Source organism: Mastacembelus armatus, chromosome 11, assembly GCF_900324485.2.
Source record: "Mastacembelus armatus chromosome 11, fMasArm1.2, whole genome shotgun sequence".
In the NCBI taxonomy this organism is placed as follows: domain Eukaryota; kingdom Metazoa; phylum Chordata; class Actinopteri; order Synbranchiformes; family Mastacembelidae; genus Mastacembelus; species Mastacembelus armatus.
Window position 1 is genome coordinate 20,629,509 of NC_046643.1, and position 120,354 is coordinate 20,749,862.

The 120,354-nt window shown below is 42.5% G+C and overlaps 15 gene segments (V, D, J or C); 6 read left to right on the plus strand and 9 right to left on the minus strand.

Annotated features, from left to right (window-relative positions):
* Nucleotides 1-15,356: 15,356 nt before the first annotated feature.
* On the minus strand, nucleotides 15,357-15,835 carry LOC113126900 (Ig kappa chain V region 3381-like; the record flags this gene model as incomplete). The annotated part of the segment is given in 2 exon segments: nucleotides 15,357-15,676; nucleotides 15,784-15,835. Coding segments are annotated over 2 exon segments (372 nt in total), but the record flags the coding sequence as incomplete, so codon positions are not given.
* A 2,637-nt stretch (nucleotides 15,836-18,472) lies between these two features.
* On the plus strand, nucleotides 18,473-20,019 carry LOC113126933 (Ig kappa-b4 chain C region-like). The segment is given in 2 exon segments: nucleotides 18,473-18,507; nucleotides 19,496-20,019. A coding segment is annotated over 1 exon segment (258 nt).
* A 4,102-nt stretch (nucleotides 20,020-24,121) lies between these two features.
* LOC113126936 (Ig kappa-b4 chain C region-like) lies at nucleotides 24,122-25,680 on the plus strand. The segment is given in 2 exon segments: nucleotides 24,122-24,174; nucleotides 25,163-25,680. A coding segment is annotated over 1 exon segment (246 nt).
* Nucleotides 25,681-26,825: 1,145 nt separating this feature from the next.
* LOC113126914 (Ig kappa chain V region 2717-like) lies at nucleotides 26,826-27,295 on the minus strand (the record flags this gene model as incomplete). The annotated part of the segment is given in 2 exon segments: nucleotides 26,826-27,136; nucleotides 27,244-27,295. Coding segments are annotated over 2 exon segments (363 nt in total), but the record flags the coding sequence as incomplete, so codon positions are not given.
* Nucleotides 27,296-39,419: 12,124 nt separating this feature from the next.
* LOC113126315 (Ig kappa-b4 chain C region-like) lies at nucleotides 39,420-40,695 on the plus strand (the record flags this gene model as incomplete). The annotated part of the segment is given in 2 exon segments: nucleotides 39,420-39,480; nucleotides 40,206-40,695. Coding segments are annotated over 2 exon segments (390 nt in total), but the record flags the coding sequence as incomplete, so codon positions are not given.
* A 1,233-nt stretch (nucleotides 40,696-41,928) lies between these two features.
* LOC113126912 (Ig kappa chain V-V region MOPC 21-like) lies at nucleotides 41,929-42,809 on the minus strand. The segment is given in 2 exon segments: nucleotides 41,929-42,541; nucleotides 42,758-42,809. Coding segments are annotated over 2 exon segments (363 nt in total).
* Nucleotides 42,810-44,811: 2,002 nt separating this feature from the next.
* LOC113126316 (Ig kappa-b4 chain C region-like) lies at nucleotides 44,812-46,387 on the plus strand (the record flags this gene model as incomplete). The annotated part of the segment is given in 2 exon segments: nucleotides 44,812-44,872; nucleotides 45,861-46,387. Coding segments are annotated over 2 exon segments (390 nt in total), but the record flags the coding sequence as incomplete, so codon positions are not given.
* A 10,610-nt stretch (nucleotides 46,388-56,997) lies between these two features.
* Nucleotides 56,998-57,476, minus strand: LOC113126904 (immunoglobulin kappa variable 4-1-like; the record flags this gene model as incomplete). The annotated part of the segment is given in 2 exon segments: nucleotides 56,998-57,317; nucleotides 57,425-57,476. Coding segments are annotated over 2 exon segments (372 nt in total), but the record flags the coding sequence as incomplete, so codon positions are not given.
* Nucleotides 57,477-61,586: 4,110 nt separating this feature from the next.
* Nucleotides 61,587-62,183, minus strand: LOC113126893 (Ig kappa chain V region K-25-like). The segment is given in 2 exon segments: nucleotides 61,587-62,024; nucleotides 62,132-62,183. Coding segments are annotated over 2 exon segments (375 nt in total).
* A 7,474-nt stretch (nucleotides 62,184-69,657) lies between these two features.
* Nucleotides 69,658-70,127, minus strand: LOC113126930 (Ig kappa chain V region 3381-like; the record flags this gene model as incomplete). The annotated part of the segment is given in 2 exon segments: nucleotides 69,658-69,968; nucleotides 70,076-70,127. Coding segments are annotated over 2 exon segments (363 nt in total), but the record flags the coding sequence as incomplete, so codon positions are not given.
* Nucleotides 70,128-70,493: 366 nt separating this feature from the next.
* Nucleotides 70,494-71,944, plus strand: LOC113126317 (Ig kappa-b4 chain C region-like). The segment is given in 3 exon segments: nucleotides 70,494-70,505; nucleotides 70,633-70,684; nucleotides 71,421-71,944. Coding segments are annotated over 3 exon segments (390 nt in total).
* Nucleotides 71,945-77,088: 5,144 nt separating this feature from the next.
* Nucleotides 77,089-78,647, plus strand: LOC113126318 (Ig kappa-b4 chain C region-like; the record flags this gene model as incomplete). The annotated part of the segment is given in 2 exon segments: nucleotides 77,089-77,149; nucleotides 78,136-78,647. Coding segments are annotated over 2 exon segments (384 nt in total), but the record flags the coding sequence as incomplete, so codon positions are not given.
* An 8,500-nt stretch (nucleotides 78,648-87,147) lies between these two features.
* LOC113126319 (Ig kappa chain V region K-25-like) lies at nucleotides 87,148-87,629 on the minus strand. The segment is given in 2 exon segments: nucleotides 87,148-87,470; nucleotides 87,578-87,629. Coding segments are annotated over 2 exon segments (375 nt in total).
* A 6,249-nt stretch (nucleotides 87,630-93,878) lies between these two features.
* LOC113126320 (Ig kappa chain V region 3381-like) lies at nucleotides 93,879-94,381 on the minus strand. The segment is given in 2 exon segments: nucleotides 93,879-94,222; nucleotides 94,330-94,381. Coding segments are annotated over 2 exon segments (396 nt in total).
* A 7,974-nt stretch (nucleotides 94,382-102,355) lies between these two features.
* LOC113126901 (Ig kappa chain V region 3547-like) lies at nucleotides 102,356-102,834 on the minus strand (the record flags this gene model as incomplete). The annotated part of the segment is given in 2 exon segments: nucleotides 102,356-102,675; nucleotides 102,783-102,834. Coding segments are annotated over 2 exon segments (372 nt in total), but the record flags the coding sequence as incomplete, so codon positions are not given.
* Nucleotides 102,835-120,354: the final 17,520 nt, after the last annotated feature.

Consider the following 120,354-nt stretch of genomic DNA (forward strand, 5'->3'; position numbering starts at 1 on the left):
GCAGGATGCCCGTTGGCCCCTTGTAATTTTCTTCAACATCATTGATGTGAGCACCTACAGTGCCTTTGTAATATGGAGTGAAATAAACAAGGACTGGAACAGTGGAAAACTGAGTCGAAGGAGGATTTTCCTGGAGCAGCCAGGTTATGCGTGAAACCTCATTTTGAGAGAAGACGGTGCCTTCCAAGATCTTCAGCAGCTGCTGCAACTGTTGTGAGGGACATCTAAACAGAGACACACACCCCAACTCCTCCAGTGCTTCACACTGCAGGCAAGAAACGTGGCAGGTGCCAGGTCTGTCCCAACAGAAATGACTCCAAGATCAGCAACACGTGTGTGAAATGCAAGAAATACGTCTGCAAGGAACATGCATGCACTCTCTGTACATCATGTGTACAGTAGAGCAGACAAAGGGCTGGAATGTACCTTCTTGTGGCCTGAAGGAAAAATAATATGCTGTTCATATTTTGTTTGTATTCTGTCAAACTCATTTTAGTGCCTATGTAACTTTGTTTTTTACTATCTCACACATATACATTCGCATACATAGCGCTGAGAGTACCATAGAACAATCCCTGACAGAATTCCTAAATGTACTTTTTTAAATATTATTTTGTGAATAAAGAACTGTTATGTGTTCCTTACTGATGTTCTGATGATGATGATGTTCTGTTTTACAAATAAAATCCTTCTAAATTTTTGAAATTGTGTTTGTTTGTCCCGGGGTCAAATTGACCCCGAACATAATACATGTTACTATTCTTGATAACAGAAATTGTTTTTAATTTCAAATGTTATAGATAACAAAAATATGTACCCAAAAGTAATATAAAGCCATTAAAACACCAAAAAGATATCTCTTTTCAATTTAAGGTTAATCAGTTAGATTTTATGGTGATCTGCATATTTCTCCGCAGTTGTGTAACAGCTATTCTGGATGTATAAGGTGGGGGGGGGGGGTTTATTTAAAGGGCTATTTAGGTAGTCAACAAATAAACATAAAGTACCTAACACATAAACTTGGATAACAATTATAACTATAATAATTTTCCGGAGGTTTAAATTGCTGGGGTCAAATTGACCCCAAGGATAAAAGATGTTAGTAAATTTGAGGTAATAGGAGGGTTAACACTGCCACCCTCATACATGCCCTCCTCACATCCACGATTGATTACTGTAATTCACTTCTATATGGTTTACCACACAAATCCCTCCATAAACTTCAACTGGTCCAGAAATTATCTGCCCACATCCTCTCAAGAACCCCACCCTCTGATCACATCACCCCAGTACTTAGACAACTTCACTGGCTCCCCGTCAAATTTCAAATCCATTATAAAATATTACTACTCCCTTCTAAAGCTCTCCATAAGCTTGAACCCCCCTCCCCCTTTTTCTTAGACCTCCTCCAGTTATATAATCCCCCCTGCTCACTACAGTCCTCTACAGCCAATCTCCTGTCCACTCCACCTGCACACCTGTCCTCGATGGGGACAGGAGCTTTCAGCCACTCTGCTCCCCACCTCTGGAACGCTCTCCCACCTAACATCTACTCAATCGACTACATGTTCATTATAATTTTCTAAGAAAACAAATATTCAGAATGTCTGACGAAATGTAAAAATTGGAAGTATAAAGTGAAATATCATCAGCATATAGACACACAAAAAATAAAAAAAACTACTTACAAATAAAAATATTTTTACATTTGAGCAGTGTCAGTCTGAAAGAACAAAAGATCTGACAACAGACACTGTGATGCTCTTTCGTTACAAAATAAAGGCATTAATTCTAATCCAGATATTCAAACTCAGCACACGTAAACATCACTGAAACAAGGACACAATTATTCAGTGAAGCTGAGACATGAGTTTGCCAAAGTGAAATGATGCTTTGACTCTGAAGCCAGTGTGGATCATTTGTCCCAAAATGCTCAGAGGAATGGAAATTTGAACATCCACAGCTCAGTGACAACTGGGAAAGTCCATGTGCCGAGGATGATCATGTGATGGGACTGAAAGCTGCACACAGAACTTTTAGTCTCACTGAGCTTGTTTGATTTCTGAGTTAATATTCAGAGGGAGTGTGTCATCCCATTTGCTTTGGCAGGTTCAATATCTGCAGTTCTATATATGTTGATGTAGGGATATGAGCTGTATGTGCAGAGGCTGTTTGGGTCTTTGATCATCAAGGTTTCTGCTGCTGATGATTTTATATTGGACTTGGAACAGGACTTGAAACAGCTGGGATCCAGTATGAGGCTGAGGGCAAAGGTCATGAGCAGGCATTTTCTCACTGACTTTCCCAGTTTGGCTCATCTTGATTCTTTGGCCAGTTTCAGCATCCAGGAATCGGGTCTCCGAGGTCCCCGTCCTCGACCACTGCCTGATCCAATAGGCACCGGCCCATTATGGATCCTCCTGCGGGTGTCACGGTCCTCGGTTTTTGCTTCATAAAAGGTCACTTAACCGGCCTTAGTCTGGTCCGTCACCTAGGACCTGTTTGCCTTGGGAGACCCTGCCAGGGGCATATAGCCCCGGACAACATAGCTCCCAGGATCATATGGGCACTCAAACCCCTCCACCACAATAAGGTGGCGGTTCAAGGGGGGGCATCGGCAGCAGTAATGCGGTCGGTGTACCGGTCCATTGTGGTGAAGAAGCTAAGCCAGAAGGCGAAGCTCTCGGTTTACTGGTCAATCTACGTTCCTACTCTCACCTATGGTCATGAGCTCTGGGTCATGACCGAAAGGACAAGATCGCGGATACAAGCGGCTGAAATGAGCTTCCTCCACAGGGCTCCCTTAGAGATAGGGTGAGGAGCTCGGTCACCTGGGAGCAGCTCGGAGTAGAGTCGCTGCTCCTCTGCATCGAGAGGAGTCAGTTGAGGTGGCTCGGGCATCTGTTTCGGATGCCTCCTGGGCGCCTCCCTGGGGAGGTGTTCCGAGCATGTCCCACCGGGAGGAAGTCCCGGGGAAGACCCAGGACACGCTGGAGTGACTATGTCTCCAAGCTGGCCTGGGAACGCCTCGGTGTCCCCCCGGAAGAGCTGGAGGAAGTGTCCAGGGAGAGGGAAGTCTGGGTATCCCTGATTCAGCTACTGCCCCCGCGACCCGGCCCCAGATAAGCGGAAGAAGATGGATGGATGGATGGAATCTTTGGCCAATCCCTTAAAACAATGGGATTCTACTACGATATGAAAGGATGGTGAGACGCTGTCATGGAGAAAAGAGTTTAAATTCCATCAACATCATTTTGGATCATTGGACCTGTTTTTGTTAAATGTTGATTTAAACTGTGTGTGTGTGTGTGTGTGTGTGTGTGTGTGTGTATGTGTGTCCTCAGTGAACTGTATCAGTCTCTGCAGTAGTGTTTAATTTATTTTACATGAAAATATTTAAAAGCTTATGTCCATTATAGGTTTCAGTGAAAAAAATCTTCAGAATGGTTGAGGAAACTTAGAATTTGGAAATATAAACTCAAATATCATCAGCATATAGAGACACACAAAGAGTGAAAAACTACTTTCAGATAAAAATACATGTGAACAGGGGCTGTCTGAAAGAACAAAATATCTGACAAAAGAAAATATTTTCTTTCCAAAATAAACCATTCATTCTAATCCAGATATCCAAACTCAGGATTTATCAACATCACAAGAACAATTAAGTCACTTTATAATCATCTTAAGATCTCTATTTTTATTTCTGTGGAAACTTTACCTTCACTTAGTTCAGTTACAGTGTTACAGTGTCCTCCTGTGTGTTCACCATCCTGACTGTATCCAACAACAACAAACACTCCAGGATCAGACACACCAGCTCCAAGATAATTGTCCTCCCATACCTGAGCTCTCCCACCTCAGCACAGGGCCTCAGCTCCTGACACCAACCTGCCCTCAGTCCACACTTTACCTCTGTCTGGCAGCGAATGTGGAACTTTGAAATCTGTAACATGCCTAAAGAAATACCACACTGGATTCTTGTTGTAGATGTGTATAAATCTGTGGAGCCTGTGATCTCACTGATGTATGTATGGACAAACACAGCTGTGTATGTGTCCATGTATACATATATCAATAATTTTGGGGACTTGTTGTTGAGGTGGGAGGTGACTGTTTGAAGTTCAGGAGAAAAACTGTTGGAGACAAAGTGATCATCATGTGTTTGTGTAGGTTTGTATTTCTACCTTATTTCTACCACTTTTTCAGACACCTATTTGAGGGTTAAGACTTGGTTTTATCGTTAGGGTTTATGGTTTTCATTATGCTTATGAGAGTCCTAATAAGGATAGAAATATGAGTTGGTGTGTGTGTGTGTCCTCAGTGAACTGTATCAGTCTCTGCAGTAGTTTCCAGCTGCAGCAGTCAGTTCAGTTTCTCTTCAGTCTGACTGAGGGAGGTTTTTGTACGACTGTTTTTCACTGTGTGAACACACGCTGACTGTTGATCTCATGAAAACTCTGACAGTAATAAACTGCTGCATCTTCAGCCTGGACTCCACTGATGGTCAGAGTGAAGTCAGAGTTTGATCCACTGCCTGTAAAACGACCTGGAGTCCCTGATGCTCGATTGTTAGCAGCATAAATGAGCAGTTTAGGAGTTTCTCCATCTCTCTGTTGGTACCAGTGTAAATAGTGGTAACTGCTCCAAACATAAACATTCTGACTGGTCTTACATCTGATGGTGATGGAGCCTCCCAGAGCAGAGCTCACTGCTCCAGGCTGAGTCACTGTGACCTGGCCTCTGGACTCTGAGGACACAGAGACAAAAACATAAAGCAGCCTCATGGTTTTGTCAGCTTCATTTCACAGCGACGGATGTTCATAGAGGAGAGGAGTTGGATTCTCTGGACTTTACCTGTGAAGCAGCAGCAGAGGAGAGTCCAGATGAGGACGGAGATCAGAGTCATGTTTTTGATGAGGAGGATTTCTGTGGCTTCTGTTGTCATGAAGGACAGCTGTCAGTCATCCAGTGTTCAACTCTCAGGACTATAAACTGTCCCAGAGCACTGGAGCATGGTGCTGCTGATGCAAAGTGGCTCTCTATGGAAATGTTCTGACTGGGTCCACCAGGGACTTGGATCACTCTGATCAGGCTGATTATTAATGGATCAATCACTTTATCACATTATTGATTAGGAATGTGTTGATTTGTTTGGTGGATGTTTTTCCTAAATATCTGTTTTGAAAGAATGAATGATGGTGCATGTGCAACATTTAGTTTGAATTCAAGACATTAAAAATCTACTAAATATTCAACAAATGAATTAATTTGGGTGTTTTCTGGAGCTCAGTTTTAGTTCATGTTTATAACAGCAGCTGTGTTTTACAGACTGTTTTTGTTGACTGTTTGTTTCAGACTCAGAGAGCCGTGTCTCTGCACTGAGAGGTTTTTGTACGACGCCTCAATCAGTTTGTATCACTGTGGTGGACTTTCGGTGGAGGAACCAGACTGGAAGTTGGAAGTAAGTTTCTGCATAAATACTAAATATAATATTGTAAAGTGACATTTTAGATGCTGTTTTTAATGTTTCTGTCTGATCAAACTTTCATTTATATTTGTAATTTGTTTAGTATTTATGCTTTTATTCCACCTCCATGAAGGTGAACTCAGAGCAGTTTGATTCAAGTTGCTCAAATTTAAACCACTTCAAGTCTAAAAACACTGAAACTTTAATTCTACTTTAAAATATCTGAAAATGATTTTCATTTTTTCACCATAGTGACTATTATTACAGTGACTTCATTTCACTTAGTTTATGTCAAAACAAACAGTGAAGATAAAGATTTTGTGTCACATGTTATTTTAAATGTGTCTTGAAATCATGTGAACAGTTTGTTAAACAATGACTGAAATCAACATGAAGTTCATTCAGGTCATTTTCTGTGTTTGTTTCTTTCACTAAATATTTGAATGTAAATATTTTGGATGTTTTTGATGATCCAGTTTTGTATCGTCTGTAGTTTGACATATTTCAGGTCAAACTGTGAGCTGACTGTCTCTGTGCTGATGTGCATGAGAGGTTTGTTAAAGGGAAGTGAAACAATGTGTGAGTCAGTGACTGGTGGAGCAGAAAAACCATCTGACACAAAGTCCTTAAAGGAGAAAATCCACTCTGACACAGGAAAGGTGTCCAGGTGTGTGCTGATTGATTGACAGCTGTGTGGTACCTGTGCTCTAAGCCGATCGGTGTCTCCTAGGTGATGTCCGTCCCACCCTGACGGTGCTGGGCCCCTCCAGCCAGGAGCTGCAGCAAGGAAAGGCCACCCTCATGTGCCTGGCCAACAAGGGCTTCCCCTCAGACTGGAGTCTGACCTGGAAGGTGGACGGCAGCATCAGCAGCAGCAGCCTGGAGGAGAGCAGGAGCCCCGGGGTTCTGGGGAAGGACGGCCGCTACAGCTGGAGCAGCACCCTGAGGCTCCCTGCAGACCAGTGGGGGAAGGTGGGCTCTGTGACCTGTGAGGCCACCCAGGGCTCCCAGAGTCCAGTCACAGAGACACTGAGAAGAGACCAGTGCTCCCAGTCCTGACCTGACTCACTGGGACACTGATACTGGTTTTACTCTGAAACTGTCTCACTCTGAAAATCTCTTTCTATGTTTTTTCTTACTTCCAGATATGTTTGCTAGTTTTGTTTAACGTTGATTGTGTCAAAGTTTCCAGACTAATAAAGATCTGATCATCAAATCAATTCTGTTTCATTTTGTCATTTATTTATTAGGTTATTTTAACATTAAAACACACAGTTATACAATTATATCGACAGTGTTCACAAATAAAAATTGTGATTTGTAATCAAAATAAAATTTTACAACTGCTGTATGTGGCATGTGTGGATAGAATCATTACTTTGTCAAGTTATTTAAAGACATAAAAATCACAATACAGAATGGATGTTTGTGTATTGATTCAACATCACAATAGTGTGTGATAAAGATTTTATGCTGTATTCAAAGTTATGGGATGTATTATAGTATGTCCAGTGACAGATGGACTGATGTAGTTTCAAGTTTGTGAAGTGTTTTATTTATTAGTGGAGTCCAAATGAATTCAAGTATTTGCACTTTAATTATTGTTTGTCCTTATCAACACTTTAACACTGTGTTTCACCAACTGAGAATAATGAAGTGAATTTGTTGTGTTTCAGTTACTTTGTCTATTTAAAAAGTTTATTTCTTCACTAATTTTCCCAAGAAAAGAATCTGCAGAATCTCTGACAAAATGTAGAAACTAGAAATAAAAAGTGAAATATCATCAGCATATAGAGACACAGAGGGATCAGGGAAAAACTACTTTCAAATAAAGAAATTTTTACATTTGAGAGAGTCTGAAAGAGCTGACAACAGACACTATGATGGACTTTCTTTTCAAAATAAAAGACCTCAAACACACCTCATTCTGCTGAACATCAAACCAACAGAAAAATACACACAATACAAATCTGTGCTTTGTTAATAATGTTGGATGTACTACATTTACTTATCTGAAAACTGCAGCAGATCTGTTGTTACTAACACTTGAATAAATAGATTAACAACAAAGAACAGGTTGACACAGTCTATTGTTGAGTAATGGCTCAATTATTTGATGTATATATGAAATAATTTCCTGTTGACTGGTTGTCTTTAATATAATGTAGTTAAATAATAAATAAGTCACTTGCTGATTGTAGTGTCCTCCAGTTCTTTGGGAACATGTTTTCCTGAACAGTCCTGATGTGAGGAGCAGATCTGATGTTTTTACTGAGTCCGTCTGCATTTTGAGAAACATTCACTGTGCAGCCCTGGAGGGAAAAACTCTGGAAAAACAGTTTAATTTCTAAAGCAGAATCAGAATCAGAATTAGCTTTATTGTCAGGTGTGTTTACACATACGAGGAATTTGTTTTCGTGACAGAAGCTTCCACGGTGCAACAGAATGACAGTGACAGGACAAAATACAAGATGATAAAAGAATAAAAATAGAACAAATAAATAGGGAATAAGAATATACAAATTGACAATTGTATGTACAGGTATATTATGTGCAAATTCGAAATGTAAACTAAGTATGTGTGTTAGATAAATAAGTGTATAAATAGTGTTGTGTGTGTTCCACAATTATTGTCAAGTTGGATTACTCTTCCTGTGCCTGGCCGTTCTGGTACGCAGTGTTCTGTAATGTTGACCAGACAGCAACAGTTCAAAGTGCGAGTGGGCTGGTTGTGAGGGGTCCGGAGTGATTTTCTTAGCCCTTTTGTGCACTCTGGATAAGTACAGTTCTTGGAGACTAGGGAAGGTTGTACTAGTGATTCGCTCAGCAGTCTTGACTATTTGATGTAGTCTTCTGAGGTCAGATTTGGTAGCTGAGCTGAACCAGACAGTTATAAAAGTGCAGAGGGTGGATTCAGTGATGGCAGAGTAGAACTGTTTCAGCAGCTCCTGTGGCAGGTTGAAATTCCTCAGTTGGCAAAAGAAGTACAACCTCTGCTGGGCCTTTTTAACAATGGAGTCAATGTGAATGTACCACTTCAGGTCCTGGGAGATGGTGCCAAGTAAACTGAATGTCTCCACTGTTATTTTAGTGCTGTCCATGATGATGAGTGGGGGGAGAGCAGGGGGGTTTCTCCTGAAGTCCACTTTCATCTCCACTGTTTTGAACATGTTAAGCTCCGGGTTGTTAAGACTCCACCAGACAGCCATCTCTTTAGCCTCCTGTCTGTAAGCAGACTCGTCACCATCCTGAATGAGGCCGATGAGCGTGGTGTCATCTGCAAACTTTAAGAGATTGACAGAGGGGTCCTTTGAAAAGCAGTTGTTTGTATAGAGGGAGAAGAGCAGTGGGGAGAGAGGACATCGCTGAGGAGCTCCAGTGCTGATTATATGGGTGCTGGATGTGAATTTTCCCAGCCTCACTAGCTGCTGCCTGTCTGCCAGAAAGCTGTTGATCCACTGACAGACGGAGGTGGGTACGGAGAACTGAGTTAATTTGGGCAGGAAGAGGTTTGGGATGATGGTGTTAAAGGCAGAGTTAAAGTCCACAAACAGGATCCTCACATAAGTCCCTGGTCTGTCTAGATGTTGCAGAACATAATGCAGTTCCATTTTGACTGCATCGTCCACAGACCTGTTTGCTCTATGGGCAAACTGATGAGGATCCAGCAAGGGTTCAGTAATGTCCTTCAGGTGGGCCAGCACCAGTGTTTCAAATGACTTAATGACCACAGACATTAGAGCCACAGGCCTGTAATCATTTAGTCCTGTAATTTTGGATTTCTTTGGGATGGGGATGATGGTGGAGCATTTGAAACATGAAGGGACTTCGCACAACTCCAGTGATTTGTTTGAAGATCTGTCTGAAGATGGGAGCCAGCTGGTCAGCACAGGATTTCAAAACCAGACTGTTTTTATAAAGTATTATTTGAACTATTTGCACTTTAATCTTTTATTTATTTATCACATTCATTCATTACGCTTATCAATATTTTTCTTTTTTTAGCCCAGATGAGAGTAATAGTTATGTTTAATTTACTTTTGTGCAATTAAAAGTTTATGCTCTTAATTTTCTGAGAAAACAAATATTTAGTTTCTGAGGAAATGTAGAAATTGGAAACATAAAGTCAAATATCATCAGCAAATAGAGATACACAAAAAGTGAAAAACTACATTCAAATAATATTTTTACATTTGAGCAGTGTCAGTCTGAAAGAACAAAAGATATGACAACAGACACTGTGATGCTCTTTCTTTACAAAATAAAGGCATTAATTCTAATCCAAATATTGAAACTCAGCACACGTGAACATCATTGAAACATTTACATCAATTTAGAGACGATTTCTAGTTTTTACTTTTATGGAAACTTTTCCTTCACTGATGTTGGAGAGGGAGGAACATCTGAATTTGTTGGACAGAAAAACAACAGAAAAACAACAAACAAACAAACAACAATATGAATCTGTAGTTCAATAATAATGTTGTATATAAAACATTTACTATGCAAACTTTAAACTGCAACAAATCTGCTTTTTCATTATTTATGAGGAGTCACAAACATAAAAATAAAATACTTCAATGATTAAGTTAATAAAAATGTCAACATGGTCTATAGTGGGTTATTTTATCTGTTTGTGAAGTGTTGTTTTTTTTCACTGATTATTTTATTTTATTTTTTAGTATAATGTGGGGACAAATGAGTATTTTGTAAAAGAGTTTGCTAATTGTAGTGTCCACCAGTTCTTTGGAAATCTGCTTTAACTAGTTCTTAAATTATGTGTTGGATGAATTAAAAGTCATAAAATAATTATAATTCATGTCAAAACATATTTTGATTCTAAACCACATATTTTGATGTTTGAGGTTTAGTGCAGATGTGGAGTCACATCAGTTCCTCTGCAGCTGAGGCAGGTTTTTGTATGATGTTGTTTCACTGTGTGAACGGGTAGCTATAATCCTGCTGACAGTAATAAACTCCTGCATCTTCAGCCTGAACTGTACTGATGGTCAGAGTGAAGTCAGTCCCAGATCGACTTCCACCGAAACGATCAGAAACTCCAGACTGACGGTTTGTAGCGTGATAAATCAGGTGTTTAGGAGCTTCTCCAGGTTTCTGAAGGTACCAATCCATCTCATAACTAACATGTGAACTGGCTTGACATCTGATGTTGACAGTCTGTCCTGGAACAACAGATTTGTCCTGATGAACCTGATGAACCTGGAAAACATGAAAAAGAGGAGAAGGCTTATGGAGACCAGTCCAGCTTGGAGAAAGACGATAGATGGAAGAAGCTCAGTGCTGCTCGTGTCAGCGTTTCTCCATCAGAGCAGAACATCATTGTGGTGAACCTGGCTGCATCCTGAAGCAAAGTTTTCAGAAGAAAGTCTCACCCTGAACCAGGAGCCCCAGGGTGGCCATCAGTAGAGTCAGGGACATCATCATCATCATCAACGTGCTGCCGGCGTGTGGGTGGCTCTGAATGGCCTGGACGGCCACTAATCAACACTGGCCTCTTAATGTCTGGAGCACAGAGGCAGGACACATATGCAAACACACAGAGTCAGTCAGCTGCGGCTGCCCTCACCATGGCAGCCTGCTTCCTCCTCACTGCTGCATATTCACATGTACAGGATCAAACAGTCTGGCAGTGAACTCGTCCACTTCTTTGTAGATTGATGTGAAAACAGCTGTGACATGTTTGTGTGTTTGTAAAGTGGAGATTTCACCAAGTGAAGCTGAGACATGAGTTTGCCAAAGTGAAATGATGCTTTGACTCTGAAGCCAGTGTGGATCATTTGTCCCAAAATGCTCAGAGGAATGGAAATTTGAACATCCACAGCTCAGTGACAACTGGGAAAGTCCATGTGCTGAGGATGATCATGTGATGGGACTGAAAGCTGCACACAGAACTTTTAGTCTCACTGAGCTTGTTTGATTTCTGAGTTAACAGTCAGAGAGAGTGTGTCATCCCATTTGCTTTGGCAGGTTCAATCTCTGCAGTTCTATATATGTTGATGTAGGGATATGAGCTGTATGTGCAGAGGCTGTTTGGGTCTTTGATCATGAAAGTTTCTGCTGCTGATGACTTTAGATTGGACTTGGAACAGGACTTGAAACAGCTGGGATCCAGTATGAGGCTGAGGGCAAAGGTCATGATCAGGCATTTTCTCACTGACTGTCCCAGTTTGGCTCACCTTGATTCTTTGGCCAATCCCTTAAAACCATGGGATTATACTGGGATATGAAAGGATGGTGAGACACTGTCATGGAGAAAGGAGTTTAAATTCCATCAACATCATTTTGGATCATTGGACCTGTTTTTGTTAAATATTGATTTGAACTGTGTGTGTGTGTGTGTGTGTGTGTGTGTGCGTGTGTCCTCAGTGAACTGTATCAGTCTCTGCAGTAGTTTCCAGCTGCAGCAGTCAGTTCAGTTTCTGTTCAGTCTGACTGAGGGAGGTTTTTGTACGACCATTTTTCACTGTGTGAACACACCCTGACTGTTGATCTCATGATAACTCTGACAGTAATAAACTGCTGCATCTTCAGCCTGGACTCCACTGATGGTCAGAGTGAAGTCAGAGTTTGATCCACTGCCTGTAAAACGACCTGGAGTCCCTGATGCTCGATAGCTAGCAGCATAAATGAGCAGTTTAGGAGTTTCTGCATCTCTCTGTTGGTACCAGACTAACTGATGGTAACCGTTCCAAACACCAACATCCTGACTGGTCTTACATCTGATGGTGACAGAGCCTCCCAGAGCAGAGCTCACTGCTCCAGGCTGAGTCACTGTGACCTGGCCTCTGGACTCTGAGGACACACAGACAAAAACATAAAGCAGCCTCATGGTTGTGTCGGCTTCATTTCACAGCGACGGATGTTCATAGAGGAGAGGAGTTGGATTCTCTGGACTTTACCTGTGAAGCAGCAGCAGAGGAGAGTCCAGATGAGGACGGAGATCAGAGTCATGTTTTTGATGAGGATTTCTGTGGCTTCTGTTGTCATGAAGGACAGCTGTCAGTCATCCAGTGTTCAACTCTCAGGACTATAAACTGTCCCAGAGCACTGGAGCATGGTGCTGCTGATGCAAAGTGGCTTTCTATGGAAATGTGAAGTGTGAGGCCCCTGAGGGCTCCTAGAGTCCTGTCACAATGGAACTGAGAAAATACCAGTGTTACAAGTCCTAACCTTACTCATTGGGACTCTAATGCTGGTTTTACTCTGTGTTACGGTCCAGCTCCCATATGTATAGTTAAGGAGAGAACACACCTACACGACAACCAAGGAAGAAAGCAAGAACAGCTGAGATTTTCACAAACAAAATGGGTTCATTCCAACTTAGTCACAAACCGAGAAACAACAGTGAGCGAAGTGGGAGACCATGGGGGTGGGGCCAAAATAAGTGAAAGTAACAAAACAAAACACAGGTCCACCTGCCACTTGGCTAAACCACTAATAAACAAAAGAGATCCTAAAACAAAAGACTGACTACCTTGTCTACCAAAATGGTGGTGCATACAAAACTCAGTGAAGGCACTCAGCCTCTAACCTAGTGTGTCTAACAAACAACATCCTACTCGTATGCAAAGTGTATAGGGTACCCTGTCTTACCACGGTCTCCACCTCACAACACAGTGAGAGCAGGATTGTATCAACTACAGACAAAGAAAAGGAAAGAAAGAGACAATGAGGCCAAACAAATTTGCAGCATGCAGCACTTTGCCCATGCCCTTCAGACACAGCACCATCTGCATATCCACTTCCTGCCTGTCTTATAGGGGTGTTTTCCTATGATTGGCTTAACCAGGTCAAGATCACCAATCACCAGTATCCACCTGGATCCTCTTCAGCCAACCCATGGACACAAGCCATGCTCCTAGGGACAGAACAAAAGAGGACACACACCACAAGCAACCTATGACATCTAACACTCTGATACTGGTTTTACTCTACTCTCTGCAACTCTGTCTCTTTGTTTAGAATAAAAGATTTCAATAGTGATATTTTTCTGCTCATGGTGACGCTGACACTGTTCACATTTGAAGATAATAAAGTTTGTCTTTGAATCAACAAAGTTTCTGTGGATGTTATTAGTTCAAATATCTTTTATTTATAATCTACAAGTATTAACATCCTGCTAGAATATGATGATCAGTCTGTATTTTTAGAGGTGATTCTATTAAAACTATCTCTAACTAAAGTTTAGAGGTAAAGGCAGGTGTTTTTCACAATATATTTAGCAACTACACCTTTAAGAGGAAGAAGAGTGGAAAGGCAGTTGGTCCTGATGACATACCTGTGGAGGTATGGAAGTGTTTAGGAGAGGTGGCAGTAGAGTTTTTGACTGGGCTACTTAACAAGATCTTGGAAAGTAAGAGGATGCCTGAGAATGGAGGAGAAGTGTACTGGTGCCCATCTTTAAGAACAAGGGAGATGTGCAGAGTTGTGGAAACTACAGAGGAATAAAGCTCATGAGTCACACAATGAAGTTATGGGAAAGTGTAGTGGAGGCTAGGCTGAGGTCTGAAGTGAGCATTTGTGAGCAGCAGTATGGTTTCATGCCAAGAAAGAGAACCACAGATGTGGATGTTTTGGAGAAAAAGCCAGGGAAGCCAGATTGAGATGGTTTGGACATGTTCAGAGGAGGGACAGTGAATACATTGGTAAAAGGATGCTAAGGTTAGAGCTGCCAGGAAGGAGGACTAGAGGAAGACCAAAGAAGAGATTCTTGGATGTAGTGAAGGAGGACATGAGGATAGTTGGTGTGGGTGAGGAAGCTACAGAGGATATGTCTGTGTAGATCCTCAGTTGTCCACTGGAGGTTATCTAGAAGTTGAGTTATGGCAACTAGACTTTCTGTTCTTTAAAGCTGAAATGTTTCGCCACCCATCCAAGTGGCTTCATCAGTCTGAGAGGCTGGACTGGAACTCCCAAATTTATTTCCCAGGTTAGTTTCACTCCACCCTTGGCCCAAAGGCTCACTAAGTGTGCTAAAGCAAATCAGGTGAGAGTCGTTAGACCCACGCCCCTGAGTTGGTTTCACTTCACACCTAGTCTGAATAGGCTTGTTAAGTAACCAAAGGAGTGAGCTCAGGTGAGGGTCGTTAGGATCTAATGGTGGACTCATTCTGATTCCCCAACTGTCTGCAGAGTCTGTCCTTCCTGAGAAACACTGGATTTATTCCTTAATTTGCTGGGAACAGAGGATAGTGTTGGATGGAGGCATATGATTCGCTGTGGCGATCCCTGAAGGGAGCAGCTGAAAGGAAAAGAAGATGATTTAGCAACTACACCTTTAGAAGAGCTGACCTGGAAGTGGAATGAAAACAAATATCAAAAGTAAGAAACTAATTAAAGGAAGAGTTTTGTATATATTTAACAAGTCAGATAAGGAAAACCAATTCCAAGCTGCCAATTAATATGTTTTTAATTTAACATGAAAGTAAGTACTTGAAATTTAACTACGTTTAGTTTGATGAGATCTGGAATATTAACTGATAGAAGGCAGAAAACTGCCTTTAATTAATGATCTTACTAATAATTGAAAGAAGACAAATTATGCTATTGTGATGTATAATAGGAGGTCATCAGCATAAAAGCTGATTTTATGATGGTGTTAATTCAAAGATGCCTTGGGATTTTAAATGGCAGCATCTGGATCAAAAAAAAGTGTAAAAAGTTGTGAAGAAATAATTCAGAGATGTGTCATGATTCTTTGTGAGCACAAACAGCAGATACTGTAGTTGTTCTACAGACAGTTTAACTGATGTGGGTCAGTGAACTGTATCAGTCTCTGCAGTAGTTTCCAGCTGCAACAGTCAGTTCAGTTTCTGTTCAGTCTGACTGAGGGAGGTTTTTGTATGACCATTTTTCACTGTGTGAACACGTACTGACTGTTGATGTAGTGATCACTCTGACAGTAATAAACTGCTGCATCATCAGCCTGGACTCCACTGATGGTCAGAGTGAAGTCAGAGTTTGATCCACTGCCTGTAAAACGACCTGGAGTCCCTGATGCTCGAGTGCTAGCGTAGTAAATGAGCAGTTTAGGACTTTCTCCATCTCTCTGTTGGTACCAGGCTAACAGATGATAATTGCTCCAAACACGAACATTCTGACTCGTCTTACATCTGATGGTGACGGTGCCTCCCAGAGCAGAGCTCACTGCTCCAGGCTGAGTCACTGTGACCTGGCCTCTGGACTCTGAGGACACACAGACAAAAACATAAAGCAGTCTCATGGTTTTGTCGGCTTCATTTCACAGCGACGGATGTTCATAGAGGAGAGGAGTTGGATTCTCTGGACTTTACCTGTGAAGCAGCAGCAGAGGAGAGTCCAGATGAGGACGGAGATCAGAGTCATGTTTTTGATGAGGAGGATTTCTGTGGCTTCTGTTGTCATGAAGGACAGCTGTCAGTCATCCAGTGTTCAACTCTCAGGACTATAAACTGTCCCAGAGCACTGGAGCATGGTGCTGCTGATGCAAAGTGGCTCTCTATGGAAATGTTCTGACTGAGTCCAAGATGGACTTGGATCACTCTGATCAGGCTGATTATGAATGGATCAATCACTTTATCACATTATTGATTAGGAATGTGTTGAATGGAATGTGTTTTCCTAAATATCTGTTTTGAATGAATGAATGATGGTGCATGTGCAACATTTAGTTTGAATTCAAGACTTTAAAAATCTCAAAAATATTCAACAAATGAGTAAAGGTGTGGAGGTAATCTCCTTGTCAATTTTTTTAAAAGTATAAAAGTAATAAAATCTAATGAAATGTTTTGTATTGATTCCCCATCACCATACTGTCCTCTTGATACAGATTTTGTAATTTTATGAAATTTATGGGATATGACATTTTTAGGACCTACAGTCACAGATGAACTGATGTAGTCTTGGCTTTTTAAGTGTTTTGAAATAAATGTGAAGCATTTGTACTTTAACTTCTTATTTTCAACACATTCATTCATTGCTCTCATAAACACTTTAATCATTTTGACCAGATAAGAATAAATTTTCAGTGTTTATTTTACATGCATGTATTTAAAAGTTTATGTCCATTATAAATTTCTGTGAAAAAAATCTTCAGAATGTTTGAGGAACCTTAAAAATTGGAAATATAAACTCAAATATCATCAGCATATAGAGACACACAAAGAGTGAAAAACTACTTTCAGATAAAAATATCTTCACATGTGAACAGGGGCTGTCTGAAATAACAAAAGATCTGACAAAAGACAATATTTGCTTTCCAAAATAAACCATTGATTCTAATCCAGATATACAAACTAAGGATGCATCAACATCACAGAAACAATTGTGTCACTTTATAATCATCTTAAGATCTGTATTTTTATTTCTGTGGAAAGTTTACCTTCACACAGTTCAGTTACAGTGTTACAGTGTCCTCCTGCGTATTCACCATCCTGACTGTATCCAACAACAACAAACACTCCAGGATCAAACACACCAGCTCCAAGATAATAGTCCTCCCACACCTGAGCTCTCCCACCTCAGTTCCTGACACAAACCTGCCCTCAGTCCACACTTCATGATGTGTATAAATCTATGGAGCCTGTGGTCTCACTGACGTATGTATGGACAAACACAGCTGTGTATGGATCCATGTATACATATAGCAATAATTTGGGGATATTGTCAGGTTGTTGAGGTGGGAGGTGACTGTTTGAAGTTCAGCAGAAAAACTGTTGGAGACAAAGTGATCATCATGTGTTTGTGTAGGTTTGTATTTCTACCTTATTTCTACCACTTTTTCAGACACCTTTTTGAGGGTTAAGACTTGGTTTTAGGGTTATCGTCTATGGTTTTCATTATGTCTATGAGAGTCCTAATAAGGATAGAAATATGAGTTGGTGTGTGTGTGTCCTCAGTGAACTGTATCAGTCTCTGCAGTAGTTTCCAGCTGCAGCAGTCAGTTCAGTTTCTGTTCAGTCTGACTGAGGGAGGTTTTTGTACGACCATTTTTCACTGTGTGAACACACCCTGACTGTTGATCTCATGATAACTCTGACAGTAATAAACTGCTGCATCTTCAGCCTGGACTCCACTGATGGTCAGAGAGAAGTCAGAATTTGATCCACTGCCTGTAAAACGACCTGGAGTCCCTGATACTCTCTCATGAGTTCTTTTAATGAGCAGTTTAGGACTTTCTCCATCTCTCTGTTGGTACCAGTGTAAATAGTGGTAACCGCTCCAAACATAAACATCCTGGCTGGTCTTACATCTGATGGTGATGGAGCCTCCCAGAGCAGAGCTCACTGCTCCAGGTTGACTCACTGTGACCTGGCCTCTGGACTCTGAGGACACACAGACAAAAACATAAAGCAGCCTCATGGTTTTGTCGGCTTCATTTCACAGCGACAGATGTTCATAGAGGAGAGGAGTTGGATTCTCTGGACTTTACCTGTGAAGCAGCAGCAGAGGAGAGTCCAGATGAGGACGGAGATCAGAGTCATGTTTTTGATGAGGAGGATTTCTGTGGCTTCTGTTGTCATGAAGGACAGCTGTCAGTCATCCAGTGTTCAACTCTCAGGACTATAAACTGTCCCAGAGCACTGGAGCATGGTGCTGCTGATGCAAAGTGGTTCTCTATGGAAATGTTCTGACTGAGTCCAACAGGGACTTGGATCACTCTGATCAGGCTGATTATTCATGGATCAATCACTTTATCACATTATTGATTAGTAATGTGTTGATTTGTGTGGTGGATGTTTTTCCTAAATATCTGTTTTGAATGAATGAATGATGGTGCATGTGCAATATTTAGTTTGAATTCAAGACGTTAAAAATCTACTAAATATTCAACAAATGAATTAATTTGGGTGTTTTCTGGAGCTCAGTTTTAGTTCATGTTTATAACAGCAGCTGTGTTTTACAGACTGTTTTTGTTGACTGTTTGTTTCAGACTCAGAGAGCCGTGTCTCTGCACTGAGAGGTTTTTGTACGACGCCTCAATCAGTTTGTATCACTGTGGAGGACTTTTGGTGGAGGAACCAGACTGGAAGTTAACTGTAAGTACATTTGACTTCAAGATTCATTCAAATTAAAAATTTTTATTATTTTTATTAAATAAAATCAGACTTTCCTTTAATATTTTGGCTGATAATTAAAATGTAACGTTGAAGTGATTGTTACAGACGTCACTGTGTTACTGATACAATTCTGTCTGATGAAGAAACTCTGATGTTGCTCTCTGAGAATTTCATTTGGACAGTTTGTACATTTTAATATGTTGTTTTTACAAAGAAACATTTATTTATTGAAGACAATATTCTGGTTTATAATTTGTCCTGTTTTGTTTTCAAACTTGGACTGAAAGAAAATCGACTTCATTGATTTGTGTGTAATAATGATCAAACTTCAGCCAAACAAATCTGCCACAATAAGTTGGAGAAATTCAAATCATTGCATGTGTTTTTCCTGAAGCTTCATTCAGGACTGAACAGTTTAATATCAGGTCAAATCCTCCCAGTATCTGATGAACATCATAACCTGACCCGAGCTAATTGAACTACTTGCTGTATTAGTACGATTAATATTAGAGCTGGGAAACATTTCAGCATTAAAAACTCTGTGAGCAGTGAAATCTGTGCTCATGGTCCAGCAGTGATGCCTGTGTAAATGAGACCTTCTCTTATGAGATTTGGTTTGAACTAAAACATGTGGAGGATCAAATAAAAGCCTCACACTCTGGCTTCAGTGCAGTATTTGGATCCTTGAACACTGATGTTGAAGTTTGTTCATAAAACTAAGGAGTTTCCTGCTTGAAGCTATTTATCTTTAGCACCGAAACCTGCCTGTTGCCACGGTTCAGCAGTGATGCCTGTCTGTTGCCATGGTTACTGAGCTCAGAGAGAGAAACGAAACGCCGAAGACCGGTTTTGTCCGACGTGAGGAAGACCAGCAGAAGCAGCAGCCTCCTCTCCTGGAACCAACAGGGTGGAGTTTGTTTTCTCTGTGTATGAGCTGTCTTCATATTGTCTCTGTCTCCTCCTCCAGTGGGTCGAGTGGTCCCCAACCTGACGGTGCTGGGCCCCTCCAGCCAGGAGCTGCAGCAGGGGAAGGCCACGCTCATGTGCCTGGCCAACAAGGGCTTTCCCTCAGACTGGAGTCTGACCTGGAAGGTGGACGGCAGGAGCAGCAGCAGCAGCCAGGAGGAGAGCAGGAGCCCCAGGGTGCTGGGGAAGGACGGCCACTACAGCTGGAGCAGCACCCTGAGGCTCCCTGCAGTCCAGTGGGGGAGGGTGGGCTCTGTGACCTGTGAGGCCACCCAGGGCTCCCAGACTCCGGTCACAGAGACACTGAGGAGAGACCAGTGTTCACAGTCCTGATCTGACTCTGTGACCCTGCTACTGGTTTCACTCTGCTACTGGTTTTACTCTGTAACTGTTCTCAGTCTTTGTTCTGCAGCTCTGTCTCCCTCTGGTTCCCTCCCTCCTTCTCTAGTTTCATGTTTTATCTATAAAGTTTTTGTGCTTGTTACAATTTGAATCATCACAGTAAATAAACATTATTTCATCAAATGACTTGTTTTCTTGTAACAGTGACACAAAATAATGTTTCTGTCCCAATAGTTTTATTCAACTCAGAGAAATTCAAATGTTTAGACGTCATTGGTGGAAACTCTCAGGTTGAAATTCATTTATAAAGTCATCAAATCTGCCAAAACTGAATCACTGATTTGATCAGAATCATAGAATATGATCAGTTTATTAGATAAGATCAATTGAATTATTCCCATGTCCCATGAGTCACAGCGTGGCTGTGATTGTATAGACCTACATTAACATGGCCTACCCCAGTAAAACAGTTACTATTCATTGCAGCAATAGCTCCAAGATAAAAACTATTTCTGAGTCTTTTTGTTCTTGCTTCAAACGTCCTCTCCCCTCTGGCTGAAGGCAGCAGCTCAAACAGATGTTTACCTGGTGCCAGATGTTCCTCGTGATACTCTGCTCCCTTTTTAAGCTGCCGGACCAGTCTAGATGTTCCACAGAGGGTCAGGGGCAGCCGGGACTTTTCTGGGCCGTATTCAAGACTCTCTGGAGAACTTTATTTCTCTGTGACTGTGCAGCTGACAAACCACACACACATGCAGTAGGTCAGTGTGCTTTCAGTTGCACAGCGATAAAAGGACACCAGCAGTTTTTCAGGCAGGTAGTTTTTCCTGAGAATCCTCCAAAAAGACATTTGCTGGTTCACTCTCTTTGCTATAATCAACCATCACTAACTTTAGTTCAGACTGAGAAGTTTCCTGGGAAATGAATTAACCACATATTCATCCAGGATCAACTAAAGGGTTGATGTGCACAACTGACGTTAATGTGTTTGTTCTGTTTTATTGGTCAGAACAACAATGTGAAGTCTGAGTAATGTGTCAGTCATTTATGTTGCAGTGCATGTGTAGTTTATGTAGACAGCAGGAGTTTTCATTTATTCATAGCTACGACCGAAGGAAGAGAGTAGTGGGATACAATACACTCATAGACATGAATGGAAAAACTGCGTGTGTGTGTGTGTCCTCAGTGAACTGTATCAGTCTCTGCAGTAGTTTCCAGCTGCAGCAGTCAGTTCAGTTTCTGTTCTGTCTGACTGAGGGAGGTTTTTGTACGACCATTTTTCACTGTGTGAACACATCCTGACTGTTTAACCAGTGATCACTCAGACAGTAATAAACTGCTGCATCTTCAGCCTGGACTCCACTGATGGTCAGAGTGAAGTCAGTTTTTGTTCCACTGCCTGTAAAACGATCTGGAGTCCCTGATGCTCGATGGTTAATGTAATAAACCAGAAGTTTAGGAGCTTCTCCATCTCTCTGTTGGTACCAGGCTAAAAGCTCTTTCCCACTTTTCGATCCAACAGCAACCTGTGGACTGACCGTACATCTGATGGTGACGGAGCCTCCCAGAGCAGAGCTCACTGCTCCAGGCTGAGTCACTGTGACCTGGCCTCTGGACTCTGAGGACACAGAGACAAAAACATAAAGCAGCCTCATGGTTTTGTCGGCTTCATTTCACAGCGACGGATGTTCATAGAGGAGAGGAGTTGGATTCTCTGGACTTTACCTGTGAAGCAGCAGCAGAGGAGAGTCCAGATGAGGACGGAGATCAGAGTCATGTTTTTGATGAGGAGGATTTCTGTGGCTTCTGTTGTCATGAAGGACAGCTGTCAGTCATCCAGTGTTCAACTCTCAGGATTATAAACTGTCCCAGAGCACTGGAGCATGGTGCTGCTGATGCAAAGTGGCTCTCTATGGAAATGTTATGACTGAATCCAACAGGGACTTGGATCACTCTGATCAGGCTGATTATTCATGGATCAGTCACCTTATCACATTATTGATTAGGAATGTGTTGATTTGTTTGGTGGATGTTTTTCCTAAATATCTGTTTTGAATGAATTAATGATAGTGCTGTTTTACAGACTGTTTTTTGTTGACTTGATGAGTAAAGGTGTGGAGATAATCTCCTTGTCATTTTTTTTAAAGGTATAAAAGTAATAAATATAATTAAATGTTTTGTACTAATTCTCCATCACCATACTGTCCTCTCGGTACAGATTTTTCATTGTGTATAATTTATTTTACATGCATGTCTTTAAAAGTTTATGTCCATTATAAGTTTCTGAGAAAAAAATCCTCAGAATTTTGGAGGAAACTTAGAAATTGGAAATATAAACTCAAATATCATCAGCATATAGAGACACACAAAGAGTGAAAAACTACTTTCAGATCAAAATATCTTTACATGTGAACAGGGGCTGTCTGAAAGAACAAAAGATCTGACAAAAGACAATATTTGCTTTCCAAAATAAACCATTCATTCTAATCCAGATATCCAAACTCAGGATGTATCAACATCACAAGGACAAATATGTCACTTTATAATCATCTGAAGATCTCTATTTTTATTTCTGTAGAAACTTTACCTTCACACAGATCAGTAACTGTGTTACAGTGTCCTCCTGCGTGTTCACCATCCTGACTGTATCCAACAACATCAAACACTCCAGGATCAGACAAACGTGCTCCAAGATAATAGTCCTCTCCCACCTGAGCTCTCCCACCTCAGCACAGGGCCTCAGCTCCTGACACCAACCTCCCCTCAGTCCACACTTTACTTTACCTCTGTCTGGCTGCAAATGTGGGACTTTGAAATCTGTAACATGCCTAAAGAAATACCACACTGGATTCTTGGTGTAGATGTGTATAAATCTGTGGAGCCTGTGATCTCATTGACGTATGTATGGACAAACACAGCTGTGTATGTGTCCATGTCTATATGTAGCAATAATTTGGGGACTTTGTTCAGTTGATGAGGTGGGAGGTGACTGTTTGAAGTCATGCAGAAAAACTGTTGGAGACAAAGTGAACACCGTGTTTGTGTAGGTTTGTATTTCTACCTTATTTCTACGACTTTTTCAGACACCTATTTGAGGGTTAAGACTTTGTTCTAGGGTTAGGGTCTATGGTTTTCATTATGCTTATGAGAGTCCTAATAAGGATAGATATATGAGTTGGTGTGTGTGTTTGTCCTCAGTGAACTGTATCAGTCTCTGCAGTAGTTTCCAGCTGCAGCAGTCAGTTCAGTTTCTGTTCAGTCAGACTGAGGGAGGTTTTTGTACGACCATTTTTCACTGTGTGAACGGCCCTTTACTATTTACCGAATGGACACTATGACAGTAATAAATTGCTGCATCTTCAGCCTGGACTCCACTGATGGTCAGAGTGAAGTCAGAGTTTGATCCACTGCCTGTAAAGCGATCTGGAGTCCCTGATATTTGAATATAAGCATCATAAATGAGCAGTTTAGGACTTTCTCCATCTCTCTGTTGGTACCAGGCAAAATAATGTTTGTTGTTCCAGACATAAACATCACGACTGACCCTACATCTGATGGTGACGGAGCCTCCCAGAGCAGAGCTCACTGCTCCAGGCTGAGTCACTGTGACCTGGCCTCTGGACTCTGAGGACACAGAGACAAAAACATAAAGCAGCCTCATGGTTTTGTCGGCTTCATTTCACAGCGACGGATGTTCATAGAGGAGAGGAGTTGGATTCTCTGGACTTTACCTGTGAAGCAGCAGCAGAGGAGAGTCCAGATGAGGACGGAGATCAGAGTCATGTTTTTGATGAGGAGGATTTCTGTGGCTTCTGTTGTCATGAAGGACAGCTGTCAGTCATCCAGTGTTCAACTCTCAGGACTATAAACTGTCCCAGAGCACTGGAGCATGGTGCTGCTGATGCAAAGTGGCTCTCTATGGAAATGTTCTGACTGAGTCCAACAGGGACTTGGATCACTCTGACCAGGCTGATTATTCATGGATCAATCACTTTATCACATAATTGATTAGGAATGTGTTGATTTGTTTGGTGGATGTTTTTCCTAAATATCTGTTTTGAATGAGTGAATGATGGTGCATGTGCAACATTTAGTTTGAATTCAAGACATTAAAAATCTACTAAATATTCAACAAATGAATTAATTTGGGTGTTTTCTGGAGCTCAGTTTTAGTTCATGTTTATAACAGCAGCTGTGTTTTACAGACTGTTTTTGTTGACTGTTTGTTTCAGACTCAGAGAGCCGTGTCTCTGCACTGAGAGGTTTTTGTACGACGCCTCAATCAGTTTGTATCACTGTGGTGGACTTTTGGTGGAGGAACCAGACTGGAAGTTAACTGTAAGTACATTTGACTTCAAGATTAATTCAAATTAAAAGTTTTGACTATTTTTATTAAATAAAATCAGACTTTCCTTTAATATTTTGGCTGATAATTAAAATGTAATGTTGAAGTGAATGTTACAGACGTCACTGTGTTACTGATACAATTCTGTCTGATGAAGAAACTCTGATGTTGCTCTCTGAAATTTTCATTTGGACAGTTTGTACATTTTAATATGTTGTTTTTACAAAGAAACATTTATTTATTGACGACAATATTCTGGTTTATAATTTGTCCTGTTTTGTTTTCAAACTTGGACTGAAAGAAAATCGACTTCATTGATTTGTGTGTAATAATGATCAAACTTCAGCCAAACAAATCTGCCACAATAAGTTGGAGAAATTCAAATCATTGCATGTGTTTTTCCTGAAGCTTCATTCAGGACTGAACAGTTTAATATCAGGTCAAATCCTCCCAGTATCTGATGAACATCATAACCTGACCCGAGCTAATTGAACTACTTGCTGTATTAGTACGATTAATATTAGAGCTGGGAAACATTTCAGCATTAAAAACTCTGTGAGCAGTGAAATCTGTGCTCATGGTCCAGCAGTGATGCCTGTGTAAATGAGACCTTCTCTTATGAGATTTGGTTTGAACTAAAACATGTGGAGGATCAAATAAAAGCCTCACACTCTGGCTTCAGTGCAGCATTTGGATCCTTGAACACTGATGTTGAAGTTTGTTCATGAAACTAAAGAGATTCCTGCTTGAAGCTGTTTATCTTTAGTACCAAAACCTGCCTGTTGCCACGGTTCAGCAGTGATGCCTGTCTGTTGCCATGGTTACTGAGCTCAGAGAGGGAAACGAAACGCCGAAGACCGGTTTTGTCCGACGTGAGGAAGACCAGCAGAAGCAGCAGCCTCCTCTGCTGGAACCAACAGGGTGGAGTTTGTTTTCTCTGTGTATGAGCTGTCTTCATATTGTCTCTGTCTCCTCCTCCAGTGGGTCGAGTGGTCCCCATCCTGACGGTGCTGGGCCCCTCCAGCCAGGAGCTGCAGCAGGGGAAGGCCACGCTCATGTGCCTGGCCAACAAGGGCTTTCCCTCAGACTGGAGTCTGACCTGGAAGGTGGATGGCAGCAGCAGCAGACAGGAGGAGCACAGGAGCCCCGGGGTGCTGGGGAAGGATGGCCACTACAGCTGGAGCAGCACCCTGAGGCTCCCTGCAGACCAGTGGGGGAAGGTGGGCTCTGTGACCTGTGAGGCCACCCAGGGCTCCCAGAGTCCGGTCACAGAGACACTGACGAGAGACCAGTGTTCATAGTCCTGATCTGACTCTGGGACTCTGCTACTGGTTTTACTCTGCTACTGGTTTTACTCTGTAACTGTTCTCAGTCTTTGTTCTGCAGCTCTGTCTCCCTCTGGTTCCCTCCCTCCTTCTCTAGTTTCATGTTTTATCTATAAAGTTTTTGTGCTTGTTACAATTTGAATCATCACAGTAAATAAACATTATTTCATCAAATGACTTGTTTTCTTGTAATAGTGACACAAAATAATGTTTCTGTCCCAATAGTTTTATTCAACTCAGAGAAATTCAAATGTTTAGACGTCATTGGTGGAAACTCTCAGGTTGAAATTCATTTACAAAGTCATCAAATCTGCCAAGACTGAATCACTGATTTGATCAGAATCATAGAATATGATCAGTTTATTAGATAAGATCAATTGAATTATTCCCACTTCCCATGAGTCACAGCGTGGCTGTGATTGTATAGACCTACATTAACATGGCCTACCCCAGTAAAACAGTTACTATTCATTGCAGCAATAGCTCCAAGATAAAAACTATTTCTGAGTCTTTTTGTTCTTGCTTCAAACGTCCTCTACCCTCTGGCTGAAGGCAGCAGCTCAAACAGATGTTTACCTGGTGCCAGATGTTCCTCGTGATACTCTGCTCCCTTTTCAAGCTGCCGGACCAGTGTAGATGTTCCACAGAGGGTCGGGGGCAGCCGGGACTGTTCTGGGCCGTATTCAAGACTCTCTGGAGAACTTTATTTCTCTGTGACTGTGCAGCTGACAAACCACACACACATGCAGTAGGTCAGTGTGCTTTCAGTTGCACAGCGATAAAAGGACACCAGCAGTTTTTCAGGCAGGTAGTTTTTCCTGAGAATCCTCCAAAAAGACATTTGCTGGTTCACTGTCTTTGCTATAATCAACCATCACTAACTTTAGCTCAGACTGAGAAGTTTCCTGGGAAATGAATTAACCACATATTCATCCAGGATCAACTAAAGTGTTAATGTGCACAACTGACGTTAATGTGTTTGTTCTGTTTTATTGGTCAGAACAACAATGTGAAGTCTGAGTAATGTGTCAGTCATTTATGTTGCAGTGCATGTGTAGTTTATGTAGACAGCAGGAGTTTTCATTTATTCATAGCTATGACTGAAGGAAGAGAGTAGTGGGATACAATACACTCATAGACGTGAATGGAAAAACTGTGTGTGTGTGTGTGTGTGTGTGTGTGTGTGTGTGTGTGTGTGTGTGTGTGTCGTCAGTGAACTGTATCAGTCTCTGCAGTAGTTTCCAGCTGCAGCAGTCAGTTCAGTTTCTGTTCAGTCTGACTGAGGGAGGTTTTTGTACGACCATTTTTCACTGTGTGAACACCCACTGACTGTTGATGTGGTGTTGACTCTGACAGTAATAAACTGCTGCATCTTCAGCCTGGACTCCACTGATGGTCAGAGTGAAGTCAGAGTTTGATCCACTGCCTGTAAAACGATCTGGAGTCCCTGATGCTTGACTGCTAGCATAGTAAATGAGCATTTTAGGACTTTCTCCATCTCTCTGTTGGTACCAGGCAAAATAGCTCCCGCCATACACATTCTGACTGGTCTTACATCTGATGGTGACGGAGCCTCCCAGAGCAGAGCTCACTGCTCCAGGCTGAGTCACTGTGACCTGGCCTCTGGACTCTGAGGACACACAGACAAAAACATAAAGCAGCCTCATGGTTTTGTCGGCTTCATTTCACAGCGACGGATGTTCATAGAGGAGAGGAGTTGGATTCTCTGGACTTTACCTGTGAAGCAGCAGCAGAGGAGAGTCCAGATGAGGACGGAGATCAGAGTCATGTTTTTGATGAGGAGGATTTCTGTGGCTTCTGTTGTCATGAAGGACAGCTGTCAGTCATCCAGTGTTCAACTCTCAGGACTATAAACTGTCCCAGAGCACTGGAGCATGGTGCTGCTGATGCAAAGTGGCTCTCTATGGAAATGTGAAGTGTGAGGCCCCTGAGGGCTCCCAGAGTCCTGTCACAGTGAAACTGAGGAGAGAACAGTGTTCATAGTCCTGACCTGCCTCCTAGAATCTGCTACTGGTTTTACTGATTTTATTCTGACACTTTCTCACTTTGAATCTCTTTCTCATTTTATCTTATTCCTGATATGTTCACTGGTTTTAATGTTGAGTGTTTCAATATTTCCAGACTAATAAAGATCTGATCATCAGATCAGTTGTGTTTCCATGTATGTTATTCATTTATTTATTCATTAGATTATTTTAACATTCACACACAAATTGATGTAAATACACTGAGCCTGTGTCAGTGATATATAGTAAAAATGTTCATTTAAAATTAGTTTTAGGTTGTAAAGGTGTGGAGGTCATGAGCTTGTCAAGTTTTTAAAGCTATAGCTTAAACTATTTGTACTTTCACCTTTTATTTTCAAAACATTCATTAATTGCTCTCATCAATATTTTACTTTTTTTTAGCCCATATGAGAATGTGGTCTACCTGTCAACTGGACCCTCTACTCACCACCTTAGTTGAAGCCTGTACCCACTCCCTCTCTCTTCTCATAACCAATATTATTCACTCTTCTCTCTGGTTCTGTCCCATCATCTCTAAAGACTGCTAAAATCACACCTATCCTCAAAAACCCAGCTCTGATCCAACAAACCTGAATAATTTCCAACCCATCTCCAATTTACCATTTATCTCCAAAGTCCTAGAAAAAAAAGTTGCTGCTCAGGTTCATAATCATTTTACTAACAATAATTTGTGTGAACAATTCCAGTCTGGTTTTCACCCCCTCCATAGCACTGAAACAGCTGGGGTAAAAATTACAAATTACTTCCTGTTAGCTGCAGATTCTGGATTCACTTTTCTCATCCTCATTAATTTGACTGCCGCATTTCATATAATTTCACACTTCATTCTCCTTCACCGTTTAGCAACAGTTGGTATCATCAACACTGCACTCACCTGGTTTCATTCATACATCTCTGGCCTCACTGTTTCTCCAAATTAAAAATCACAGGTCCCATTCCTCATCTGTTAATACTGGTGTTCCCCAGGGCTCTGTCCTGTGCCCCCCTTCTGTTATTATATACTTACTCCCACTTGGTCTCATTTTCTGTAAATATAATATACAATTCCACTGCTATGCAGATGACACCCTGGTCTATCTTTCCTCTAAGCCCACCACTGCGCTTCCCCCTTCCTCCCTCTCTGACTGCCTCTTGGACATCAAAATGTGGTTTTCTCACAAATTAAACAGTGATAAAATTGAGTTTTTGCTCATCGCTACCAAATCTACACTCTCTAAAGTCGACATTTTCTCTCTCTTCATTGATCACTCCACTATTCTCCCCTCCCCTCAGGTAAAGAGTCAGTGTCACCTTTGACAGTACCCTCTCTTTTTCCGCTCATATTAACCATGTCACAAGGGCGGCCTACTTCCACCTCCATACTTTCAATCATCAGCGCTCATCACTCACCCCCTTTAACACTGCCATCCTCATACATGCCCTCGTCACATCCACGATTGATTACTGTAATTCACTTCAATATGGTTTACCTCACAAATCCCTCCATAAACTTCAACTGGTCCAGAAATTATCTACCCACATCCTCTCAAGAACCCCACCCTCTGATCACATCACCCCAGTACTTAGACAACTTCACTGGCTCCCCGTCAAATTTCAAATCCATTATAAAATATTACTACTCCCTTCTAAAGCTCTCCAAAAGTTTGAACTTGGAACAGGACTTGAAACAGCTGGGATCCAGTATGAGGCTGAGGGCAAAGGTCATGAGCAGGCATTTTCTCACTGACGGTCCCAGTTTGGCTCATCTTGATTCTTTGGCCAATCCCTTAAAACCATGGGATTATACTGAAATATGAAAGGATGGTGAGACGCTGTCATGAAGAAAGGTGTTGGTTCTAATCAAACATCTACACAGAGACTTTCTTTTCTTTGTTCTAGGTTGAGCTCGTGACTGTTAGGAGATACAAACTTGTTGCTATCCCCGGCTGCAGCGCGAGTCTAACCCAGCACACTTTAATTTATATGTGATGTGGTTACATGACTTCCAGGCACCGTCTCACTTTACACAACAGGGGAGAGTTGAAACATAGGCTATCTTCAAAGTTCATACAGAGTTCACATCCATATATTTACATGTCTTGGTGATTTGCACAGAAAAACAGGGAACATCCTTAACTGTGACATGCCTGGTTGCACCCTTTACATAAATCTGTCTGCAAAATGACAATTCTCATAACACAGTCAGCTTTTTTCAATGCTCTTATTCTAACATTTCCCTCTTGTTTGTCATTTTCCCCATAGTATCGGAGTTTTCCATCTTCCTTTTGGGATTTTCTGGAAACTCGTCATTATGACTAAACAAGTTTTAGAAAAGCAAGGCTCTGTGAGGGGTTGGGCGAAAACATTCTATAAAGGAAAAATTCCCAACGGGCCCCCAGGCTCCTGGGCGACCACCTCTGGTCCTCTGTCAGAGCACAATCAGTTACACATAATCAGTATTTACAGTCACCTCTGTGCTTGCATAACAGACAATACTTAGTGTCCCTAAACACAGAATCAGCCGATGGAGAGCCATAGCTGGAAGTAAGGATCAGATGGTCTCTTCAGCAGCCAAGGGTTTTGATACCGGCCGACTTCCACCTTACTCGGCCCCTAGCGGCTGTAGTATCTTGCAGTGGCTCTGGTGAATCCACGTGGGTCTCTCCTGAATCTTTACTGCAGTGGGAGTGGTCAGGATCACTGTATAGGGCCCCTCCCACTTGGGAGTGGACCAGGTCTTCCTCTTGATGACCTTTATCAGGACTTGGTCACCAGGTTTGACTCTCTGCACCTGTGGAGACAAAACATCTCTTGGCAGATTATTTGCACTCATGACTTCTCTGGTTTGCAACATCTTGCTCATCCATTCAGCTAGAGTAGTTTCTCCTTGAGGTTTTTCACACACATTTTCACAAATGGGAAGTGTAAAAGGTCTTCCATAAAGGATTTCAAACGGGGTCAGGCCTCTGTCTGTTGGCGTGACCCTCATATACATTTTTACCAGGGGGAGGCATTCCACCCATGTCCTTCCCGTTTGCTCCATAGTTTTCCTCAGTCTCATCTTTATAGTGCCATTAGTTCTTTCCACCAGGCCTGCACTTTGGGGATGGTATGAACAGTGGTTCTTCAACTCAAAACCCAGATGTTTAGACATCTGCGTAACTACTTCATTTACAAAATGTGGACCATTATCACTGTAGACTCGCTGTGGAATCCCATGATCTGGGATTATACTTTTGCACAGCGCTTTGGCCACTGTCAGTGCATCAGCACTTTTGCTGGGCACAATCTCAACCCACTTAGAGTATGCATCTATCAAAACAAGACAGTACTTGTATGTCTGACATTGTGACAACTCTATGAAATCCATGTGAATAACTTGGAATGGATAGTCCGGATTGGGGAATCTCCCTCTCTTTGGTCTGAGATTTCCCTGTGGGTTATGTTTACAGCAAGTCAAACAGGATTTACAAAAATTTTTTGAGTAGTTATTAAAACCTGGTGCGTGAAAATACTTTTCCACTGCATATACCATCCCTCCTGTTGACACATGGCAAGGCCCATGCGTCAAAATAGCTGCCGTATGATCTAGACTTCTAGGTTGGCAAAGTTTGTCTTTAATTTTAAAAAGGTCTTGCTCTATTATGGCTCCTTCTTTGAGCCAAAGTTGCTGTTCAGCCGGTGGGGCTCTTTTCTGCATGTCTGAAAGCACTTCATGGTCTATAGGCTGTTTCACTTCTTCCATGAGGTACAGATTACATTTTCCAAACTGTCCCTGCGCTGCTGCTTTTGCTATAGCATCTGCCCTATTATTTCCTTCGGACACTGGATCTAATGCCTTCGTATGGGCGGCACATTTACAGACAGCAAGTCGTTTTGGTAACATGACAGCTTGTAATAACTCTTTTAAGAGTGGGGCATGTCTAACTGACTGTCCTCCAGCTGTCTTCATTCCTCTGCGAGCCCATTGTGCAGCAAAGAAATGAAGAGTTGAAAAAGCATACTGGCTGTCTGTGTAAATTGTAACACTCTTCCCCTGTGCTAGCCTGCATGCTTGCGTTAAGGCTATTATTTCTGCAGCCTGTGCTGAGAAATGTGAAGGAAGTTGCCCTGCCGCACAGACATCCTGTAGTGACACTACTGCGAACCCACACATATTTTCTCCTTTATCATTTTTAAAACAAGAACCATCTACAAACCACACTTCCCCTTCAGCTAAGGCTACATCCTTCAAATCACTACGGGGTTTACATGTCTCCTCAGTGTTTGTAATACAACAGTGTGGTGTGCCTTCTTCAGCTGTGGGTAATAATGTAGATGGATTGAGTGTAGAGCATCTTTTTATAGTCAAATGTGGCTGGGACATTAGGAGCGCCATGACTGACAGATGTCTGGCTGGTGACAAAAATGACATTTTAGTTTCTGTCCGAAGTAAGTCAACTGAATGTAGGACCAGCAGTGTAAGTGGATGAAAAAGTACTACTTCTGCTGAGGCTTGTACTGCCATTGCAGCTGCACACACAGCTCTGACACAGGCAGGCAAAGCACAAGCCACAGGATCTAGCCTCTTAGAATAATAGGCTACTGGCTTCTGCTTTCCTCCTGACAACTGAGTTAGCACCGAGGTCATGAACTTCCCTTTACAATCTACAGTTTGAACAAAGGGTTTACTATAATCTGGAAGACTCAAGACAGGTGTGGTCACTAACTGCTCTTTCAACTCACAGAAAGCCTGTTCTCCTTCCGAAGTCCATTGTATTTCCTGCTTCATGGCCATCGGTGTTTCATAAATCAAGTCTAACAGCGGTTGTGTTACTTGAGCGTAATCCGGAATCCACTGTCGACAGTAGTTACACAAACCCAAAAATTGCATCATTTGTTGCTTGGTGACAGGTTTACATGCCTGCTGAATAGCTGTTTTCCTACACTCAGTTAAGGCTCTGCCTTCAGGTGTCAGTTTATGCCCCAGAAACACAACCTCAGCAGCAGCCCACTGTAGCTTTTCTGGAGATGCTTTGTTGCCTGTTCTTTCCAAATGTTTGAACAGTGCTATCGCCGTGTCTTTATTGTGCTGCTGAGTGTCTGATGTAATTAAGATATCGTCCACATAGGTCAAAATTTGGCTATGTGAGGGCACATGGAATGTAGATAAGCAATTTTCCAATTCTGATGCAAATATAGTAGGGCTATCAACATAACCCTGTGGCAACCTGGTGTAGGTGAGTTTCTTTCCCTCAAAGGTGAACCCAAACCATCCCTGTGAGTCTGGATGTACTGGGATAGAGAAAAAAGCATTACTGAGATCCACAACCGTGAACCACTTCATCTCAGGTTTTACATGGTTCAGCAAAGTGTGAGGATCTGGGACACACGGGGCCCTACTTTCAACTGCTTTATTTACTTCCCTTAAGTCTTGGATCATCCTCCAACTCCTCCCATCAGCCTTTTTCACTGAAAATATAGGGGTGTTACACTGAGCCTCTGGTGCCCTCTCCAGGATCCCTGCATCAAGCATCTCTTGTACCAAAGGCCTGATTCCCTGAAGGGCGTCTGGTTTATCCTAGGTCTATAATCGGATTTGGCCTTAATAATAACTTCTGGAGCTGTGGTCATTAGGCCTACATCAGTTTTGCTTCGAGACCAGAAACTGTCAGGCACCTCAGCCAAACACGGATCTAACTCCTCCAGAAGTAACACTCATTCTCGGTCATCCTCCCCCATGTGGGCACAGGGAGTGGCCGTTACAACCCAATTTAAGTTTTTGTAAAAACAGCTTCCCACACTATTACTAAACCAGCCTCCTTCTTCTTCATGCCAATCACAAATACTCTCAGCTTTATTCAAAAACTGCTTTAACTCCTCCCAATGCATGTCATTCGTCTTAGACACTGACAAATGAGGATTAGGTGACCATCCCTTCAAGAGGCGCTTAGCTTCTGGAGGAAGACTAACAGAGCAGAATGCCTTTCCTTTCCTATCAGTACAAAGGGTCTTAAGCGTTATTCTCTGTGGCCCTAACTTCTCGAACTTCTGTACATAGTCAAAATCTGGACCTGGGGTGTGCTTATAATAGAGGGTGACATGCATCTGCCCTGGGGAGAGGCTTTCTGAGTGTGGTGGTTGAGGATCAGGCAGCAGGCGCAGGAGCTGCTCTCCTGTGCGTCCAGGGTCAGGCATGGGCAGATCTAGGGACCACCAGTAATGTGGTGCCCCTTGTTTCAGCACTACATAAGAGGGGATCTCCTCCCCCGGGCCTATGCCTGTCATCCCGTTGGTAGTAGGCACTAGGGATATTTTTAACTTACTCAACAAATCTCTGCCCAATAAGTTCACAGGACAGTTAGGACACAAAACTGCCATTACCTTTTCCTGAAAGCCAGATGCGTCATCCTCAATCACAAAACTTTGGAAGAAACTGCAAGGGGTGACCTGTCCATTTGCTGACTTTACAAAAATATTTTTATCACCTCTTGTCACTCCAGGAATTCTATCCCTCAAGACTGTTCTGTCTGCTCCTGTGTCACACAAAAACTTTATTTTCACTCCGTTAATTTTTAGCATTCTAATGGGCATTACCTTATTCCCTTCTGAATTATAATAAGTGTCTACAATTTCTTCAAGGTCCAACATTTCGTCTACAGAGGGGCCTAGTCATGCTTGGGGGTTAAAGGGTCCCGGTCTCCCATACTCTTCTGGTCATCTGCCTTCATCTCTCCCAGAACTCTGGTTCTGCTCATCACAATCACGGGCAAAGTGTCCTGGTCTACCGCAATTATAGCATACATCATCCTTCCATTTCCTATTTCCAAAGCCTCTTCCTGAGCTCCCTCTACCTCTGCCTCTTCCTCTGAATCCTCTCCTGTTGTACTGTGAAGGACCTCCTCCTCCCCTGTCACCCATGACATCCAGTAGTGCAAACACTGCAGCTTTTGATTGTTGTTCTGATTTATGTTTCTGTAGGTCTTGGGCATGCTGTGCATAATTCATTATTTGAGTCACTCCATCTGTGGGTGTATTAATATTTAGCTTTCGGATGTGGTGGGTGATGGACGGAAGAAACCCACTCAGCAAGGCCTGTTTCAGTTGTTGCTGATAGGGGGAAGCGACAGTGTCAGAGGGGTCCAAACCACTGTTTGCCTTGAACACTTCCTCTAACCGTCCTCTATAGTCCTGCACATCCTCACCTTCTTTCTGTTTACATTGGGCAATAGCTTGGTAATCAGGAGGTTTAACAAATGCATTTTTTACTCTATCTGTCAACAATGTAACTTGGTTGTCTAAGGCTGGGTCTCCAGGGGGCAAAACCTCCCCCGCTGGAGTCCGCCCTGTATATCCTCCCCTCACTCCTCCATATCTGTGTCCTAAAGCTTTCCTGCACACTGAGTCAATTTCCTGCCCGTCCAAATTGTAAGTTTGTCTAAGTTGTTGCAGATTTACAATCCATTGACGAACATTAGCGAGGGGGTCCCCTAGCCCTTTTACTGCATCCTCCAGCTCCTTACAAGACCATGGTCTCCTTACCAGGAGAAGGGGCCTGTTATCATTCCCTACTCCAAAATGGGGGTTAGGCACCTCTATGGCTGGAAAGATGCTGGCTGGGTCGATCAATGGTGGCCAGGGCGGCGGATCAGGACGGGGCCCCATCCTTGACCCATCGCCCTGGAGGTCCCTAAACGGACTTAATTTTGACATAGCCTCTGCCAGTCCTTGGACCTCATCAACTAAAGGACCATACAGATTTCCTGATCTAGTGTGGCTAGGACTGGTTAGGGCAGGTCCAGCCGTAGGAGGCGGGATCGCGGCTGCCTTCGCTGCCCCTGTCACAGGTGCGGCAGCCGCAGCAGCCGCAGCCACTGCTTTTTCTTGTTGAATTAACGCTTGTGGGCGCCCTACAAAATCAGCTGGGTCCTCTTGGAGGGCTGCTATGAGGGACTTTTTATCTCTTCTCTTCTGCCTTCTCTTCTCAGCTTGCTCTTGCCATTTTACTGCCTCAATGAGCTGCAATTTAAATTTATCAATTTTCTTAGGTTCTGCTATGGCCATTTCTGCTTTTAAGAGTTACCAATTTATCGCATGCGCAGGTTTCCAATTTTCCAGGAAACTCATACTTTTTCTTCCATTCTCCTAAATATCTCGCTGATCCAGGAGAATAAGTGTTCATAAATTTAGGATCCCCCATTAATTGGGGTTTACTGTTTCCCTTTCCCATAGTTGCAACTTCGGCACAAGCAAACGATCAGTCACAACAGCGCGGGGTCGTCCACTGTATCAAGCTTCTACAGGTACTAATTACCTGCGGATACAGCCGTCCACCACACTCAACTTTTCAATTTTTACTTGTGCCCAACAAAATACACAGTTTTAATAGGTAGTGACACTGCTCTATTCAGCCGACAATAGTCCGTCAACCACCATCAGTCACACGCTCTCATTCACTCACACATTCTCATTCACTCACACGTGTTTCAGTATCCCTGATACTTTCTTTTCGTCCCTGACGAATAGCGCTTTTACTTTTCAAGTGTCCCTGACAGTACTATGTCCCTGACATAGGTTTCGTCCCTGACGAGCTCTACAGCTGCTTTCTAGTGTCCCTGACACTGCTATGTCCCTGACATAGAAGTCAACGCAGCTCACCTATTTCTGCAGAAACGTCTCTTGTCCGGCTTCCGTCAAGCAGCAGAAGTGAAGAGGATCATTTCAGGCGAGTAGACACCGACCTCCCGTCGAATTCACGAGGGTGGATTTTTTTTTTGGGACCGACTGTGCACAGTTTTCCAGCGTCCTCGTCTTCCTCTTCACCGTTGATGCTGTATTGGAAACCGGGCGGAAACACCAATAAATGTTGGTTCTAATCAAACATCTACACAGAGACTTTCTTTTCTTTGTTCTAGGTTGAGCTCGTGACTGTTAGGAGATGCACACTCGATGCTATCCCCGGCTGCAGCGCGAGTCTAACCCAGCACACTTTAATTTATATCATGATGTGGTTACATGATTTCCAGGCACTGTCTCACTTTACACAATAGGGGAGAGTTGAAACATAGGCTATCTTCAAAGTTCCTACAGAGTTCACATCCATATATTTACATGTCTTGGTGATTTGCACAGAAAAACAGGGAACATCCTTAACTGTGACATGCCTGGTTGCACCCTTTACATAAATCTGTCTGCAAAATGACAATTCTCATAACACAGTCAGCGATTTACAATGCCCTTATTCTAACAAAAGGAGTTTAAATTCCATCAACATCATTTTGGATCATTGGACATGTTTTTGTTAAATGTTGATTTGAATTGTGTGTGTGTGTGTGTGTGTGTGTGTGTGTGTGTGTCCCCAGTGAACTGTATCAGTCTCTGCAGTAGTTTCCAGCTGCAGCAGTCAGTTCAGTTTCTGTTCAGTCTGACTGAGGGAGGTTTTTGTACGACCGTTTTTCACTGTGTGAACACATCCTGACTGTTGATGTAGTGAAAACTCTGACAGTAATAAACTGCTGCATCTTCAGCCTGGACTCCACTGATGGTCAGAGTGAAGTCAGAGTTTGATCCACTGCCTGTAAAACGATCTGGAGTCCCTGATACTCGAGTGCTAGCATGGTGAATGAGCAGTTTAGGAGTTTCTCCATCTCTCTGTTGGTACCAGTGTAAATACCTCCCAACATGAACATTCTGACTGGTCTTACATCTGATGGTGACGTCTCCTCCCAGAGCAGAGCTCACTGCTCCAGGCTGAGTCACTGTGACCTGGCCTCTGGACTCTGAGGACACAGAGACAAATACATAAAGCAGCCTCATGGTTTTGTCGGCTTCATTTCACAGCAACGGATGTTCATAGAGGAGAGGAGTTGGATTCTCTGGACTTTACCTGTGAAGCAGCAGCAGAGGAGAGTGCAGATGAGGACGGAGATCAGAGTCATGTTTTTGGTGAGGAGGATTTCTGTGGCTTCTGTTGTCATGAAGGACAGCTGTCAGTCATCCAGTGTTCAACTCTCAGGACTATAAACTGTCCCAGAGCACTGGAGCATGGTGCTGCTGATGCAAAGTGGCTCTCTATGGAAATGTTATGACTGAGTCCACCAGGGACTTGGATCACTCTGATCAGGCTGATTATTCATGGATCAATCACTTTATCACATTATTGATTAGGAATGTGTTGATTTGTTTTGTGGATGTTTTTCTTAAATATCAGTTCTGAATGAATGAATGATGGTGCATGTGCAACATTTAGTTTGAATTCAAGACATTAAAAATCTACTAAATTTTCAACAAATGAATTAATTTGGGTGTTTTCTGGAGCTCAGTTTTAGTTCATGTTTATAACAGCAGCTGTGTTTAACAGGCTGTTTTTGTTGACTCCAGGATCAGACAAACCAGCTCCAAGATAATAGTTCTCCCCCACCTGAGCTCTCCCACCTCAGCACAGGGCCTCAGTTCCTAACAAAAACCTGCCCTCAGTCCACACTTCATGATGTGTATAAATCTGTGGAGTATGTGATCTCACTGATGTATGTATGGACAAACACAGCTGTGTATGTGTCCATGTATACATATAACAATACTTTTGGGGACTTTGTCTAGTTGTTGAGGTGGTGGGAGGTGTCTGTTTGAAGTTCAGGAGAGAAACTGTTGGAGACAAAGTGATCATAGTGTTTGTGTAGGTTTGTATTTCTACCTTATTTCTACCACTTTTTCAGACACCTATTTGAGGGTTAAGACTTGGTTCTAGGGTTAGGGTCTATGGTTTCCTTTATGCTTATGAGAGTCCTAATAGGGATAGAAAAATGAGTTAGTGTGTGTGTGTCCTCAGTGAACTGTATCAGTCTCTGCAGTAGTTTCCAGCTGCAGCAGTCAGTTCAGTTTCTGTTCAGTCTGACTGAGGGAGGTTTTTGTATGACTGTTTTTCACTGTGTGAACACAGCCTGATTGTTTAACCAGTGTTCACTCTGACAGTAATAAACTGCTGCATCTTCAGCCTGGACTCCACTGATGGTCAGAGTGAAGTCAGAGTTTGATCCACTGCCTGTAAAACGATCTGGAGTCCCTGATGCTCGACTGCTAGCATCATGAATGAGCAGTTTAGGACTTTCTCCATCTCTCTGTTGGTACCAGGCTAAGAGATGTTTGTTGTTCCAAAAATTAACATTCGGACTGGTCTTACATCTGATGGTGACCGAGCCTCCCAGAGCAGAGCTCACTGCTCCAGGCTGAGTCACTGTGACCTGGCCTCTGGACTCTGAGGACACAGAGACAAAAACATAAAGCAGCCTCATGGTTTTGTCGGCTTCATTTCACAGCGACGGATGTTCATAGAGGAGAGGAGTTGGATTCTCTGGACTTTACCTGTGAAGCAGCAGCAGAGGAGAGTCCAGATGAGGACGGCGATCAGAGTCATGTTTTTGGTGAGGAGGATTTCTGTGGCTTCTGTTGTCATGAAGGACAGCTGTCAGTCATCCAGTGTTCAACTCTCAGGACTATAAACTGTCCCAGAGCACTGGAGCATAGTGCTGCTGATGCAAAGTGGCTCTCTATGGAAATGTTATGACTGAGTCCAACAGGGACTTGGATCACTCTGATCAGGCTGATTATTCATGGATCAATCACTTTATCACATTATTGATTAGGAATGTGTTGATTTGTTTGGTGGATGTTTTTCTTAAATATCAGTTCTGAATGAATGAATGGTGGTGCATGTGCAACATTTAGTTTGAATTCAAGACATTAAAAATCCAATAAATATTCAACAAATGAATTAATTTGGGAGTTTTCTGGAGCTCAGTTTTAGTTCATGTTTATAACAGCAGCTGTGTTTAACAGGCTGTTTTTGTTGACTGTTTGTTTCAGACTCAGAGAGCCGTGTCTCTGCACTGAGAGGTTTTTGTACGACGCCTCAATCAGTTTGTATCACTGTGGTACACGTTCGGTGGAGGAACCAGACTGGAGTTTGGAAGTAAGTTTCTGCACAAATACTAAATATAATATTGTAAAGTGACATTTTAGATGCTGTTTTTAATGTTTCTGTCTGATCAAACTTTCATTTATATTTGTAATTTGTTTAGTATTTATGGTTTTATTCCACCTCCTTCATGAAGGTGAACTCAGAGCAGTTTGATTCAAGTTGCTCAAATTTAAACCACTTCAAGTCTAAAAACACTGAAACTTTAATTCTACTTTAAAATAGCTGAAAATGATTTTCATTTTTTCACCATAGTGACTATTATTACAGTGACTTCATTTCACTTAGTTTATGTCAAAACAAACAGTGAAGATAAAGATTTTGTGTCACATGTTATTTTATCATGTGAACAGTTTGTTAAACAATGACTGAAATCAACATGAAGTTCATTCAGGTCATTTTCTGTGTTTGTTTCTTTCACTAAATATTTGAATGTAAATATTTTGGATGTTTTTGATGATCCAGTTTTGTATCGTCTGTAGTTTGACATATTTCAGGTCAAACTGTGAGCTGACTGTCTCTGTGCTGATGTGCATGAGAGGTTTGTTAAAGGGAAGTGAAACAATGTGTGAGTCAGTGACTGGTGGAGCAGAAAAACCATCTGACACAAAGTCCTTAAAGGAGAAAATCCACTCTGACACAGGAAAGGTGTCCAGGTGTGTGCTGTTTGATTGACAGCTGTGTGGTACCTGTGCTCTAAGCCGATCGGTGTCTCCTAGGTGATGCCCGTCCCACCCTGACGGTGCTGGGCCCCTCCAGCCAGGAGCTGCAGCAGGGGAAGGCCACGCTCATGTGCCTGGCCAACAAGGGCTTCCCCTCAGACTGGAGTCTGACCTGGAAGGTGGACGGCAGCAGCAGCAGCAGCAGCCGGGAGGAGAGCAGGAGCCCCGGGGTGCTGGGGAAGGACGGCCGCTACAGCTGGAGCAGCACCCTGAGGCTCCCTGCAGACCAGTGGGGGAAGGTGGGCTCTGTGACCTGTGAGGCCACTCAGGGCTCCCAGAGTCCGGTCACAGAGACACTGAGGAGAGACCAGTGCTCCCAGTCCTGACCTGACTCACTGGGACTCTGATAGTGGTATTACTCTGAAACTGTCTCACTCTGAAAATCTCTTTCTATGTTTTTTCTTACTTCCAGATATGTTTGCTAGTTTTGTTTAACATTGATTGTGTCAAAGTTTCCAGACTAATAAAGATCTGATCATCAACTCAATTGGGCATTTGGGTGTTTTCTGGAGCTCAGTTTTAGTTCATGTTTATATCAGCAGCTGTGTTTTACAGACTGTTTTTATGAGGTATCATTTGAACTATTTGCACTTTAACCTTTTATTTATTCATCACATTCATTCATTGCTCTCAGCAATAGTTTATTTTTTAGCCCAGATGAGAGTAATAGTTAAGTTTAATTTACTTTGTTGCGATTAAAAGTTTATGTCCTCCTTAATTTTCCGAGGAAACAAATATTCAGTGTCTGAGGAAATGTAGAAATTGGAAACATAAAGTCAAATATCATCAGCATGTAGAGACACACAAATAGTGAAAAACTACTTTCAAAAGAAACTATTTTTATATTTGAGCAGTGTCAGTCTGAAGGAACAAAAGATCTGACAACAGACACTGTGATGCTTTGTCTTTACAAAATACAGGCATTAATTCTAATCCAGATATTCAAACTCGTCACACGTGAACATCATTGAAACATTTACATCAATTTAGAGACGATTTCTAGTTTTTACTTTTATGGAAACTTTTCCTTCACTGATGTTGGACAGGGAGGAACATCTGAATCTGTTGGACAGAAAAACAACAAAAAAACAACAACAATATGAATCTGTAGTTCAGTAATAATGTTGTATATAAAGCAATTACTATGCAAACTTTAAACTGCAACAAATCTGCTTTTTCAATATTTATGAGAAGTTACAAACAAAAATAAAATATTTGAATGATTAAATTAATAAAAAAGAATGTCAACATGGTCTATAGTGGGTCAGTTTCTTTATCCATCCATCCAGTTTCTATACCCGCTTTTTCCTGACAACCAGGTTCACAGGGATCTGCTGGAGCCTATCTCAGCTCTCTTTGGGTGAAAGGCAGGGGTCCACCCTGGACAGGTCACCAGTCCGTCACAGGGCCACATAGAGACACACAAAGACAGACAACCTCACACACTCACACTCACTCCTACGGGCAACTTAGATGCACTGATCAACTTAACATGCATGTTTTTGGACTGCGGGAGGTAACCAGACTACCCGGAGTAAACCCACGGAAGCACGGGGAGAACATGCAAAATCCACACAGAAAGGTCAGGTTGCGAACCCATGATTTTTTTGCTGTGAGGCAACAGTGCTAACCACTCATCCACCATGCTGCCTCAGTTATTTCACCTGTTTGTGAATTGTTTTTCTGTTCAATTTTTTTTTTTTTCAGTATAATTTGGGGACAAATGAGTATTTTGTAAAAGAGTTTGCTAATTGTAGTGTCCACCAGTTCTTTGGAAATATGTTTTTCCTGATGTGAAGAGCAAACATTCACTGTAACACAGAAGCCCTGATCTAAACTCTGCTTTAACTAGTTACTAAATTATATTTGTTGGATGAATTAAAAGTCATAAAATAATTAAAATTAATGTCAAAACATATTTTGATGCTAAACCACATATTTGGATGTTGTTTGAGGTTTAATGCAGCTGTGGAGTCAGATCAGTTCCTCTGCAGCTGAGGGAGGTTTTTGTACGACGTTATTTCACTGTGTGAACGGGAAACTGTACCCACTCTGTCCACAGTGATAAACTCCTGCATCTTCAGCCTGAACTGTACTGATGGTCAGAGTGAAGTCAGTCCCAGATCCACTTCCACTGAAACGATCAGAAACTCCAGACTGACGGGTTGTAGCTGCATAAATTAGAAGATTAGTAGCTTCTTCGGGTTTCTGAAAGTACCAGTGGAGGTAGCTGCCCATATTAGAACTGGCTTGACATCTGATGTTGACAGTCTGTCCTGGAACAACAGACTGAGATCCAGGAGACTGAGTCAGGGTGATTTGTCCTGATGAACCTGGAAAACATGAACAAGAGGAGAAGGCTTATTGAGACCAGTCCAGCTTGGAGAAAGACGATCATCATCCAAACAGAAGAGGATCATTTCTTTAACATGGACAATAGATGGAAGAAGCTCAGTGCTGCTCGTGTCAGCGTTTCTCCATCAGAGCAGAACATCATTGTGGTGAACCTGGCTGCATCCTGAAGCAAAGTTTTCAGAAGAGAGTCTCACCCTGAACCAGGAGCCCCAGGGTGGCCAGCAGTAGAGTCAGAGACATCATCATCATCATCATCATGGTGCTGCCGGCGTGTGGGTGGCTCTGAAAGGCCTGGACGGCCACTGATCAACACTGGCCTCTTAACGTCTGGAGCACAGAGGCAGGACACATATGCAAACACACAGAGTCAGTCAGCTGCAGCTGCCCTCACCATGGCAGCCTGCTTCCTCCTCACTGCTGCATATTCACATGTACAGGATCAAACAGTCTGGCAGTGAACTCGTCCACTTCTTTGTAGATTGATGTGAAAACAGCTGTGACATGTTTGTGTGTTTGCAAAGTGGAGATTTCACCAAGTGAAGCTGAGACATGAGTTTGCCAAAGTGAAATGATGCTTTGACTCTGAAGCCAGTGTGGATCATTTGTCCCAAAATGCTCAGAGGAATGGAAATTTGAACATCCACAGCTCAGTGACAACTGGGAAAGTCTATGTGCTGAGGATGATCATGTGATGGGACTGAAAGCTGCACACAGAACTTTTAGTCTCACTGAGCTTGTTTGATTTCTGAGTTAATAGTCAGAGAGAGTGTGTCATCCCATTTGCTTTGGCAGGTTCAATCTCTGCAGTTCTATATATGTTGATGTAGGGATATGAGCTGTATGTGCAGAGGCTGTTTGGGTCTTTGATCATCAAGGTTTCTGCTGCTGATGACTTTAGACTGGACTTGGAAGAGGACTTGAAACAGCTGGGATCCAGTATGAGCCTGAGGGCAAAGGTCATGAGCAGACATTTTCTCACTGACTGTCCCAGTTTGGCTCATCTTGATTCTTTGGCCAATCCCTTAAAACCATGGGATTATACTGGGAAATGAAAGGATGGTGAGACGCTGTCATGGAGAAAGGAGTTTAAATTCCATCAACATCATTTTGGATCATTGGACCTATTTTTGTTAAATGTTGATTTGAACTGTGTGTGTGTGTGTCCTCAGTGAACTGTATCAGGCTCTGCAGTAGTTTCCAGCTGCAGCAGTCAGTTCAGTTTCTGTTCAGTCTGACTGAGGGAGGTTTTTGTACGACCATTTTTCACTGTGTGAACACATCCTGACTATTGATGTAGTGATAACTCTGACAGTAATAAACTGCTGCATCTTCAGCCTGGACTCCACTGATGGTCAGAGTGAAGTCAGAGTTTGATCCACTGCCTGTAAAACGATCTGGAGTCCCTGATGCTCGACTGCTAGCCTGGTGAATGAGCAGTTTAGGAGTTTCTCCATCTCTCTGTTGGTACCAGGCTAAGAGATGATAATTGCTCCAAACATGAACACCCTCACTGGTCTTACATCTGATGGTGACAGAGCCTCCCAGAGCAGAGCTTACTGCTCCAGCCTGAGTCACTGTGACCTGGCCTCTGGACTCTGAGGACACACAGACAAAAACATAAAGCAGCCTCATGGTTTTGTCGGCTTCATTTCACAGCGACGGATGTTCATAGAGGAGAGGAGTTGGATTCTCTGGACTTTACCTGTGAAGCAGCAGCAGAGGAGAGTCCAGATGAGGACGGAGATCAGAGTCATGTTTTTGATGAGGAGGATTTCTGTGGCTTCTGTTGTCATGAAGGACAGCTGTCAGTCATCCAGTGTTCAACTCTCAGGACTATAAACTGTCCCAGAGCACTGGAGCATGGTGCTGCTGATGCAAAGTGGCTCTCTATGGAAATGTTCTGACTGAGTCCAACAGGGACTTGGATCACTCTGATCAGGCTGATTATTCATGGATCAATCACTTTATCACATTATTGATTAGGAATGTGTTGATTTGTTTGGTGGATGTTTTTCCTAAATATCTGTTTTGAATGAATGAATGATGGTGCATGTGCAACATTTAGTTTGAATTCAAGACATTAAAAATCCACTAAATATTCAACAAATGAATTAATTTGGGTGTTTTCTGGAGCTCAGTTTTAGTTCATGTTTATAACAGCAGCTGTGTTTTACAGACTGTTTTTGTTGACTGTTTGTTTCAGACTCAGAGAGCCGTGTCTCTGCACTGAGAGGTTTTTGTACGACGCCTCAATCAGTTTGTATCACTGTGGTACACGTTCGGTGGAGGAACCAGACTGGAAGTTAACTGTAAGTACATTTGACTTCAAGATTCATTCAAATTAAAAGTTTTGACTATTTTTATTGAATAAAATCAGACTTTCCTTTAATATTTTGGCTGATAATTAAAATGCAATGTTGAAGAGAATGTTACAGACGTCACTGTGTTACTGATACAATTCTGTCTGATGAAGAAACTCTGATGTTGCTCTCTGAAATTTTCATTTGGACAGTTTGTACATTTTAATATGTTGTTTTTACAAAGAAACATTTATTTATTGAAGACAATATTCTGGTTTATAATTTGTCCTGTTTGGTTTTCAAACTTGGACTGAAAGAAAATCGACTTCATTGATTTGTGTGTAATAATGATAAAACTTCAGCCAAACAAATCTGCCACAATAAGTTGGAGAAATTCAAATCATTGCATGTGTTTTTCCTGAAGCTTCATTCAGGACTGAACAGTTTAATATCAGGTCAAATCCTCCCAGTATCTGATGAACATCATAACCTGACCCGAGCTAATTGAACTACTTGCTGTATTAGTACGATTAATATTAGAGCTGGGAAACATTTCAGCATTAAAAACTCTGTGAGCAGTGAAATCTGTGCTCATGGTCCAGCAGTGATGCCTGTGTAAATGAGACCTTCTCTTATGAGATTTGGTTTGAACTAAAACATGTGGAGGATCAAATAAAAGCCTCACACTCTGGCTTCAGTGCAGCATTTGGATCCTTGAACACTGATGTTGAAGTTTGTTCATGAAACTAAAGAGTTTCCTGCTTGAAGCTGTTTATCTTTAGCACCAAAACCTGCCTGTTGCCACAGTTCAGCAGTGATGCCTCTCTGTTGCCATGGTTACTGAGCTCAGATAAGGAAACGAAACTCCGAAGACCGGTTTTGTCCGACGTGAGGAAGACCAGCAGAACCAGCAGCCTCCTCTGCTGGAACCAACAGGGTGGAGTTTGTTTTCTCTGTGTATGAGCTGTCTTCATATTGTCTCTGTCTCCTCCTCCAGTGGGTCGAGTGGTCCCCAACCTGACGGTGCTGGGCCCCTCCAGCCAGGAGCTGCAGCAGGGGAAGGCCACGCTCATGTGCCTGGCCAACAAGGGCTTCCCCTCAGATTGGAGTCTGACCTGGAAGGTGGACGGCAGCAGCAGCAGCAGCAGCAGCCGGGAGGAGAGCAGGAGCCCCGGGGTGCTGGGAAAGGACGGCCACTACAGCTGGAGCAGCACCCTGAGGCTCCCTGCAGACCAGTGGGGGAAGGTGGGCTCAGTGACCTGTGAGGCCACCCAGGGCTCCCAGAGTCCGGTCACAGAGACACTGAGGAGAGACCAGTGTTCATAGTCCTGATCTGACTCTGGGACTCTGCTGCTGGTTTTACTCTGATTCTGGTTTTACTCTGTAACTGTTCTCAGTCTTTGTTCTGCAGCTCTGTCTCCCTCTGGTTCCCTCCCTCCTTCTCTAGTTTCATGTTTTATCTATAAAGTTTTTGTGCTTGTTACAATTTGAATCATCACAGTAAATAAACATTATTTCATCAAATGACTTGTTTTCTTGTAATAGTGACACAAAATAATGTTTCTGTCCCAATAGTTTTATTCAACTCAGAGAAATTCAAGTGTTTAGATGTCATTGGTGGAAACTCTCAGGTTGAAATTCATTTACAAAGTCATCAAATCTGCCAAGACTGAATCATTGATTTGATCAGAATCATAGAATATGATCAGTTTATTAGATAAGATCAATTGAATTATTCCCATGTCCCATGAGTCACAGTGTGGCTGTGATTGTATAGACCTACATTAACATGGCCTACCCCAGTAAAACAGTTACTATTCATTGCAGCAATAGCTCCAAGATAAAAACTATTTTTGAGTCTTTTTGTTCTTGCTTCAAACGTCCTCTACCCTCTGGCTGAAGGCAGCAGCTCAAACAGATGTTTACCTAGTCCCAGATGTTCCTCGTGATACTCTGCTCCCTTTTCAAGCTGCCGGACCAGTCTAGATGTTCCACAGAGGGTCGGGGGCCGCCGGGACTTTTCTGGGCCGTATTCAAGACTCTCTGGAGAACTTTATTTCTCTGTGACTGTGCAGCTGACAAACCACACACACATGCAGTAGGTCAGTGTGCTTTCAGTTGCACAGCGATAAAAGGACACCAGCAGTTTTTCAGGCAGGTAGTTTTTCCTGAGAATCCTCCAAAAAGACATTTGCTGGTTCACTGACGTTAATGTGTTTGTTCTGTTTTATTGGTCAGAACAACAATGTGAAGTCTGAGTAATGTGTCAGTTATTTATGTTGCAGTGCATGTGTAGTTTATGTAGACAGCAGGAGTTTTTAATTATTCATAGCCACGACTGAAGGAAGAGAGTAGTGCGATACAATACACTCATAGACATGAATGGAAAAACTGTGTGTGTGTGTGTCCTCAGTGAACTGTTTCAGTCTCTGCAGTAGTTTCCAGCTGCAGCAGTCAGTTCAATTTCTGTTCAGTCTGACTGAGGGAGGTTTTTGTACGACCATTTTTCACTGTGTGAACACCCACTGACTGTTGATGTTGTGTAAACTCTGACAGTAATAAACTGCTGCATCTTCAGCCTGGACTCCACTGATGGTCAGAGTGAAGTCAGAGTTTAAGCCATTGCCTGTAAAACGACCTGGAGTCCCTGATTCTCGAGTGCTAGACCAGTAAATGAGCAGTTTAGGAGTTTCTCCATCTCTCTGTTGGTACCAGGCTAAATAGTGGTAACTCCCAATATAAACATCCTGACTGGTCTTACATCTGATGGTGATGGAGCCTCCCAGAGCAGAGCTCACTGCTCCAGGCTGAGTCACTGTGACCTGGCCTCTGGACTCTGAGGACACACAGACAAAAACATAAAGCAGCCTCATGGTTTTGTCAGCTTCATTTCACAGCGACGGATGTTCATAGAGGAGAGGACTTGGATTCTCTGGACTTTACCTGTGAAGCAGCAGCAGAGGAGAGTCCAGATGAGGACGGAGATCAGAGTCATGTTTTTGATGAGGAGGATTTCTGTGGCTTCTGTTGTCAGGAAGGACAGCTGTCAGTCATCCAGTGTTCAACTCTCAGGACTATAAACTGTCCCAGAGCACTGGAGCATGGTGCTGCTGATGCAAAGTGGCTCTCTATGGAAATGTTCTGACTGAGTCCAACAGGGACACTCTGATCAAGCTGATTATTAATGGATCAATTACTTTATCACATTATTGATTAGGAATGTGTTGATTTGTTTGGTGGATGTTTTTCCTAAATATCTATTTTGAATGAATGAATGATGGTGCATGTGCAACATTCAGTTTGAATTCAAGACATAAAAAGTCTAATAAATATTCAACAAATGAGAAAAGGTGTGGAGATAGTCTTCACCTTGTCAAGTTTTTGTAAAGGTATAAAAGTAATAAAATATAATGAAATGTTTTGTATTGATTCCCCATCACCATACTGTCCTCTTGATACAGATTTTGTAATTTTATGAAATTTATGGGAAATTATATTTTTAGGATCTACAGTCACAGATGAACTGATGTAGTCTTGGCTTTTAGAGTTTTTTTTAAATAAATTTGAAGCATTTGCACTTTAACTTCTTTTTTTCAACACATTCATTCATTGCTCTCATCAGCACTTTAATCATTTTTCCCAGATAAGAATAATTTTTTCATTGTGTTTAATTTATTTTACAAGCATGTATTTCAAAGTTGATGTCCGTAATAAGTTTCTGAGAAAAAAATCTTCAGAATGTTTGAGGAAACTTAGAAATTGGAAATATAAACTCAAATATCATCAGCATATAGAGACACACAAAGAGTGAAAAAGTACTTTCAGATAAAAATATCTTCACATGTGAACAGGGGCTGTCTGACAGAACAAAAGATCTGTCAAAACAAAATATTTGCTTTCCAAAATAAACCATTCATTCTAATCCAGATATCCGAACTCAGGAGGATCAACATCACAAGAACAATTACGTCACTTTATAATCATCTTAAGATCTCTATTTTTATTTTTGAGGAAACTTTACCTTCACACAGGTCAATTACAGTGTTACAGTGTGCTCCTGTGTGTTCACCATTTTGACTGTATACAACAACAACAAACACTCCAGGATCAGACACACCAGCTCCAAGATAATAGTCCTCTCCCACCTGAGCTCTCCCACCTCAGCACAGGACCTCAGCTCCTGACACCAACCTGCCCTCAGTCCACACTTTACTTTACTTCTGTCTGGCTGCTAATGTGGGCCTTTGAAATCTGTAACATGCCTAAAGAAATACCACACTAGATTCTTGGTGTAGATGTTTATAAATCTGTGGAGCCTGTGATGTCATTGACGTATGTATGGACAAACACAGCTGTGTATGTGTCCATGTATACACATAGCAATAATTTTGGAGACTTTGTCCGGTTGATGAGGTCGGAGGTGACTGTTTGAAGTTTAGCAGAAAAACTGTTGGACACAGTGATCATCATGTGTTTGTGTAGGTTTGTATTTCTACCTTATTTCTACCACTTTTTCAGACACCTATTTGAGGGTTAAGACTTGGTTTTAGGGTTAGGGTCTATGGTTTTCATTATTTCTATGAGAGTCCAAATAAGGATAGAAATATGAGTTGGTGTGTGTGTGTGTCCTCAGTGAACTGTATCAGTCTCTGCAGTAGTTTCCAGCTGCAGCAGTCAGTTCAGTTTCTGTTCAGTTTGACTGAGGGAGGTTTTTGTACGACCATTTTTCACTGTGTTAACGGCCCATTACTATTTACCGAATGGACACTATGACAGTAATAAATTGCTGCATCTTCAGCCTGGACTCCACTGATGGTCAGAGTGAAGTCAGAGTTTGATCCACTGCCTGTAAAACGATCTGGAGTCCCTGATATTTGAATGTAAGCATCATAAATGAGCAGTTTAGGACTTTCTCGATCTCTCTGTTGGTACCAGGCAAAATAATGTTTGTTGTTCCAGACATAAACATCACGACTGACCCTACATCTGATGGTGACCGAGCCTCCCAGAGCAGAGCTCACTGCTTCAGGCTGAGTCACTGTGACCTGGCCTCTGGAACCTGAGGACACAGAGACAAAAACATAAAGCAGCCTCATGGTTTTGTCGGCTTCATTTCACAGCGACGGATGTTCATAGAGGAGAGGAGTTGGATTCTCTGGACTTTACCTGTGAAGCAGCAGCAGAGGAGAGTCCAGATGAGGACGGAGATCAGAGTCATGTTTTTGATGAGGAGGATTTCTGTGGCTTCTGTTGTCAGGAAGGACAGCTGTCAGTCATCCAGTGTTCAACTCTCAGGACTATAAACTGTCCCAGAGCACTGGAGCATGGTGCTGCTGATGCAAAGTGGCTCTCTATGGAAATGTTCTGACTGAGTCCAACAGGGACTTGGATCACTCTGATCAGGCTGATTATTAATGGATCAATCACTTTATCACAGTATTGATTAGGAATGTGTTTATTTGTTTGGTGGATGTTTTTCCTAAATATCTGTTTTGAATGAATGAATGATGGTGCATGTGCAACATTTAGTTTGAATTCAAGACATCAAAAATCTAATAAATATTCAACAAATAACTTAAGGTGTGGAGATAATCTTCACGTTGTCAAGTTTTTTAAAGGCATAAAAGTTGTAAAATATAATGAAATGTTTTGTACTAATTCCCCATCACCATACTGTCCTCTTAATACAGATTTTTTTTATATGCTTGTATTTAAAAGTTTCTGTCCATTATAGGTTTTTGTGAAAAAAACCTTCAGAATGTTTGCGGAAACTTAAAAATTGGAAATATAAACTCAAATATCATCAGCATATAGAGACACACAAAGAGTGAACAACTACTTTCAGATAAAAATATCGTCACATGTGAGCAGGGGCTGTCTGAAATGTTTGTATTTCTACCACTTTTTCAGACACCTATTTGAGGGTTGATGGTTTTCATTATGCCTATAAGAGTCCTAATTAGGATAGAAATATGAGTTGGTGTGTGTCCTCGGTGAACTGTATCAGTCTCTGCAGTAGTTTCCAGCTGCAGCAGTCAGTTCAGTTTCTGTTCAGTCTAACTGAGGGAGGTTTTTGTACGACCATTTTTCACTGTGTGAACACATATTGACTGTTGATAACATGAAAACTCTGACAGTAATAAACTGCTGCATCTTCAGCCTGGACTCCACTGATGGTCAGAGTGAAGTCAGAGTATGATCCACTGCCTGTAAAACGATCTGGAGTCTCTGATACTCGAGTGCTAGCTTCATAAATGAGGAGTTTAGGAGTTTCTCCATCTCTCTGTTGGTACCAGTGTAAATAGTTTGAATTATACACATTCTGACTGGTCTTACATCTGATGGTGATGGAGCCTCCCAGAGCAGAGCTCACTGCTCCAGGCTGAATCACTGTGACCTGGCCTCTGGACTCTGAGGACACAGAGACAAAAACATAAAGCAGCCTCATGGTTTTGTCGGCTTCATTTCACAGCGACGGATGTTCATAGAGGAGAGGAGTTGGATTCTCTGGACTTTACCTGTGAAGCAGCAGCAGAGGAGAGTCCAGATGAGGACGGAGATCAGAGTCATGTTTTTGATGAGGAGGATTTCTGTGGCTTCTGTTGTCATGAAGGACAGCTGTCAGTCATCCAGTGTTCAACTCTCAGGACTATAAACTGTCCCAGAGCACTGGAGCATGGTGCTGCTGATGCAAAGTGGCTCTCTATGGAAATATGAAGGGTGAGGCCCCTGAGGGCTCCCAGAGTCCTGTCAAACTGAGGAGAGACCAGTGTTCATAGTCCTGACCTGCCTCCTGGAATCCGCTACTGGTTTTACTGATTTTATTCTGACACTGTCTCATTCTGAAATTCTTTATCTTGTTCCTGACATTCAATTTTCAATTCAATACATTTTTATTTGTATAGCGCCAAATCACAATACAAATCATCTCAAGGCACTTTACAAAAACTGAAACTAAAAACCCAACAATTCCCTTATGAGCAAGCACTTGGCGACAGTGGATAGGAAAAACTCCCTTTAACGGAAGATAAAACCTCCAGCAGAACCGGGCTCAGTTTGGGCGGCCATCTGCCTCGACCGGTTGGGGTGAGTGGATAGAGCAGAGAGAAAAGAACAGCAACAATAAACAACAACGGAGATCAGAGTCATGTTTTTGATGAGGAGGATTTCTGTGGCTTCTGTTGTCATGAAGGACAGCTGTCAGTCATCCAGTGTTCAACTCTCAGGACTATAAACTGTCCCAGAGCACTGGAGCATGGTGCTGCTGATGCAAAGTGGCTCTCTATGGAAATGTTCTGACTGAGTTCAACAGGGACTTGGATCACTCTAAATTTAAAATTAGTTTTAGGGTGTAAATGTGTGGAGATAATCTTCACCTTGTCAAGTTTTTACAGGTATAAAAGTCATAAAATATAATGAAATGTTTTGTATTGATTCCCCATCACCTTACTGTCCTCTTGATACAGATTTTGTGAATATGAAATTCATGTGATTTAATATTGATAGGATCCACAGTCACAGATGAGGTGATGTAGGTTCAGGTTTTTAAGTGTTTTATTATAAGATTCTAAATGAAGGATCCTTTGCACTTTAACTGTTTAACTGAGTAATAATTTTGTGTTTAATTTATTTTATCTATTTAAAAGTTTATACCCATTTTCATTTTCTGAGAAAAAAATCTTCAGAACATCTGAGGAAATGTAGAATTTGGAAATATAAAGTGAAATATCATCAGCATATAAGAGACAGCCAAACACTCACAAAAAGTGAAAAACTAATTTCGAATAAACATATTTTTACATGTGATCGATGAATAGATAATTCTTTGTCATGGCACATTTCAGTACAACAAAATTCTCTTTGATGATAGTCTCTTACCCAGCAGCATTGTGTAATTCCAATAAGTAGCAGCGATGATGTGACTAAAAAGGAATTAAAAGGACGATGAATAAAAACGGTGGAATGTCCATTAAATGTGAAATGCAGTGTAAGGTGCAAGTCTAGCTCAGGTATCCAGCAGAGTTTTCACAGCCCTTGGGAAGAAGCTGTTTTTCAGTCTTTCTGTCTGTGTCCTCAGGACTCTGAGCCTGCCAGAGGGGAGGGTGTCAAGAAGACATTGTCAAGGGTGTGTGCAGTCAGACTTGATCTCAGCTCTGTTTTTCAGCCGGGCAGCATGAACATTTTCCAGGGGTGGAACAGGGGCACCGATGATCTTTTGTGCAGTCTTGGTGAGCCGTTGCAGTTCTTTCCTCTGTCGTTTAAATTTCTTTAAGTTTGAGAGTTGCTAATTCTCAGGAACAAACACAAGTGTGATGAATCATCTCAGGTTTAATTTCATGCCGCATGGAGAGAAGACTTCTCTAAGCATTCTCTGACTCTGTGTTATAGTACTCAGGTTTATATATGTTTAACAAGAAAGGGGTGGACTAATCTTGAACAGACCCCACATGTTTGTTCAGGTATCTATCTTCAGCCTTCTTACCATCAAAGAAACAAATTGTTGGCAGTTATTTACAGCCCTTTACCCTAAAACACTAAACCAATAAAACAGACAAAACTACATACATCAAATGGGTTAAGTGAATATTCATGTGACCCTTTGACCAGGTATAAAACCCCCACACCGCTCCTCCGGGGTGCAACAGGAGAACCACACCGTGATTCCAAAGCTCAGGACACTTTTTGTGTTGCACTGGTAGAAGTTAGTGAGGAATTTCTGTGGGAGCTGTGTTTTTCTAAGGGTCCGCAGGAAGCCAAGTCTCTGCTGGGCTTTTTTCAGCAGCTCCCTGGTGTGCATCATGTCCTTGGAGAGATGAACACCAAGGTACTTGACGTTCTCCACCTGTTCTACTGCTTCTGCACTGATCACCAGACTGGCGTGCGTTGTGTCCTTGTGGTTCCTGAAGTCAATGACAAGCTCCTTTTGTCTTGCTAGTTTTGAGGCGCAAGTCATTGTTCTGACACCAGGATGTGAGGGCCTGGACCTGATGTCTGTGTCATCTGCGAATGTGTATAAATAATTGTGTTATGAATGGGAGAGCAGTCATATGTGAAAAGTGAGTATAAGAGAGGACTGAGAACACAGCCTTGAGGGGTGCCAGTGGTGAGGATGGTGCTATTAAAGGAGATGAGGTCTCCAAGTCTCATGTTATTTGTGTGTGTGTATGTGTGTGTGTGTGTGTGTGTGTGTATGTGTGTGACCTCAGTGAACTGTATCAGTCTCTGCAGTAGTTTCCAGCTGCAGCAGTCAGTTCAGTTTCTGTTCAGTCTGACTGAGGGTGGTTTTTGTATGACCATTTTTCACTGTGTGAACACCCACTGACTGTTGATGTAGTGTTCACTCTGACAATAATAAACTGCTGCATCTTCAGCCTGGACTCCACTGATGGTCAGAGTGAAGTCAGAGTTTGATCCACTGCCTGTAAAACGATCTGGAGTCCCTGATACTCGAGTGCTAGCATAGTAAATGAGCAGTTTAGGAGTTTCTCCATCTCTCTGTTGGTACCAGGCTAAACGATTCGAACTATACACATCCTGACTGGTCTTACATCTGATGGTGGCGGAGCCTCCCAGAGCAGAGCTCACTGCTCCAGGCTGAGTCACTGTGACCTGGCCTCTGGACTCTGAGGACACACAGACAAAAACATAAAGCAGCCTCATGGTTTTGTCAGCTTCATTTCACAGCGACGGATGTTCATAGAGGAGAGGAGTTGGATTCTCTGGACTTTACCTGTGAAGCAGCAGCAGAGGAGAGTCCAGATGAGGACGGAGATCAGAGTCATGTTTTTGATGAGGAGGATTTGTGTGGCTTCTGTTGTCATGAAGGACAGCTGTCAGTCATCCAGTGTTCAACTCTCAGGACTATAAACTGTCCCAGAGCACTGGAGCATGGTGCTGCTGATGCAAAGTGGCTCTCTATGGAAATGTGATCTGTGAAGCCAGCAAGGGCTCCTAGAGTCCTGTCACTATGGAACTGAGGAAATACCAGTGTTACAAGTCCTGACCTGACTTACTGGGACCCTAATGCTGGTTTTACTCTGTGTTACGATCCAGCTCCCACATGTATAGTTAAGGAGAGAACACACCTACACGACAACCCATGAAGAAAGCAAGAACAGCTGATATTTTCGCAAACAAAATGGGTTCATTCCAACTTAGTCTCACAACGAGAAACAAAAGTGAGCAAAGTGGGAGACCATGGGGTGGGGCCAAAATAAGTGAAAGTAACAAAACAAAACACAGATCTACCTGCCACTTGGCTAAACCACTAATAAACAAAAGAGATCCTAAAACAAAAGATTGGGCAACTTGTCTACCAAAATGGTGGTGCATACAAAACACAGGGAAGGCGACACCCTCTAACCAAGTGTGTCTAACAAACAACATCCTACTCGTATGCAAAGTGTATAGGGTACCATGTCTTACCACGGTCTCTACTTCACAACACAGTGAGAGCAGGATTGTATCAACTACAGACAAAGAAAAGGAAAGAAAGAGACAATGAGGCCAAAGAAATTTGCAGCATGCAGCACTTTGCCCATGCCCTTCATACACAGCACCATCTGCATATCCACTTCCTGCCTGTCTTATAGGGGTGTTTTCCTATGATTCCTATCACCAACTAAAGTTTAGAGGTAAAGGCAGGTGTTTTTCACAATATATTTAGCAACTACACCTTTAAGAGGATGAAGAGTGGAAAGGCAGTTGGTCCTGATGACATACCTGTGGAGGTATGGAAGTGTTTAGGAGAGGTGGCAGTAGAGTTTTTGACTGGGCTACTTAACAAGATCTTGGAGAGTGAGAGGATGCCTGAGGAATGGAGGAGAAGTGTACTGGTGCCCATCTTTAAGAACAAGGGAGACCTGCAGAGTTGTGGAAACTACAGAGGAATAAAGCTGATGAGTCACACAATGAAGTTATGGGAAAGTGTAGTGGAGGCTAGGCTGATATCTGAAGTGAGCATTTGTGAGCAGCAGTGTGGTTTCATGCCAAAGAGTACCACAGATGTGGATGTTTTGGATAAAAAACCAGGAAGGAGGGGGGGTGAGGAGGGACAGTGAATACATTGGTAAAAGGATGCTGAGGTTAGAGCTGCCAGGAAGGAGGCCTAGAGGAAGACCAAAGAGGAGGTTCTTGGATGTAGTGAAGGAGGACATGATGATAGTTGGTGTGGGTGAGGAGGCTACAGAGGATATGTCTGTGTAGATTCTCAATCGTCCACGGGAGGTTATCTAGAGGTTGAGTCATGGCAACTGGAGTTTCTGTTCTTTAAAGCTGAAATGTTTCGCCACCCATTCAAGTGGCTTCATCAGTCTGAGAGAGGCTGGACTGGAACCCCCAAATTTATTTCCCAGGTTAGTTTCACTCCACCCTTGGCCCAACGGCTCACTAAGTGGGCTAAAGCAAATCAGGTGAGAGTTGTTAGACCCACGCCCCTGAGTTGGTTTCACTTCACACCTAGTCTGAATAGGCTCGTTAAGTGACCAAAGGAGTGAGCTCAGGTGAGAGTCATTAGGATCTAATGGTGGACTCATTCTGATTCCCCAACTGTCTGCAGAGTCTGTCCTTCCTGAGAAACATTGGATTTGTTTCTTAATTTGCTGGGAACAAAGGATAGGGCTGGATGGATGCATATGATTCGCTGTGGCGATCCCTGAAGGGAGCAGCTGAAAGGAAAAGAAGATGATTTAGCAACTACATCTTTAGAAGAGCTGACCTGGAATGGAATGAAAACAAATACCAAAAGTAAGAAACTAATTAAATGAAGAGTTTTGTAGATGTTTAACAAGTCAGATAAGGAAAACCAATTCCAAGCTTCCAACTAATATTAGGAGGTCATTAGCATAAAAGCTGATTTAATGATGGTGTTAATTCAAAGATGCATTGGGATTTTAAATGTCAGCACCTGGATCAAATAAAAGTGTAAAGAGTTGTGAAGAAACAATTCAGAGATGTGTCATGATTCTTTGTGAGCACATACACCAGATACAGTAGTTGTTCTATAGACAGTTTAACTGATGTGGGTCAGTGAACTGTATCAGTCTCTGCAGTAGTTTCCAGCTGCAGCAGTCAGTTCAGTTTCTGTTCAGTCTGACTGAGGGAGGTTTTTGTACGACCATTTTTCACTGTGTGAACACCCACTGACTGTTGATGTTGTGTAAACTCTGACAGTAATAAACTGCTGCATCTTCAACCTGGACTCCACTGATGGTCAGAGTGAAGTCAGACTTTGATCCACTGCCTGTAAAACGATCTGGAGTCCCTGATTCTCGAGTGCTAGCATAGTAAATGAGCAGTTTAGGAGTTTCTCCATCTCTCTGTTGGTACCAGGCTAAACAGTGGTCGCTGCCTGAAACATAAACATTCTGACTGGTCTTACATCTGATGGTGGCGGAGCCTCCCAGAGCAGAGCTCACTGCTCCAGGCTGAGTCACTGTGACCTGGCCTCTGGACTCTGAGGACACACAGACAAAAACATAAAGCAGCCTCATGGTTTTGTCAGCTTCATTTCACAGCGACGGATGTTCATAGAGGAGAGGAGTTGGATTCTCTGGACTTTACCTGTGAAGCAGCAGCAGAGGAGAGTCCAGATGAGGACGGAGATCAGAGTCATGTTTTTGATGAGGAGGATTTCTGTGGCTTCTGTTGTCATGAAGGACAGCTATCCAGTGTTCAACTCTCAGGACTATAAACTGTCCCAGAGCACTGGAGCATGGTGCTGCTGATGCAAAGTGGCTCTCTATGGAAATGTGAAGTGTGAGGCCCCTGAGGGCTCCCACAGTCCTGTCACAGTGAAACTGAGAAGAGACCTCCTGGACTCCGCTACTGGTTTTACTGATTTTATTCTGACACTGTCTCATTCTGAAACGCTTTCTCATTTTATCTTATTCCTGAGATGTTCACTGGTTTTGTTAAATGTTGTGTTTCAATATTTCCAGAGTAATAAAGATCTGATCATCAGATCAGTTGTGTTTCCATGTATGTTATTCATTTATTTATTCATTAGATTATTTTAACATTCACAGACAAATTGATGTAAATACACTGAGCCTGTGTCAGTGATATATAGTAAAAAACTTAATTTAAAATTAGTTTTAGGTTGTAAAGGTGTGGAGGTCATGACCTTGTCAAGTTTTTAAAGCTATAGTTTAAACTATTTGCACTTTCACCTTTTATTTTCAAAACATTCATTCATTGCTCTCGTCAATATTTTACTTTTTTTTAGCCCATATGAGAATGTGGTCTACCTGCCAACTGGACCCTCTACTCACCACCTTAGTTAAAGCCTGCACCCACTCCCTCTCTCCTCTCATAACCAATATTATTCACTCTTCTCTCTGGTTCTGTTCCATCATCTCTAAAGACTGCTAAAATCACACCTATCCTCAAAAACCCAGCTTACTTACTGGGCTTTTCTTACTAACAATAATTTGTATGAACAATTCCAATCTGGTCTTCACCCCCTCCATAGCACTGAAACAGCTGGGGTAAAAATTACAAATGACTTCCTGTTAGCTGCAGATTCTGGACTCATCACTATTCTCATCTTCCTTGATTTAACTGCCGCATTTTATATAATTTCACACTTCACTCTCCTTCCCCGTTTATTATCAGTTGGTATCATCAACACTGCACTCACCTGCTTTCATTCATACATCTCTGGCCCCACTGTTCACACAGATCCCATTTCTCATCTGTTAGTACTGGTGTTCCCTAGGGCTCTGTCCTGGACACCTCTCCTAGTCATTATATACTTACTCCCACGTGGACTTATTTTCCGTAAATACAATATACAATTCCACTGCCATGCAGATGACACCCAGGTCTATCTTTCCTCTAAACCCACCACTGCGCTTCCCCCTTCCTCCCTCTCTGACTGCCTCTTGGACATGAAAATGTGGTTTTCTCACAAATTAAACAGTGATAAAATTGAGTTTTTGCTCATCGCTACCAAATCTACCCTCTCTAAAGTTGACATTTTCTCTCACTTCATTGATCACTCCGCTATTCCCCCTCCCCTCAGGTAAAGAATCTGAGTGTCACCCTTGACAGTACCCTCTCCTTTTCAGCTCATATTAACCATGTCACCAGGGCGGCCTACTTCCACCTCCATACTTTCAATCGTCTGCGCTCATCACTCACTCCCTTTAACACTGCCATCGTCATACATGCCCTCGTCACATCCAGGATTGATTACTGTAATTCACTTCTATATGGTTTACCTCACAAATCCCTCCATAAACTTCAACTGGTCCAGAAATTATCTGCCCACATCCTCTCAAAAACCCCCTCCTCTGATCACATCACCCCAGTACTTAGACAACTTCACTGGCTCCCCGTCAAATTTCAAATCTATTATAAAATTAAATATTACTACTCCCTTCTAAAGCTCTCCATGAGCATGAACCCCCCCTCTTTCTCTTAGACCTCCTACAAATATATACTCCCTCCCGCTCACTACGGTCCTCTACAGCCAATCTCCTGTCCACTCCACCTGCACACCTGTCCTCGATGGGGGCAGGAGCTTTCAGCCACTCTGCTCCCCACCTCTGGAACTCTCTCCGACCTAACATCTACTCCATAGACTACATGTTCATTATAATTTCCTAAGAAAACAAATATTCAGAATGTCTGACGAAATGTAGAAATTGGAAATATAAAGTCAAATGTCATCAGCATATAGACATACAAAAAATTTTAAAAAACTACTTTCAAATAAAAATATTTTTACATTTGAGCAGTGTCAGTCTGAAAGAACAAAAGATCTGACAACAGACACTGTGATGCTCTTTCTTTACAAAATAAAGGCATTAATTCTAATCCAGATATTCAAACTCAGCACACGTAAACATCATTGAAACAATGACACAATTACTCAGTGAAGCTGAGACATGAGTTTTCCAAAGTGAAATGATGCTTTGACTCTGAAGCCAGTGTGGATCATTCGTCCCAAAATGCTCAGAGGAATGGAAATTTGAACATCCACAGCTCAGTGACAACTGGGAAAGTCCATGTGCTGAGGATGATCATGTGATGGGACTGAAAGCTGCACACAGAACTTTTAGTCTCACTGAGCTTGTTTGATTTCTGAGTTAATAGTCAGAGACAGTGTGTCATCCCATTTGCTTTGGAAGGTACAATCTCTGCAGTAAGGCAAGTCAAGTTTATTTATATAGTAAGGTTCATACACAGAGTAATTCAAAGTGATTTACAGAAATAAAAGACAAGTTAAAAATACATCGGAAAGAAAAGAAACAGCAATTAGTACAAAATGAACTTTAAATCAAATTACAGGATAAAACACTTTCAGTTGTCATATGCTGAACTATAAAGAAAAGTTTTTCGCTTGGACTTAAACATTGCCAGAGATTAGGCCTGTCTAACATCATCAGGAAGACTATTCCAGGTTTTAGCTGCATAAAACTGAAACGCTGCTTCTCCATGTTTAGTCCTGACTCTGGGCACGAAAAGAAGGCCTGTCCCTGATGTTCTCAGAGTCCAAGATGGTTCTTATGGCACCAAAATGTCAGAGATGTAATGTGGTGCTGAGTAATGAAGAGACTTAAACACAAGCAGTGCTGTTTTAGAGTCTATTCTCCGAGCGACAGGAAGCCAGTGTGGACACCTGAGAGTAGGAGTAATGTTTTGAGAGCCCCATGAGCAGTTACAGTAATCTAACCTCCTGGAGATAAATGCATGGATGAGTCTCTCCAAGTCTGGATTAGACATGATCTCTTTGATTCTGGCAATGTTTTGGAGATGGTAAAATGCTAATGATGTAATTGATTTAATGTGGCTGTTAAATTTCAAGTCTAAGTCCATGAATACCCCTAGATGTCAAAACTGATTTTGAGATTTTAGAGAAAGAGACTCGAGGTTACTGCTGACACTTGCTCTTTGTTTCTATGGCCCAAAGATGATTATTTCAGTCTTGTCACTGTTTATTTGGAGAGAGTTGTTTTGCATCCACAGAGTGATCTGTTCAATGCAATGACACAGTGAATCGAGCGGTCCATATTCACCTGCTGTGAGTGAAATGTAAATCTGAGTGTCATCTGCATAGATATGATAGGACACATTATTGCTGTGCATTAACTGGCCTAAAAGAAACATGTAAAGATTGAACAAAAGGGGTCCCAAGATGGACCCCTGGGGGACCCCTCATATCAACACCATTTGCTCTGAGACACTGTTACCAATTTCAGTGAAGTACTTTCTGTCTTCAAGATAGGACTTTGTAACAGGATCCAACAGTACTAAGACAGACTCTGCCAGCGTTGGTGTTCAGACGAATGTCATTTGTCACTTTGTAGATTCACTTAATATATATGTTGATGTAGGGATATGAGCTGTATGTGCAGAGGCTGTTTGGGTCTTTGATCATCAAGGTTTCTGCTGCTGATGACTTTAGATTGGACTTGGAACAGGACTTGAAACAGATGGGATGCAGTATGAGGCTGAGGGCAAAGGTCATGAGCAGGCATTTTCTCACTGACTGTCCCAGATTGGCTCATCTTGATTCTTTGGCCAATCCCTTAAAACCATGGGATTATACTGGGATATGAAAGGATGGTGAGACGCTGTCATGGAGAAAGGAGTTTAAATTCTATCAACATCATTTTGGATCATTGGACCTGTTTTTGTTAAATGTTGATTTGAACTGTGTGTGTGTGTGTCTGTGTGTGTGTGTGTGTGTGTGTGTGTGTGTGTGTTTGTGTGTGTGTGTGTGTGTGTGTGTCCTCAGTGAACTGTATCAGTCTCTGCAGTAGTTTCCAGCTGCAGCAGTCAGTTCAGTTTCTGTTCAGTCTGACTGAGGGAGGTTTTTGTACGACCATTTTTCACAGTGTGAACACACCCTGACTGTTGATCTCATGATAACTCTGACAGTAATAAACTGCTGCATCTTCAGCCTGGACTCCACTGATGGTCAGAGTGAAGTCAGAGTTTGATCCACTGCCTGTAAAACGATCTGGAGTTCCTGATACTCGACTGCTAGCATAGTAAATGAGCAGTTTAGGACTTTCTCCATCTCTCTGTTGGTACCAGTGTAAATAGCTCCCACCATAAACATTCTGACTGGTCTTACATCTGATGGTGACGGAGCCTCCCAGAGCAGAGCTCACTGCTCCAGGCTGAGTCACTGTGACCTGGCCTCTGGACTCTGAGGACACAGAGACAAAAACATAAAGCAGCCTGATGGTTTTGTCGGCTTCATTTCACAGCGACGGATGTTCATAGAGGAGAGGAGTTGGATTCTCTGGACTTTACCTGTGAAGCAGCAGCAGAGGAGAGTCCAGAAGAGGACGGAGATCAGAGTCATGTTTTTGATGAGGAGGATTTCTGTGGCTTCTGTTGTCATGAAGGACAGCTGTCAGTCATCCAGTGTTCAACTCTCAGGACTATAAACTGTCCCAGAGCACTGGAGCATGGTGCTGCTGATGCAAAGTGGCTCTCTATGGAAATGTTCTGACTGAGTCCAACAGGGACTTGGATCACTCTGATCAGGCTGATGATTCATGGATCAATCACTTTATCACATTATTGATTAGGAATGTGTTGATTTGTTTGGTGGATGTTTTTTCCTAAATATCTGTTTTGAATGAATGAATGATGGTGCATGTGCAACATTTAGTTTGAATTCAAGACATTAAAAATCTACTAAATATTCAACAAATGAATTAATTTGGGTGTTTTCTGGAGCTCAGTTTTAGTTCATGTTTATAACAGCACCTGTGTGTTACAGACTGTTTTTATTTGAATTATTTTTATTTATTCATTACGTTCATTCATTGCTCGCATCAATATTTTACTTTTTTAGCCCAAATGATAGTAATAGATATGTTTAATTTACTTATGTGCAATTAAATATTTATGTCCTTAATTTTCTGTGGAAACAAACATTCAGTGTCTGAGGAAATGTAGAAATTGGACATATAAAGTCAAATATCATCAGCATATAGAGACACACAAAAAGTGAAAAACTACTTTCAAATGAAACTATTTTTACATTTGAGCAGTGTCAGTCTGAAAGAACAAAAGATCTGACAACAGACACTGTGATGCTCTTTCTTTACAAAATAAAGGCATTAATTCAAATCCAGATATTCAAACTCAGCACACGTGAACATCATTGAAACATTTACATCAATTTAGAGACGATTTCTAGTTTTTTATTTTTATGGAAACTTGTCCTTCACTGATGTTGGAGACGGCGGAACATCTGAATCTGTTGGACAGAAAACCAACAGAAAAACAACAACAATATGAATCTGTAGTTCAATAATAATGTTGTATATAAAACATTTACTATGCAAACTTTAAACTGCAACAAATCTGCTTTTTCATTATTCATAAGGAGTTAAAAACATAAAAATAAAATATGTCAACATGGTCTATAGTGGGTCAATTAATTTATCTGAATTAATTTATCTGAATCCTGTTCACTGTTTAATTAATTAATTTTTTTTAGTGTAATGTCGGGATTAATGAGTATTTTGACTCTGCTTTAACTAGTTACTAAATTATGTGTTGGATGAATTAAAAGTCATAAAATAATTAAAATTCATGTCAAAACATATTTTGATACTAAACCGCATATTTTGATGTTTGAGGTTTAGTGCAGCTATGGAGTCAGATCAGTTCCTCTGCAGCTGAGGGAGGTTTTTGTACGACGTTGTTTCACTGTGTGAACGGTCTGCTGTAATCCTGCTGACAGTAATAAACTCCTGCATCTTCAGCCTGAACTCTACTGATGGTCAGAGTGAAGTCAGTCCCAGACTGACTCCCACTGAAACGATCAGAAACTCCAGAAAAACGTGATGCAGCATTATAAATCAGGAGTTTAGGAGCTTCTCCAGGTTTCTGAAGGTACCACTGCAAATCATCACTAACATATGAAGTGAACAATCTACAAACTAACATAAGAACTGACTTGACATCTGATGTTGACAGTCTGTCCTGGAACAACAGACTGCGATCCACGAGACTGAGTCAGGGTGATTTGTCCTGATGAACCTGGAAAACATGAACAAGAGGAGAAGGCTTATTGAGACCAGTCCAGCTTGGAGAAAGACGATCATCATCCAAACAGAAGAGGATCATTTCTTTAACATGTGGACAATAGATGGAAGAAGCTCAGTGTTGCTCGTGTCAGCGTTTCTCCATCAGAGCAGAACATCATTGTGGTGAACCTGGCTGCATCCTGAAGCAAAATTTTCAGAAGAGAGTCTCACCCTTAACAAGGAGCCCCAGGGTGGCCAGCAGTAGAGTCAGAGACATCATCCTCATCATCATCATCATGGTGCTGCCGGCGTGTGGGTGGCTATGAAAGGCCTGGACGGCCACTGATGAACACTGGCCTCTTAACGTCTGGAGCACAGAGGCAGGACACATATGCAAACACACAGAGTCAGTCAGCTGCAGCTGCCCTCACCATGGCAGCCTGCTTCCTCCTCACTGCTGCATATTCACATGTACAGGATCAAACAGTCTGGCAGTGAACTCGTCCACTTCTTTGTAGATTGATGTGAAAACAGCTGTGACATGTTTGTGTGTTTGTAAGGTGGAGATTTCACCAAGTGAAGCTGAGACATGAGTTTGCCAAAGTGAAATGATGCTTTGACTCTGAAGCCAGTGTGGATCATTTGTCCCAAAATGCTCAGAGGAATGGAAATTTGAACATCCACAGCTCAGTGATAACTGGGAAAGTCCATGTGCTGAGGATGATCATGTGATGGGACTGAAAGCTGCACACAGAACTTTTAGTCTCACTGAGCTTGTTTGATTTCTGAGTTAATAGTCAGAGAGAGTGTGTCATCCCATTTGCTTTGGCAGGTTCAATCTTTGCAGTAAGGCAAGTCAAGTTAATTTATATAGTACAGTTCATACACAGAGTGATTCAAAATGCTTTACAGAAATAAAAGACAAGTTTAAAATACATTCGAAAGAAAAGAAACAGCAATTAGTACAAAATGAACTTTAAATGAAATTACAGGATAAAACACTTTCAGTTGTCATATGGTGAACTATAAAGAAAAGTTTTTAGCTTGGACTTAAACATTGCCAGAGATGAGGCCTGTCTAACATCATCAGGAAGACTATTCCAGGTTTTAGCTGCATAAGACTGAAACGCTGCTTCTCCTTGTTTATTCCTGACTCTGGGCACGAACAGAAGGCCTGTCCCTGATGTTCAGAGTCCAAGAACTAATTGGTGTGCAAAGAGCAAAAAGGTGCCAGTGTCATAGTGCAGGTGGTGGAAGGGAATGGTGGAGAGCTACGAGTTTAAAAGTTGGATGGCCTGATTGAAGAAGCTTCTTTTGTGCCGGGCTGTCTTGATGACAGAACTGTCCTCTGAAGTCTTTGGATGTCTGATTTAGAGGCGGAACTAAACCAGACAGTGATGGAGGAGCACAGGATAGACTCGATGACCACCGAGTAGAACTGGGTCAGCAGCGTCTGTGGAAGGTTGAACTTCTTCAGCTGGCGCAGGAAGTACAACCTCTGCTGGGCCTTCTTCGTGATGGAGTCGATGTGGAAGTTCCACTTCAGGTCCTGAGAGATGGTGGTGCCCAGGAACCTGAATGACTCCACAAGTGCCACAGTGCTGTTCATAATGGTGAGAGGGGGGTGGGTGGGGGCATTTCTCCTGAAGTCCACAACCATCTCCACTGTTTTGAGCGTGTTTAGCTCCAAGTTGTTGTGACTGCACCAGCAAGCCAGCTGCTCCACCTCCTGTCTGTATGCAGACTCTTCACCGTCCTGGATGAGACCAATGACAGTGGCATCATCTGCAAACTTCAGGAGTTTCACAGAGGAGTCACAGGAGGTGCAGTCGTTTGTGTAGAGGGAGAAGAGCAGTGGGGAGAGAACACACCCCTGGGGGGCGCCGGTGCTGGTGATGCGGGAGCCAGAAGTAAATTTCCCCATCCTCATTAGCTGTTGCCTATCCGTCAGGAAGCTTGTAATCCACTGACAGGTAGAGTCAGGAACGGAGAGCTGGGAGAGTTTATTCTGGAGGAGTGATGGAATGATGCTGTTGAATGCCGAGCTGAAGTCCACAAACAGAATCCTTACATAAGTCCCTGGTTTGTCCAGATGTTGCAGGATGTAGTGCAGCCCCATATTGACTGCATCATCCACGGACCGATTGGATCGGTAGGCAAACTGCAGGGGGTCCAGGAAGGGTCCAGTGAGGTTCTTCAGGTGGGCCAACATCAGTCTTTCAAAGGACTTCATGACCACAGATGTCAGAGCCACTGGTCTGTAGTCATTGAGTCCCGTGATTTTTGGCTTCTTGGGGATGGGAATGATGGTGGAGCGTTTGAAGCATGAAGGGACTTCACACAGCTCCAGTGATCTGTTGAAGATCAGAGAGAAGATGGGAGCCAGCTGGTCAGCACAGGTTCTGAGGCATGTTGTTGAAACCCCATCTGGTCCTGGTGCTTTCCTTCTCTTCTGCTTCCTGAAGAGCCGACACATATCGTCCACACTGGTCTAAAGTATCAGAGCGGAGGAGAGGGGATTGATGGTTGGAGGTGTTAATGGTTGCTCTGGAGGACAATCAGGGCGGGTGGGGGGTGATTCAAATCTGCAATAGAACTCATTCAGATCGTTCACCAGCGTTTGATTGCCTATTGAGGAGGGGGATGGAGTCTTATAGTTTTGTTATTGTCCTCAGGCCTCTCCACACTGAAGCAGAGTCGTTAGCTGTAAACTGGTTTTCCAGCTTTTTGGAGTAGCTCCTCTTAGCTGCTCTGATCTCTTTATTCAGTGTGTTCCTGGCCTGATTATACAAGACCCGATCACCACTTCTGTAGGCATCTCCTTTGGCTTTACGAAGCTGTCTGAGTTTTCCAGAGAACCACGCTTTGTCGTTGTCGTATGTTAAGAAGGTCCGGGTGGGAATGCACATGTCCTCACAGAAACTGATGTAAGATGTAACAGAGTCCGTGAGAATATTGTCCTCTCTGGTGGGGCACTTGATGTGCTGCTTGAATTTGGGCAGTTCGTGGCTCAAGTGTGCTTTATTAAAGTCTCTGAGGATGAGAAAAACAGAGTCCGGGTGCTGCTGCTCTGTGTTTGCGATCTCCTCAGCCAGCTGATGCAGCGCGTCGCACAGGCGTGCTTGCGGGGGAATGTAAACACTGACCAGAACGCACGAGGAAAACTCCCGCGGAGAGTAGAGGGTTTACAGTTAATGAAAAGCGCTTCCAGGTCAGGACAGCAGATCTTCTTCAACACTGTTACATCTGTACACCACCTCTTTTAACATTAAAACACACAGTTATACAATTATACCGACAGTGTTCACAGATAAAAATTGTGATTTGTAATCCAAAGAAAATTTTACAACTGCTGTATGTGGTATGTGTGGATAGAATCATTACTTTGTCAAGTTACTTAAAGATATAAAAATCAGAATACAGAATGGATGATTGTGGATTGATTCAACATCACAGTAGTGTGTGATAAAGATTTTATGCTGTATTCAAAGTTATGGGATGTATTATAGTATGTCCAGTGACAGATGCACTGATGTAGTTTCAGGTTTGGGAAGTGTTTTATCTATTAGTGGAGTCCAAATGACTTCAAGTATTTGCACTTTAACCGTTCATTGTTTGTCCTTAAGTGTCTGTTTCTTCCCTTTGACTGTGTGTGAGTGAAGATAATATGGGCCGAACCACAGCCGAGCTCCAACCGGGCTGCACCGGTTCTTGTGATCTGGGTCGTGTGGGCCCGTTGTGTCTGGAGCATCATCCGGTTCCTGATGGTGAATATTTCCAATCAGGCTGAGAGACCTTCAGCTGCACTCGCTCATTTTTTGACCTTTGGATCTAATGTGGAAGTTGGAAATAAAAGTGTGGGCTTTATCAGTGTGTTTGGTTCTGGTGCTGGTTCTCAGGGACCTCATTTCCAATTAGGGAGGCTGCTGTTTGTTTTAAGCCCTTTTTAAAGAGGCCAGCATGTTAATTTTAGTGTGGTGTATAATTTTCCTGTTTCCTTTTAATATCAAATTGCTTTGTTTTGCTAAACACCATGTGGGGCCAGTAACTGAGATAAATAGGTGCAATAGTGAATCAGCCTGTATGTGCATATGTGACCATCTACTGTGAACAGGTATGAACTACTTCACTCTCAGCAGGTAAAGCTTTGGGGTAGCTGCCTTGGGACTGGGGCCCTGTAGTCCCTTCTTTCTAGTCTACACTCACTTGCACACTCTGTAGACCCGATACAGCTTGAGGCTTAATTTGGGTGTTTTCTGGAGCTCAGTTTTAGTTCATGTTTATATCAGCAGCCGTGTTTTACAAGCTGTTTTTATGATGTATCATTTGAACTATTTGCACTTTAACCTTTTATTTATTCATCACGTTCATTCATTGCTCTCTTCAAAATTTTACTTTTGTAGCCCGGATGACAGCATGGTGGCTGAGTGGTTAGCACTGTTGCCTCACATCAAGAGAGGTCGTGGGTTCGCATCCCGGCCTTTCTGTGTGGAGTTTGCATGTTCTCCCTGTGCTTGCGTGGGTTTACTCCGGGTACTCCGGTTTCCTCCCACAGTCCAAAAACATGCATGTCAGGTTGATTGGTGACTCTAAAATTGCCCGTAGGAGTGAGTGTGAGTGTGTGAGGTTGTCTGTCTTTGTGTGTCTATATGTGGCCCTGCGACAGACTGATGACCTGTCTATGGTGTACCCCTGCCTTCCACCTGAGAGAGAGCTGGGATAGGCTCCAGCGGATCCCCGTGACCCAGAACAGGAAAAGCGGGTATAGAAAATGGATGGATGGATGGATGGATAGCCCGGATGAGAGTAATAGTTATGTTTAATTAACTTTTGTGCAATTAAAAGTTTATATCCTTCTTAATTTTCTGAAGAAACAAATATTTAGTGTCTGAGGAAACTTAGAAATTGGAAATATAAACTATATCATCAGCATACAGAGACACACAAAGAGTGAGAAACTACTTTCAGATAAAAATATCTTCACATGTGAACAGGGGCTGTCTGAAAGAACAAAAGATCTGACAAAAGACAATATTTGCTTTCCAAAATAAACCATTCATTCTAATCCAGATATCCAAACTCAGGATGTATCAACATCACAAGGACAATTACGTCACTTTATAATCATCTTAAGATCTCTATTTTTATTTCTGTGGAAACTTTACCTTCACACAGTTCAGTTACAGTGTCCTCCTGTGTGTTCACCATCCTGACTGTATCCAACAACAATAAACACACCGGGGTCAGACACACCAGCTCCAAGATAATAGTCCTCCCCCACCTGAGCTCTCCCACCTCAGCACAGGGCCTCAGTTCCTGACACCATCCTGCCCTCAGTCCACACTTCATGATGTGTATAAATCTGAGGAGCCTGTGATCTCACTGACGTGTGTATGGACAAACACAGCTGTGTATGTGTCCATGTATACATATAGAAATAATTTGGGGACTTTGTCCGGTTGTTGAGGTGGGAGGTGACTGTTTGAAGTTCAAAAGAAAAACTTGTGGAGACAAAGTGAACATCATGTGTTTGTGTAGGTTTGTATTTCTACCTTATTTCTACCACTTTTTCAGACACCTATTTGAGGGTTAAGACTTAGTTCTAGGGTTAGGGTCTATGGTTTTCATTATGTCTATGAGAGTCCTAATTAGGATAGAAATATGAGTTGGTGTGTGTGTGTCCTCAGTGAACTGTATCAGTCTGTGCAGTAGTTTCCAGCTGCAGCAGTCAGTTCAGTTTCTGTTCAGTCTGACTGAGGGAGGTTTTTGTACTACCGTTTTTCACTGTGTGAACACCCACTGACTGTTGATGTTGTGTAAACTCTGACAGTAATAAACAGCTGCATCTTCAGCCTGGACTCCACTGATGGTCAGAGTGAAGTCAGAGTTTGATCCACTGCCTGTAAAACGATCTGGAGTCCCTGATTCTCGAGTGCTAGCATAGTAAATGAGCAGTTTAGGAGTTTCTCCATCTCTCTGTTGGTACCAGGCTAAACGGTTTGATGCATAAACATTCTGACTGGTCTTACATCTGATGGTGACGGAGCCTCCCAGAGCAGAGCTCACTGCTCCAGGCTGAGTCACTGTGACCTGGCCTCTGGACTCTGAGGACACAGAGACAAAAACAGAAAGCGGCCTCATGATTTTGTCGGCGTCATTTCACAGCGACGGATGTTCATAGAGGAGAGGAGTTGGATTCTCTGGACTTTACCTGTGAAGCAGCAGCAGAGGAGAGTCCAGATGAGGACGGAGATCAGAGTCATGTTTTTGATGAGGAGGATTTCTGTGGCTTCTGTTGTCATGAAGGACAGCTGTCAGTCATCCGGTGTTCAACTCTCAGGACTATAAACTGTCCCAGAGCACTGGAGCATGGTGCTGCTGATGCAAAGTGGCTCTCTATGGAAATGTTCTGACTCAGTCCAACAGGGACTAGGATCACTCTGAACAGGCTGATTATTAATGGATCAATCACTTTATCACATTTTTGATTAGGAATGTGTTGATTTGTTTGGTGGATGTTTTTCCTAAATATCTGTTTTGAATGAATGAATGATGGTGCATGTGCAACATTTAGTTTGAATTCAAGACGTTAAAAATATAATAAATATTCAACAACTGAATTAATTTGGATGTTTTCTGGAGCTCAGTTTTAGTTCATGTTTATAACAGCAGCTGTGTTTTACAGACTGTTTTTGTTGACTTTGTTTGTTTCAGACTCAGAGAGCCGTGTCTCTGCACTGAGAGGTTTTTGTACGACGCCTCAATCAGTTTGTATCACTGTGGTGGACTTTTGGTGGAGGAACCAGACTGGAAGTTGGAAGTAAGTTTCTGCACAAATACTAAATATAATAGTGTAAAGTGACATTTTAGATGCTGTTTTTAATGTTTCTGTCTGATCAAACTTTCATTTATATTTGTAATTTGTTTAGTATTTATGGTTTTATTCCACCTCCTTCATGAAGGTGAACTCAGAGCAGTTTGATTCAAGTTGCTCAAATTTAAACCACTTCAAGTCTAAAAACACTGAAACTTTAATTCTACTTTAAAAAATCTGAAAATGATTTTCATTTTTTCACCATAGTGACTATTATTACAGTGACTTCATTTCACTTAGTTTATGTCAAAACAAACAGAGATAAAGATTTTGTGTCACATGTTATTTTAAATGTGTCTTGAAATCATGTGAACAGTTTGTTAAACAATGACTGAAATCAACATGAAGTTCATTCAGGTCATTTTCTGTGTTTGTTTCTTTCACTAAATATTTGAATGTAAATATTTTGGATGTTTTTGATGATCCAGTTTTGTATCGTCTGTAGTTTGACATATTTCAGGTCAAACTGTGAGCTGACTGTCTCTGTGCTGATGTGCATGAGAGGTTTGTTAAAGGGAAGTGAAACAATGTGTGAGTCAGTGACTGGTGGAGCAGAAAAACCATCTGACACAAAGTCCTTAAAGGAGAAAATCCACTCTGACACAGGAAAGGTGTCCAGGTGTGTGCTGTTTGATTGACAGCTGTGTGGTACCTGTGCTCTAAGCCGATCGGTGTCTCCTAGGTGATGTCCGTCCCACCCTGACGGTGCTGGGCCCCTCCAGCCGGGAGCTGCAGCAAGGGAAGGCCACCCTCATGTGCCTGGCCAACAAGGGCTTCCCCTCAGACTGGAGTCTGACCTGGAAGGTGGACGGCAGCATCAGCAGCAGCAGCAGCCTGGAGGAGAGCAGGAGCCCCGGGGTTCTGGGGAAGGACGGCCACTACAGCTGGAGCAGCACCCTGAGGCTCCCTGCAGACCAGTGGGGGAAGGTGGGCTCTGTGACCTGTGAGGCCACCCAGGGCTCCCAGAGTCCGGTCACAGAGACACTGAGGAGAGACCAGTGTTCATAGTCCTGATCTGACTCTGGGACTCTGCTACTGGTTTTACTCTGATTCTGGTTTGACTCTGTAACTGTTCTCAGTCTTTGTTCTGCAGCTCTGTCTCCCTCTGGTTCCCTCCCTCCTTCTCTAGTTTCATGTTTTATCTATAAAGTTTTTGTGCTTGTTACAATTTGAATCATCACAGTAAATAAACATTATTTCATCAAATGACTTGTTTCCTTGTAATAGTGACACAAAATAATGTTTCTGTCCCAATAGTTTTATTCAACTCAGAGAAATTCAAATGTTTAGACGTCATTGGTGGAAACTCTCAGGTTGAAATTCATTTACAAAGTCATCAAATCTGCCAAGACTGAATCATTGATTTGATCAGAATCATAGAATATGATCAGTTTATTAGATAAGATAAATTGAATTATTCCCATGTCCCATGAGTCACAGCGTGGCTGTGATTGTACAGACCTACATTAACATGGCCTACCCCAGTCAAACAGTTACTATTCATTGCAGCAATAGCTCCAAGATAAAAACTATTTTTGAGTCTTTTTGTTCTTGCTTCAAACGTCCTCTACCCTCTGGCTGAAGGCAGCAGCTCAAACAGATGTTTACCTAGTCCCAGATGTTCCTCGTGATACTCTGCTCCCTTTTCAAGCTGCCGGACCAGTCTAGATGTTCCACAGAGGGTCGGGGGCCGCCGGGACTTTTCTGGGCCGTATTCAAGACTCTCTGGAGAACTTTATTTCTCTGTGACTGTGCAGCTGACAAACCACACACACATGCAGTAGGTCAGTGTGCTTTCAGTTGCACCAGCAGTTTTTCAGGCAGGTAGTTTTTCCTGAGAATCCTCCAAAAAGACATTTGCTGGTTCACTGTCTTTGCTATAATCAACCATCACTAACTTTAGCTCAGACTGAGAAGTTTCCTGGGAAATGAATTAACCACATATTCATCCAGGATCAACTAAAGTGTTAATGTGCACAACTGACGTTAATGTGTTTGTTCTGTTTTATTGGTCAGAACAACAATGTGAAGTCTGAGTAATGTGTCAGTCATTTATGTTGCAGTGCATGTGTAGTTTATGTAGACAGCAGGAGTTTATTTATTCATAGCTACGACTGAAGGAAGAGAGTAGTGGGATACAATACACTCATAGACATGAATGGAAAAACTGTGTGTGTGTGTGTGTGTGTGTGTGTGTCCTCAGTGAACTGTATCAGTCTCTGCAGTAGTTTCCAGCTGCAGCAGTCAGTTCAGTTTCTGTTCTGTCTGACTGACGGAGGTTTTTGTACGACCATTTTTCACTGTGTGAACACACTCTGACTGTTGATCTCATGATAACTCTGACAGTAATAAACTGCTGCATCTTCAGCCTGGACTCCACTGATGGTCAGAGTGAAGTCAGAGTTTGAGCCACTGCCTGTAAAACGACCTGGAGTCCCTGATGCTCGATAGCTAGCAGCATAAATGAGCAGTTTAGGACTTTCTCCATCTCTCTGTTGGTACCAGGCTAAAAAGTGGATGTCAGCCAACTCATACACATCCTGACTGGTCTTACATCTGATGGTGACGGAGCCTCCCAGAGCAGAGCTCACTGCTCCAGGCTGAGTCACTGTGACCTGGCCTCTGGACTCTGAGGACACACAGACAAAAACATAAAGCAGCCTCATGGTTTTGTCGGCTTCATTTCACAGCGACGGATGTTCATAGAGGAGAGGAGTTGGATTCTCTGGACTTTACCTGTGAAGCAGCAGCAGAGGAGAGTCCAGATGAGGATGGAGATCAGAGTCATGTTTTTGATGAGGAGGATTTCTGTGGCTTCTGTTGTCATGAAGGACAGCTGTCAGTCATCCAGTGTTCAACTCTCAGGACTATAAACTGTCCCAGAGCACTGGAGCATGGTGCTGCTGATGCAAAGTGGCTCTCTATGGAAATGTGAAGTGTGAGGCCCCTGAGGGCTCCCAGAGTCCTGTGACAGTAAAAGAGAGACCAGTGTTCATAGTCCTGACCTGCCTCCTGGACTCCGCTACTGGTTTTACTGATTTTTTTCTGACACTATCTCATTCTGAAACTCTTTATCATTTTACTATGTTCCTGACATGTTCACTGGTTTTGTTTAATGTTGAGTGTTTCAATATTTCCAGACTAATAAAGATCTGATCATCAAATCAGTTGTGTTTCCATGTATGTTATTCATTTATTTATTCATTACATGATTTTAACATTCACAGACAAATTGATGTAAATACACTGAGCCTGTGTCAGTGATATATAGTAAAAAACTTAATTTAAAATTAGTTTTAGGTTGTAAAGGTGTGGAGGTCATGACCTTTTCAAGTTTTTAAAGGTATAGCTTAAACTATTTGCTCTTTCACCTTTTATTTTCAAAACATTCATTAATTGCTCTCGTCAACATTTTACTTTTTTTTAGCCCATATGAGAATGTGGTCTACCTGCCAACTGGACCCTCTACTCACCACCTTAGTTTAAGACTGCACCCACTCCCTCTCTCCTCTCATAACCAATATTATTCACTCTTCTCTCTGGTTCTGTTCCATCATCTCTAAAGACTGCTAAAATCACACCTATCCTCAAAAACCCAGCTCTGATCCAACAAACCTGAATAATTTCCACCCCATCTCCAATTTACCATTTATCTCCAAAGTCATAGAAAAAACAGTTGCTGCTCAGGTTCATAATCATCTTACTAACAATAATTTGTATGAACAATTCCAGTCTGGTTTTCACCCCCTCCATAGCACTGAAACAGCTGGCGTAAAAATTATAAATGACTTCGTGTTAGCTGCAGATTCTGGACTCATCACTATTCTCATCCTCCTTCATTTAACTGCCGCATTTTATATAATTTCACACTTCACTCTCCTTCATCGTTTATCATCAGTTGGTATCATCAACACTGCACTCACCTGGTTTCATTCATACATCTCTGGCCCCACTGTTGCTCCAAATTAAAAATCACAGATCCCATTCCTCATCTGTTAGTACTGGTTTTCCCCAGGGCTCTGTCCTGGGCACACCTCCTGTTCATTATATACTTACTCCCACTTGGTCTCATTTTCCGTGAATACAATATACAATTCCAATGCTATGCAGATGACACCCTGGTCTGTCTTTCCTCTAAACCCACCACTGCGCTTCCCCCTTCCTCCCTCTCTGACTGCCCCTTGGACATCAAAATGTGGTTTTCTCACAAATTAAACAGTGATAAAATTGAATTTTTGTTTATCGCTACCAAATCTACACTCTCTAAAGTCGACATTTTCTCTCTCCCCATTGATCACTCCACTATTCTCCCTTCCCCTCAGGTAAAGAGTCTGAGTGTCACCCTTGACAGTACCCTCTTCTTTTCCGCTCATATTAACCATGTCACCAGGGCGGCCTACTTCCACCTCTGTACTTTCAATCGTCTGCACTCATCACTCACCCCCTTTAACACTGCCATCCTCATGCATGCCCTCATCACATCCACAATTGATTACTGTAATTCACTTCTATATGGTTTACCTCACAAATGCCTCCATAAACTTCAACTGATCCAGAAACGATCTGCCCACATCCTCTCAAGAACCCCACCTTCTGATCACATCACACCAGTTTTTAGACAACTTCACTGGCTCTCTGTCAAATTTCAAATCCATTATAAAATATTACTGCTCAGAGGAATGGAAATTTGAACATCCACAGCTCAGTGACAACTGGGAAAGTCCATGTGCTGAGGATGATCATGTGATGGGACTGAAAGCTGCACACAGAACTTTTTGTCTCACTGAGCTTGTTTGATTTCTGAGTTAATAGTTAGGGAGAGTGTGTCATCCCATTTGCTTTGGCAGGTTCAGTCTCTGTAGTTCTATATATGTTGATGTAGGGATATGAGCTGTATGTGCAGAGGCTTTTTGGGTCTTTGATCATCAAGGTTTCTGCTGCTGATGACTTTAGATTGGACTTGGAACAGGACTTGAAACAGCTGGGATCCAGTATGAGGCTGAGGGCAAAGGTCATGAGCAGGCATTTTCTCACTGACTGTCCCAGTTTGGCTCATCTTGATTCTTTGGCCAATCCCTTAAAACCATGGGATTATACTGGGATATGAAAGGATGGTGAGAGGCTGTCATGGAGAAAAGAGTTTTAAATTCCATCAACATCATTTTGGATCACTGGACCTGTTTTTGTTAAATGTTGATTTGAACTCTGTGTGTGTGTGTGTGTGTGTGTGTGTGTGTGTGTGTGTGTGTGTGTGTGTGTGTGTTTCCTCAGTGAACTGTATCAGTCTCTGCAGTAGTTTCCAGCTGCAGCAGTCAGTTCAGTTTCTGTTCAGTCTGACTGAGGGAGGTTTTTGTACGACTGTTTTTCACTGTGTGAACACCCACTGACTGTTGATGTTATGATAACTCTGACAGTAATAAACTGCTGCATCTTCAGCCTGGACTCCACTGATGGTCAGAGTGAAGTCAGAGTTTGATCCAATGCCTGTAAAACGATTTGGAGTCCCTGATGCTCGACGATTTGCCCAGAAAATGAGCAGTTTAGGACGTTCTCCATCTCTCTGTTGGTACCAGGCTAAAATGTAATCAGAACCATCATAGTAAACATCCTGACTGGTCTTACATCTGATGGTGACGGAGCCTCCCAGAGCAGACCTCACTGCTCCAGGCTGAGTCACTGTGACCTGGCCTCTGGATTCTGAGGACACAGACACAAAAACATAAAGCAGCCTCATGGTTTTGTCGGCTTCATTTCACAGCGACGGATGTTCATAGAGGAGAGGAGTTGGATTCTCTGGACTTTACCTGTGAAGCAGCAGCAGAGGAGAGTCCAGATGAGGACTGAGATCAGAGTCATGTTTTTGATGAGGAGGATTTCTGTGGCTTCTGTTGTCATGAAGTACAGCTCTCAGTCATCCAGTGTTCAGCTCTCAGGACTATAAACTGTCCCAGAGCACTGGAGCATGGTGCTGCTGATGCAAAGTGGCTCTCTATGGAAATGTTCTGACTGAGTCCAACAGGGACTTGGATCACTCTGATCAGGCTGATTATTCGTGGATCAATCACTTTATCACAGTTTTGATTAGGAATGTGTTGATTTGTTTGGTGGATGTTTTTCCTAAATATCTGTTTTGAATGAATGAATGATGGTGCATGTGCAACATTTAGTTTGAATTCAAGACATTAAAAATCTACTAAATATTCAACAAATGAATTAATTTGGGTGTTTTCTGGAGCTCAGTTTTAGTTCAGGTTTATAACAGCAGCTGTGTTTTACAGACTGTTTTTGTTGACTGTTTGTTTCAGACTCAGAGAGCCGTGTCTCTGCACTGAGAGGTTTTTGTACGACGCCTCAATCAGTTTGTATCACTGTGGTACACGTTCGGTGGAGGAACCAGACTGGAAGTTAACTGTAAGTACATTTGACTTCTATATTAATTCAAATTAAAAGTTTTGACTACTTTTATTGAATAAAATCAGACTTTCCTTTAATATTTTGGCTGATAATTAAAATGTAATGTTGAAGTGAATGTTACAGACGTCACTGTGTTACTGATACAATTCTGTCTGATGAAGAAACTCTGATGTTGCTCTGAAATTTTCATTTGGACAGTTTGTACATTTTAATATGATGTTTTTACAAAGAAACATTTATTTATTGAAGACAATATTCTGGTTTATAATTTGTCCTGTTTTGTTTTCAAACTTGGACTGAAAGAAAATCGACTTCATTGATTTGTGTGTAATAATGATCAAACTTCAGCCAAACAAATCTGCCACAATAAGTTGGAGAAATTCAAATCATTGCATGTGTTTTTCCTGAAGCTTCATTCAGGACTGAACAGTTTAATATCAGGTCAAATCCTCCCAGTATCTGATGAACTTCATAACCTGACCCGAGCTAATTGAACTACTTGCTGTATTAGTACGATTAATATTAGAGCTGGGAAACATTTCAGCATTAAAAACTCTGTGAGCAGTGAAATCTGTGCTCATGGTCCAGCAGTGATGCCTGTGTAAATGAGACCTTCTTTTATGAGATTTGGTTTGAACTAAAACATGTGGAGGATCAAATAAAAGCCTCACACTCTGGCTTCACTGCAGCATTTGGATCCTTGAACACTGATGTTGAAGTTTGTTCATGAAACTAAAGAGTTTCCTGCTTGAAGCTGATTATCTTTAGCACTGAAACCTGCCTGTTGCCACGGTTCAGCAATGATGCCTGTCTGTTGCCATGGTTACTGAGCTCACAGAGGGAAACGAAACGCCGAAGACCAGTTTTGTCCGATGTGAGGAAGACCAGCAGAACCAGCAGCCTCCTCTGCTGGAACCAACAGGGTGGAGTTTGTTTTCTCTGTGTATGAGCTGTCTTCATATTGTCTCTGTCTCCTCCTCCAGTGGGTCGAGTGGTCCCCAACCTGACGGTGCTGGGCCCCTCCAGCCAGGAGCTGCAGCAGGGGAAGGCCACGCTCATGTGCCTGGCCAACAAGGGCTTCCCCTCAGACTGGAGTCTGACCTGGAAGGTGGACGGCAGGAGCAGCAGCAGCCGGGAGGAGAGCAGGAGCCCCGGGGTGCTGGGGAAGGACGGCCACTACAGCTGGAGCAGCACCCTGAGGCTCCCTGCAGACCAGTGGGGGAAGGTGGGCTCTGTGACCTGTGAGGCCACCCAGGGCTCCCAGAGTCCGGTCACAGAGACACTGACGAGAGACCAGTGTTCATAGTCCTGATCTGACTCTGGGACTCTGCTACTCTGATTCTGGTTTTACTCTGTAACTGTTCTCAGTCTTTGTTCTGCAGCTCTGTCTCCCTCTGGTTCCCTCCCTCCTTCTCTAGTTTCATGTTTTATCTGTAAAGTTTTTGTGCTTGTTACAATTTGAATCATCACAGTAAATAAACATTATTTCATCAAATGACTTGTTTTCTTGTAATAGTGACACAAAATAATGTTTCTGTCCCAATAGTTTTATTCAACTCTCAACTCTCAGTGTGAGGCCCCTGAGGGCTCCCAGAGTCCTGTCACAGTGAAACTGTGGAGACCAGTGTTCATAGTCCTGACCTGCCTCCTGGACTCCTCTACTGGTTTTACTGATTTTATTCTGATACTGTCTCATTGTGAAACTCTTTCTCATTTTATCTTTTTTCTGATATGTTCACTGATTTTGTTTAATGTTGAGTGTTTCAATATTTCCATACTAATATAGATCTGGTTGTCATTTGGGGAGCTCTTATCATTTGAGTATGTATCTTTTAAAATGGAGCAAAAATTATCTCCTTTTGTACTTTTATCATCCTCTACAAACCTCCCCAATGCTGTCAAAATTTTATTGATGAATTTTCTGAGATGCTTTCAGTTGTCCTCACAGAGTTTGACTGTTTGGTTATTACAGGTGATTTTAATGTTCACATGGATAAGGCCTGTGACAGATATGCCAAAGAACTTTCTACCATCCTTGAAACGTATGGCCTTAGTCAGCACGTTAGGGAGCCGACCCATACCAGAGGTCACACTCTGGACCTTGTCATTACTAAGGGTGTTAACGCTTCTAATATCACTGTGATTGATGTTGCTTTGTCTGATCATTTTTGTGTCTTTTTTGATTTGTCCATAATTCCCAAAGATGCAACTGGACCTACACTTGTTCAGAAAAGACACATAAATGATAACACCAGGACACTGTTTATGGAGATGATTAGGTTTGAAAATACCACTTTCTCTCATGTTGAAGATTTGTTGAATTCATATACTTCAAGTGTTCTAAATGTCATAGATGTGATTGCTCCTGTTAAGGATAAACTAATCAGGAACAGGCAAAAGCCACCGTGGGGAAATGATGACTCGGTCAGGGCACAGAAAAGGGAGTGCCGGAAGGTCGAACGAAGATGGCGTAAATCAAAGCTCCAGGTTCATTATGACATTTATAAGCAGATGTTGTGTGTGTTCAATGAAACTCTACATAGAAAGAGAGAAATGTATTTTTCTGAAATCATCAACAACAGTAGTAACAACTCACGTGTCCTGTTTGCTACAGTGAGTAGGTTGACAAACCCTCCATCTCCATTGCCACTGGAACTAATTTCAACATCTAAATGTAATGAATTTGCATTATTTTTTAATGACAAGATTCAGGGTGTTAAACAAACAATAAATTGCACAAGGCAGATACCAACTCTGCAGCCATCCAGGAGATGCTTGGTAAAACTGAAACACTTTACACCTGTAAATGATATAACAGTTGAAGAGACCATCTCAAGTCTGAGCTCATCCACCTGTTGCCTTGATGTTTTACCCACTAGATTTCTGAAATCAGTACTAAGCAGTTTGTTACCACAACTCACTCAATTAGTTAATAACTCATTACAGTCTGGAACATTTCCAACGGCCTTGAAAATTGCTGTCATCAAGCCTCTCCTGAAGAAGAGCAGTCTTGATGCCATGGTGCTGAACAACTACCGGCCCATATCAAACCTGCCGTTTTTAGGCAAAATCATTGAAAAAGTTGTTTACCAACAACTTACTGACTTTCTCATGCTAAACAACTGCTTTGATGATTTTCAGTCAGGTTTTAGGCCCCATCACAGCACTGAAACTGCCCTCATCAAGGTGACAAATGACATTAGTCTGAACACCGACGCTGGCAGAGCCTCTGTCTTGGTACTGCTGGATCTAAGTGCTGCTTCTGACACAGTGGACCATGTGATCCTATTACAAAGGTTTAGAGGACTGGATAGGCATCTCTGGTACTGCCCTTAAATGGTTTAAGTTCTATCTTGAAGACAGGAAGTATTTCATTGAAGTTGGTAACTGTGTCTCAGACCAAATGGTGTTGACATGTGGGGTCCCCCAAGGGTCCATCTTGGGACCCCTTTTGTTCAATCTTTGCATGTTTCCTTTAGGCCAGTTAATACGCAGCAATAATATGTCCTTCCATAATTATGCAGATGACACTCAGATTTACATTTCACTCACAGCTGGTGAATATGGACCAGTCGATTCACTGTGTCACTGCATTGAACAGATCATTGTGTGGATGCAAAACAACTCTCTCCCAATAAACAGTGACAAGACTGAAATAATCATCTTTGGGCCACAGACACAAAGAGAAAGTGTCAGCAGTCACCTCGAGTCTCTTTCTCTAAAATCTCAAAATCAGGTTTGACATCTAGGGGTAATCATGGACTCAGACTTGAATTTTAACAGCCACATTAAATCGATAACATCGTCAGCATTTTACCATCTCAAAAACATTGCCAGAATTAAAGGGATCATGTCTAAACCAGACTTGGAAAGACTCATCCATGTTTTCATCTCTAGCAGGTTAGATTACTGTAACGGCCTGTTCACGGGGCTCTCAAAACGAGCTGTAAGGCAGCTACAGTACATTCAGAACGCTGCTCAGGTCCTGACTAGAACCAGGAAGTACAACCACATTACTCCTGTTCTCAGATCTTTGCACTGGCTTCCTGTCTCTCAGAGAATAGACTTCAAAACAGCACTGCTTGTGTATAAGTCTCTTCATGGCTCCGCACCCCATTACATCTCTGACATGCTGATGCCATATGAACCATCTCGAACTCTGAGAACATCAGGGACAGGCCTTCTGTTCGTGCCCAGAGTCAAGACTAAACAGGGAGAAGCAGTGTTTCAGTTATATGCAGCTAAAACCTGGAATAGTCTTCCTGATGATGTTAGACAAGCCTCATCTCTGGCAATGTTTAAGTCCAAGCTAAAAACCTTTCTTTTTAGTGTGGCATATAACATATGACCTGACTAGACCTGACAGTGTCTTATCCAAACCGATCTATCTGCACTCAGTTTCCTCTAATATTAATTTTTAACTTTTTTTTTTTTTTTTTTTTTAAAAACTGTTTTGTCACTACTTCTGTCCAGTTGGGGGAGACAATCGGACTCACGGTCAGTACTCTAAATCTGATCCCCCCCCCCCTCCATATCACTGAAACAGCTGGGGTAAAAATTACAAATGACTTCCTGTTAGCTGCAGATTCTGGACTCATCACTATTCTCAGCCTCCTCGATTTAACTGCTGCATTTTATATAATTTCACACTTCATTCTCCTTCACCGTTTAGCATCAGTTGGTATCATCAACACTGCACTCACCTGCTTTCATTCAAACATCTCTGGCCCCACTGTTTCTCCAAATTAAAAATCACAGATCCTATTCCTCATCTGTTAGTACTGGTGTTCCCCAGGGCTCTGTCCTGGACACCTCTCCTGGTCATTATATACTTACTCCCGCTTGGTCTCATTTTCCGTGAATACAATATACAATTCCACTGCTATGCAGATGACACCCAGGTCTGTCTTTCCTCTAAATCCACCACTGCGCTTCCCCCTTCCTCCCTCTCTGACTGACTCTTGGACATCAAAATGTGGTTTTCTCACAAATTAAACAGTGATAAAATTGAGTTTTTGCTCATCGCTACCAAATCTACACTCTCTAAAGTCGACATTTTCTCTCTCTTCATTGATCACTCCGCTATTCTCCCTTCCCCTCAGGTAAAGAGTCTGACCCTTGACAGTACCCTCCCCTTTTCCACTCTTATTAACCATGTCACCAGGGCGACCTACTTCCACCTACGTACTTTCAATCGTCTGCGTTCATCACTCACTCCCTTTAACACTGCCACCCTCATACATGCCCTCGTCACATCCAGGATCGATTACTGTAATTCATTTCTATATGGTTTAACTCACAAATCCCTCCATAAACTTCAACTGTTCCAGAAATTATCTGCCCACATCCTCTGATCCCATCACCCCGGTACTTAGACAACTTCACTGGCTCCTCGTCAAATTTCAAATCCATTATAAAATATTACTACTCCCTTTTAAAGCTCTCCAAAAGCTTGAACCCCCCGCTTCTCTTAGACCTCCTCCAGTTATATACTCCCTCCCGCTCACTACGGTCCTCTACAGCATATAGAGACACACAAAAAGTGAAAAACTACTTACAAATACAAATATTTTTACATTTGAGCAGTGTCAGTCTGGAAGAACAAAAGATCTGACAACAGACACTGTGATGCTCTTTCTTTACAAAATAAAGGCATTAATTCTAATCCAGATATTCAAACTCAGTACACATGAACATCACTGAAACAAGGACACAATTATTCAGTGAAGCTGAGACATGAGTTTGCCAAAGTGAAATGATGCTTTGACTCTGAAGCCAGTGTGGATCATTTGTCCCAAAATGCTCAGAGGAATGGAAATTTGAACATCCACAGCTCAGTGACAACTGGGAAAGTCCATGTGCTGAGGATGATCATGTGATGGGACTGAAAGCTGCACACAGAACTTTTAGTCTCACTGAGCTTGTTTGATTTCTGAGTTAATAGTCAGAGAGAGTGTGTCATCCCATTTGCTTTGGCAGGTTCAATCTCTGCAGTTCTATATATGTTGATGTAGGGATATGAGCTGTATGTGCAGAGCTGTTTGGGTCTTTGATCATCAAGGTTTCTGCTGCTGATGACTTTATATTGGACTTGGAACAGGACTTGAAACAGCTGGGATCCAGTATGAGGCTGAGGGCAAAGGTCATGAGCAGGCATTTTCTCACTGACTGTCCCAGTTGTGCTCATCTTGATTCTTTGGCCAGTTTCAGCATCCAGGAATCGGGTCGCCGAGGTCCCCGTCCTCGACTACTGCCTGATCCAATAGGCACCGGCCCCTTATGGATCCTCCTGCGGGTGTCACGGTCCTCGGTTTTTGCTTCATAAGAGGTCACTTAACCGGCCTTAGTCTGGTCCGTCACCTAGGACCTGTTTGCCTTGGGAGACCCTGCCAGGGGCATATAGCCCCGGACAACATAGCTCCCAGGATCATATGGGCACTCAAACCCCTCCACCACAATAAGGTGGCGGTTCAAGGGGGGGCATCGGCAGCAGTAATGCGGTCGGTGTACCGGTCCGTTGTGGTGAAGAAGGAGCTAAGCCAGAAGGCGAAGCTCTCGATTTACTGGTCAATCTACGTTCCTACTCTCACCTATGGTCATGAGCTCTGGGTCATGACCGAAAGGACAAGATCGCGGATACAAGCAGCTGAAATGAGCTTCCTCCACAGGGCTCCCTTAGAGATAGGGTGAGGAGCTTGGTCACCTGGGAGGAGCTCGGAATAGAGTCGCTGCTCCTCCGCATCGAAAAAAGTCAGTTGAGGTGGCTCGGGCATCTGTTTCGGATGCCTCCTGGGTGCCTCCCTGGGGAGGTGTTCCGAGCATGTCCCACCGGGAGGAAGTCCCGGGGAAGACCCAGGACACGCTGGAGTGACTATGTCTCCAAGCTGGCCTGGGAACGCCTCGGTGTCCCCCCGGAAGAGCTGGAGGAAGTGTCCAGGGAGAGGGAAGTCTGGGTATCCCTGATTCAGCTACTGCCCCCGCGACCCGGCCCCGGATAAGCGGAAGAAGATGGATGGATGGATGGAATCTTTGGCCAATCCCTTAAAGCCATGGGATTATACTACGATATGAAAGGATGGTGAGACGCTGTCATGGAGAAAAGAGTTTAAATTCCATCAACATCATTTTGGATCATTGGACCTGTTTTTGTTAAATGTTGATTTGAACTCTGTGTGTGTGTGTGTGTGTGTGTGTGTGTGTGTGTGTGTGTGTGTGTGTGTGTGTGTGTGTTTGTGTGTATGTGTGTCCTCAGTGAACTGTATCGGTCCCTGCAGTAGTGTTTAATTTATTTTACATGAAAATATTTAAAAGCTTATGTCCATTATAGGTTTCTGTGAAAAAAATCTTCAGAATGGTTGAGGAAACTTAGAAATTGGAAATATAAACTCAAATATCATCAGCATATAGAGACACACAATTCAGTTACAGTGTTACAGTGTCCTCCTGTGTGTTCACCATCCTGACTGTATCCAACAGCGACAAACACTCCAGGATCAGACACACCAGCTCCAAGATAATAGTCCTCCCATACCTGAGCTCTCCCACCTCAGCACAGGGCCTCAGCTCCTGACACCAACCTGCCCTCAGTCCACACTTTACTTTACTTCTGTCTGGCTGCAAATGTGGGACTTTGAAATCTGTAAGATGCCTAAAGAAATACCACACTGGATTCTTGGTGTAGATGTGTATACATCTGTGGATATGACTTGGTGTGTGTGTCCCCTCAGTGAACTGTATCAGTCTCTGCAGTAGTTTCCAGCTGCAGCAGTCAGTTCAGTTTCTGTTCAGTCTGACTGAGGGAGGTTTTTGTATGAGCATTTTTCACTGTGTGAACACATCCTGACTGTTTAACCAGTGATAACTCTGACAGTAATAAACTGCTGCATCTTCAGCCTGGACTCCACTGATGGTCAGAGTGAAGTCAGAGTTTGATCCACTGCCTATAAGACGATCTGGAGTCCCTGATGCTCGATTGTTAGCAGCATAAATGAGCGGTTTAGGAGTTTCTCCATCTCTCTGTTGATACCAGTGTAATTAGTGGTAACTGCTCCAAACATAAACATTCTGACTGGTCTTACATCTGATGGTGACGGAGCCTCCCAGAGCAGAGCTCACTGCTCCAGGCACAGATTTATACACATCTACAACAAGAATCCAGCGTGGTATTTCTTTAGGCATGTTACAGATTTCAAAGTCCCACATTTGCAGCCAGACAGAGGTAAAGTGTGGACTGAGGGGAGGTTGGTTTCAGGAGCTGAGGCCCTGTTCTGAGGTGGGAGAGCTCAAGTATGGGAGGACTATTATCTTGGAGCTGGTGTGTCTGATCCTGGAGTGTTTGTTGTTGTTGGATACAGTCAGGATGGTGAACACACAGGAGGACACTGTAACACTGTAACTGAACTGTGTGAAGGTAAAGTTTCTACAGAAATGAAAATAGAGATCTTAAGATGATTATAAAGTGACGTAATTGTCCTTGTGATGTTGATGCATCCTAAGTTTGGATATCTGGATTAGAATCAATGGTTTATTTTGGAAAGCAAATATTGTCTTTTGTCAGATCTTTTTTCTTTCAGACAGCCCCTGTTCACATGTGAAGATACTTTTATCTGAAAGTAGTTTTCACTCTTTGTGTGTCTCTATATGCTGATGATATTTGAGTTTATATTTCCAATTTCTAAGTTTTATCAAACATTCTCAAGATTTTTTTCACAGAAACTTATAATGGACATAAATTTAAATACATGCATGTAAAATAAATTACACACAATGAAAATTCTGTATCAAGAGGACAGTATGGTGATGGGGAATCAATACAAAACATTTCATTATATTTTATTACTTTTATGCCTTTAAAAACTTGACAAGGTGAAGATTATCTCCACACCTTTACTCATTTGTTGAATATTTATTAGATTTTTAATGTCTTGATTTAAAACTATATGTTGCACATGCACCATCATTCATTCATTCAAAACAGATATTTAGGAAAGAAATCCACCAAACAAATCAACACATTCCTTATCAATAATGTGTTATAGTGACTGATCCATTAATAATCAGCCTGATCAGAGTGATCCAAGTCCCTGTTGGACTCAGTCAGAACTCGGTTTGTTTATGGGGATGGTACTGAACAGGTTCAAATCATATCTTCAAGATAGAAAATATTTTGCCTCTCTTGCTCGTTATAATTCCTCTTCCATCAGTTTGGCGTATGGGGTCCCACAGAGTTTAATACTTTGGGTTCTTTTTAACCTTTATAGCTTCCATCATTGGTGAATATAATGTTGAATTCCACAATCATGCTAATGATACTGAGATCTATCTTTCCTTCTCAGTGATTGGTAATGCCTTGCTAAACCATTTATGAATGTTCTTGCATAAATTTATGGATGAAATCAAACTCTCTCCAGCTGATGAAGGAAAAAAGCTGAAGTCAATGTATTTGTAAACAAAGTAGTATGTCCCAGTGAAAAACGTGAAAACGAAGCCTGAGATCACAGAATCATAATTTGCTAATTAACCTGAAGACCAGAGCGAAGCATGAGGAAGCTACTTTTAACTATTATGCAACTAAACCTTGGAATAACCTCCCCATAGATTTAGAGTCTAAAAGGTTCCCGTTTTCTCAGGCTTTGAAATAAGTCTCCTTACTGTACTTGATGAGTGGGGACTTTGAATGTGGATAATCATTTTTACACCTGCATGTTGTTTTTCTTTTATTGTTGCTACTATTGTTTTTTTATGCAGTGAATTAACTTTTAATTTTGTTTTAAATTGTATTGTCTCATTTTGTTAAATATCTTGAGATGTCTTTGACAGGATATATATACCACTTATTTTTATATACATAAAAATAAGTTGCATTAATTTCTATAGACTCTGTTTAACTGATGTGTGTCAGTGAACTGTATCAGTCTCTGCAGTAGTTTCCAGCTGCAGTAGTCAGTTCAGTTTCTGTTCAGTCTGACTGAGGGAGGTTTTTGTACGACCATTTTTCACTGTGTGAACACGTACTGACTGCGGATCTCATGATAACTCTGACAGTAATAAACTGCTGCATCTTCAGCCTGGACTCCACTGATGGTCAGAGTGAAGTCAGAGTTTGATCCACTGCCTGTAAAACGACCTGGAGTCCCTGATGCTCGACTGCTAGCCAAGTAAATGAGCAGTTTAGGAGTTTCTCCATCTCTCTGTTGGTACCAGTGTAAATAGCTCCCACCATGAACATTCTGACTGGTCTTACATCTGATGGTGACGGAGCCTCCCAGAGCAGAGCTCACTGCTCCAGGTTGAGTCACTGTGACCTGGCCTCTGGACTCTGAGGACACAGAGACAAAAACATAAAGCAGCCTCATGGTTTTGTCGGCTTCATTTCACAGCGACGGATGTTCATAGAGGAGAGGAGTTGGATTCTCTGGACTTTACCTGTGAAGCAGCAGCAGAGGAGAGTCCAGATGAGGACTGAGATCAGAGTCATGTTTTTGATGAGGAGGATTTCTGTGGCTTCTGTTGTCATGAAGGACAGCTGTCAGTCATCCAGTGTTCAACTCTCAGGACTATAAACTGTCCCAGAGCACTGGAGCATGGTGCTGCTGATGCAAAGTGGCTCTCTATGGAAATGTTCTGACTTGGATCAACAGGGACTTGGATCACTCTGATCAGGCTGATTATTCATGGATCAATCACTTTATCACATTATAGTTAAGGAATGTGTTGATTTGTTTTGTGGATGTTTTTCCTAAATATCTGTTTTGAATGAATGAATGATGGTGCATGTGCAACATTTAGTTTGAATTCAAGACGTTAAAAATCTAATAAATATTCAACAAATGAATTAATTTGGGTGTTTTCTGGAGCTCAGTTTTAGTTCATGTTTATAACAGCACCTGTGTTTTACAGACTGTTTTTATTTGAATTATTTTTATTTATTCATTACGTTCATTCATTGCTCGCATCAATATTTTACTTTTTTAGCCCAAATGATAGTAATAGATATGTTTAATTTACTTATGTGCAATTAAATATTTATGTCCTTAATTTTCTGTGGTAACAAAGATTCAGTGTCTGAGGAAATGTAGAAATTGGACATATAAAGTCAAATATCATCAGCATATCGAGACACACAAAAAGTGAAAAACTACTTTCAAATGAAACTATTTTTACATTTGAGCAGTGTCAGTCTGAAAGAACAAAAGAGCTGACAACAGACACTGTGATGCTCTTTCTTTACAAAATAAAGGCATTAATTCAAATCCAGATATTCAAACTCAGCAAACGTGAACATCATTGAAACATTTAAATCAATTTAGAGACGATTTCTAGTTTTTTATTTTTATGGAAACTTGTCCTTCACTGATGTTGGAGACAGAGGAACATCTGAATCTGTTGGACAGAAAACCAACAGAAAAACAACAACAATATGAATCTGTAGTTCAATAATAATGTTGTATATAAAACATTTACTATGCAAACTTTAAACTGCAACAAATTAGCTTTTTCATTATTCATAAGGAGTTAAAAACATAAAAATAAAATATGTCAACATGGTCTATAGTGGGTCAATTAATTTATCTGAATTGTTTTCCTGTTCACTGTTCAATTAATTAATTTTTTTTAGTGTAATGTCGGGATTAATGAGTATTTTGACTCTGCTTTAACTAGTTACTAAATTATGTGTTGGATGAATTAAAAGTCATAAAATAATTAAAATTGATGTCAAATATATTTTGATGCTAAACCGCATATTTTGATGTTTGAGGTTTAGTGCAGCTATGGAGTCAGATCAGTTCCTCTGCAGCTGAGGGAGGTTTTTGTACGACGTTGTTTCACTGTGTGAACGGTCTGCTGTAATCCTGCTGACAGTAATAAACTCCTGCATCTTCAGCCTGAACTCTACTGATGGTCAGAGTGAAGTCAGTCCCAGACTGACTCCCACTAAAACGATCAGAAACTCCAGAAAAACGTGATGCAGCATTATAAATCAGGAGTTTAGGAGCTTCTCCAGGTTTCTGAAGGTACCACTGCAAATCATCACTAACATATGAAGTGGCTTGACATCTGATGTTGACAGTCTGTCCTGGAACAACAGACTGCGATCCACGAGACTGAGTCAGGGTGATTTGTCCTGATGAACCTGGAAAACATGAACAAGAGGAGAAGGCTTACTGAGACCAGTCCAGCTTGGAGAAAGACGATCATCATACAAACAGAAGAGGATCATTTCTTTAACATGTGGACAATAGATGGAAGAAGCTCAGTGTTGCTCGTGTCAGCGTTTCTCCATCAGAGCAGAACATCATTGTGGTGAACCTGGCTGCATCCTGAAGCAAAGTTTTCAGAAGAGAGTCTCACCCTGAACCAGGAGCCCCAGGGTGGCCAGCAGTAGAGTCAGAGACATCCTCATCATCATCATGGTGCTGACGGCGTGTGGGTGGCTCTGAAAGGCCTGGACGGCCACTGATCAACACTGGCCTCTTAACGTCTGGAGCACAGAGGCTGGACACATATGCAAACACACAGAGTCAGTCAGCTGCAGCTGCCCTCACCATGGCAGCCTGCTTCCTCCTCACTGCTGCATATTCACATGTACAGGATCAAACAGTCTGGCAGTGAACTCGTCCACTTCTTTGTAGATTGATGTGAAAACAGCTGTGACATGTTTGTGTGTTTGTAAGGTGGAGATTTCACCAAGTGAAGCTGAGACATGAGTTTGCCAAAGTGAAATGATGCTTTGACTCTGAAGCCAGTGTGGATCATTTGTCCCAAAATGCTCAGAGGAATGGAAATTTGAACATCCACAGCTCAGTGACAACTGGGAAAGTCCATGTGCTGAGGATGATCATGTGATGGGACTGAAAGCTGCACACAGAACTTTTAGTCTCACTGAGCTTGTTTGATTTCTGAGTTAATAGTCAGAGAGAGTGTGTCATCCCATTTGCTTTGGCAGGTTCAATCTCTGCAGTAAGGCAAGTCAAGTTAATTTATATAGTACAGTTCATACACAGAGTGATTCAAAATGCTTTACAGAAATAAAAGACAAGTTTAAAATACATTCGAAAGAAAAGAAACAGCAATTAGTACAAAATGAACTTTAAATGAAATTACAGGATAAAACACTTTCAGTTGTCATATGCTGAACTATAAAGAAAAGTTTTTAGCTTGGACTTAAACATTGCCAGAGATGAGGCCTGTCTAACATCATCAGGAAGACTATTCCTGGTTTTAGCTGCATAAGACTGAAACGCTGCTTCTCCTTGTTTATTCCTGACTCTGGGCACGAACAGAAGGCCTGTCCCTGATGTTCAGAGTCCAAGAACTAATTGGTGTGCAAAGAGCAAAAAGGTGCCAGTGTCATAGTGCAGGTGGTGGAAGGGAATGGTGGAGAGCTACGAGTTTAAAAGTTGGATGGCCTGAGTGAAGAAGCTTCTTTTGTGCCGGGCTGTCTTGATGTTTGGAGCTCTGAAGCGCTGGCCAGAGGGTAAGAGCTGGAAGAGGTGGTGGCTCGGGTGGGTGGCGTACAGAGTGATTTTCTGAGCTCTTTTTCTCACTCTGGAGGGGAACAGGACTTGGAGGGTGGGTAGGGTAACACCTATGATCTTCTCAGCAGTCCAAACTGTCCTCTGAAGTCTTTGGATGTCTGATTTAGAGGCGGAACTAAACCAGACAGTGATGGAGGAGCACAGGATAGACTCGATGACCACCGAGTAGAACTGGGTCAGCAGCGTCTGTGGAAGTTTGAACTTCTTCAGCTGGCGCAGGAAGTACAACCTCTGCTGGGCCTTCTTCGTGATGGAGTCGATGTGGAAGTTCCACTTCAGGTCCTGAGAGATGGTGGTGCCCAGGAACCTGAATGACTCCACTAGTGCCACAGTGCTGTTCATAATGGTGAGAGGGGGGTGGGTGGGGGCATTTCTCCTGAAGTCCACAACCATCTCCACTGTTTTGAGCGTGTTTAGCTCCAAGTTGTTGTGACTGCACCAGCAAGCCAGCTGCTCCACCTCCTGTCTGTATGCAGACTCTTCACCGTCCTGGATGAGACCAATGACAGTGGCATCATCTGCAAACTTCAGGAGTTTCACAGAGGAGTCACAGGAGGTGCAGTCGTTTGTGTAGAGGGAGAAGAGCAGTGGGGAGAGAACACACCCCTGGGGGGCGCCGGTGCTGGTGATGCGGGAGCCAGAAGTAAATTTCCCCATCCTCATTAGCTGTTGCCTATCCGTCAGGAAGCTTGTAATCCACTGACAGGTAGAGTCAGGAACAGAGAGCTGGGAGAGTTTATTCTGGAGGAGTGATGGAATAATGCTGTTGAATGCCGAGCTGAAGTCCACAAACAGAATCCTTACATAAGTCCCTGGTTTGTCCAGATGTTGCAGGATGTAGTGCAGCCCCATATTGACTGCATCATCCACGGACCGATTGGATCGGTAGGCAAACTGCAGGGGGTCCAGGAAGGGTCCAGTGATGTTCTTCAGGTGGGCCAACATCAGTCTTTCAAAGGACTTCATGACCACAGATGTCAGAGCCACTGGTCTGTAGTCATTGAGTCCCGTGATTTTTGGCTTCTTGGGGATGGGAATGATGGTGGAGCGTTTGAAGCATGCAGGGACTTCACACAGCTCCAGTGATCTGTTGAAGATCAGAGAGAAGATGGGAGCCAGCTGGTCAGCACAGGTTCTGAGGCATGTTGTTGAAACCCCATCTGGTCCTGGTGCTTTCCTTCTCTTCTGCTTCCTGAAGAGCCGACACATATCGTCCACACTGGTCTAAAGTATCAGAGCGGAGGAGAGGGGATTGATGGTTGGAGGTGTTAATGGTTGCTCTGAAGGACAATCAGAGCGGGTGGGGGGTGATTCAAATCTGTAATAGAACTCATTCAGATCGTTCACCAGCGTTTGATTGCCTATTGAGGAGGGGGATGGAGTCTTATAGTTGGTTATTGTCCTCAGGCCTCTCCACACTGAAGCAGAGTCGTTAGCTGTAAACTGGTTTTCCAGCTTTTTGGAGTAGCTCCTCTTAGCTGCTCTGATCTCCTTATTCAGTGTGTTCCTGGCCTGATTATACAAGACCCGATCACCACTTCTGTAGGCATCCCCTTTGGCTTTATGAAGCTGTCTGAGTTTTCCAGAGAACCACAGTTTGTCGTTGTCGTATGTTAAGAAGGTCCGGGTGGGAATGCACATGTCCTCACAGAAACTGATGTAAGATGTAACAGAGTCCGTGAGAATATTGACCTCTCTGGTGGGGCACTTGATGTGCTGCTTGAAATTGGGCAGTTCGTGGCTCAAGTGTGCTTTATTAAAGTCTCTGAGGATGAGAAAAACAGAGTACTTCACTCTCAGCAGGTAAAGCTTTGGGGGTAGCTGCCTTGGGACTGGGGCCCTGTAGTCCCTTCTTTCTAGTCTACACTCACTTGCACACTCTGTAGACCCGATACAGCTTGAGGCTTAATTTGGGTGTTTTCTGGAGCTCAGTTTTAGTTCATGTTTATATCAGCAGCCGTGTTTTACAAACTGTTTTTATGATGTATCATTTGAACTATTTGCACTTTAACCTTTTATTTATTCATCACGTTCATTCATTGCTCTCATCAAAATTTTACTTTTGTAGCCCGGATGAGAGTAATAGTTATGTTTAATTAACTTTTGTGCAATTAAAAGTTTATATCCTTCTTAATTTTCTGAAGAAACAAATATTTAGTGTCTGAGGAAACTTAGAAATTGGAAATATAAACTCAAATATCATCAGCATACAGAGACACACAAAGAGTGAAAAACTACTTTCAGATAAAAATATCTTCACATGTGAACAGGGGCTGTCTGAAAGAACAAAAGATCTGACAAAAGACAATATTTGCTTTCCAAAATAAACCATTCATTCTAATCCAGATATCCAAACTCAGGATGTATCAACATCACAAGAACAATTACGTCACTTTATAATCATCTTAAGATCTCTATTTTTATTTCTGTAGAATCTTTACCTTCACAAAGTTCAGTTACAGTGTTACAGTGTCCTCCTGTGTGTTCACCATCATGACTGTATCCAACAACAACAAACACTCCAGGATCAGACACACCAGCTCCAAGATAATAGTCCTCCCCTACCTGAGCTCTCCCATCTGAGCTCTCCCACCTCAGCACAGGGCCTCAGCTCCTGACACCAACCTGCCCTCAGTCCACACTTTACTTTACTTCTGTCTGGCTGCAAATGTGGGACTTTTAACGTGCTTAAAGAAATACCACACTGGATTCTTGGTGTAGATGTGCATAAATCTGTGGAGCATGTGATCTCACTGACATACAGCTGTGTATGTGTCCATGTATACATATAGCAACAATTTTAGGGACTTTGTCAGGTTGTTGAGGTGGTGGGAGGTGACTGTTGGAAGTTCAGCAGAAAAACTGTTGGAGACAAAGTGATCATCATGTGTTTGTGTAGGTTTGTATTTCTACCTTATTTCTACCACTTTTTCAGACACCTATTTGAGGGTTAAGACTTGGTTTTAGGGTTAGGGTGTATGGTTTGCATTATGTCTATGAGAGTCCTAATAAGGATAGAAATATGAGTTGGTGTGTGTGTGTGTGTGTGTGTGTGTGTGTGTGTGTGTATGTGTGTGTGTGTGTGTGTCCTCAGTGAACTGTATCAGTCTCTGCAGTAGTTTCCCGCTGCAGCAGTCAGTTCAGTTTCTGTTCAATCTGACTGAGGGAGGTTTTTGTACGACCATTTTTCACTGTGTGAACACAAACTGACTGTTGATGGAGTGAGCACTCTGACAGTAATAAACTGCTGCATCTTCAGCCTGGACTCCACTGATGGTCAGAGTGAAGTCAGACTTTGATCCACTGCCTGTAAAACGACCTGGAATGCCTGATTCTCGAGTGCTAGCCCGGTAAATGAGCAGTTTCGGACTTTCTCCATCTCTCTGTTGGTACCAGGCTAAATAGTTCCCACCATTAACATAACCGCCTGAAGTATAAACATTCTGACTGGTCTTACATCTGATGGTGACGTCTCCTCCCAGAGCAGAGCTCACTGCTCCAGGCTGAGTCACTGTGACCTGGCCTCTGGACTCTGAGGACACAGAGACAAAAACATAAAGCAGCCTCATGGTTTTGTCGGCTTCATTTCACAGCGACGGATGTTCATAGAGGAGAGGAGTTGGATTCTCTGGACTTTACCTGTGAAGCAGCAGCAGAGGAGAGTCCAGATGAGGACGGAGATCAGAGTCATGTTTTTGATGAGGAGGATTTCTGTGGCTTCTGTTGTCATGAAGGACAGCTGTCAGTCATCCAGTGTTCAACTCTCAGGACTATAAACTGTCCCAGAGCACTGGAGCATGGTGCTGCTGATGCAAAGTGGCTGTCTATGGAAATGTGAAGTGTGAGGCCCCTGAGGGCTCCCAGAGTCCTGTCACAGTAAAACTGAGGAGAGACCAGTGTTCATAGTCCTGACCTGCCTCCTGGACTCCTCTACTGATTTTATTCTGATACTGTCTCATTGTGAAACTCTCTCTTTTTATCTTTTTCCTGATATGGTCACTGGTTTTGTTTAATGTTGAGTGTTTCAATATTTCCAGACTAATATAGATCTGATCATCAAATCAGTTGTGTTTCCATGTATGAGAACACTCTCCCCTAGTGCTATAGCTCCAGTCAAAACACACAGAGTGGCTAAAAGAGGGACAGTTAGACTGTCCAATCAGAGAAATCTAATTCAAATCTTTTGCAGACAGATAGTTTCAGGTCCTACTCAAACAAATTTGAAACTTGCAGTGCTCAGTGTCAGATCTGTCAGAGTTGGTGCAGGGGGGTTAGAAGTTCGGACCAAGGATTGCCCACTCTGGTACTCAAGGTTCAAATGAAACTTTATTTTAAATAGAACTCAAGGAAGTCAAAGCATGAACATAGAGAACTAAAGGGACACAGGTACATAGGTCAAAGGTCGACACAACACAAACCAAGGAGACGAGACAAGAGGGTCAAGGTCACACATACCAAGGGGAAACAAACATGGTCACAGGTCTGGGGTCACACACACCACGGGGACACACCAGACTCACACAAAAGACAAGGGTCAAAGGTCTGGGATCACACATACCTCGGGGACACACCAGGCTTACACAATAAACAAGGGTCAAAGGCCTGGGATCACACACACCTCGAGGATACACCAGGCTTACACAATAAACAAGGGTCGAAGGCCTGGGATCACACACACCTCGGGGACACACCAGGCTTACACAGACAACACAGGGTCAAAGGCCTGGGATCACACACATCTCGGGGACACACCAGGCTTACACAACAAACAAGCAGAGTAGGAACCACGCAAGAGACACAAGACAAGACTAGGACATGAACAAGGCAAACTTAAACACTAGGGAGACAAAGCAGAAACAAGAGGAACTAGACATGTAGCGAGCTAATAAGAAAACGAGACATTGTGAAGAGCACATACAAACAGAGGCAACAAACTTAACTCAAACCCAGGAGAACAAAGGCAGACGGCAGATCTGGCAGTACTGGCAAGTGAAAACATGCGAGGGGAGACAACCACATATCAGGGCAGATGACCTAGCAAACAAACAAAGACTGAACCAACGTATAAGAAGGGAAGGAACACAAACGAGGCAAGGGTGCAAACAATCAACTAATTGGGTCAAAGTAAAGTGAAACAAGGGAAAACAAAACCATATCCTAAAGGAACTACAAAATAAAAGCATAACAGGAACTCAAAAACACGGATCCTGACAAGATCTTTATGTAACAAGTCATTTTTAAACAATAATTTTATCTCCTCTTACAATCTTGATTTTATGTTTTTAACAGAAACATGGTTAGATAGCAGGACAGCAAATGTAGTTCTTATTGAATCCACCCCACCTAATTTTACATTTCTATCATAAACACGAGAAAACAAAAAGGGTGGTGGCGTCTGTGCCTTTTTTAGGGATAATATGGTTACCCATAGGTTGTCATTTGGGGAGTTCTTATCATTTGAGTATGTATCTTTTAAAATGGAGCAAAAATTATCTCCCTCTGTACTTTTTTTTAATCATTTACAAGCCTCCCCAATGCTGTCAAAATTTTATTGATGAATTTACTGCTTTCAGTTGTCTTCACAGAGTTTGACTGTTTGGTTATTACAGGTGATTTTAATGTTCACATGGATAAGGCCTGTGACAGATATGCCAAAGAACTTTCTGCCGTCCTTGAAACGTATGGCCTTAGTCAGCACGTTAGGGAGCTGACCCATACCAGAGATCACACTCTGGACCTTGTCATTACTAAGGGTGTTAACACTTCTAATATCACTGTGATTGATGTTGCTTTGTCTGATCATTTTTGTGGCTTTTTTGATTTGTCCATAATTCCCAAAGATGCAACTGGACCTACACTTGTTCAGAAAAGACACATAAATGATAACACCAGGACACTGTTTATGGAGATGATTAGGTTTGAAAATACCACTTTCTCTCATGTTGAAGATTTGTTGAATTCATATACTTCAAGTGTTCTAAATGTCATAGATGTGATTGCTCCTGTTAAGGATAAATTAATCAGGAACAGGGAAAAGCCACCGTGGAGAAATGATGACTCGGTCAGGGCACAGAAAAGGGAGTGCCGGAAGGCCGAACGAAGATGGCGTAAATCAAAGCTCCAGGTTCATTATGACATTTATAAGCAGATGTTGTGTGTGTTCAATGAAACTCTACATAGAAAGAGAGAAATGTATTTTTCTGAAATCATCAACAACAGTAGTAACAACTCACGTGTCCTGTTTGCTACAGTAGGTAGGTTGACAAACCCTCCATCTCCATTGCCATTGGAACTAATTTCAACATCTAAATGTAATAAATTTGCATTTTTTAATGACAAGATTCAGGGTATTAAGCAAACAATAAATTGCACAAGGCAGATACCAACTCTGCAGCCATCCAGGAAACACTTGGTAGAACTGACACACTTTACACCTGTAAATGACATAACAGTTGAAGAGACCATCTCAAGTCTGAGCTCATCCACCTGTTGCCTTGATGTTTTACCCACTAAATTTCTGAAATCAGTACTAAGCAGTTTGTTACCACAACTCACTCAATTAGTTAATAACTCATTACAGTCTGGAACATTTCCAAGGGCCTTGAAAATTGCTGTCATCAAGCCTCTCCTGAAGAAGAGCAGTCTCGATGCCATGGTGCTGAACAACTACCGGCCCATATCAAACCTGCAGTTTTTAGGCAAAATCATTGAAAAAGTTGTTTACCAACAACTTACTGACTTTCTCATGCTAAACAACTGCTTTGATGATTTTCAGTTAGGTTTTAGGCCCCATCACAGCACTGAAACTGCCCTCATCAAGGTGACAAATGACATTAGTCTGAACACTGATGCTGGCAGAGTCTCTGTCTTGGTACTGCTGGATCTAAGAGCTGCTTCTGACACAGTGGACCATGTGATCCTATTACAAAGGTTTAGAGGACTGGATAGGCATCTCTGGTACTACCCTTAAATGGTTTAAGTTCTATCTTGAAGACAGGAAGTATTTCATTGAAGTTGGTAACTGTGTCTCAGACCAAATGGTGTTGACATGTGGGGTCCCCCAAGGGTCCATCTTGGGACCCCTTTTGTTCAATCTTTACATGTTTCTTTTAGGTCAGTTAATACGCAGCAATAATATGTCCTACCATAACTATGCAGATGACACTCAGATTTACATTTCACTCACAGCTGGTGAATATGGACCAGTCGATTCACTGTGCAGCTGTATTGAACAGATCACTCTGTGGATGCAAAACAACTCTCTCCAAATAAACAGTGACAAGACTGAAATAATCATCTTTGGGCCTCAGAAACAAAGAGAAAGTGTCAGCAGTCACCTCGAGTCTCTTTCTCTAAAATCTCAAAATCAGGTTTGACATCTAGGGGTAATCATGGACTCAGACTTGAATTTTAACAGCCACATTAAATCGATAACATCGTCAGCATTTTACCATCTCAAAAACATTGCCAGAATCAAAGGGATCATGTCTAAACCAGACTTGGAAAGACTCATCCATGCTTTCATCTCCAGCAGGTTAGATTACTGTAACGGCCTGTTCACGGGGCTCTCAAAACGAGCTGTAAGGCAGCTACAGTACATTCAGAACGCTGCTCAGGTCCTGACTAGAACCAGGAAGTACAACCGCATTACTCCTGTTCTCAGATCTTTGCACTGGCTTCCTGTCTCTCAGAGAATAGACTTCAAAACTGCACTGCTTGTGTATAAGTCTCTTCATGGCTCAGCACGACATTACATCTCTGACATGCTGATGACATATGAACCATCTCAAACTCTGAGAACATCAGGGACAGGCCTTCTGTTCGTGCCCAGAGTCAGGACTAAACAGGAAGAAGCAGTGTTTCAGTTATATGCAGCTAAAACCCGGAATAGTCTTCCTGATGATGTTAGACAAGCCTCATTTCTGGCAATGTTTAAGTCCAAACTAAAAACCTTTCTTTTTAGTGTGGCATATAACATATGACCTGACTAAACCTGACAGTGTCTTATCCAAACCGATCTATCGGCACTCAGTTTCCTCTAATATTAGTTTTTAACTTTTTATTATTATTTCTTTTTTCTTTTTTTTAAAAATTGTTTTGTCATTACCTCTGTCCAGCTGGGGGAGACAATCGGACTCACGGTCAGTACTCTAAGTTGATTAGGTTAGGAACCTTCGATCTAAAGCCAATTGGGTCAGGGACTCAGGGGTTAGGAACCCAGGAGCTTTAGTGTTATCCTTAGAATATGGGTCTAAACAGCCGTAGACTTAAACAAGGGGTTTGGAACCTCCAGCTGTAGTCTACTCGATCCTAGACGTAAGAGTCCGGGACTCAGGATCGTCTCCGCAGATAGTCTGTGTTGAGGTACTTTTAGTCCATCAGGGATGGGACAAACTGAAAGTAGGGGACCCACAAATATGGGTCAGCGTGGTCCGATAGTCGATATCATAAGGGGCAAATATAGTGACAAAGCGGTGGCATGCCTTTTTATTTTTATTTTTGCTTATGTATTTTTAACCTGTGTTTTATTTCTGTAAAGCACTTTGAATTACTCTGTGTATGAATTGTGCTATATAAATAAATTTGCCTAGCCTTGCCTTGCATTGCCACTCATACATGCCCTCGTCAGATCCAGGGTGGATTACTGTAATTCATTTCTATATGGTTTACTTCACAAATCCCTCCATAAACTTCAACTGTTCCAGAAATTATCTGCCCACATCCTCTGATCCCATCACCCCGGTACTTAGACAACTTCACTGGCTCCTTGTCAAATTTCAAATCCATTATAAAATATTACTACTCCCTTTTAAAGCTCTCCAAAAGCTTGAACTCCCCGCTTCTCTTAGACCTCCTCCAGTTATATACTCCCTCCCGCTCACTACGGTCCTCTACAGCATATAGAGACACACAAAAAGTGAAAAACTACTTACAAATAAAAATATTTTTACATTTGAGCAGTGTCAGTCTGGAAGAACAAAAGATCTGACAACAGACACTGTGATGCTCTTTCTTTACAAAATAAAGGCATTAATTCTAATCCAGATATTCAAACTCAGCACACGTGAACATCATTGAAACAAGGACACAATTATTCAGTGAAGCTGAGACATGAGTTTGCCAAAGTGAAATGATGCTTTGACTCTGAAGCCAGTGTGGATCATTTGTCCCAAAGTGCTCAGAGGAATGGAAATTTGAACATCCACAGCTCAGTGACAACTGGGAAAGTCCATGTGCTGAGGATGATCATGTGATGGGACTGAAAGCTGCACACAGAACTTTTAGTCTCACTGAGCTTGTTTGATTTATGAGTTAATAGTCAGAGAGAGTGTGTCATCCCATTTGCTTTGGCAGGTTCAGTCTCTGCAGTTCTATATATGTTGATGTAGGGATATGAGCTGTATGTGCAGAGCTGTTTGGGTCTTTAATCATCAAGGTTTCTGCTGCTGATGACTTTATATTGGACTTGGAACAGGACTTGAAACAGCTGGGATCCAGTATGAGGCTGAGGGAAAAGGTCATGAGCAGGCATTTTCTCACTGACTGTCCGAGTTTGGCTCATCTTGATTCTTTGGCCAGTTTCAGCATCCAGGAATCGGGTCGCCGAGGTCCCCGTCCTCGACCACTGCCTGATCCAATAGGCACCGGCCCCTTATGGATCCTCCTGCGGGTGTCACGGTCCTCAGGTTTTGCTTCATAAGAGGTCACTTAACCGGCCTTAGTCTGGTCCGTCACCTAGGACCTGTTTGCCTTGGGAGACCCTGCCAGGGGCATATAGCCCCGGACAACATAGCTCCCAGGATCATATGGGCACTCAAACCCCTCCACCACAATAAGGTGGCGGTTCAAGGGGGGGCATCGGCAGCAGTAATGCGGTCGGTGTAACGGTCCATTGTGGTGAAGAAGGAGCTAAGCCAGAAAGCGAAGCTCTCGGTTTACTGGTCAATCTACGTTCCTACTCTCACCTATGGTCATGAGCTCTGGGTCATGACCGAAAGGACAAGATCGCGGATACAAGCGGCTGAAATGAGCTTCCTCCACAGGGCTCCCTTAGAGATAGGGTGAGGAGCTCGGTCACCTGGGAGCAGCTCGGAGTAGAGTCGCTGCTCCTCCGCATCGAGAGGAATCAGTTGAGGTGGCTCGGGCATCTGTTTCGGATGCCTCCTGGGCGCCTCCCTGGGGAGGTGTTCCGAGCATGTCCCACCGGGAGGAAGTCCCAGGGAAGACCCAGGACACGCTGGAGTGACTATGTCTCCAAGCTGGCCTGGGAACGCCTCGGTGTCCCCCCGGAAGAGCTGGAGGAAGTGTCCAGGGAGAGGGAAGTCTGGGTGATTCAGCTACTGCCCCCGCGACCCGGCGCCGGATAAGCGGAAGAAGATGGATGGATGGATGGATGGATGGATGGAATCTTTGGCCAATCCCTTAAAACCATGGGATTATACTACGATATGAAAGGATGGTGAGACACTGTCATGGAGAAAAGAGTTTAAATTCCATCAACATCATTTTGGATCATTGGACCTGTTTTTGTTAAATGTTGATTTGAACTGTGTGTGTGTGTGTGTGTGTGTGTGTGTATGTGTGTCGTCAGTGAACTGTATCAGTCTCTGCAGTAGTGTTTAATTTATTTTACATGAAAATATTTAAAAGCTTATGTCCATTATAAGTTTCAGTGAAAAAAATCTTCACAATATTTGAGGAAACTTAGAAACTGGAAACATAAACTCAAATATCATCAGCATATAGAGACACACAAAGAGTGAACAACTACTTTCAAATAAAAATATCTTTAAATGTGAACAGGGGCTGTCTGAAAGAACAAAAGATCTGACAAAAGACAATATTTGCTTTCCAAAATAAACCATTCATTCTAATCCACATATCCAAACTCAGGATGTAGCAACATCAGAAGGACAAATATGTCACTTTATAATCATCTGAAGATCTCTCTTTTTATTTCTGTAGAAACTTTACCTTCACACAGTTCAGTTATAGTGTTACAGTGTCCTCCTGAGTGTTCACCATCCTGACTGTACAACAACAAACACTCCAGGATCAGACACACCAGCTCCAAGATAATTGTCCTCCCATACCTGAGCTCTCCCACCTCAGCACAGGGCCTCAGCTCCTGACACCAACCTGCCCTTAGTCCACACTTTACTTTACCTCTGTCTGGCTGCAAATGTGGGACTTTTGAAATCTGTAACATGCCTAAAGAAATACCACGCTGGATTCTTGGTGTAGATGTGTATAAATCTGTGGAGCCTGTGATCTCACTGACGTATGTATGGACAAACACAGCTGTGTATGTGTCCATGTATACATATAGCAATAATTTTGGGGACTTTGTCAGGTTGTTGAGGTGGGAGGTGACTGTTGGAGACAAAGTGTTCATCGTGTTTGTGTAGGTTTGTATTTCTACCTTATTTCTATCACTTTTTCAGACACCTATTTGTGGGTTAAGACTTGGTTTTATCGTTAGGGTCTATGGTTTTCATTATGCTTATGAGAGTCCTAATAAGGATAGAAATATGAGTTGGTGTGTGTGTGTGTCCTCAGTGAACTGTATCAGTCTCTGCAGTAGTTTCCAGCTGCAGCAGTCAGTTCAGTTTCTGTTCAGTCTGACTGAGGGAGGTTTTTGTACGACCATTTTTCACTGTGTGAACACCCACTGACTGTTGATGCTGTGAAAACTCTGACAGTAATAAACTGCTGCATCTTCAGCCTGGACTCCACTGATGGTCAGAGTGAAGTCAGAGTTTGATCCACTGCCTGTAAAACGATCTGGAGTCCCTGATACTCGATTGTTAGCATGGTAAATGAGCAGTTTAGGAGTTTCTCCATCTCTCTGTTGGTACCAGGCTAAACGATGGTAACCACTCCCAGCATAAACATCCTGACTGGTCTTACATCTGATGGTGACAGAGCCTCCCAGAGCAGAGCTCACTGCTCCAGGCTGAGTCACTGTGACCTGGCCTCTGGACTCTGAGGACACAGAGACAAAAACAGAAAGCAGCCTCATGGTTTTGTCGGCTTCATTTCACAGTGACGGATGCTCATAGAGGAGAGGAGTTGGATTCTCTGGACTTTACCTGTGAAGCAGCAGCAGAGGAGAGTCCAGATGAGGACGGAGATCAGAGTCATGTTTTTGATGAGGAGGATTTCTGTGGCTTCTGTTGTCATGAAGGACAGCTGTCAGTCATCCAGTGTTCAACTCTCAGGACTATAAACTGTCCCAGAGCACTGGAGCATGGTGCTGCTGATGCAAAGTGGCTCTCTATGGAAATGTTCTGACTGAGTCCACCAGGGACTTGGATCACTCTGATCAGGCTGATTATTCATGGATCAATCACTTTATCACAGTATTGATTAGGAATGTGTTGATTTGTTTTGTGGATGTTTTTCCTAAATATCTGTTTCGAATGAATGAATGATGGTGCATGTGCAACATTTAGTTTGAATTCAAGACATTAAAAATCTACTAAATATTCAACAAATGAATTAATTTGAGTGTTTTCTGGAGCTCAGTTTTAGTTCATGTTTATAACAGCAGCTGTGTTTTACAGACTGTTTTTGTTGAGTTTGTTTGTTTCAGACTCAGAGAGCCGTGTCTCTGCACTGAGAGGTTTTTGTACGACACCTCAATCAGTTTGTATCACTGTGGTGGACTTTTGGTGGAGGAACCAGACTGGAGTTTGGAAGTAAGTTTCTGCACAAATACTAAATATAATATTGTAAAGTGACATTTTAAATTCTGTTTTTAATGTTTCTGTCTGATCAAACTTTCATTTATATTTGTAATTTGTTTAGTATTTATGGTTTTATTCCACCTCCTTCATGAAGGTGAACTCAGAGCAGTTTGATTCAAGTTGCTCAAATTTAAACCACTTCAAGTCTAAAAACACTGAAACTTTAATTCTACTTTAAAATATCTGAAAAATGATGAATGATAAAATAAATGATTTTCATTTTTTCACCATCGTGACTATTATTACAGTGACTTCATTTCACTTAGTTTATGTCAAAACAAACAGTGAAGATAAAGATTTTGTGTCACATATTATTTTAAATGTGTCTTGAAATCATGTGAACAGTTTGTTAAACAATGACTGAAACCAACATGAAGTTCATTCAGGTCATTTTCTGTGTTTGTTTCTTTCACTAGTGCTCCCAGTCTTGACCTGACTCACTGGGACACTGATACTGGTTTTACTCTAAAACTGTCTCACTCTGAAAATCTTGTTCTATGTTTTTTCTTACTTCCAGATATGTTTGCTAGTTTTGTTTAACGTTGATTGTGTCAAAGTTTCCAGACTAATAAAGATCTGATCATCAACTCAATTCTCTTTCACTTTGTCATTTATTTATTATTATTCTGATTTTTTAGAATCAGAATCAGAATGACCTTTATTGCCAAGTGAGTGTGCACACACACACACAAGGAATTTGTTTAGGTACAGGGGGGGTACTCCAGTGCAAACAGACATAAATACAAATGCTACAAAGGGTCAAACAGTAAACATAAATGCTACAGAAATGCTACAAAAAACTAAAAGAAAAATGCACAGATAACCTGAAAAAACAGGATGAAAGGGGAACTAATTAGTGTGCAAAGAGCAAAAAGGTGCCAGTGTCATAGTGCAGGTGTTGGAAGGAAATGGTGGAGAGCTACGAGTTTAAGAGTTGGATTGCCTGAGGGAAGAAGCTTCCTTTGTGCCAGGCTGTCTTGATGTTTGGAGCTCTGAAGCGCTGGCCAGAGGGTAAGAGCTGGAAGAGGTGGTGGCTCGGGTGGGTGGCGTCCAGAGTGATTTTCTGAGCTCTTTTTCTCACTCTGAAGGTGAACAGGACTTGGAGGGTGGGTAGGGTAACACCGATGATCTTCTCAGCAGTCCGAACTGTCCTCTGAAGTCTTCGGATGTCTGATTTGGATGTCTTCATTTCTCCTGAAGTCCACAGCCATCTCCACTGTTTTGAGCGTGTTTAGCTCCAAGTTGTTGTGACTGCACCAGCAAGCCAGCTGCTCCACCTCCTGTCTGTATGCAGACTCTTCACCATCCTGGATGAGACCAATGACAGTGATGTCATCCTCACTAGCTGTTTCCTATCCGTCAGGAAGCTTGTAATCCACTGACAGGTAGAGTCAGGAACGGAGAGCTGGGAGAGTTTATTCTGGAGGAGTGATGGGATGATGGTGTTGAATGCCGAGCTGAAGTCCACAAACAGAATCCTTACATAAGTCCCTGGTTTGTCCAGATGTTGCAGGATGTAGTGCAGCCCCATATTGACTGCATCATCCACGGACCGATTGGATCGGTAGGCAAACTGCAGGGGGTCCAGGAAGGGTCCAGTGATGTTCTTCAGGTGGGCCAACATCAGTCTTTCAAAGGACTTCATGACCACAGATGTCAGAGCCACTGGTCTGTAGTCATTGAGTCCCGTGATTTTTGGCTTCTTGGGGATGGGAATGATGGTGGAGCGTTTGAAGCATGCAGGGACTTCACACAGCTCCAGTGATTTGTTGAAGATCAGAGAGAAGATGGGAGCCAGCTGGTCAGCACAGGTTCTGAGGCATGTTGGTGAAACCCTGTCTGGTCCTGGTGCTTTCCTTCTCTTCTGCTTCCTGAAGAGCCGACACACATCATTCACACTGGTCTGAAGTATCGGAGCGGGGGAGAGGGGGTTGATGGTTGGAGGTGTTAATGGTTGCTCTGGAGGACAATCAGAGCGGGTGGGGGGTGATTCAAATCTGCAATAGAACTCATTCAGATCGTTCACCAGCGTTTGATTGCCTATTGAGGAGGGGGATGGAGTCTTATAGTTGGTTATTGTCCTCAGGCCTCTCCACACTGAAGCAGAGTCGTTAGCTGTAAACTGGTTTTCCAGCTTTTTGGAGTAGCTCCTCTTAGCTGCTCTGATCTCTTTATTCAGTGTGTTCCTGGCCTGATTATACAAGACCCGATCACCACTTCTGTAGGCATCTCCTTTGGCTTTACGAAGCTGTCTGAGTTTTCCAGAGAACCACGCTTTGTCGTTGTCGTATGTTAAGAAGGTCCGGGTGGGAATGCACATGTCCTCACAGAAACTGATGTAAGATGTAACAGAGTCCGTGAGTTCGTCCAGGTTTGTGGCAGCAGCTTCAAAAACACTCCAGTCAGTGCATTCAAAGCAGGCCTGTAGCTCCTGCTCTGTTTCCCTGGTCCATCTCTTGACAGTTCTCACTACAGGTTTAGCAGATTTGAGCTTTTGCCTGTATGTTGGTATGAGGTGGACCAGACAGTGGTCAGAGAGTCCTAAAGCTGCTCTGGGGACGGCGTGATATGCATCCTTTATTGTGGTGTAGCAGTGATCCAGAATATTGCCCTCTCTGGTGGGGCACTTGATGTGCTGCTTGAATTTGGGCAGTTCGTGGCTCAAGTGTGCTTTATTAAAGTCTCCGAGGATGACAAAAACAGAGTCCGGGTGCTGCTGCTCTGTGTTTGCGATCTGAGCTGATGCAGCGCGTCGCACAGGCGCGCTTGCGGGGGAATGTAAACACTGACCAGAACGCACGAGGAAAACTCCCGCGGCGAGTAGAAGGGTTTACAGTTAATGAAAAGCGCTTCCAGGTCAGGACAGCAGATCTTCTTCAACACTGTCACATCTGTACACCACCTCTTTTAACATTAAAACACACAGTTATACAATTATACCGACAGTGTTCACAGATAAAAATTGTGATTTGTAATCCAAAGAAAATTTTACAACTGCTGTATGTGGTATGTGTGGATAGAATCATTACTTTGTCAAGTTACTTAAAGATATAAAAATCAGAATACAGAATGGATGATTGTGGATTGATTCAACATCACAATAGTGTGTGATAAAGATTTTATGCTGTATTCAAAGTTATGGGATGTATTATAGTATGTCCAGTGACAGATGGACTGATGTAGTTTCAGGTTTGTAAAGTGTTTTATCTATTAGTGGAGTCCAAATGACTTCAAGTATTTGCACTTTAACCGTTCATTGTTTGTCCTTAAGTGTCTGTTTCTTCCCTTTGACTGTGTGTGAGTGAAGATAATATGGGCCGAACCGCAGCCGAGTTCCAACTGGGCTGCACCGGTTCTTGTGATTTGGGTCGTGTGGGCCCGTTGTGTCTGGAGCATCATCCGGTTCCTAATGGTGAATATTTCCAATCAGGCTGAGAGGCCTTCAGCTGCACTCGCTCATTTTTTGACCTTTGGATCTAATGTTATCTGTGTGTTTGGTTCTGGTGCTGGTTCTCAGGGACCTCATTTCCAATTAGGGAGGCTGATGTTTGTTTTAAACCCTTTTTAAAGAGGCCAGTGCGTTAATTTTGGTGTGGTGTATAATTTTCCTGTTTCCTTTTAATATCAAATTGCTTTGTTTTGCTAAACACCATGTGGGGCCAGTCACTGAGATAAATAGGTGCAATAGTGAATCAGCCTGTATGTGCATATGTGACCATCTACTGTGAACAGGTATGAACTACTTCACTCTCAGCAGGTAAAGCTTTGGGGTAGCTGCCTTGGGACTGGGGCCCTGTAGTCCCGTCTTTCTAGTCTACACTCACTTCCAGACTCTGTAGACCCAGTACAGGGTGAGGCTTAATTTGGGTGTTTTCTGGAGCTCAGTTTTAGTTCATGTTTACAGTGGGTATGGAAAGTATTCAGACCCCTTTAAATTTTTCACTCTTTGTGTCATTGTAGCTATTGGCCAAAATCAAAAAAGTTCATTTTATTTCTCATTAATGTACACTCAGCACCCCATCTTGACAGAAAAAAACAGAAATGTAGAAATTTTTGCAAAAGAAGAACTGAAATATCACATGGTCATAAGTATTCAGACCCTGTGCTCAGTATTGAGTAGAAGCACCCTTTTGAGCTAGTACAGCCATGAGTCTTCTTGGGAATGATGCAACAAGTTTTTCACACCTGGATTTGGGGATCCTCTGCCATTCTTCCTTGCAGATCCTCTCCAGTTCTGTCAGGTTGGATGGTGAACGTTGGTGGTCAGCCATTTTCAGGTCTATCCAGAGATGCTCAATTGGGTTTAGGTCAGGGCTCTGGCTGGGCCAGTCAAGAACTGTCACAGAGTTGTTCCGAAGCCACTCTTTTGTTATTTTAGCTGTGTGCTTAGGGTCATTGTCCTGTTGGAAGGTGAACCTTCGGCTCAGTCTGAGGTCCTGAGCATTCTGGAAGAGGTTTTCTTCCAGGATATCTCTGTACTTGGCCGCATTCATCTTTCCTTCAATTGAAACCAGTCGTCCTGTCCCTGCAGCTGAAAAACACCCCCACAACATGATGCTCCCACCACCATGTTTCACTGTAGGGATTGTATTGGGCAGGTGATGAGCAGTGCCTGGTTTTCTCCACACATACCGTTTAAAATTAACGCCAAAAAGTTCAATCTTGGTCTCATGAGACCAGAGAATCTTATTTCTCATAGTCTGGGAGCCCTTCATGTGTTTTTTGGCAAACTCTATGCGGGCTTTCTTGTGTCTTGCACTGAGGAGAGGCTTCCGTCGGGCCACTCTGCCATAAAGCCCCGACTGGTGGAGGGCTGCAGTGATAGTTCACTTTGTGGAACTTTCTCCCATCTCCCTACTGCATCTCTGGAGCTCAGCCACAGTGATCTTTGGGTTCTTCTTTACCTCTCTCACCAAGGCTCTTCTCCCACGATTGCTCAGTTTGGCTGGACGACCAGGTCTAGGAAGTGTTCTGGTCGTTCCAAACTTTTTCCATTTGAGGATTATGGAGGCCACTGTGCTCTTAGGAACCTTCAGTGCTGCAGAAATTCTTTTGTAACCTTGGCCAGATCTGTGCCTTGCCACAATTCTGTCTCTGAGCTCCTTGGGCAGTTCCTTCGACCTCATGATTCTCATTTGCTCTGACATGCACTGTGAGCTGTAAGGTCTTATATAGACAGGTGTGTGCCTTTCCTAATCAAGTCCAATCAGTTTAATTAAACACAGCTGGACTCCAGTGAAGGAGCAGAACCATCTCAAGGAGGATCAGAAGAAATGGACAGCATGCGAGTTAAATATGAGTGTCGCTGCAAAGGGTCTGAATACTTATGACCATGTGATATTTCAGTTTTTCTTTTTTAATAAATTTGCAAAAATTTCTACATTTCTGTTTTTTTCTGTCAAGATGGGGTGCTGAGTGTACATTAATGAGAAATAAAATGAACTTTTTTGATTTTGGCCAATAGCTGCAATGACACAAAGAGTGAAAAATTTAAAGGGGTCTGAATACTTTCCGTACCTACTGTATATCAGCAGCCGTGTTTTACAAACTGTTTTTATGATGTATCATTTGAACTATTTGCACTTTAACCTTTTATTTATTCATCACGTTCATTCATTCCTCTCAACAAAATTTTACTTTTGTAGCCCGGATGAGAGTAATAGTTATGTTTAATTAACTTTTGTGCAATTAAAAGTTTATATCCTTCTTAATTTTCTGAAGAAACAAATATTTAGTTTCTGAGGAAACTTAGAAATTGGAAATATAAACTCAAATATCATCAGCATACAGAGACACACAAAGAGTGAAAAACTACTTTCAGATAAAAATATCTTCACATGTGAACAGGGGCTGTCTGAAAGAACAAAAGATCTGACAAAAGACAATATTTGCTTTCCAAAATAAACCATTCATTCTAATCCAGATATCCAAACTCAGGATGTATCAACATCACAAGAACAATTACGTCACTTTATAATCATCTGAAGATCTTTATTTTTATTTCTGTAGAATCTTTACCTTCACACAGTTCAGTTACAGTGTTACAGTGTCCTCCTGTGTGTTCACCATCCTGACTGTATCCAACAACAACAAACACTCCAGGATCAGACACACCAGCTCCAAGATAATTGTCCTCCCCTACCTGAGCTCTCCCACCTCAGCACAGGGCCTCAGCTCCTGACACCAACCTGCCCTCAGTCCACACTTTACTTTACTTCTGTCTGGCTGCAAATGTGGGACTTTTAGCGTGCCTAAAGAAATACCACACTGGATTCTTGGTGTAGATGTGCATAAATCTGTGGAGCATGTGATCTCACTGACGTATGTATGGACAAATACAGCTGTGTATGTGTCCATGTATACATATACCAATAATTTTGGGGACTTTGTCAGGTTGTTGAGGTGGTGGGAGGTGACTGTTTGAAGTTCAGGAGAAAAAGTGTTGGAGACAGAGTGATCATCGTGTTTGTGTAGGTTTGTATTTCTACTTAATTCTACCTCTTTTTCTACCTTATTTCTACCACTTTTATTTGAGGGCTAAGACTTGATTTTAGGGTTAGGGTCTATGGTTTCCTTTATGCCTATGAGAGTCCTAATACGGATAGAAATATAAGTTGGTGTGTGTGTGTGTCCTCAGTGAACTGTATCAGTCTCTGCAGTAGTTTCCAGCTGCAGCAGTCAGTTCAGTTTCTGTTCAGTCTGACTGAGGGAGGTTTTTGTACACACCGTTTTTCACTGTGTGAACACCCACTGACTGTTGATGTAGTGAGCACTCTGACAGTAATAAACTGCTGCATCTTCAGCCTGAACTCCACTGATGGTCAGAGTGAAGTCAGACTTTGATCCACTGCCTGTAAAACGATCTGGAGTCCCTGATACTCGAGTGCTAGCATAGTAAATGAGCAGCTTAGGAGTTTCTCCATCTCTCTGTTGGTACCAGGCTAAAAGGTTTGAACTATGCACATTCTGACTGGTCTTACATCTGATGGTGACCGAGCCTCCCAGAGCAGAGCTCACTGCTCCAGGCTGAGTCACTGTGACCTGGCCTCTGGACTCTGAGGACACAGACACAAAAACATAACGCAGCCTCATGGTTTTGTCAGCTTCATTTCACAGCGACGGATGTTCATAGAGGAGAGGAGTTGGATTCTCTGGACTTTACCTGTGAAGCAGCAGCAGAGGAGAGTCCAGATGAGGACGGAGATCAGAGTCATGTTTTTGATGAGGAGGATTTCTGTGGCTTCTGTTGTCATGAAGGACAGCTGTCAGTCATCCAGTGTTCAACTCTCAGGACTATAAACGGTCCCAGAGCACTGGAGCATGGTGCTGCTGATGCAAAGTGGCTCTCTATGGAAATGTGAAGTGTGAGGCCCCTGAGGGCTCCCAGAGTCCTGTCACAGTGAAACTGTGGAGACCAGTGTTCCTATTCCTGGACTCTGCTACTGGTTTTACTGATCTTTTTCTGACACTGTCTCACTTTGAAAGTCTTTCTCATTTTACCTTGTTCCTGATATGTTCACTGGTTTTGTTTAATGTTGAGTGTTTCAATATTTCCAGACTAATAAAGATCTGATCATCAAATCAGTTTTATTTCCTTGTATTTTATTCATTTCTTTATTCATTAGATTATTTTAACATTCACAGACAAATTGATGTAAATACACTGAGCCTGTGTCAGTGATATATAGTAAAAAACTTAATTTAAAATTAGTTTTAGGTTGTAAAGGTGTGGAGGTCATGACCTTGTCAAGTTTTTAAAGCTATAGCTTAAACTATTTGCACTTTCACCTTTTATTTTCAAAACATTCATTCATTGCTCTCATCAATATTTTACTTTTTTAGCCCATATGAGAATGTGGTCTACCTGCCAACTGGACCCTCTACCCATCACCTTATTTAAAGCCTGCACCCACTCCCTCTCTCCTCTCATAACCAATATTATTCACTCATCTCTCTGGTTCTGTCCCATCATCTCTAGACTGCTAAAATCACACCTAGCCTCAAAACCCAGGTTTGATCCAACAAACCAGAATGATTTCCAACCCATCTCCAATTTACCATTTATCTCCAAAATCCTAGAAAAAACAGTTGCTGCTCAGGTTCATAATCATCTTACTAACAATAATTTGTATGAACAATTCCAATCTGGTCTTCACCCCCTCCATAGCACTGAAACAGCTGGGGTAAAAATTACAAATTACTTCCTGTTAGCTGCAGATTCTGGACTCATCACTATTCTCATCCTCATTAATTTAACTGCCGCATTTCATATAATTTCACACTTCCTTCTCCTTCACCGTTCTGGCCACACTGTTTCTCCAAATTAAAAATCACAGATCCCATTCCTCATCTGTTAGTACTGGTGTTCCCCAGGGCTCTGTCCTGGGCACCCCTCCTGTTCATTATATACTTACTCCCACTTGGTCTTATTTATCGTGAATACAATATACAATTCCACTGCTATGCAGATGACACCCTGGTCTATCTTTCCTCTAAACCCACCACTGTGCTTCCCCCTTCCTCCCTCTCTGACTGCCTCTTGGACATGAAAATGTGGTTTTCTCACAAATTAAACAGTGATACAAATGAGTTTTTGCTCATCGCTACCAAATCTACACTCTCTGAAGTCGACATTTTCTCTCTCTTGATTGATCACTCAACTATTGTCCCCTCCCCTCAGGTAAAGAGTCTGAGTGTCACCCTTTGACAGTACCCTCTCCTTTTCCACTCAAATTAACCATGTCAGCTCAGTGACAACTTGGAAAGTCCATGTGCTGAGGATGATCATGTGATGGGACTGAAAGTTGCACACAGAACTTTTAGTCTCACTGAGCTTGTTTGATTTCTGAGTTAATAAGTCAGAGAGAGTGTGTCATCCCATTTGCTTTGGCAGGTTCAATCTCTGCAGTTCTATATATGTAGAAGTAGGGATATGAGCTGTTTGTGCAGAGGCTGTTTGGGTCTTCGATCATCAAGGTTTCTGCTGCTGATGACTTTATATTGGACTGGGAACAGGACTTGAAACAGCTGGGATCCAATATGAGGCTGAGGGCAAAGGTCATGAGCAGGCATTTTCTCACTGACTGTCCCAGTTTGGCTCATCTTGATTCTTTGGCCAATCCCTTAAAACCATGGGGTTATACTGGGATATGAAAGGATGGTGAGACGCTGTCATGGAGAAAGGAGTTTAAATTCCATCAACATCATTTTGGATCATTGGACCTGTTTTTGTTAAATATTGATTTGAACTGTGTGTGTCCGTGTGTCCTCAGTGAACTGTATCAGTCTCTGCAGTAGTTTCCAGCTGCAGCAGTCAGTTCAGTTTCTGTTCAGTCTGACTGAGGGAGGTTTTTGTACGACCATTTTTCACTGTGTGAACACATCCTGACTGTTGATAACATGTGCACTCTGACAGTAATAAACTGCTGCATCTTCAGCCTGGACTCCACTGATGGTCAGAGTGAAGTCAGAGTTTGATCCACTGCCTGTAAAATGACCTGGAGTCCCTGATGCTCGACTGCTAGCATCATGAATGAGCAGTTTAGGAGTTTCTCCATCTCTCTGTTGGTACCAGGCTAACTGATGTTTATTGTTGTAAACATAAACATCCTGACTGGTCTTACATCTGATGGTGACGGAGCCTCCCAGAGCAGAGCTCACTGCTCCAGGCTGAGTCACTGTGAACTGGCCTCTGGACTCTGAGGACACAGAGACAAAAACATAAAGCAGCCTCATGGTTTTGTCGGCTTCATTTCACAGCGACGGATGTTCATAGAGGAGAGGAGTTGGATTCTCTGGACTTTACCTGTGAAGCAGCAGCAGAGGAGAGTCCAGATGAGGACGGAGATCAGAGTCATGTTTTTGATGAGGAGGATTTCTGTGGCTTCTGTTGTCATGAAGGACAGCTGTCAGTCATCCAGTGTTCAACTCTCAGGACTATAAACTGTCCCAGAGCACTGAAGCATGGTGCTGCTGATGCAAAGTGGCTCTCTATGGAAATGTTCTGACTGAGTCCAACAGGGACTTGGATCACTCTGATCAGGCTGATTATTCATGGATCAGTCACTTTATCACATTATTGATTAGGAATGCGTTGATTTGTTTGGTGGATGTTTTTCCTAAATATCTGTTTTGAATGAATGAATGATGGTGCATGTGCAACATTTAGTTTGAATTCAAGACATTAAAAATCTAATAAATATTCAACAAATGAGTAAAGGTGTGGAGATAATCTTCACTATGTCCAGTTTTTTTAAAGGTATAAAACTCATAAAATATAATGAAATGTTTTGTATTGATTCCCCATCACCATACTGTCGTCTTGATACAGATTTTGTAATTTTATAAAATTTATGGGATATGATATTTTTAGGATCTACAGTCACAGATGAACTAATGTAGTCTTGTCTTTTTAAGTTTTTTGAAATAAATTTGAAGCATTTGCACTTTAACTTCTTATTTTCAACACATTCATTCATTGCTCTCATCAGCACTTTAATCGTTTTGCCCAGTTAAGAATGATTTTTTCATTGTGTTTAATTTATTTTACATGAAAGTATTTAAAAGTTTATGTCCATTACACGTTTGTGTGAAAAAAATCTCCAGAATGTTTGAGGAAACTTAGAAATTGGAAATATAAACTCAAATATTATCAGCATATACAGTGGGTACGGAAAGTATTCAGACCCCTTTAAATTTTTCACTCCTTGTGTCATTGCAGCTATTTGCCAAAATCAAAAAAGTTCATTTTATTTCTCATTAATGTACACTCAGCACCCCATCTTGACAGAGAAAAACAGAAATGTAGAAATTTTTGCAAATTTATTAAAAAAGAAAAACTGAAATATCACATGGTCATAAGTATTCAGACCCTTTGCAGTGACACTCATATTTAACTCACATGCTGTCCATTTCTTCTGATCCTCCTTGAGATGGTTCTGCTCCTTCATTGGAGTCCAGCTGTGTTTAATTAAACTGATTGGACTTGATTAGGAAAGGCACACACCTGTCTATATAAGACCTTACAGCTCACAGTGCATGTCAGAGCAAATGAGAATCATGAGGTCGAAGGAACTGCCCAAGGAGCTCAGAGACAGAATTGTGGCAAGGCACAGATCTGGCCAAGGTTACAAAAGAATTTCTGCAGCACTGAAGGTTCCTAAGAGCACAGTGGCCTCCATAATCCTCAAATGAAAAAAGTTTGGGACGACCAGAACTCTTCCTAGACCTGGACGTCCAGCCAAACTGAGCAATCGTGGGAGAAGAACCTTGGTGAGAGAGGTAAAGAAGAACCCAAAGATCACTGTGGCTGAGCTCCAGAGATGCAGTAGGGAGATGGGAGAAAGTTCCACAAAGTCAACTATCACTGCAGCCCTCCACCTGTCGGGGCTTTATGGCAGAGAGGCCCAACGGAAGCCTCTCCTCAGTGCAAGACTCATGAAAGCCCGCATAGAGTTTGAACACATGAAGGACTCCCAGACTATGAGAAATAAGATTCTCTGGTCTGATGAGACCAAGATTGAACTTTTTGGCATTAATTCTAAGCGGTACGTGTGGAGAAAACCAGGCACTGCTCATCCCCTGTCCAAAACAATTCTTACAGTGAAACATGGTGGTGGGAGCATCATGTTGTGGGGGTGTTTTTTAGCTGCAGGGACAGGACGACTGGTTGCAATTGAAGGAAAGATGAATACAGCCAAGTACAGAGATATCCTGGAAGAAAACATCTTCCAGAGTGCTCAGGACCTCAGGCTGGGCCGAAGTTTCACCTTTCAACAGGACAATGACCCTAAGCACACAGCTAAAATAACAAAGCAGTGGCTTCGGAACAACTCTGTGACCGTTCTTGACTGGCCCAGCCAGAGCCCTGACCTAAACCCAATTGAGCATCTCTGGAGAGACCTGAAAATGGCTGTCCACCAACGTTCACCATCCAACCTGACAGAACTGGAGAGGATCTGCAAGAAAGAATGACAGAGGATCCCCAAATCCAGGTGTGGAAAAACTTGTTGCATCATTCCCAAGAAGACTCATGGCTGTACTAGCTCAAAAGGGTGCTTCTACTCAATACTGAGCACAGGGTCTGAATACTTTTTACTAATACTTAATTTTCTTTTTTAATAAATTTGCAAAAATTTCTACATTTCTGTTTTTTTCTGTCAAGATGGGGTGCTGAGTGTACATTAATGAGAAATAAAATTAACTTTTTTGATTTTGGCAAATGGCTGCAATGACACAAAGAGTGAAAAATTTAAAGGGGTCTGAATACGTTCCGTACCCACTGTAGAGACACACAAAGAGTGAAAAACTAGTTTCAGATAAAAATATCTTTACATGTGATCAGGGGCTGTCTGAAAGAACAAAAGATCTGACAAAAAACAATATTTGCTTTCCAAAATAAACCATTGATTCTAATCCAGATATCCAAACTCAGGAAGTATCAACATCACAAGAACAATGACATCACTTTATAATCATCTTAAGATCTCTATTTTTATTTCTGTAGAAACTTTACCTTCACACAGTTCAGTTACAGTGTTACAGTGTCCTCCTGTGTGTTCACCATCCTGACTGTATCCAACAGCGACAAACACTCCAGGATCAGACACACCAGGTTCAAGATAATAGTCCTCCCCCACCTGAGCTCTCCCACCTGAGCACAGGACCTCAGTTCAGTAGAATCCTCAGTCTCAACACCTGGCTCAAGTCTGTCTCCCTGTCCTACAATCTCCAATTCATCGACAACTTCAACCTCTTCTGGAACCGACCTGCCTTCTTTGCAGGAGATGGTCTGCATCCTAACCGCCTGGGCTCCCATATACTTTCCACCAACATTCAACATGCAGTTCACTGTACCCCACACGCTAACACTGGACAACCTGTCCATTCTGTCCCACAAGCCTGACTATCTGACTCCATACTACCAATCCCCTCCATCTGGTCATCCTCCCGACCTCAGCCTAGAAAATCAGGTATACGCCAGACCAACCACTCTGTACTAGCTAACATCCCCAGATTCATGGACTCGACACCTTTCCATAACACTCATTTTGGGCTACTTAACGTTCGCTCCCTCTCTCAAAAAGCATCCCTCATCTTTGACATTATTCTTAAACACAATCTCGACATCCTGTGCTTAACTGAAACCTGGCAGCAGCCCAACGACTTCACTGAATTTAATCAATCTATTCCTCCTGGTTTCACATATCTCACCCATCCACGCCTCTCGGGACGCGGTGGCGGCCTCGCCATACTGTACAACCTTAAATACAAAATATCCATCCACCCCACTATCACCTTCCAGTCCTTTGAAGCTCTCATAGCACGTATTCATGGTCACACACCAACCTTCTTGGCCACTATCTACCGCCCACCAAAACCTAACCCGACCTTCCTGGACGAACTGTCTGACCTCTTAGCTGACCTCATCTCTCTGTCAGCCAACATAATTCTTCTTGGTGATTTTAACATCCACTTCGACAATCCCAACAACACCGCTACAAAAGACCTAATTTCCTGTCTGGACAGCTTTGGGCTCCAACAATACATCACCTCCCCAACACATTCTCTAGACCACACCCTCGACTTAGTCTGCTGCTCTGGCGTCACAGTTCAGTCATGTTCTACCCTCGACACCTTCTTCTCCGACCACAAACTAGTCTGCTTTAACTCCAAACTACCTCTCTTCAAAACCCACCTCTCCCGCACCATCACCTTCCGTAACTTAAAGAACATCGACCTCCCCTCCTTCACTGCTGCTCTCAACAACCTTTCATGTACTAATTACACACCGTCCCTCTCCAACATGTTATCCTATTTCAACTGTGAGCTACGAAATCTACTCAACACCTTCGCCCCACTCAAAACTAGATCTGTATCCTTTACGCACTCTGCTCCATGGTACACACCTGAACTCCGCCTCCGCAAAACCCAAGCTCGTCGCCTTGCACGTCTCTTCAAAAAAACCGGTTCATCCACCCACAAGGACTTATACCTAAACCACATACTGAAGTACAAGCAAACCATTACTCAAACAAAATCTGACTTCTATGCCTCGCTTATTGTATCCGCCTCTGGCTCCACGCGTTCCCTCTTCTCCACTGTCAAAAATTTAGTGGGCCCTCCCGATACTCCTCTCTTCCCCTCACTCTCCACCACCTTGTGCAATAACTTCCTGGATTTCTTCTCATCAAAAATCGAAAATATACACCAGCAATTTCCCCCCATCTGTGACACTGCGAACTGCCTCCACTGTACCCTTCCCTGTCTACCAGTATCCTCCCTGCTTTCGAGTTTTATCATTCCACCCACCACGGTTATCTCTTCCCTGATCCTCAAATCCAAACCCTCAACCTGCAAACTTGACCCCCTACCAACCAACCTCGTCAAGCTCTGTCTCCCCTCTCTCCTTCCTCATCTTACCCACATTATTCACACTTCCCTCAGTTCTGGCATCGTACCCCCATCACTCAAGACAGCCATCATCTCACCAATTCTAAAAAAACCTGGTCTCGATCCTGCCGACCTTAACAACTTCCGCCCTATCTCCAATCTCCCGTTCCTCTCCAAAATCCTGGAAAAAGTTGTTCACCACCAGGTCCATACCCACCTTTCCGCCAATAGCCTATACGAACACTTTCAATCTGGTTTCCGCCAACTTCACAGCACTGAAACTGCCCTGGTCAAAATCACCAACGACCTCCTAGTAGCCGCAGACTCTGGCCTTGTCTCCATCCTCATCCTCCTTGACCTAACTGCAGCTTTTGACACCATCTCTCACAATATTCTCCTCCATCGCCTTGCTTCCATTGGTCCTCTCATGGTTCACCTCCTACCTATCTGACCGCACCCAGTCCGTCCATCTCCAGAACTTCCACTCCCAGCCCTCTACTGTCGGTTGTGGCGTGCCTCAGGGCTCTGTCCTGGGGCCCCTCCTCTTTATTATTTATCTCCTTCCTCTCGGAAATATCCTTAGGCAACATAACATCAATTTCCACTGTTATGCAGACGACACCCAGCTCTACCTCTCTGCTGCTCCATCTTCTACCCTCCCCCCTCCCTCCCTCCTTACCTGCTTACATAATATCAAAACCTGGTTCACCCATAACTTTTTGAAACTCAACCCTGACAAAACTGAAATTCTCCTCGTGGGCACCAGATCCACCCTTTCTAAAACCAGCACCTTCTCTATTCAAATTGACAACAATACTGTCCTCCCCTCCCCCCAAGTTAAAAGCCTGGGTGTCATCCTAGACGGTACTCTCTCCTTCACTCAGCATATCAATACCACTACCCGGTCGGCCTACTCCCATCTCCGTAACATAAACCGCATCCGTTCCTCACTCACCACCGATAGCACGGCAATACTCATTAACGCCTTTGTCACCTCTCGTTTGGATTACTGTAACTCACTCCTCACTGGTCTACCTCTCAAATCACTTCGCAAACTTCAACTTGTCCAGAACTCTGCTGCCCGAATCATCACCAGAACTCCATCCTCACATCATATCACCCCTGTCCTTAAACAACTTCACTGGCTCCGTGTCCTTCCGTATAAACTATAAAATCCTCCTTCTCACCTACAAAGCCCTCCACTCTATTGCCCCACCATACATCACTGAACTACTTCATATCTATTCTCCGCCTCGTCCTCTCCGCTCCTCCAGTTCCACTCTCCTCTGCACCCCTACAGCGCGCCTGGCCACCATGGGCGCTAGATCCTTCAGCCACACTGCGCCCCGCCTTTGGAACATTCTCCCTCATCGCATCCGGTCGTCTCCGGACTTATCAACTTTTAAATCATCACTCAAAACGTATCTGTTCCGTATAGCGTTTTCCACCTAACTCTCTTAACTTCTCAAAGCAGCCCGTGATGTCCTACCACCCTCTGCCTATTTCATATTGTCTCATACTGTTTCATATTTGTTGTTCTGTCATCTGGGTTTCTGTATTTCAATTTACTTTTACTGTACTTCGCCCACTTCCTAGATAATCCACGCTTTTGCCTTTACATTCTCTCCTGCCGTTTATGCATTCTTGTTACTGTTGTTTTAATGCACTCTATGTATATCATGCTGTATGCTTCCTTTTCTATCTGTAAGGTGACCTTGAGACTTTGAAAGGCGCCACGAAATAAAATGTATTATTATTATTATATGTATGGACAAACACAGCTGTGTATGTGTCCATGTATACATATAGCAATAATTTTGGGTACTTTGTCCAGTTGATGAGGTGGGAGGTGACTGTTTGAAATTTAGCAGAAAAACCTTTGGAAACAAAGTGAACATCATGTGTTTGTGTAGGTTTGTATTTCTTCCTTATTTCTACCACTTTTTCAGACACCTATTTGAGGGTTAAGACTTGGTTTTAAGGTTAGGGTCTATGGTTTGCATTATGTCTATGAGAGTCCTAATAAGGATAGAAATATGAGTTGGTGTGTGTGTGTGTGTGCGTGTGTGTCCTCAGTGAACTGTATCAGTCTCTGCAGTAGTTTCCAGCTGCAGCAGTCAGTTCAGTTTCTGTTCAGTCTGACTGTGGGAGGTTTTTGTACAACCATTTTTCACTGTGTGAACACGTACTGACTGTTGATCTCATGACAACTCTGACAGTAATAAACTGTTGCATCTTCAGCCTGGACTCCACTGATGGTCAGAGTGAAGTCAGAGTTTGATCCACTGCCTGTAAAACGATCTGGAGTCCCTGATATTCGACTGCTAGCAGCATAAATGACCAGTTTAGGAGTTTCTCCATCTCTCTGTTGGTACCAGGCTAAAAGAGCTGATCCATAAACATTCTGACTGGTCTTACATCTGATGGTGACGGAGCCTCCCAGAGCAGAGCTCACTGCTCCAGGCTGAGTCACTGTGACCTGGCCTCTGGACTCTGAGGACACAGAGACAAAAACGTAAAGCAG